At 41.7% G+C, this 144179-nt stretch overlaps 1 protein-coding gene across 1 annotated transcript; it reads left to right on the top strand.

Moving 5' to 3' along the window:
- The first annotated feature begins 11752 nt into the window (after nucleotides 1–11752).
- On the top strand, nucleotides 11753–112230 carry CFAP58 (cilia and flagella associated protein 58). The gene is made up of 18 exons (XM_004580225.4): nucleotides 11753–11968; nucleotides 19335–19616; nucleotides 21673–21821; nucleotides 25527–25683; nucleotides 26514–26708; nucleotides 28148–28285; nucleotides 30602–30761; nucleotides 35434–35516; nucleotides 39899–40090; nucleotides 52210–52371; nucleotides 53175–53321; nucleotides 61479–61619; nucleotides 62187–62410; nucleotides 66078–66189; nucleotides 68252–68356; nucleotides 104884–105003; nucleotides 107185–107318; nucleotides 111732–112230. Exons 1-18 carry the CDS (start codon nucleotides 11960–11962, stop codon nucleotides 111841–111843), a joined length of 2622 nt encoding a protein of 873 aa, XP_004580282.2. The 5' UTR covers nucleotides 11753–11959; the 3' UTR covers nucleotides 111844–112230.
- The last annotated feature ends 31949 nt before the right edge of the window (nucleotides 112231–144179 follow it).

A 144179-nucleotide genomic window follows, 5' to 3' on the forward strand; every position in this document is an offset into this window, starting at 1 on the left:
TTTATTTTAATCTACTAAAAGGTAGAGCAACAGGGAGGTAGAAGTAGATATGGATACAGATAGGTAGGGAGAGAGAGAGAGAAAAAATAGAGTTCTTCTGTCCACTGATTTACATTCCAAATATCCAAAGCATTGAGTGTTGGCCTGGGCTAATCCCAGCAGCCCAGGATCACATCCAGGTCTTCCAGGTCTTCACGCAGGAGGCAGAAGCCCAAACACTGCCTCCTGGGGTGCGCACTAGCTGGAAGCACATATGTAGTGGAGAGACTGGGAGTGGAAATTGCACTTCACTATGGAATGGGGTATCCCGAGTAGGGGCTTAAACCTATTTAGTCTGCAGCACCCACCCTTACAGTAAATCTTTGTTGGTCACTATTTCTTTTTCCTTCAAATGTGTAACTGCACTAAATTTCACAAATGCGATGATAATGTTTTTCAGACTTTCCAAAAATGATTTATCTCACAACCCAGTACATTCACACATGCAATCGCATTATCTTTGAAAGTTTCCTTAAAAGCAATCCTTGCATGATATCATCTGTTGCATTCAGTCTTCCTCTTCCTACTTTGTTTTAAAAAAATTCAGGCCACAATTTACTAGTAAATCAATAACCACAGCCACAATTTCAAGGAAATGTTCTTTATGTTTCTTTTCCTTTTTTATAAGTAAAGATTTATTTATTTTTATTGAAAAGGCAGAGTCATAGAGAGATGGAGAAACAGAGAGATTTTCCATCCACTGTTTCACTCCCCAGGTGGGTTGCAACAGTTGGATCTCAGCCAATCTGAATCCAGAAGCCAGGAGCTTCTTCCAGGTCTCCTATTTTGGTGCAAGGTCCCAAGGCTTTGGACCATCCTCTATCTTTCCCAGGTCACAAGAAGGGTGCTGGATGGGAAATGGAGTAGTTGTAATGCAATCCATGCCCGTACTGGATCCTGATACATGCAAGGCAAGGATTTGGCCACTGACTCGTTGTGTTGAACCCTTTTTACTTTTCTTTAAAACTTCTTTAATTTGAAAAGAAAATTGAAATTCAGTGCTACCCACAGAGAGAGAGAGAGATCTTCCATATGCAGGTGGTCACAATGGCCAGTGCTGAGGCAGGTTGAAGATAGGATCCAGGAGTTTCTCTCAGGTTTCCCACGTGCGTGGAAGGGGCCCAAGTTCTTGAATCATTTTCGGATCTGTTCCCCAGGCCAGCTCAGACTTGAACCAGTGCCCATATCAATGTCAGAGGCAGCTTCCAGGCCCTTAAGCAGTTTTCTTTCTTTTTTTTCTTTTAGAAAATATCATGAAATTCTTCTTTTTAAAAAGATTTATTTATTTGAAAGGCAGATCTTTAGAGAGGAGAGGAGAGAGAAAGAGAGAGTTCTTTCATCCACTGGTTCACTCCCCAAATAGCTGCAGTGGCTGGAGCTGAGCTGATCTGAAACCAGGAACCAGGAGTTTCTTTCAGGTCTCTCACATGGTTGCAGGGGCCTAAGGACTTGAGCTATCCTCTGTTGCTTTCCCAGGTCACAAACAGGGGAATGTCAGTGCTTTTAGGTAGAGGATTAACCTGTTGAACCACTGTACTGTCCAGAGGAAATGCCTCTTTAAATCATTCTTCTAGCCCACATCTCTGTTATGAAAGCTGTTACTGATTTCTATGTGTGAATTTTTAAAAAGACATATTGATTTTATTGTAAAGGCAGATTAGATTTACAGAGAGAAGGAGAGACAGAGAGAAAGATCTTCCATCCATTGGTTCACTCTCCAAATAGCTCAAAGAGCCACAGCTGAGCTGACCTGAAGCCAGGAGCTTCTTCTAAGGCTCCCATGGGGGTGCAGGGTTTCAAGGCTTTGAGTCATTCTATAATGCTTTCCCAGTCCGTACGCAGGGAGCTGGATCAAAGGTGTAGCAGCCAGGACACAAACCAGTGCCCACATTGGTGTTTATAATAAGCCATTGAACCATCGCACCGGGCCCTCTATGTGTTAATTTTCAATCTACGCATACCACTTGGAATAGGAAGAAATTACTGTCCAAGAATATCTGGCCAGCTTATTTCTGGTCAGTCAGATCCATTACTCTCCCTTTTGCTGATGTCTGAAAACGGATTACTTTGATTTGAAACAAATCACCAAGCTGTAATTTTAGGACTTTGTTCACTGATTCATTCACTCTTCCATTCATTCATTCAAAAAATATTTCAGCAGCCTACTCTATGCCAGGCATTGTGTGCTAAATCAGGAATTGGCCAGCTATGATTGGCAGGCCCCAATTCATCATGCCACCTGTTTCTGTAAGTGAAGTTGTATTGGGTCTGTAAGTGAAGTTGTATTGTATCATTCATGGTTTGTGACTGTTTTTGCGCTCTAACAGCAGAGCTGAGCAGCTGCTATGGCAAGTGCCCAGCGAAACCCAAAGTATTTCTTAACCTGATCTGTGACAGAGAAAGTTTTTAGAACTTGGTGCTGGATTCTGAAATACAATTATGTTTTACACTGGCCTCTTCTGCCCCAGAGGTTTAAACTGTCCTGCTTGGCTTAAATTGGCACTCAAGTTCCCTGAGGGTTCTGGAGTTTTTTGCCTCCCTTGCATTGCTACAGAGAGCAACTGTACCTGGTGGGTGCTTCGCAGCAGCAGCTGCTATTGCTGAAATAAGTGGATCTGCCAGCAGGTCTTGGAAAGAAAGCTACTGATGTATTGGCTGGGAAAGAGAGCTTATTCCTTTCACATAGTAGAGCTTCATTTTACAGAGGCCTGTGACAGCTTGCTAGCTTTTATTGAGAACCTACTATTAGTATCTATCCTGCTGTGTGGGAAAGGAAATAAAAAATATGAGTTTTGGCTATGTAACATTAGGGGCTAGGAAGAGAATTTAGATAAATGCATTTTATTGTAATTCTTGAGACTTCTTTTTGGGGCCCTGGTATGTTCTTGGGAATGGTTTTGCTTAGTTATCTCAGGAATCTTAAATGTTTGCGTTCCAACAGCTTTTAACTTCCCTTAGCCACTAATCACTCCCCAGAGGAACTGCTGTTTGCCTAAGAATATAAACTAATTGTATTTCCTTTTTATTCATCAGGTTTTCTATTTTCAGTGCCAGGCTCAGTACCAAGGAGCACCATCGATTTTCAAACAGTGACGGGGTCCCTCCCAGCCTGATGGAGGACACAGCAGGAAACGATTACCAGGCCATGAATGGACAGAGGGGAGTGTGGGCTTTCTAGCAGCACGGAGAGGACTTCTTGGAGGATGCAACACTAGCCAATTCTTCAAGAGCTCACTGAACGAAGGTGGCATGAGTCAGCACCTGGAAAGTCTAGGGTGCTTGGAAATCTCACCGTATTCAAGGTGTTGACCCCCCATTAAAGCAGATGAGCTTTGAGTTATTCCCTCACCTATTTATGTATCTGTAGTTAAAAAAAGGTTGCATGAAGACACTCCGACTTTTTAACAAGGCTGTTTGACCGGCTTGTGCGAAGTCCTCACCAGTCCTGGACAGGCCATCGAACTTCAGCCTTGGCCTCCTGGGTAGGAAACATCATCAACCGAAAGAGCTAGTCTAATGAGTCATACCCCAAAGCAATCTGGGAGACAGCAGCTGATGTTGGATCAAGAAGATTCAATGCAGGTTAAGAGGACTGCGAAGTTATGCCACGACACTTCTATCTTTTTCTTCTGGTAAAAATGATCACCTGTGGTGACTACTTCTTGAAGCTTCTCCCCTGGCCCTGACCCTTCAGACTTCTTAATAAATCTACCCAAGCTTCATTCCCTCCTCAGGTATCAAGAGGGAAGTTTGTCTGGAGACCTTTGGGAACCAATGTCGAATGCTCAACAGATGTTCTGCTAAGTTGGGTCTGCAGCAGGCTGGAAAAGGAGATTAAAGGAATGAAATATGCTTGGCATAGTTTTGGAGTGCACCAGCCAGATGGGACTTCAGTCTGTCATCTAAGGTGACTACAGCGTTGGCTGATGAATGGGAACAATTTGCTGCCACACGTGGGCTTTTAATCTTCACAACAGCTCAGAGGAGAAATGTTACACATGATGACCGGGACAGTTTTTACCTTGTCATCTGGGGAACCAAAGATAGTTTTTAGTTCTGATGGAGAAGAAAAATCCAGTGATACCCCCAGAATACCTGTGCCAACAGGACCTGTGCTGGACAGGCTCTTTTTTGTTGTTGTTGTTGATGTTTTGCGGATGTGTGTGGGGGAGAAAGATCATGCATGTTGGAAATTTACTTCATGTAGTTCAAACAAATCAGGTGTTTTGTTAGAGGGTTGTAAAGTATCTAGCAGAGCCCAGATAGCAGATGTTGTTGGGCCTCCCCAGGAACTCTTGCTAGAACATAAAATGGCATCAGCAACCATAGGAGAGCCACCTCTCCCTTCTTCCTCTCTCTTTTGGGTCTGTGCTGTGCCTGCCTCATCACTTGCTTTGTTCTTCCCTGTGTGAAGTCTGTTTCCCTCTGCCTCTCTTCCGGGCTCCAGACACTCAATTCAGGCTGTGGGAGTGACTGACTTGCAACTCTGGATCCCAGTTGAAATACCCATGGGGGAAAAAGGGATTGTCACGTACGGGTTTGGTCTACACTGCTATACCCCTACAGCCCTGACCCATTCTGCTTCGGCACCGAAAAGGAAAGTAGGGCGTTCTAGAATTGTCATGGTTTAGGGAGGCACATGCTTCAGGGTGGGAGTTACTAGTCTAAGGGAAGAAGATGAGGGAGTTTGTGGGGAGATGGTGCAGATGCCCCTTAAATAGCCTGCAGGCCCTCTCAGACCCACCAGAGGGGCAGGTTTCCTTTTAGGCACAGGTGCTGTATTTCACTCTGGGAATTTACATGCAGGGCTGCAAGTCAGCATGGCCGTTTTTCTGCAGGTTGACTTCATGTCCTCCCTGGGTGCTGTTGAAGAGATGAGTCTCACTGTGTGTGTAACGCTCTGATCAGGCCTCGGTTACAGCACATCACAGTCTGAGGAGGGTATGAATAAAAGGCAATTATATTCAGATTTTTAATAAGGAGCTTTGCAGAGGTCACAGTTCATGATAGTATATTTGAGTTATTTGGCAAAGGAAGGAAGAGGGTGTGTCCTTGGCTGGCTGTGGGCCCTGACTTTGCAGCTACTTCTCTCCTGTCTTTCCAAGGCTCTCTGCCCATGCTTTCTTAGCAACATTGGTGTTCACTAGCATCTATCTGTCCAGCCATATTTTTATTCTTTGGATTCATTTAACTTTCTTCCATGTCTTTAAATCATATGTATCATTTAAGGCCAAGTTCAAGAGCCTTGTCTACTATGCACCTTTCACTAATATGCCATCTTTTACTGGTCTTCTTCATTTTAGAACTCAACCAAATAATTTTCTTGATGCGCCAGGGCTGCTATAATTGAATACCACAGATTGAGTGGCTCATGCAATGGGCATTTATTTATTCATAATTCTGGAGGCTGATTGCCTGAGAAGGTGCTGGAGTCCAGTGCAATAGTCTAGTAGCTAAAGTCCTCACCTTACATGTGCTGGGATCCCAAATGGGTGTCAATATAAAGAAATATCATAGGGCCCAGCATGATGGCTGCATTGGCTAATCCTTCCCCTGCAAGCACCAGGATCCCATATGTCCCAGCTGCTCCACTTCTCATCCAGCTCCCTGCTTGTGGCCTGGGAAAGCAGTTGAGGATGGCCCAAAGCCTTGAAACCCTGCACCTGCATGGGAGACCTGGAGAGTCCTGGCTTCTGGCTTCAGATTAGCTTAGCTCCGGCTGTCATGGCCATTGCGGGAGTGAATCAGCAGATGGAGAATCTTTCCGTATTTCCTTCTCTCTGTATATCTAATTTTCCAATAAAAATAAAATCTTTTTTAAAAAAAAGATGCTGACAGGTTTGGTTTGCTCTTGAGGTCTCTCTTCTAGCCTTGCTAGTGGCTGCCTTTTCTCTGTCTTCTTTTGTGTGCACAAATTCCTAGTGTCTGTGTGTCTAAATTTCTTCGTCTTACAGGGATACCAGTCAAATTAGATTGAGGCCACCCTTTGGCCTTATTTTATTGCAATAATTTCTTTTAAAGCATTATTCCTTGCCAGTGGATGCTGTGGCAAAGCCCAACTGACCTGTACTTACTTATGCTTCCTTATGCACCAGTGGGCACAATCTATTAGCCCAGCCCAGTTCTCCCCCAACAGAGCTCACTTGCAAGCCAATAGGGGTCATAGTCCTGCCTGACCTGGTCTGCTCCCATCCCAGTCCCCCAGTTAAAACTGCTCCAGCGGGGGAACTCCCTGCAGTCCCCACACAGGGCTCACACTGTCCCCTCCTTACCCCGCCGTATCTATGTGTGTTGATGGGTGCTACAGCCCAGTAGGCACGGCCTGCCTCACCTCAGCATCTGCTGGAGGGTGCTGCAGCCTAGCTCAGCTTGGACTGCCCCCAGTCCTGGCCCTAATGTGAACTAGCTGGTGAACACACCCAGTCCTGGCCCTAATGTGAACTAGCTGGTGTTGTGGTCCGACCTGTCCTGTCCTGTACCCTGTCCTGGTTCTTGGATCTGCTAGTGGGTATTATGAACTGTTCCAGCCTAGCCCTCCCCAAGACCTGACCCCCCACATATGCTGGCACACACCCACTATAACTCAACCTGGTCTGGGGTGCTCCCAGCCTTGATTCTTATGTTCATCTGCAGGGACTGCATCCTGACAAAGGGGTTCCCCCAGCTCCTCTATCATGTCTCCTCCCAGTGGCAGATCTTAAACACAGTGGATCCTTGGCCCAGCCTTAGTCTAGCTCCTGTCCTGGCAGGAACTGTGCCTTACCCATCTGACCTACACCCATTTTGAGTCTTACTGTTGGGTGCCAGAGCCCAGCCACACCTAGTCCATGCCCAGACACAGCTCTTGTGTGGTTCTGGCAGGGGAGGCAGAGACCTAGTCCAGTCTGTCCCAAACCCACTCTGGTTCTCAGGAGCACCAGTGGGTGCTGACATCTAGTCTGGTCTGGCACATGTGCTGGGCAAATCCTGCCAAGCTACATTTCAGAACCACCTGAGAAGTGCAAAATCCAGGACTTGGAGTGGGCCCAGTAGGGAAATTGTGGGCATCTCTCATGGTTTGCAACTCCCACTGGTGAGCATGAGAATCAGGGCTAGGGACGGGCCTAGCTAGACAGGTGGTGGTACCTGTTGGCATGAATGTGGCTGGATAGTAGGGTTGGTTGAGTTGAGCTAGGTTTCAATGCCTGTTGACATGTATAAGAGCTGAATGGCATATGGGACATACTGGACCACTCTGCTGTACAAATTGGCAAGCACATAAACCGGGGCTGGGCATGGACCTAGTGGGGTTTAACGGGGTTGCTCTGACTAGGCTGCAGCTCCCTCCTGTGAACTTGAGAGCTGAGTGTGCGGTGGACAGGGAAGGGCTGGGTCGCAGCATCCACTGGTTTACATAAGAGACAGGGCTGGAGACAGAATGACCCAGCAACTGCAACTACCAGTGTGTGTGTGCATAGGCTGATGTGGGGGACGGACAGAGCCAGACCCCATACTGGTAAGCACACACGAGTCAGATCTGGGATCACTTCAGACAAGGTTTCTTTGGGGACCCCGCTCAACTAAACCACTGAACTCAGAACCCCAACCACAGGAAGAATCACAGGATCTGTGGTCTGACCATGCAGTGCCTGCATCAGAGCTGGGACTCCTCAATGGCTTGGACACAATAGCAGATGGCATACTCAGGTGCACATGGATACGGCAATCCACTGGAGCCTGCAGAGGATATCTGGTACCATAACAGAGGAAGGAGGGCAGAACAAGTTGGCAGCAAATATCCAGGGGAATAGATACTCTAGGATTGACTATGTCAGCCAATAGGCCTTGGAAGGATTTCCAACTATTGAACTGGGACCGGTGTGATAGCCTAGCAGCTAAAGTCCTTACCTTGCATGTGCCAAGATCCCATATGGGTGCCAGTTCTAATCCTGGCAGCCCCGCTTCCCATCCAGCTCCTTATTTGTGGCCTGGGAAAGCAGTTGAGGATGGCCCAAAGCCTTGGGACCCTGCACCCACATGGAAGACCCAGAAGAGGCTCCAGGTTCCTAGCTTCAGCTCTGGCTCAGTTCTGGCTCAGCTCCAGTCATTGTGGCAGCCTGGGGACTGAATCAATGGAGGGAAGATCTTCCTCTCTGTCTCTCCTCCTCTCTGTATATCTAACTTTGCAATAAAACAAATAAATCTTTAAAAAACAAAAAAGAACTATTGAACTATTGAACAGTGTGGAGAATGCTCCACACTGGGGACCCTAGAATGACGTTGGGTGGCTACCCCCATCCCCAAGTACGGAGGTGGTTGGGAGGCTGGGTACAGTTTTTCCCTGTGTCCTTCCCCCTTTCCCCCAGTCACAGGAAGAAAACAATAAAAAAGAAAATGTGGAAACTATGGTCTCATCCATATTCCCATAACCCTCGACCCTTCCCACCCTATTTAACTATGTGAACATCATCTTCATCATAAAAAGTATTACCTCTTAAGTTAGCATCTGAGGTATGAAAGAGGGGTGTTAGAGCATCTATATCTGTTTTGAGGAGACACAACAAATTCTATAACTCCAGAGGATACAGGCTGAACAAAGCATATATGACCTTTGTGTTATTATTATTTTATAGCCTGGTATTGAACAAGCATTTACATGAATAGATCATTGTTACTGTGTGGGTTGGACCAATAAGTAGAATACATAGTACCCAAAAAAGGTAGCCTGGTATTGGGGACTGATTAGAAAATATCTCCCTGAGGAAGTAGAAATCAGAAAAAGATTGGATGGGGGTCTGCCAGGTAATGAGGGAGCTTCCCGTCTTCCAGTCTGAGATGAACATTTCTGAATAACAGGCAGTGACAGGGAACATGACATATTTAATACATTGCTAGAAGCCTGTAGAACAAGGAGAGATGTGGGAAGGTACCTGGTGTTCAGAAGGGTCAGATTCCTTAGGATCTTGTCCTTGACATCCACATCTCAAAAATGCTTCCTGGGGAAGGGGTGTCATGCATGTTTTCGCTTTGAATGATTCTTTAGGGAGAACCTGTCCTCCAAGTCCTTTTGTACTCTTTCCAAGGTCTGCTGCAGGGGGCTAGGCATAAAGTAAGGGCTCAGGAATCAGTGTAGTGAGGTGATTAGAAACCCTCTTATTTGCTTTGGTGGCGTGGATTCTCTTGGAGACATTGAAGGGGAGGACTTTTGGTAGTAGGATGCCACCTAGTGGCTCTTTCTCTTGCAGCAACACAGGGAGCAGGGTAGTGACTGAAGTCTTCTGGAATCTCAATAACTCGGAAATCAAACATCTTGTTTCGCCTGTGTAAATGGGTTTACCTAGCCACTGATCCTTCTGACCCTTTTTTGATCTTTGTTGATGCCTGTTAGTTGAACATGTCGAGTGACTTTGACTCCCTCGTAGGTGTGTGGTTGCCCATGATTAAGTCTCTCTGTCCCTGTATCAGAAGTAATGTTCTCAGGAACTTTGTCTAGATTTGGGGAGTGCCCATGGGACTTCCTGTAGCCATGGAATGTACTAAATGATTCCATCATACGTGTAATTTCTTTCTCTCAGTGTCAGATTATGGATGCTGAGGACAGAACCTTAATGGTGGTTCCTATGGTCAGCTTTGAGCTTGCTGGCAATGAATTGTAGTGTCACTTCGCAGTACACCTCATTGTGAAATGACCATTAAGGAGATTCCTAGAACATAGGGAGATGAACAGCCCCATACATCATGCTGTTCAAGATGATGGCCAGGGTCCCCAGGTCTTTTTCGGTTGTTGGGGATTTTCCAGAAGGCTGTAGAGTCTCTGGATTATGGTCACCCCACAAACTGTTGTTCCCAGTGTGCAACCAGATTTCCTGTAAACCCACAGAGCAGCCCGAGTTTACTGCTTGCTTATCTCTAGGAGCATGGCTCACAGCTTGGTGCATCTTGCCCCTCTGGCTCATCTGACCACCTCCACACATCGTCTCAACTCCACCACACTTTGTCAGTTGCTAGGGTTTTTTTTTTAAAGATTTATTTATTTTATTGGAAAGGCAGATATACAGAGAGGAGAAGAGACAGAGAGGAAGATCTTCCATCTGATGGTTCTCTCCCCAAGCGGCTGCAACGGCTGGAGCCGAGCGAATCCGAAGGCAGCAGCCAGGAGCTCTTCCAGGTCTCCCACGCAGGTGCAGGGTCCCAAGGCTTTGGGCTGTCCTTGACTGCTTTCCCAGGCCACAAACAGGGAGCTGGATGTAAGCAGAGCCGCCAGGATTAGAATTGGTGACATATGGGATCTCGGTGTGTGCAAGGCGAGGACTTTAATCACTACGCTATCGCGCCAGGCCTGCACTGACATTTCTACAGTGATATCTCATGTCTAACAAGCAAACCAACAGGGCCTGGCGCGATAGGGTAGCAGTTAAAGTCTTAAAAAAAAACAAACAGAAATGTCAGTTCAATGCAGTTCCAATGAAAATTCCTCGTGAGGAACTTGAGAAACGTATCTTTAAAGTCATTTGGGAGGATAATTGTTGAGGCATAGTCCCTGCACTTAGCCATGGAAGTGAAGAGGGGCACTGACCTTTCCGCCAGGTTGTATGAAATTCCAGGACTAATGTTGTGGTTCGGGCACAGAAACAAACTAGAAAGCTCAAACACACTCACCTCTCTTTGGGAACTTCCTTAAACCAATTAGGGAAAAAAAAAATGGGTTGTTGAATATGAGATGTTGGGAAAAACAGCTCTCTCCTTGGAGAAAAATGCGATAGGATCCCCCTCACAGCAGATGTACAGGTAAAAATCCAGACGGACTGAGGAACTGGATGTGAAAAAGTAACACTATAAAGCTAATAGAAGAAAACAACGCAGAACACTTTTACAACTGGAGTCTGAGAAGGACTAAATTATTTGCACACAGGGACTGCTGGCAAGGACGGCCATGGCTGCACTGCCTGTGGGACAGCAGAGTTGGGAACAATCTTATTATGTAATGTAAATGACACTTGAGGAAAGTAAGACGTGGGCGTAAAATGGGGTGTAGCGAGCGGAAGCAGTGAACTGGGATTATCACACCCATGACAAAGACAGATCCCGAAAAAGGATGTTGAGTGAAACACGCAGAAAACCAGCTAGTCTCCAAAGTCCAACGCCATTATTACATAAAGAAATGCAACACAGATGCAATACATTAAAAATACATACATAAACACAATCGCACAGAGCGCCAATGGAGCTGAAGATGCTAGCTGTGGATAAAGAGGAAAATATAAATTGGAGAAAGATCTTGGCATGAACGCAGGCGTTTAATGGTTTCACATCTGTACCCAACAGGGAAAAGCGTTTTGGAACAGGCGTCACGGACAGAAGAGACTTGTGAAAAGAGATGTCTGCGTGGCTTCATACAGATCTCTCCAGGACGTTCCGAGTTCTGTCCTCCCTTCTCCAACCGGTGAAGCCAGGCCCTGCACTTCCTATTTTTCCTCACATCTTTCCAAGTTAGACCCACGGGAACTGAGGTGATCGTGCCTTCTCTCAGAAGTCATTCCTGAATCTTAACAAGCTCCCCGGCCTCTCCCCCGCCTCTCCCACCGTCCTCTCCCTCGGCTGCCTCTTCCGGTTTGCCCTCGTCCTCACCTGTGGGACGCACGCCACGCCCGGAGGTTCCGCCCCCGCCGGTGAGATTTGCATATTTTCCTGAGGAACCCTGCTCAGGGCCCCGCCCCCTTGGAACCTTCGCGCGCTCCCTAGTGGGCGTGGCAGTTGCCAGGCGACGGGAGGACGCGCCCAGCGCGCAGCGCCCAGTTCCCGCCTTGGGCTGGCGATGGAGGTAGCGCGTCGCCGTGGCCGTTTCAGACGCTGAGGGGAAGAGTACAGCCCCTTCCTCAGACTCGGGCCGGGTTTCTGCGTTCTCCACAGCAGCCTCTGAGGCCGCCCCGGGAGCTTCAAGATGGCCGAGGTCAGGAGTCAGAGCCCTACTGTCATTTCTCGCTCAGCCCATCGTCCCTCTCTTACTGTGACTCATTCCTGCCACACTGATGCTGATTCTTCCTCCGGCGACCTCTATCTGCTTCGCCCGTCTTTCTCTGTTGGTCCTGGCCCTGTTACCACCTGTCCGTCCTTCGGTTGCGTGGGCACATTCCGCAGCCGCTGTTACATTGGTGCTGTGTCTGAGGCAGTAGGAAGTTCTTTGGTCACAGACCCCGGCGTGACCTGCTCCCACTCCTCGAGTTGGAGGGAGAAAGTGGTCCACAGAGAGGTCCACACAGAAATATTGACGATGTCTTCCCTGACTGGGGGAGCCTTTGGAGAAGGCTCTCAGGTACCCTGTCTCTGCTATTCTAGTCGACTTGTCACATCCTCATTTTCATCGTATGATCACCTGCTGTCCCATAGCTCTGGTAAGACCGTCGAGCCCCTCACTGCTGCCCTGTGTTGTCACTGACCCCCGTGTTAACATCCGGCAGCCTCTGTTTCCTGCCCCGTGTTAGTACATCCTCCCCTTCAAGGATGAGAGGTCGTTTCTAGAACCCTTGTATGGCCTGTCCATTAGATCCTTTATTTATACTCTCTACAGCCTCAAGTCCTCATCACTTGCCAGACACAGTCCCCAAGTGCTGCGACCCTCCCCCTGCCCTTCCTTCATCACCTATGACGCTCAGTCAACAGCCAGGAAGGGTGACAGGGTTTGGGAGCCTGATTCAAAACAGAAAAACAGAGGTTCTTATTAAACATGGTGAAGTCCTTAACGCCTGGCGAGGATGACTCCCCCGGGCGGAGACCCTGTGCGGGAGAGCAGGTCTCACACTCAAACCAAGCCTCATCCCTCCTTCCCTTGGCACGGTCCTTCCCCAGCTCTTAATTCCTCCTTACCCTCCGCGTTTGTATTTTCAGACTCTCTTTATAAACTCCATTGTCCCTTTCTTATCCTAAATCTCAAGCCTGTATACTACGCGTTTTCTGGGCCCTGACTGACTGGCGTGTGTGGCTGTGGTCACATTGCTTCTGCCAATACTTTATTCAGCTAGCTCTGTCTTCCTGTGGCCTCTTCTCCTGCCTTCTAGCTTGCCTTTGCTGTCCGTGCTTTCCTTTCGAGTGTCCTCCGCTTTTTCTCCTGGCAGTCATTTTGGTTTACTTTCTTCTTCATTCCTCATACGTAAGTCCCAGACACCAGTAATGTGAACTAGTTATCTTCAGCTTCCATTGCCTTTAATTATTTCTTCTCTCTTCTCTCTTCTATTTTTCTTCTCATTTGACCTCGGTCAATTTTCCCCTATCTCTCCTTTCGGGAGTCTGTTTTTCCACTCTGGCCTCATCACGTTCTACAGTCCTTTCATGTGCCTGGCACATAGTAAACGATGGATAGGTAATGAATGAAGGAAGGAGCGTTTCAGGTCCCCTTTGGTCACTTCATAGTAAATCTATGCTTGCAAAATAGATACCATTATTGCTCTAACAGTGTAGATACCAACAGCTTGTTGGTCACAGCCGAGATCTTCGTTTTGCTTTGCTTTTAATATTAGTATGTTTTTTAATGACACTGTGAACAAATTTATTTTGCTCATCTAAGCGCTTTGGAACTTTCCTTTCTTTGATATTTTTTCATTCCTGTGCTAAGCACCAGGTGTACAGGGAAAACACAGTTTACAAACAAATCATTAGGCTGCTGATCAAGTGTTGACATTAATGCCAGTTGCAGGGATGGAACAGAGAACATTTTTGTGATAAATTTTTTTATGTTCTCATGTTTAGCATCAACAAGGGGGAAGAACAGAGCAACTGGCATAACCATATTTCCTTAATATGAGTTTCTCTTTCTTTGTGAAATTGCTACATTGTGGGCTTTGCAACAATCTGCTTTATTCAGGAAGAAAACCTCTACTGGGTTTAATATCTGTACTGAAGTCATTACACAAAATGAAATAGATATGCTTATGACACCACACTCATCTTCAAAGACTGTTTTGATTGCATGTCATCTTTTGAGATTTAATTAACAATGCAAGTGTTTATGAAAACCAAAAATATGTAGACATTCTTCATTTTGCGCAAGACAGAATTGTCAAAACTGCAGGTATATCAGACTACTTACTCAAAGTCTTAAGAGTAAATTGGATTTTTAAAATTATTATGATTGAGATTAGAAATGGTCTCATTCTTGTTTCTTAGATTGGCAATAGGATAATGATAATAAATCCCTTTTTAGTGTAGGATATCAAAGCAATTTTAGCAGTCCTTTATTCTAAAGTCTGAGGGGTTCTCTATGGCCTTCAGAATAATGTACTCTAGGTCCTTTAGCTTGTCATTCAATGCCCCCAGTCTATTCCTAACCTGCTAGCCAGTCTTCTCCTGTCTTTTCTCTGTCATAGCTCTTATACTGTTGTTCAGTTGGATGCTTGCTTGGAGAAACAGAGAGGAGAGGTATTTCAGGTCAGAGCCAGACCAAAGTCTCAAAGCCTAAAGCCAGAAATTCCATCTGAGTCTCCCACACTGGTGATAAGGGCGCAAGTATTTGGAACATCTTCTACTACTTCCCAGGAACATTAGCAGGAAGTTAGATTGGAACCAGAGTATCTGAGACTCTAAGATTTTTGCTTTGCAGGTGTGGCTTAATACTCTGTGCCACAGCATTGGCCCCAGGCTGGGTTTTTTTTTCTTCCCCTAATATCTCCTACAGGCTTTACCACAGAACTTTCATATGGTAGATTTTAGTATATAGTTTCTGAGTTAATAAGTATCTTTACTAAGTATAGCTATTTTTATTTTTGTGCATATCTAATAGGCAGTAGGTCTAGTTAGCACATTGGAGTACCTGGACTCAGTTCCAGGACAACTGGAGCATCCATGACAAAATACCATAAATTGGGTGACTTAAACCAGCAGAAATTCATTGCTTCCCAGTTTTGGAGCCTGCAAGTCCAAAATCAAGGTGTTGGCAGGGTTATGCTTCTTTCTTGTCTCTTGCGTATTATCCTTTCTTTGCCGTTTCCTAGCTTCTGATAATGGTTGGCAATCCTTAGCTTTTCTTGGATTACAGTGACATTAGTCCAATCTCTGTCTGCATGTTCCTGTCTGGGCCCAGATTTCTCCTTTGCCCAAGGACACCAATACTGTGTGAGGACTACTGCAGTGTGATCTTACCTTAACTAGCTATACATAATTACTGTGTTTCTAAACAAGAACCCTCCCACAGGTGTGAGTGTTAGGACTTTAGCATCCTTTTCTGAGGAACACAGTTCAACTTGTAATAGTGGGAGGCTAAGAGATCTAGCATATCCCTGTACATGTCTTCAGCTACTGGGTGGGCCAAGACCAAAGCCAAGATTGAGGAGCTCAATTCCGTTCTCCCACATGGATGGCAGGAGTCCAGTTATTTGAGCTGTCCTTACTGCCCATCCCCCACCTTCCCATTTCCCTACCTCTGGTCCTGCTGCAGTTGGCAGGAAGCTAAGGAGTCAAGAACTGAGTCCAGGTACTCCAATGTGCTAAATGTCCACTTCCCTAGGTTTTTTTTTTTAAACAGAAAGAAATGGAGTTTCTTTTTTTCTCTTTTTAAATTTTTTTTATTATTATTATCATTTTATGATACAGTTCCATAGACTCCTGGTATTTCCCTTATCCCAGCCCCAAGTTCCACTCTCCCCCCTGCCTAGTTCCTCTATATCATTACTAAAGTATAGTTCTTCATACACAGTCATATGTCCATCATTGCAGGCATGGAAAATGGCAGAAAGTCCAGCATCCTATTGCCAAGATATAGTAAACAGTTTCATTGTAAGTCCATCTTTGTCTGGAAGTAGAAAAGCATACTACATTGTATCCTCACATATAGGTATGTTAGTCTCCATTTCACAGCTACTGTACATCCCCTCAAATGAAAAGTCATAATACAAAATCAACAATAGAAAGGAAAATCGAAATTTACAATGCCATGAAGTTAAATAACATGCTACTAGATATGACGGTCTCCATTGCACAACTACTATACATCTCCTTAAATGGAAAGCCATGAAACAAAATCAACATCAGGAAGAAAAAAGAAATTAACAACATCATGAAGTTGAATAACATGCTACTAAATGACTAACGTGTAGCTGAAGAAATGAAAATCAAGACCCTTCTTGCAGAAAAGGATGCTACTCTATGATCTATGAGTCATTGAAGAATTTAATCAGAAGAAAGTGTTTTGAAGAGATGAAACTAACAGAAAACATCAAAACCCATGCAATATAGATTCTGCTGATTTTTGTTGTTGAAATGTGTCTCTTCTAGACAACAAATAGATGGGTTTTGTTTTTTAATCGCGTCTACTACTCTGACGTTTGATTGAGCTTAAGCCATTTACATTCAGAATTAATATGTATGGATGGTATTTTGGTCCTGTCATTTTAGGAATGAATTGTTTGTTGGTTTAGTCTTCTGTTGTCATTTTACTGGGATGTTCTTCACATTTGCCTTTGGTTTTGTTTGGGGCTATTCCTCTTCTCTGTCAAGAGAACATCTTGAAGTATCATTTGTAGGGCAGGTTTAAAAGAGGAAAATTCTTTTAACTTTTCTTTACTGTGGACAGTTTTTTTTCTTTTAGAATCTGGAATATGTCACTCCATTCTCTTCTTGCCTGTAGTTTCCTGTGAGAGATCTCCTGTGAGTTTAATTGACATTCCTTTATATGTCAATTGATTTTTTTCATGTGCACATTTAAGGATCTTTTCCTTATGTTCAATTGAAGAGAGCTTGATAATCATGTGTTGTGGTGAAGATCGCTTTAGATCAGGCCTGTTGGGAGTTCTGTGCCCCTCCTGGATGTTGTTTCCCAATTCTTTCTCTAGATTAGGGAAATTTTCCTTTATTATTTCATTAAATATATTTGTAAAACCAGTTTCTCTTTCTGCACCTTCTGGGACTCCTATAACTCTTAGATTTGGCCTCTTAATAGTGTCTTTCAATTCTTGAATACTTATTTTGGCCTGATCCAGCTCTGCTTTCAGCTTTTTGTTTGCTTCCCCCTGATGACAGGAAATACCTTCCAGTTCTGAAATTCTTTCTTCTGCTTGCTTCATTCTATTTTGGAGACTCTCCACTGTACTTGGAATTTGCTCTACTGTGTTTTTAATTTCTGATATATCAGCCTTGATTTGCTTTATTGCTGCTATTGCTTGTGTAACATATTCCTTAAATTCTTTGAACTCTTGTATGTGCTTCTCAGTGTTGATCAGAAGCTTTAAAATTTTTCTGAATTCTGTGTCCCCCATTTTCTCAATGTCTTCCTCAGTTAACTCTGAGGTCGGCATAGGGTTTTGCTCCTTTGCAGGGTTGTTTTCAGTAATATTCATTGTGCCTTTGTCTCTTCTTTTGCTCTTAGTCATTGTACTTCTGGTTAGCAGAGTCTTCTCCTTGGGGTAGGTTTCTAAGCTGTGTCACCCACAGGTCTACAATGTGATTTTACTTATTGCAGTTGGTACACAACTCTTTGCTTGCAGCCTCCAGCGTGTTCCAGGTTTGGATTCTTATGCTAGATCTCCACAAAGAACTCTGTAGCCCCAACTCCTGGCTCACCACTCTCCACCTCCTGTGCTATCGTGCTGAGGCTGCACAGTTGCCTGTACAACCTTTCTCCTACTTCCGGTTGGAGCAGGTCCCAGGATTAGGGAGACACCAGGTGTCCTATAGAGCTAGGTTGTTGGTGGCACTGATCTTGTCTGAACCTGTTGGACGTTAGGTCTGGGTGCCACACGTACCTATTTTGACCCGTACAATGCCACAGTCGCTATTGTTTTCCTGTGGGACCAGTGCAATCCATGGAACTCAGTGAGTTCTCGCCAGCTCAGCACATGTGCAGTTCACTATTGCCCTCTGCAGTCCTAAAGCTTTTGCCACAGTGTACAAAATGGCGCCTGACATTCCACTACTAGAGTTCTTGATCTGCTGGCCATCAGGTCTGAGGGCTATCCAGACCTGTCTTGGGTGGAACCTGTAGAATGCCACATTGATGTAGTTCACTGAGTCAGAAATGAGTTCACTCCCACCTCAGCGTATGCTCAGTCCTTACCCTTGCCTTTGCCTCCTTAGGCAAAACGGAATCCAATTCAGCTGTAGGGGGCTGATTGGGCTGTGAAATCTACCCTGTTCTCACACTGCTCATCTGGGATCGGCTGCTCTGTCTCTGCTCCTGGTCAAATCAAATGGACCAGCAGGATGGACAGTTCTTTGTCTGGGCTCACCTCCCAAGCTCCCAGTGGAAGTTTCTTCCCACCTGGTTGCTGGTGGAGTTCTGGCTGCTGGTGGAATTCAGATCGCTGTTAGCTGAATGCCGCTGGAGTATCAATCACTGCAACACCACACTGTTGTGTCTGCTACTTTTCTGTGTCTGTCAGTCTCCAGGTACCCCTCTGCTGTTGTTCTTTCCTATTTTCTGGGATTGTCCTCTCTGCTTCATCCTGAGTAAATGTTTCTCCATCCATTTAAACGTGTCCTTACCCTATTCCACCATGTTGATTCTCTGAAATGGAGTTTCTATTTAAGAGTGTAGTCTGTATTTCAGATTGCTTTCACTATGTGCTTTAATAATATTTATGCCAGGGTCTTTGGACATCTGATCTCAACACGTGATGACACCCCTTGGCAGTCCTGAGGAATGTTAAGCAGGACCCAGTGCAAACTGATCAGGGTTTGGAATAATTTTAACAGTATACTAATTCACTGAATGTTGACTTTTTGCCAGCTACTTGGTCAATTTAATCTCATCCTACATTTCAGAGTAGGAAATATTATCTTAATGCATACATTACGTATCAATAGATCCCAATGTATATGTAAGTGTAGATAATGTATGTATATATATTTAGTGTGTGTATTTATACACACATATTAGGATACTTGCAAAAGTTCATGGCAATTGGAATTAAAAATGAAAATCATTTTGGTGCAAAATTTATGAAATCCAAATGTAGCGTTTTTTTTATAATACACAATTCCATGAGAGTTTTTCAGAATTTTTAAAATTTTGTTTTATTATCCTTCCTTTTTTCCCCATAATACATTTTTTTGTGGATGTAGGGGTTCGTTCCTCTCCTACCTCCTCCAAAAATGTTTTGAAACGTCTCACATAAGCACAAAAATACACAGGCAACCCCATCCCACCCATCTATGTACAGGTCAATCAGAGCATGAACAGCCACTCTTCTTGTCATGTAATCTTAGTTTTTCTGCTTGTTAATGCCTTTTATTTTGCACCTATGCATGGTGTTTCCTTCAGGGGTGATGTTTTCTCAGTAGCCACGTGTGAATGCTGCAATGCTGATTTCCATCTGTGCTCTTTTGTGCAGGAGAAGGGTGAAAAGCTAGTGCTGGAAGAGACTGCCTTTGAGGAAATTGAAAGAGATTTCCAGATGGTTCTTGGTGAACTCTCAGGAGATAAAAGTCTGGACAAATTTAGGATTGAATATGAGAAACTTCATGCTGTCCTGAAAAAGTCCTATGACAATGAGAAGCGTTTGATGGCCAAGTGCAGAGAGCTCAATGCAGAGATTGTGGTTAATTCCGCGAAGGTCGCCACTGCCCTGAAGGTCTCACAGGATGATCAGACCACCATTGCGTACTTGAAGAAGGTCAGTGGTTGGGCTTGTGCCTGTGCGTAAACCTTCCCAGCTCCAGGCTGGTGGTAAAAATGTACATGATTTAAACATTCATTAGGCCTAGGGAATAATGTTCTTCTTCAAGGAAAATTATTAGCATGGGTGAATTTCACCAGGTAGAAAATAATGCAGGGCCTTGCTGGCTTGGTTTCTGGGGGAGTAACGGATTAGCACAAAGATTTAGAATTGCGTAAATGCAGTATTAGAAATCTCAATGCTTGTTTAATGCGAGAAGAGCAGTGGAATATCTCAAGATGATAGATTGTTGAAGATATTTTCACATTTCTATACTGCCTGTTTTTGGGAGGGAGACCACCTTGAGAATTTCAAATGTAATTTTCTTGACTCTTTGATTTGTATCCATTTAATTCTTCTTTGATCCACCCAGTTCCTCTTAATAGGAGATCAGGGGTTTAGTCTGGAGGTGGATACTGACGAAGTTTGGCTTTATTTTCTGCTGTAATTTTTCATCCTTAATTGTTTTACATTATTTTGAATGTAAATCGAAATATTCCTTGTTGATCTTAGCGTAATGGGATATTGAAACGTATTCATGTACAAAATCCTAGTTTTTAAGAAGTAATTTATAAAAATCTGAGACAATTCTCTTGATATTATGCAACTAGATGTCATCCAATTCAAATTAATTTCCATGATTATACAGGATAAGACTTACCTGATTTTTGTGTATTATGTTTCCTCTCTAATGTTACTTTGTTCATCTCTTTCCTGAAAAACTAATGTAAACAGGTTTTTACTTATTTTTATGATGGGAAAAATCAATTTTTATTTTATGTTTGTAATGAAAAGAGCAGTCATGAATTGATTATAATGTATTTGGTAAAGCTGATTTGGATTAAATTTAACAGAACCATTTGAATATTGTTTGAATATATCATTTGAATATATTTGCTTTGCCCAAAAAGGGTTGCTCTGTAAGAACATATCCCAGAAACTGACATTTTGTTTAGAGTCACTGAATTATGCGCTGTGGTTACTCAAGAGATCTTTCTCCAGTTTAATAACAAGCATGAATTTATTAATTTAAATTAAATATTCTCATTCACTCATTTCTTGACAACATGAAAGTAGACTAGTTTCACTTAAGGCTGGCAGATTCTTGTCTGTGTAAACGGCTCACATTCCACTTGACAAGATTTTGCGAGAAAGTTAAGTGACTAGATAAAATTCAAGGCTGTTTCCAACACCCTGCCCTTTGCTCCTCTCCTCCAAAGGCTGTAATTTGCTTTCAAGTTCCTGTGTTAATTTTCCATAGTGATTTTCATAGCTAAAGGAAACCAAGGCTGCCTGAATCCTTGTGTCCCTTCCTTGCTTTGGGTTTTGTTTTGCCCCTAGGCACGTTTGAGATTAGAAGCTCTAGATTTGGGTTTCTAAAAATTGAAATTCCTAATGCTTTTGTGTTTAGTTTTGTCACAGGAAGAGCAGCATCACTTTGGGCTGTTCTAAGAAACAAATTGCCATCCAGGATCTCACTTGGGCCTTTGTATATGTAAATCTACATTTTATATGTAAATCTACATATTTACATACACACATCTACATGTTTACATACATTGAGAGGCTCAATCCAATGTATCATTTTATCATTTGGATCTACAATCATTCATGTGATGAAGTTTTTTTTTTTTGTTTTTTTTTTTTCGTGAGGGGAGAGGATAGATATTTGGATTGGGAAAGCAGGCCAAATTTCATTTTTAATTTTGCAGCCTTGCCAACATCTATGTGGAAACAATCCCCTTAGCTAAAACAGCCCTGTAGTGTGTGTTGTAGTGGTTTCACCCACACAGCAAAACATGTGCCTTGCCCCTCCCCTTCTTTAACAGTGACTGGTTCTTGTTGGGCAATAAGTAAGTACAAATTTGTGTACAATGTGCAACATAGAACATGGAACAGTCTTTGTCTAAAAATGACAACTACACTTTGGTCAACAGTGTTACTCTATTTGCTAGTTTATCTTGTGCCTGGAACCCAGTTTGGTTTTCTCATTGATATCTCATGGCCCATCCAGGAAGTTGAAAAGGCCTGGAAGATGGTGGACTCAGCCTATGATAAGGAGCAGAAGGCGGAGGAGACAATTCTTGCCCTGAAAGAGGAAATAGTGAACATGACCAAGCTAGTTGAGCAAGGGTCTGGACTGACACTGGACCAGGATAGCAAGTAGGTCACAGCCTTCTTGATTTAGGTTGAGCTTACTCTTACAGAAATCTTCAGCTGACAGCCTGGAGCTTGCTGCTGTTTCCTTGAAGATCCTTAGTGATACAAGATAACTATTATGCAAAACCTACTTGATTTATTAAAACAACAACAACAACAACAACAACCACCAAAATCCAGTTCTTTTTTGTTGTCTTCCCAGAGATGTTTTTCTTTTGCAATTCTTATTTATTTTATTGACTTGAGAGAGAAATAAAGGAAGAGAGATTGATTTTTTTTTTTTAAAGATTTATTCATTTTATTACAGCCAGATATACACAGAGAGAGGAGAGACAGAGAGGAAGATCTTCCATCCGATGATTCACTCCCCAAGTGAGCCGCAACGGGCCGGTGCGCGCCGATCCGAAGCCGGGAACCAGGAACCTCTTCCGGGTCTCCCACACGGGTGCAGGGTCCCAATGCATTGGGCCGTCCTCGACTGCTTTCCCAGGCCACAAGCAGGGAGCTGGATGGGAAGTGGAGCTGCCGGGATTAGAACCGGCGCCCATATGGGATCCCGGGGCTTTCAAGGCGAGGACTTTAGCCGCTAGGCCACGCCGCCGGGCCCGAGAGATTGATTTTGATTGCTAATTCACTGCCCAAAAGCCCGCAGCAGCCAGGTTGGACCAGGCTGATGCCAAGATTCAGGAACTCAATCCAGGTTTGCAGCATGGACGGCAGGACTCCTTTGAGCCTGTTGTCTCCTAGGGTAAGCATTAGCAGGAGGCAGGAATTCAAATTTGGGCACTCTGACATGGGATGCAACTGTCTCAAAATTGTGATCTCCTTCTGGTCTCCCTGTCTGCTGGAATATCTTCCCATCTTTATTTCACCACTGCTCCCAGATTCATGCTTCTGAGATGCACATACCCTTATCCCCAGCATGATAGCCACCAGACCCAAAGGGTATAGTCCAGCTCCTGGGGAATGCTGTGCAGAGACCCTCATAGGTCTGTCAGAGCCAGCCCCTTCAGCCTCATGCTCGGCCACACCATGTTGCTTATGCCTCTCTTCCCTGGTACAATCTGCATCTCGTGGGGCACGTATTTTCTTTCATTCTGTTCATGGTAAACTCCTATTCATTCTTCAAGATCCATGCAAACATCATCTCTAACTCTCTCTCTCTCTCTCTCTCTCTCTCTCTCTCTCTCTCTCTGTGTCTCTTAAGATTTTATTTATTTTTATTGGAAAGTCAGATATACAGAGAGGAGGAGAGACAGAGAGGAAGAACTTCCCTCCAATGATTCACTCCCCAAGTGACCACAATGGTCAGAGCTGAGCCAATTTGAAGCCAGGAGCCAGGTGCTTCTTCTGGGTTTCCCAGGTGGGTGCAGGGTGCCAAGGCTTTGGGCTGTCCTCAATTGCTTTCCCAGGCCACAAGCAGGGAGCTGGATGGGAAGCGGGTCTGCTGGGATTAGAACTGGTGTCCACATGGGATCCTGGTGCATGGGATCCTGGTGCCGTTAAGCTACTGCACCAGACCTGCAAACACCATCTTAACCAATCACCATGAGCATCTCTATCCCAACCCCCTCTTCACTCCTAGATCCCAGTGGCTAGGCTGAACGAATCAGTGTATTTTCTGGCCTGGTATGAAAGCCTATCAGCTTAAGTCCCAGCCTTGCACATGCCGGGATCCCATATGAGCACTGGTTCATGTCCTGGCAGTCCCCATTTCCCATCCTGCTCTCTGCTTGTGGACTGGGGAAGCAGTTGAGGATGGCCCAAAGCCTTGGGACACTGTACCTGCATGGGGAAACCCTGGCTTTGGATCAGCTCAGCTCCAGCCATTGCAGCCACCTGGGGAGTGAATCAGTGGGCATAAGATCTTTTTCTCTCTATCTCTCCTCTTCTCTGTATGTCTGACTTTCCCCTCCCCCGCAAAAGATCAACGTCTTCTCTGTTTTCATAAGATCCAACATATATTTCCAGTGTGACACACAGCATGTCATATCACAACTATTTATTGATGTGTTTCTCTACTCACTGGGCTGTGAGCTTTCTGAATGAAGACATTATTTCCATGGTAGAACATGCAAAACATCACATTAGTTAATGAGTCAGGAGTGAATGTATATTTTCTTGAGCAGCTTCATTCAAACGTTAGGGCCCTCTGGGTTTCTTATGCCTTCCCTATCAATTGGCCCTGCATTGGTAATTATCTCTAAGCATAGGTATCAAGGAAGGAATAGAAAAAACAAACAAGAGATCCCGATGATGATGGCTCCTATCTTCTCGCCAAAGTCAGGCATATTCAGAACTGGTACTTCAGAGCAATACAAGGGAATGGATTCAAGCAGGAGGATTTTGTGCGTGTGTGTGCGCGAATTGGAACAAAACTATAGTGACTGTTTAGCCCGAATTTTATCTAAGATAGTATGTTCAGATGTCCTTCTTCCTAATAACCTGGGGATTTGAAGTTTCATTGCTGGAGAAAAAGAGTTCAGGGAAGATGTGAGGGTTCCTTATTGAACATCTGTATTATATCAAAGGTGCTGGTAAATAAATATTGTCAAATTTCCAGAAAGATCTGGAAAGACACAGAATGATCTTCTATCCACCTTTTTATTCCCCAAATGACCACAGTGGCCACACTGGGCTGGGTCAAAGTCAGGAGCCTGGAACTCCATTCTAGTCTTCCATGTGGGTGCCAGAGCCCCTAACACTTTGGCTAGCTTCCACTGCTTTCCCAGGTGCATTAGCAAGGAAGTGGATTGGAAGTGAAGCAGTTGGAACTTGAACCAGTGCTCATATGGGATGCCAGAGCTGCAAATGATGACATTAACCAGCTATACCACAACTCCGACCTCCTGTTTTGACTGGTCATTTGATGACTCTTAGCTATGAGTTCACAGGGTACATTCTTGACGGTGTCACCTCTGTGAGCTAACTCACTCCAGATTCCTTTTGCCACTGAGGTTGTAGTCAACCAGCACGTTCCCTCTGAAGGCACACATTCTGCAGAGTGTCATGCCAAATCAAGTGGAATAATTTTTTTGAAATGCAGAGAAACCTGCCTTATAAATCCAATAGATGAATATTATCATGCACTCTCTAAAAACTGGTATCATGAATAACTTTCAAGATTTTGTTCTTGCAAACATTTTATTTGGATTTCATCCCTTTGGGAAAAGCTAATCTCCTTGGGTGAATGGATAAAAAAGTGGCAGTGCATATTATTTGCTTACATTTGTGCTTTTTTTTAGACTTTATGGCAATGCTCATAGCCCAGCAATGGATACATTAAAAAAATAATGTATTGAATTGACATATCCATAGGGTTAATTACAAGAGTTGGCAATAGCAATGTAGTCTTAACATATTTGAATAATACAGAGATGTGGAAGTATGATTCTCCAACCTTCCCATTTCAGATTCCAGTTATCGAATTGGAATTATTTTTAACATTCTGAAAAATGCCCACTAAACTTACACACACATAATAACTGTATATTCTTAATAATAAAAGATTATATTGCACATATTATTGGCATTCCTCGTTTTTTAGTTAACATGTTACAAACAACTCCTGTGTTGGGACATAAAGATCTTTTTTTCTAGTGATTGAATAGTGTTCCTTGTTGACTTGGAAAATGAGCTTAGTCACAATCTATAGGGCCCATGGACAGATGGCCATTTTAGTCTGACTCCCATGTTCTTCCTTTATAGTATCCGAGATTTACTGAAGTTCAAAGAAGAAGTGACAAAGGAGCGAGACCAGCTCTTGTTAGAAGTAGTGAAGTTACGAGAGTCCTTAGCTCAGACCACTGGACAGCAACAGGAAATGGAACGATCGAAGGAAGAGGCAGAGCAAGCCATCAGTCAGGTCTGCTTGATCAAGGGCTATTATCTTCTGGAGGATTCCTTGTCCTTCCACAGTCCCCTTTTCATTTGGTTCTCTTGAATATGTCCCCTTGGTGCCCAAATGGAGCATCCCCTGCTCTGCTTATTTCTCAGTTTGGTTCACGTGAGAGCAGTTCTACATGGGTCACTTCCCCACATCTTCTGTCTCAGAAGTTCCTAAGATGGAGACTCCCTACTTAGAATTCTGCTCAAGCTGATGTCAAATAAGGTCTGAGCATGCAGAGGCTCCTTTGACCTGTCTGTTAGAAAAGCCATCTAATCAAATCCTTTTGGACACTATATGTAAAGCCAGACTCCAAGTGGATAGTACACACTGTGCAGTCTCCAGGAGTAAAACACAAGACATTTTTCAGCATAAGAGAAAAGGCTTTTTATCGAATTTGGACATCAAGGCACTTTGTTTAGTAATATCCAGGATGATGTGAAAACAGTTATATTTAGGGTAGCCAATCACATTTTTGGGGGGCTCTAATTGGTAGGGTATTGGATGGAATTTTTCCCTGTATAATGTCCTTAGATTTCTGGGCCTGCATATTTAGGTAGTTTTATAGCATCTATTCTGGATTGTTGGGTACCATCAGGGTAGGCATTTGGTGTCAAGGCCCTGAAAAATACTACAGAATATTCCTGGCAGAATTCAATACTGGGGCTCAAGGCTAATGGCTCTAGAGAAAGAATTGATACCGCAAAGTGATTGCACAGGCAGGCCTGAGAGAGGGGGAGCTTGAGTGACTGAGACCTGCCATAGCAAGGGGGAATCCTCATCTTCCCTCTCCTTTTTGTAACCATTAGTTTCAACAAGAAATCCAGCAACGTCAGAATGAAGCTTCGCGGGAGTCTCGGAAGAAGGAGAAACTGGAGAAGGAGCTCAAACAGATTCAGATGGATATGGACACGAGGCAGACAGAGATCAAAGCCCTTCAGCAGTATGTGCAGAAGAGCAAGGAGGAACTTCAGCGGCTGGAGCAGCAGCTGAAGGAACAGAAGGTGAGCTGGGATGGGCGGCACCATGGGTTCTTAGAAAACCAAGAAAACCCAAGGGGAGTGCCTGTGCTCACAGCCTGTTGGTGCGTTGTGCATGGATGGGAAATGGAGCAGCTAGGACTATAACTGGTGCTCATATGGGGTGCCAGGGATGCAAGCAAAGCACTGGCCTGCTAGCCATGGTGCCAGCTCCTTGTAATTTAACTTTAAATTTCGACTTTAAGAAACCATACCTGGTCTTTATATATTTTTAATATTGTACTATTTTAAACATTTCCCTATTGTAGTGATTCAAGGTAGCACAAATATTAATACTTCTATTGTCTTTTCTCATTTCTCAAATAAGCAATTCATGTAATTGTAAAATCTTTTCTCAAAATTATTTTCTCTCAGGGTATCAGCTTCCAAAGAATTATCAAGTCATTCAGCAATTTTCGGCTTTTAAAACATGGATATTAGAATGCATTGCTTTGTCAGTTGCTTTAATAATTTTATATAAATCCGAAAGTCAAATAGATAATAGTCAACATACTGTCACCAGGAGAAAAATGTGAGATGTCTGTAAGCATGAAATTTGAAAGGCTTTAGGATATCATAATAAAACTGTACTGCTTTGTTTAGCAATATCCAGGACTCCTGTAAAACACAATTGCATGTTTAGCATAGCTGATTTCATTTATTTAGTTCCTATTGATGAAAACTAAGATGAATTCTTTCCATGCTCAAATTAAATGCATGAAAGTTACATTTTGAAGCAGGTACTCAAACCATCCTCTCTGCTCATCTTCTATTTCCTAATCCCAATAGAAATGACCTCCCAAGTACAATCCTTTTTCTTTTTTCTTTCTTTTTTGTTAAACTGTGTTCACCACAGTCATGGTAGGGGAGAAGAAAATCCAGCTGAAATAAATCATTCCACTGTTATTGCATGGTTTCGACTTAGGTTAGATTAAAGGGGTTTGCTTTTGTGTTGGTGTTAGAGAATGGTTCTGTTCCCGAAAATGTTGTAGGCATGTTCATGCAGGATTTGCTTCTGAAGATGTAGCTTCGGAGCCCCATAGCTTATAAAACCAATTTTAGATCTCTAGCTCATTTGCAATGATTTTATAGCAATTGTTGCGTATGCGAAGCCTGCCAAATGGCAAACCGGCATTAAAATATTTATCCACCACCTGTGAACAAGACTTCCCAAGGTTCACAGAAAAAAAGAAAGAAAAAAAACTTACGCTATGTTATTCATTAGAATGTGTCATTCTCCTTAGCCATTTAACATTCATCATATTTGAGCGCGAGAGCTTTCAACAGGGAAGAATAATCTCTACTAAGACAAACAAGTGTGGTGGCTGTTATCTTCCCAGGAGGCTGGAGAGGCCTCCTGTGCATGTATGCAGATGCTGTAATCAGATTAAAAAGCATTAACTAGCCTGCTCCACACCTTTCAGATACTGAATGAGCGAGCTGCAAAGGAACTCGAGCAGTTTCAGATGAGAAATTCGAAGCTTCAGCAAGAGAACGAACAGCACACTCTGGTTTGTGAGCAGTTAACCCAGGAGAACCAGCAGAAGGCGTTGGAGCTCAAAGTAAACACCAAGCGACATGTCTGTCCCCTAGCACTCCTTTCCTCCTTCCCTGGGAACACAGGTTTGCCTTTGGAGTTGGGGCTTTTGGTTGGATAAACTTGCACTAGCTCTGGTGCTGAACAGTCACCTTGCTCCATCTGAGGCAGGTGGGAACCTACAATCATTGCTTTATGCCTGAAAGCAACAGTTAGGTATCTTTCATTCTTAGAAAACCACAGACCTGACCTGATGACTGATCATAGCTTGCTTTCAAAGCAAGCTCAGATATTCAAAGCAAGCTAATTCATTGATTATTTTGTAAGTAACCCTGTTGCCCAGAGCTGGAGACCATTCCTGTGCATAAGGAGCAGATAATTCAAATTGTGCTTCACTACAGACACGCGGAAGTTGGGGTGGCACGGCTGGGTTTTAAACTCAGGACTCTACATCTGATTTTCCCCCTTTCTAAGCATATTTCAAGAAAGGGCTCTATTCTTTTCTCCACCCTCGGATTAACTGAATAGTTTTACATTTATCCGTTTAATTCTGAAAAGCTCTATATCCCTTAGTTTGGTTATGTTAGAATATTGGGCATAAAAGAAGCAGCCTTTTGAGCATGCACGAATTTAAGCAGTGACTCATAACATTTTTTTGTATTCCAGTCTCCTGAGAGACGAATGAACGCACATGTTCACGTGGATGCACACACTCATTTGTACATCCTGAATCTTCTTTTGTGTGCTTCCTGGGTATAGGAGAGTTTTTCAGGATGTTTTTAAAGTCCCACCTGGGGGCCTAAATTATTAGCCATTGTATTCAAGTATTTTAGAAGTGAAAAGGACCTTGAAGTCAGCCAAGTTGAACTCTAGGGCTTGAGCCTGAGGAATCCAGGATGAGTTGATTCAAAATGTGTGTGTGTGTGTGTGTGTGTGAGAAGGAGAGACAGGGAAAGAGAGAGAGAGAGAGAGAGAGAGAGAAAGATAGAAAGAGAGAGATAGAATGAAAGAGAGAGAGAAAGAGAGAGAGAGAGAATGCAGCAAGCTGAAGCAGAGGTGAAATGGTTCCTTAAGTCAGAAAAATATATTGGCCCCTAACACAAAATTTAAATACTTGGGCCATGAATTCTCTCGTTCGCTAACAAGAGCAGGGCATGCTGAAGATGACTGTGTCTGTTGTTAGACCCTAAACCCAGTGGGATTTGGCTTCTGGCAGCAACCTGAAGGTAACAGGCATAACTAATTTCTGTCTCTTCCTCACTGTCAAGAGTTGAGACGATTGTCACCCTTTGTTTGCCTGAAAATCTCCAGTTGCTTTTCCAGTCATTTCTAATATTAAAGTTTTTTAAAATGTGAATTTAATTAATTTTAAAAGCCATTAAGTTGGAAGTCCAAAACTCTGATGAATACCTGGTACTATCATTTTCTAGAATAACTTTTTTCAGTTGCTTTTGCTATTATGTAGACTTGCTATTTCCTATTACCCTGGTGTCATTTTTTTTTTTAAAGATTTGTTTATTTTTATTGGGAAGGCAGATTTACAGAGAGAAGGAGAGACACAGAGAAAGATCTTCCTGCTGGTTCACTTCCCATGTGGCCTCAATGGCCAGAGCTGAGCCTATCTGAAACCAGGAGCCAGGAGCTTCCTCTGGGCTTCCCATATGGGTACAGGGTCTCAAGGCTTTGGGCCATCCTCCACTGCTTTCCGGGCCATAAGCAGACCATAAGCAGTAAACTGGATGGAAGGCAGAGCAGCCAGGACATGAACTGGAGTACATATGAGATCTTGGCACTTGGATGTGGAGGATTAGTCAGTAGAGCCATTGCATGGCCCCTGCTTTGTCTTCTTGTCTCTGTATGCATCCACTAATACACATTGAGCAAAAAAGATCTCATTCTGTAGTGGAGGTAGTTGAGGGGCTCATTTCTCCAAAAGAATATTTGAGTATTTTATAGAGTGTTAATAACTTTCTCCAAGAGATAAATTTCTAAGCCTATACAAATTGCTCATTGAATAAAGTATTTGCACAAAATTCATTTTGTGGTATATATAACCCGTAATTTTATTTTACTTGATACCACAATTAGATGGTGCCTTAATACATCAAATTTTATTATCTTTTCTTTATCTTTAGCTTCTGTAGACATGTATTTTATTCAGAAAATGGTTTCTCAATTTCTCTCAAAACCAAACTCTGTGTGTTGTGATTTAATCCCATAGTACAACCTTACAACAGACTTAGAAGAGTTCCTTTCTATTGCTTCTGAGTTTACCACCATTCAGGCACTGGTTCTTTCATTACTCAGTTTCCTGGTTAATTTTCCCCCTTGCTAATTACAGGCCAAAGAGGAAGAAGTCCATCTCATGCGCCTTGACATTGCGAAGCTCAACAAAATCAGAGAACAAATCCATAAAAAATTGCACCAGATTGAAGATCAGAAGGCAGAAGTGGAACAGAACAAAGAAACCCTAAAAAATCAGATCCTGGGATTAGAGCGAGGTGAATCATTTTGTGCATTGTTTCATTAATTTACAAACCTTCCATTGGTGATGGCAGTTGGAACCCAGGACTTCATGTGTACAAACACAAAGCATCCCAGATAAAATCAATTTTAAAAAGCATCAATAAATAAACAACAAACAGCCAGTATGGAGGGGGCATCATTTTGTAAATCTTAAATTCTTTCATCAAAAAAGAATCCTTCAGTGGGTTTTGTTGGTACAATGCAGAGCCAGCCTAAAGCTTGGCTCTGCATTTATCATGGAGTAGATAGCACAGATAGTCTTCAATTTGGATTTGCAGAATACGAGGATTACACCAGAATGAATTGTCCTTCCTTAGCGTCATCTGGGACAACATTGCATCAATGAATCAGCGACACAGGAAGAAATAGTTTCTAACATATTTTCTCTGTCGGTGCTTGACCACGTGATGAATCCTTATTTTACCCAACTGAATCTGATCTGGCAAGGTCAATGTAAGTGCCAGGAGAGGGACAGAAAAATCAGCGAGGATGTCAACTGTGGAGTCCGTTCTGCGTGGATTTAGGTCCCACTTCCAGCACATGTACTGGCTGTGGGCTGAAATGGATGCATGCACAAGAGCATCCAGCAGTGGAGGGTAGTTACTGGATAGCACCTGTCATCATCCAGAAATACTGTCTTCTGAATAAGAGTGTAATGCCATTAAGATATACTAGTCAAATTCAGCATGGCGGAAACATCTCTAGATGGAGATGGAGAGTTTGGATATGAATTTTGGCTTCAGTGTAATATGTAAGTCAGGGATACCTCAGTCTCTCTGACTTCATGAAGGCTGCAGTGTTGAAAATCCTTGAATGAAACACAATCTGCTAGAATTTACCTCACTGAAAGCCAGGCACATCTAAATGTCCTCAGATATAAATAGTATTTGTAATAAGGGGAATTCTGTATACTAATTTAATGTATTTATTTGAAAAGCTTATGTATTAGAGCCAGAGAGAGAAAGAGCACATCTCCCACATGGGTTACTGGGACCCAACTGCCTTATGGCATCATCAGTTATCTCCCAGAGCACACACCAGCAGGAAGCTGGAATGGAGAGAGGAGCCAGGACTCCAACCCAAACACTCCTATATAGAACGTGGGCTTCTCAGCTGGCCTCTTAATGGCCAAGCCATATGTCCAGCTCAGGAATGAATCTCTTACTGGACGTAGTTGCAACCTGACAGTGTCTCTGTTCATCTAATTCAATATACTGAATGCAGCTGTGCTCATCACTTGGTAGATGCAGAACTCTGCCCTCAGAATATGAAGCCAAGTTTACCAGGTGATGTTTTCCATGACATGTGAAAAAAAATCGAGCCATTAGAGCATACCTTTTGTAACTGTTGAATGACTATGGAAACACTCCCCTATTTAAAGGTTCTGTATTTCCGCTTACACTATTGTGAAGTTTGGGACAATTTTTTTTCCTTTCAGTATTGATTCCAATTATCCATCCTTAAGACACATTTATAAAAGCCATGGAGTTCTCTCTGTGGTTACTTTACCAATAGTGTTAACATTGCTGATCCTTCTCCAGACCTGATTCTTTTTGATGTACTCAGTTGGCATTGGTTAGGAACATAATGACGAGGAACAGGATTCTTAAATATCTTATGATTTTCTGCTATAAAACCAAACAAATGAACTGAAAAGAAAAAACAATCAGGATCAGTAAAAAAAGCTCAATAGATGGCAGGTTATATAAGAAATATGTAGATATTAATAACTTGTTTTGTACCAAAAGTCAGTTAGAATATATGAAGGAACATCACTTTTCATAAGAGCAACTAAAGTAATAAAATATCTATGAGTGATGTTACCAAGATACCTGCAAGATCTATATATAACAAAAGCTACATAATTCTATTGAGGGGTATAAAAAAAGACTGGAAAAATAGAGAAAAGTTCCTGGATATGAAAACTCAGTATGATAAAGGTATAAAACTGTCCAAAGGAATCTATGCATTTAATATTTCCTTAAAAAATTCAGTGAGTTATGTTGTCTAAGATTAGGAAACTGGTTCTAAAATTCCTCAGAAGCATAAACACATGACAATAACGATAAAATTCTTGAAAAGCAGAGTGATGATGGAACATTTGCCTTGCCGGTTGTTTCAATGTATGATAAGGACTTTATAAGCAAATAGGTAGTAGTGATATCCAAAGAAATCAAAGATAAAGATTGGAAAAAGCAACAAGTGTCCCAGATTATCATCTAAGACAAGGTGTTGACTCATGCCAGTGTGCATTATGGATTATTAAGAAAATAGTAGGATGATAATATGCTACTTCTTTTGGGAAAAAAAGTTGACACCAAATGTTGAATGAAACTATACAGCCAGGATTAAAAGATACAATGAAATAAAAGCTAAAATTTTCTGTATGGTAGAAGATTCTGTCAAAACAAATGATCAGGATAGTGTCAAAGAACTATTGTTTTTATAATATCTAAGATACTACCAAAATACACAGAGGGCAAATGTGGGCAGTTTGGAAAAACAGAAATACATGTACATGACCATTAAACATGAAAAAGTAGTCAACTTTACCACTAATCAAAGAGGCAGAAATTAAACAATAGCACACTGGTTTTTAAAATCTATCAGACTGGGCCAGGTATGATAGCTTAGTGGCTAAAGTCCTTGCCTTGCATGCACCAGGATCCCATATGGGCACTGGTTCATATCATAGCTATTCTATTTCCCTTCCAGCTCCCTGCCTGTGGCCTGGGATAGCAGTCAAGGATGGCCCAAAACCTTGGGACCCTGCACCTGTGTGGAGACCTGGAGGAAACTCCTGGCTTCAGATTGGCTCAGCTTTGGCCATTGTGGCCACTTGGGGAGTGAACCAGTGGATGGAAGATCTTTCTCTGTGTCTCCTTCTCTCTGTATATCTGCCTTTCCAATAAAAATAAATACATCTTTAAAAAAAAAACCTGAAAAATAAATCTATCAGACTATCTGAGATTGAAGTGAATGATAATACCCTTGGGTGGTTTGGGTGGTGATTTAAACTGCTGCGACTTAGAGAGAAACATGGCACTAGGGAGGAAAATATCTTTTTAAAAAAAACTGACCATTGTTCTGAGACTTCCTCTTCCCAGAAGCACAAATACACTTGAACTTTCATGGAATTATTGCCTATAAATTAACATATTGGAAGCAAGTGAAATGTTAAAATGCAATATTGGGCTAAAAAAGTGCGTTTTCACACATTGAAAAACCATGGAGTTATTAAAATTCTGATATGGATACACATTTATAGCATATAAAGGTATTTCTTTTGCATGAATATCTATAATATATAAAGGCATTGATTTTGTGTTTTTTATTTTTTTCTTTTCTTTAAATAATCTTTACATAGTTGGCACTTTTCTTTAAATGATCTTTACATAGTTGGCACTAACGGTCAAGGGTTACAGGAAAGTGGGTATGACCATTGTTTCCACATTCTTTTTGTGTGTGTGTATCTGGGGTAAGGAGGGAGATAAAGGGAGAAGCCCTAGCTGACCTCCCACCCCATCTTAGGGTCCTAGATGTGGGGCATGCTCCGAGGGCACTGCTCAAGTGGTTTCCATAGTTCAACAATTCTGAATTGCTGCCAAACTGATTTTGTGTTTTTTAATTACAAAAATAAGCTACAAAACTAATGTCATTCCCTTTTGGAGCATGTATATGTGTAAGCATACACACACGTATATATAAATATGCACATACAGTTGTTTACATGAATATATACACATTTATTTACATAGGAAAAGACCGAAAAGAGATCTCAAAATTCTAATATAAGTGGATTCTGATAAGAGATCTCAAAATTCTAATTTAAGTGTTTGATTTAAAACTTTCTCTTTTGCTTAAGTATTTCTAGCTTCATTCTCTGTTTTCTGCTTATCATCAAAAAAGATTAAGCAAGAGCAAGGATTTTTGAGAGTTAGAAGAATCAAATTTTTGATATTAGTTTTATCTACTGGCTGTGGACTTCTGACACACAACTTAATCTCTTTAAGATTCAGTTTTCATATAGCAGCCGGTCCTGTATACAAACTAAAATTGAAATGTCAATGAGCAAATCATAGGTTGTGGTTAAGAACTTGTTTTTTGTTTTTTTTTTAACATACTGGTTACGCAAAACCATGTCAATTCCATAATGTTACAAATTGCTGTTAATGTTATATTGGGACTCTTAATTGACTGGGATGATATTCTACCAGCTCTAACTTTGGACCAGAAATGGTCTCCCCAAGAAACTGTTCAACCCATCTGGACAATAAGTAGCTGGACTCTATGTTTGGTATGTGTTTGCAAGGAAAGAATCTTGATTGAATTTGAACTGTAATACTGCACCAAGGTGGAGGAATCCACCAGGGGGGAGGGGCGTGGGGAGGGGTGGGGAGATTCCCAGAGCCTATGAAACTGTCACATAATGCATAATAATTAATAAAAAAAGATTCAGTTTTCATCTATTTACTGGTCAGAAAGACCAACGATGAGTGGAGACCCCACTACTCATTTCACGCTTAGTAGTTTCTTACCTGCAGACAAACATGTCAGTCCATGGCTGTGCCATTTGATTATGGCTTTTCAGATTCTCTCTTAGGCTGACTCTGTATTTATTCTTGTTTTTTCTTTCTGGGGATGTAGAGTTGGAGACTTCAAAGAAACAAGCAGAACTCGATAAGAAAGCACTGGATGAGCTTCTGAGAGAAAGGGACATATTAAACAAGGTGAGTTGGTTGCAATAACCCTGGGGAATGCATGCTTTTCTTTACTACCGCTGTATCTGCCTGTAAGTAGTTGTATACAGAAGGAAAACTCTGAGGCAAACAAAAGTGGATTAGAATAAGTGTCCATATTCACTCCCTCTATGGATGTCTACAGACTATCATTCACCGATCCTGAATTGAAGCTGTTTTCATCTGTGAACACAAAAGGGCTTTGGAGCATTAGCACATAAACCAGTAGGGATTCTAGAGTGTATGTCAGAGCTGTTCCTATTGCTGTGTTGCTTGTCATCTTAGGTAAAACTGATCAAAATTTCTCAGTTTAATTTCTATGATCTATAATTTTTTTGTAATCTACAATTTATATACCAGTGCTAATTCAATTTTAAGATGTTAGGTATACCAAATGGTAGGTTGGTGATGCAAGCATCTTTCCCAGGTTGTTTGGTTTTTGTTTCTGTGTTTTGTTTTCATTTCTTCTTTGAGCTCTGTGTGGCCTAAAGGTGAGAGAAAAGGCTGGGGGAGCTCTAAAATCCTGGAGACTGTCACAGCCAGGACTCCTTTTCCTGCCATCCTTCCAGAAGAACATCTCTACAGAAAGTTAATCTTAAGCAATTAGCTCCTTTCCAGGATTTAGGATAAACTTGCCTGCTTGAGGACTCCTCCAGGCAGGAAGAAGCTATCCCACCAGTAGTGTGGGAGGGAAACCTTTCCTTCCATACTAGACACCCAAGTGGCTTTTGGGCGTGACAGTTTCATCTTACAGTTATTTGTTCTGCCTTTCCTTTTTTCTTTGGACATTCCAGAACTGAACAAATTTTAATAAAATAGAGCATGTTTCAGCTTAATGTAAACTGTTTAGGGAATCTCATGAATTGGTTGGAGATTGTATCTTCACGTGTTAAGCACTCCTGAGGAAGATCCTTGGACTTCTTCCCCCAACCCCAATCCTGCAAACTGTTCCTTTATTCTACACATTTGTGCAAATAAACAGTAACAATTAATTATGTTCTTAAATTTATTTTTAATACACATGGCATTTAACCCATTTATTTGATAGATGATGCTAAACAGGTTTTTCTGAATAGAACGTATAGTGCAGCAGTAATTTCATATTAGTTTTCTCTTAAAGATTTATTTAAAAGTCAGAGTTACAGAAAGAGAGGGTGTGAGTGAAGGAGAGATGGAGGGAGGGATGGAGGAAGAGAGGGAGAAGTGAGAGAGAGAGAGAGAGAGAGAGAGAGAGAGAGAGAGAGAAAGAGAGAGAAAGCTCTTCTGTCTGTTTATTCTCCAGATGTTGTAATGGCCAGGACAGGGCCAGATCAAAGCCCAGATTTTCATCTGGATATCCCACGTGGGTAATAGGGTCCCAAATACCTGTAACATCCATTGCTGCTTTTCCCAGGCCACTAGCAAGGACCTGAATTGAAAGTGGAGCAGCCAGAACATGAACTGGCACCCATAGGGGATGCCAGTGTTAGAGCTGGCAGCTTTACCTGTTGGCCCCTAGTTTTACATTTATTTCTTTGACTAATGAACATCAGTTTCTCACTGAGGGTGAAACATGCTTTCATTTTTCTTTTTTTCCTGGCCTTGAATTTCTTAGTGCCTGGCACAGCCCCAGACTGTGCATGTGTGCTATCCATCTTTATTGGTAATATATTCTTCCCTACTAATGGGAAATCCCACCTTCCTTGAAAGAATGAATGACATGGTTTTATTAGGTAGAGCATGCACGTACTTTTTGTTCTTTCAATGCCATGTTGCAGTGGTTTTGTCTTTTTTTTAAGAGGCAAAGAGAGGGAGAGAAGAAGCAAAAGAGAGGGATAGATTGCATGTGTTGGTTCCCTCCCCAAATGCCCACAATGTAAAGGATACTGAGCAGGAAGCCGATCAGTTGAGTGCCTCTCAGGATGTACCTTTGTAGGAAGCCGTAGTCAGGAGCCGGAATCAGGTACTCTGCTGTGTAGAGCAGGTGCCTTGATTGCTAGGCTAAACAGCCACTCTGGCTTCGTCTTTTTAATGGAACACAGGTTTAACTCAATAAACTGAAAATAGAGTTAATCTTTTTTTCTACATGATGATCAATGTTTAAGGAGCATTTCCCCTGTTTATAGTTTGGTGGGTTGTAGACCTCACCGTAGGCCTGTATTGGTCAGAGCTCCAAGGAAGAACCACACTTGCCCATGGAACCCAAAGATACAGCTATATTTCTGGAATGGATAGGTTCAGGAACCTGGCCTGGCTTAGTGGGAGTGAAAGCCTGTTTTTTTGCTTTCTCTTTCAGTGAAGATGGTTTCTTTTTTCAGCCCAAATGGCAAAAAGAAAAGATAAATGGGCATCACTGAGCTGCAAGAATCCAAAGACCCGATTCTGGAAGCTGCTGGGAAGGGTCATGTGTTGGCTTGGTGATGGCCGGAGCTGTGGCCTCCTGCGTGAGCACACCTGCCGGATGCTGCTGCTGCTAACTGTGTGTGGAGGAACGTGAACCATTAACACAAGGCATTAGCATTGCAGCATCAGATACTGCCAGGGCAGCTCTAAAAAATAATCTAAGTGCCTGCATTTGGATGTCCACCTGGGCGCCTTGATTTTCACTTCAGGACCTTGTTCCTGCCAGAGTAAGCATTTTTTTAAAAGATTTATTTTTTATTGAAAAGTCAGATATACAGAGAGGAGGAGAGACACAGAGAAAAATCTTCCATCCTCTGGTTCACTCCCCAAGTGGCTGCAATGGCTGGAGCTCAGCTGATTTGAAGCCAGGAGCCCAGAGCTTCTTCCGGGTGTTCATGTGGGTACAGGATCTCAAGGCTTTGGGCCATCCTTGACTGCTTTCCTATACCACAAGCAGGGAGTTGGATAGGAAGCAGGGGTACTGGGATACGAACTGGTGCCCATATGGGATCCTGGTGCTTGTGGAACAAGGACTTTAGCCCCTAGGCCACCGTGCCAGGTCCCAGAGATAATTCTAAGTTGAGGTATAGTGACATGCACAAACAAGAACAGGATTTATCTACAGTAAGAAAGAAAGCAGGCATTCAAGCATGAATGTGTGTTTTCCCATACAGAAAAATATCCATCAAGAAAGAGCCAGGGGGGTGGGAGAGGAGAAGCCTAAACTGCATCTACAAGTGTGAGTGGGAGCAAAAAGAAGCTGCCCCGTTTGTAAAGTCTCTTTTATGAAGTTGAGGGTAGTGCCTTAGCATCTAGGAAGCCTTCTGGAAATTTCAGGGTACCTCTGTGTGGAGTTTAATAATCATCTTATCATAATGGAATCTCTCCTATTGGTCCTGTCGAAAACATAGGTGCTTGTTGAGAAGGTGGGCATGTTAGGTTGACAGGCAAAGATAACTTTATATGGCAGGGTTGCAACAATTACAGCTCATTTCGACCTAATTGCCTGCCTGCCTGCCTATTCATACCATATCAGGTTCCACCCCACACCCACTGAGTCAGAAACACTGGAGACGGAACCTGGACATCCAATTTAAAAATAAATAAAAACTTATAACTGGGTTAATAATTTTTATTGTGGCAAAATGCACATAAGAAAAGTTACCATGTGTTTCATTTAGAATGGACGCAGTGTGGTCCACCCATCACTGCTGTCTAGGTCCAGGTCATTCTCATTATTGGCAAAAGAAACCTTGTGCCTGTGGAGCAGTCACTCCCCATTCCTCCCCCTTTCCATCCCCTAGCTACTGTCAGTCTGCTTTCCTTTACCCTGGGTTCGACTATTCTGGATATTTATACAGACGTGATCATGTATTACGTGACCTTTTGTGGGCGGCATCACTCAGAATCATGTTTCCCTACTTCAAATACATTGAGGACTGCATTAGTACTTCTTTCCTTTTTATGGTTCAGAAATACCTCCTTTCTGGATAGACCTCATCAGCTGGTGGGCACGTAGGTTGCTTGCATCTTTTGGTTCTTGTGAATAGAGTTACTATGCATATCTGTGTGCTCATTTTTGCTGTCATTACTTTCGGGTATATATGCCCAGAAGTAAAATTGTTTCAGGTCCCATGTTAGGTGCAGGTTAAAATGATGGACTTGTGGCTCCACCAGACCTAGATTCAAATCCGGACTCTGCCTCTTCTCTGTTGTTAGAACTTTTAAGCAAATAGATAACCCTTCAAACTCAGTTTCCCATTTTTAAAATGTGAGCAATATTATGCTCATTTCTTAGGGATGTTGATAGCTTACACATCCATTTAATGTGTCTTGTGAAAAATAAGCTTAACAGCTCTTATTCTGTGGAGAATATGATGATCTTTATTCATTGAAAAGCAAGACATGTCATTACATGAAGAAGAGCGCAAGCTTAACCTCAAATCCTCAAACTCCGAGTAAGGTGGCCGCTTTGTTGTTCTTGTCTGTAGAATATGCTGAAGGCAGTCAGTGCCACCCAGAAGCAGATAGACCTGGTGAAGCTCCACGAACAAGCCAAGAGGAATCTGGAGGAGGAAATCCAGAACTACAAGAACGAAGCTCAGAAGCAGAGAAAGATCATCTTTCAGCTGGAAAAGGAGCGGGATCGGTACATCAATGAAGCAAGTGACCTCACACAAAAGGTAAGCCGCTCCGTGAGGTGTGTGGAGCCCAGGCATGTCCTTGCCTGTGCTTTTCTGATTGCTAAGACGATCCATTCTGATTTGTGATTTGTGTGTAGATTTAAGAGGCATGATGTGGGTGACACGGGCAGAATGAAAGCTGTCCCAGACTGCTGCTGAGCTAAGTGGTGAAGTGGACATGGCTTGCACTGGGTGGTGTTCCACTTCCCCCCTTTGAACTTTTGACTTCTTCCTCTTTTCCATTGCCCTCCTATGTGGCATCCCTAGGCTGGCATCGCAAGCACTGCTGCATCGTCACCTGTCAACCTCTCACCTCATTTCCCACCTGTTGTTGAAATGCTTGCCTCCCCAGAGCAAGGATTCTAATTAGTCATTAGGGGAAAGGCATCCAATGGAATGATCTCAAGTTCAGGGATGATCCCTGCCATCAATATTTAAAACATGCCACTATTTAAAGAATATTTTGCTTTAACTCCACTGTGAACCTAAACCTTAGTCCCCTAGCAACAGAGATCTAGTTTTGGCTCTCAATGGCTTTCAGATTTGCCATTCCTGGACTCTTGACTAAACAAAAGAGCGGTCTAAGCTTCTGCTAATGCAGAAAGGAGCACAGGCCTATCTCTCCATTCCACTGGCTAAAACAACTCACACAGCCACATCTGAAGCCTAGGGCAAATGTCCCGACAGAGGACAGCTGAGTTGTTAATATACAACATTATTTATTGGAGCCTTCTCCTCCTCATTGATAGGCAGTTCTCTCCATCACAGGCTGCCATTACGCTTTCCTCAGAACCAATGCTCAAACATCCCACTTGGCCTTATTAGCGCTTTGCTTTACAGACACCTGTCGCCTCTCATTTCCCTAGGACGGTGCTTCTGAATATTTTCCACATCGCAGCACCTGTAGAAACAACATGTCTATCACATGTGGGAATCAGACTGAGGCTCTTCTAACCAAAGGTTGCCTATAATCCAGATGACCTGTGGTCATCCTGTGGGTCTGTAATTTTTGGAACATACCATAACCATGCACAGAGCCATTGGGATAGTCTGAGTCTTAGGTCAGGGTCCAAGATTTTGTTTGTCCCCTCCAGAAACTCCTTCCTTTCATCTTTGTATGGCAAACTCCTGTTTAGTTCAGATGCTCACGCCAAGCCTCCCTCGATTCCCTAAGTCACAGCCGATTTTATGGATTTGTTGCCTTTTCTGGAATGATACCAACACTGAGTTGTGTATTTGATTTTACTACATCCTGAGCAGTTGAGGGTTATGAAAACTTCATCTCTTTCATTTGTTTTTGTCAAAAAATGTATTTATTTGGGAAACAGAGAGAGAGAGGGTGAGCTCCCATCTGCTGTTTTATTCTCCAAATGTCTAGGAGGTGGTAATTCAATCCAGGTCTCCCTAACGATTTGAGGCATCACCTGCTGCCTCCTACAGTCTGCTTTAGCAGGGTGCTAGAATTGAGAGTAGATCCAGGATTCAAATCCAGGTAATCCATTATACGATGTGAGTGTCCCAAGTAGTGGCTTAACTGCTGTACCAAACACATCCATGCCCTTCTTTGTTTCCAACATCTTGGCATGTAGTAGGCACTAAAAGATGTTTGTTAAATAAGTGGACAGATGATGAGTGGTAAAAGTAATGCTGTCACTGATTTTGTTTCTTAAAATTTATGTTACTTCACTATTTTAAATGTGAGAAAAGTTACTTAAGTGATTTGCAAATACACTAGAGTTCCATGAAATATGAGGCTGCATCTATTGATGCTAACACAACACTGCATCTTTTTCTTGGATTCCTGGTAAAGGCCTGGTACTTAATTTCATTGTCTTTCAGTTTCTGGTGTTTCACTGCCTTGCCTGAATAATTTAAGCACAGGTTTTAAAATATTGCTTATCAACTACCATTTTTCTGTCAACTGCTTTTGACGGTGTGTATCAGTTGCAGCAGCAGCTTGTGTCATTGCTGGACTTCTCGTTGAGGACATCTGTGTCCTTTTGCTCCCTCCCTGGAGTCCTGCTTATCTTTACCTGGCAGCACCCAACCCCATGCTGTTCCCACAAACTAGAAGGCTCTCTTTTCTGCATCGCATTGATAGGCCTGGTAGGAAGTGTTGGGGAAGATGACATGAAAGTAACATTTTCACTTCTTCTGGAGTGACTACATCATTCCAAGTTTTTGCTTTTGACCCAGAAATCTCTTATACAACTTTGAATCTAGGTCCTGTGTGGTGGCTCAATTGGTTAATTTTCCAACTGTAAGTGCTGGCATCCCATATGGATGCCACTTCATGTCTTGGCTGCTCCACTTCCACCCCAGGTCCCTGCTTGTGGCCTGGAAAAGCAGTGGAGGACAGCCTAAAGCCTTAATCCTATACCCACATGGGAGACCAGGAAGAAGCTCCTGGTTCTTGGCTTCAGATTGGCTCAGCTCTGGCCATTGAGGTCATTTAGGAACTGAATAAGCAGATGGAAGATCTTTCTCTGTCTTTTCTCTCTGTTAAACTGCCTTTCCAGTAATAATAAATAAATATTTTAAAAAGCTTGAATTTAAGGAAAGATAAGAGTTGTGAATATTTGATAAAATAACCATCAGGTCTTAATTTATAATGAAAAATAAGAATCAGCCCATGGGATTGCTGGGATCCTTAAGGCTATCATTGGGGCAAAACTTGATCTTTGTTGCTATGAAGGCTGAAATTTAGGAGTTGTTTGTTACAGTGTAAATTGATGGATTAAGAAGCTAATGTTAAAAAAAGGTTTGATACACTGTTCCATTTATTTGATACGGCATATGTAAATGTTAAAGTCATTTGTAAACCTTTTAAAGAAAGATTTATTTATTTTTATTTGAAAAGCACAGTTACAGAGAGAGGAAAGACAGACAGACACAGAAAGAGAGAGAGAGAGAAACAGAATTTTCCATCCATTGGTTCACTCCCCAGATGGCCATAGCAGTCAGAGTTGGGCTGGTCTGATGCCAGGAACTAGGAGTTTCTTCTGGAACTCTCACATGGGTTCAGACCATCCTCCACGGCTTTTCCAGGCCATAAGCAGGGAGCAGGATTGGAGGTGGAGCTGGAATTTGAACCAGTGCCCATATAGGATGCCGACACCATAGGCGGAGGCTTAGACTGTTACTTCACCATAAACTAGTTTTAAAAAACACGGAGCATGTTTATAACCTGGATCTGAGACTGCCAGAGGAAAATTACTTGACCTCAGTTTTGTCTGTGTGCATATAAAAGGGATTGGAAGTATATGTCAGGGGGGTAATTGTGGGGACTCAAGGTTAATATTTGTAAAGTCTTCAGAACAATCATTGACACATAATAAATGTTATATGAATGATAAATAAATAAATGCATCTGTGAGTAAATAGTTCAACAATTTCCTTTAAAGTGGCATTTGAACATAGCCACTCTCAGCTTCTTGTTAAACTTCAAGAAGTTGCAGACATAGATCACAGAAGATGGTTAAGAAATTGCAATTGTTTTTAACATACTGGTTACTCAATACTATAACTATCAGTTACACAACGAAGTTAATTGTTGCTGAGGGTATGTTGGAGCCTTTAATTGATCGGGTTGATAATCTGATGGTTCTGCCCTCGGACCGGACAGGGTCTCCCCAGGAAGCTGAGGAACTAGATTGGACTATAAGATGTTGGACTCTATGTTTAGTTTATGCTTGCAAAGAGGGACTCTCAACTGTACTTGATCAGTGGATATGCAACAATGTGGAACAATCCACAAGGGTGAGGGCGGGGGGGAGGGGTGGGGTGATTCCCAGTTCCAACAAAACTGAATCACATAATACAATGTAATCAATGAATAAAAAAAAGAAGAAGTTGCAGACATAGATGAAATGATTTGATAGCAAGAAATACAAAGGTTGATGTGCACCTGCTGTTAAAATATCAGATAAGAGAAGCCAACATAATAGGTGCATGGGGGACTACCACAGGCCTCTCTCCTGGACCCTTTTGTTTGCTTCATGAAAGCAAACACCTGATAAGATCTAGAAAGAGGCCTCAAGACCCCAAGCCGGGCCAGTGGCCTAGCAGCTAAAGTCCTCGCCTTGAAAGCCCCGGGATCCCATATGGGCTCCGGTTCTAATCCCAGCAGCTCCACTTCCCATCCAGCTCCCTGCTTGTGGCCTGGGAAAGCAGTGGAGGACGGCCCAAAGCTTTGGGACCCTGCACCCGCGTGGGAGACCTGGAAGAGGTTCCTGGTCCTGGCATCGGATTGGGACGTACCGGCCCGTTGCGGCTCACTTGGGGAGTGAAACATCGGATGGAAGATCTTCCTCTCTGTCTCTCCTCCTCTCTGTATATCCGGCTTTCCAATAACAATAAAATCTTTTTTTTTTTTTTAAAAAAAGACCCCATGCCTTCCCTGCCCTGATTCACATCTGTATTATTAAGAGTAGATCAGATGCCACTTCAGGTACAGAATTCCTGGGGTGGAAGAAGAGATGGTGGGCTTCCTGGCACAAAGAATGGAGGTACCAGACATTGCATTGTTAGCAGATAGGGTGACCCCCGTGGAATGCAGGATTATGACCTTGTTTTAGGTCCAAGATGGAATTTGCTATAGAAGAAAGCAAAGATGAACTAAAAAAGAAGAGGAGGACAAAATAAGGAACAATTTTAAATAAACTAAAGAAGTACATCCCAAATAAAAGGCAAAGAGTGGCTGATTTCAAATTCATGCTAATGTTGGTAAAAAACAAAACTGATATTGGAGAAAATAGAATCAGTGAAGTAGAGTGCGTTCTTGGAGAGTTTTGGCAGATTAAAAAAATGAAACTTAATTACAAAGAGAAGATGAGATATGAGAAAGGCTGAGAATGGAATCAGGTCTACAGAGAATTTGTTTCTGATGGTGGAAGTGAGTCTCAGATCAGAAATGTGAAGGGAGGATCCTTTCTGGAAAAGAAAAAAGAATGCACAGTAAGACAGTGCGGTATCAAAAAGACTTGACCAGGAAGAAGAGGCTTTTGGTTTTATGTCTTCTTCAAGTGATATAGAAATGTACTCTGTAAGAGTTTAGGGAAGAAGAAAAAGCAAAGGTTATTATTATTATTATTCTTGCTACGATGATCACTTTAAATAGGAGAAAGAGTAGAAGGTTAATTGTTGGCTCTGGACTGTTAGTGTTTTTCCATTTTTGTACAAGGATGCTTCAAAAAGTTTATGAAATGTAATGATGTCTATTTTAGTTTAAAAAATGAAAATGCGTGCAGTAAAGGGTCTTCAGAAATTCCACTGAGGTGGGAGTTCAGCCTGGTGATTAAGACACCAGTTAAGAGTCCCATTTCCCACTTGAGAGTATGTGAGTCTACCAGCAAGCTCCAGCTCCTGACTTCAGTTTCTCATGATTGCAGTCCCGTGGGGGCAAAGGTGATGGCCCAGTAGTTGGGTTCCTGCCTTCCAGATGCGAGACCTGGATTGAGTTTCCAGCTACTGGCTTAACCCTGATCAAGTCTCTGATGTTGCGGGTATTTGAAAAATAAACCAGCATTTGGGAGCTTTCCCTGTCCCTCAAAAAGTAATGCATTACAAACTGCAAAAATTTTCTAGTTTTCTAAAATAAATATATATTATTTTAGGATTTTATTAAAAGTGAACACAATGTTAATAACACCTTGTCCTTCCTTCAAAGACCAAATAAAATTTCACTTTTTCCAAAGAGCTTTATTGAAAATTCTCTTCCTCCTCTATACTTGGTTCTGTTTTTCAGAAATTTAAAAATCTGCTATCAGTTTATCATTTTCATGTCTGTATCATCCTACTTCTTATGGGCAAGTCCCATTCAATTTTGAGTTCTTCATATGACTTATATGCTAAATAGATATTCAGATATTTTTGAAAGATGAATGGAAGGCATAATTGGACATCTGAACTAACTAGTCAAAGACCAGCTTTTAAATATCTGTATTAAATACTTCTTCAAGCACAGATTAGCTTATCATTATGGGTCTGCTCTCTTTTAAATTTGCATGAAGCAAGTTGCCATGATGGGCCATCTAATCTTAATTGTCCTTGGCATTTTTAGCTGCAAATGACTTCCTGGCATAATATCTTATTCCCTTTAGGCTTCAAAGTAGCATGAACATTTGCCTTCCGGTTCTTACTGGTTTAAGGAAAGAAAGGTGAAATCTAAGATGCTGAAAGCCCTATATTACATTTTATTAATTTAGCTTGACATTTGCAAATGAGAAAGAGGATTGCCTTTTGTGCCAGAATTAAATGGTTCAGAATCCCAAATCTTTTATTACATGTTTGTGCCATAATAATAAATAATAAGCAACCAAAATAGTCTCAGTGGCATACAAAAATAAGCGCACTGCGCTCACACACCTGCAGTTCACCAAGGTTCACAGGATATAGGCCAGACTTGCTCTGGGCATAGCATTTTTAAAAATTATTTTGATAAAAGTTATTTATTTTTCTTCAAAAGGCAAGGAGGAGAGATCTTCCATCTCCTGGTTCACTTCCCCAAATGGCCACAGAAGCCAGAAGCCCAGAGCTTCCTCTGCGTGTCCTCTGTGGATGAAAAGGCCTAGGACTTGGGCACAGCTTTGGGCTGTAGGTTGGAGCCAGTTTTCAACCACATATTTCTCATTCTCCAGGGTTCCTGTTCTTCTCATGCAGAAAGGGAGGCGTGTGAAAAGACACACCCACAAGTCCAAGTCCATTAAGTCCATTTCATATCTCTATCTTCAACCCAGTGTTCTGGCATCCTATTTTTTTTTTTAAAGCCAGTAGCCAGACCAAGTCCAGCATCACAGGCATGCAGAAATACAGTCCTCCCAAGAGATTGTGGAGTGAATATTTGCGAACGATAAGATGATCTGTTTCCGGGTTTCAGCACTTTCTTCATCATGATTCTTCCGTTGCCATACTCTAAATTTCACTGATCAGATAAATGAAAGGATGTAATCAATCGTAGGTTGTCATGTACCGTATTTATTTCTTTCTGAACTTTTACAAGTTCTTGCTAAAACTGTTCCTGGTTCATTATTAAACTAGCTGCAGATTTCATACATGGTGTGCTTGCCTCCTTTTAGGATCACTCCTTTTTCATTCAAAATAAAAAATTTTTGGCCATCACTCCCAGGCATTTTGTATGCCCCAAATAATTCTTTTGCAATGAATCCATACCTGTATTTTTGTTGTTTATTTGTTTTGTTTTATCTCGGCTCATTTGCTTAAATTAGTGTCAGGCAAAGCTCTTCCAGGCAGAGATTCCAGGAAGTGAATAAGAACATGCTGTTCAGTGCATGGAAAAAATCATGGAAAGACAAGTTGATTAAAAAAATTATTGCCCACTAGATAGAGGTCTCCCTAATGAAATGAAGCTCCTATTTCTCTGATATTGGAGTAGATTTCCCAGAAAGAGGCATCAGAGGGACACACACAAATTATAAGCTTTTTGGGTCATTTTAAGGAAGTCATTGCATTTCCTTATTTTTCCTCAGGACAAGATTTGATTCCTAGAAAAATCAATTTGATTTGTTCAGTATTAGTATTCTGTAATATGACATCATGCAACCTATCATAATAATCTGCTAATATTTATTAAGTGATTAAATTGCTATATACTAGATACTTTCACAGTGGCACGAATGTATATTTTCTCTCTTAAATCCTCAGAATAGCCCTCTTAGGTAGGTGTTGTTATATCTTGTTTTATAATATCACATAATGTGTTATAAAACAAGATAGAAACATAGAGATACTGCTCTAAATATAAGCAAGATAAGATAGGAAGAAAAATGGAGAAGACTGAAAATTTCACATGCCAGGATGCCCAGGTGCTGCTTATTTTCAGAGATTTTTGCGGTTTCATTAGGGAGGTGAAGGTATTGTCAGCGCTTAGACCGGTGACATGAAGTCAGGGGAACTTCCCAGGGAAGTTTATTGTACTGATATTTCATCAAATGTAAGTTAAAGGCTTCCAGAGTCAGTGACCTACTTCCTTGTCCTGCCTCCGGTCTCTATGGCATTTTGGCCATGCTGCAGTTTTCCAGCACGCGGTATTGATTTTTTTTTCTCACTTTATTTCTATTGGCAGGTTGTTTTAACACAGAAAGAAAAGGTAGGAGGAGGGTATAAACTGGGGCCGTGCCTGCATTCTGCACTGTAAGCATTTTCTGGGCTTCTCTGATGAAGCAGACGGATGAATGCGAGGCGCTCCAATTCGCTGGCTGTAATAAAACTTTCTATACTTGGATGCGATTTATCTCATGAATCGGTTTGAGGCACCTGAGAGTGTAATCAATCAATTAGGCTGCAGCCCCATGGGTATCGTTTTGAGTTCTGTGATGTACCCCCCGTTGAACAGGGGAGACTCGCTCTCGTGATGTTCCGCTGCTGCTTCAACAGACCCTGCCCTCTACATTTTGTGAATTTTTGGAATTTGAGCTTTTCCGGGACATTGGTTTGAATGATTCCTATCAAAATAAAAACTGAGTCCCAATCCTTGGAAATAAATTGTGTTGTAAATTACTCCCCCTAACAGGTCTTCAGGACTTCTTCTTTTCTCATTGCCATTTGACTTGAATTCCTTTGGTCTTCTCGGTGTCCTGATGGGATTCTGGAGCAGGCTTGTGCTTTCCTGCATTGCTGTGTGCAGAAAGATAGTCCACGCCCATTGGATGCCCACAGAAATGTCCTTGGTCACATCCTTTCTCCGGAGCATTATTCTGTCTGTGCACAGGATTATTCTGACTATAACATCTCTCAAAGTGATTGAGCAAGCCACTTGCTCAATGTGCTACTTGATATTCTGAATGCTGGTGATGCAGTTCAATGTAGTTGCAGTCTGTTTCTTTCATTGACCCCCACAGAGGGTGATGATTTGTCTGAAGAAAGGGACTGCATTTAGGTTTCATATTCATTCTAATTTGCACATGTTAATTACCACTGTAAATATCCTAAAAAGGCACTTGCTACTGATTTTTAAGAATTTTAAGGCTGTGGATACAAAAAATGATGGAAGAAAGAGGGGATTTCTTTTTATTTTAGATTCATTTTCGTGCCTCTTCTCTCAACTTCCTTGTCTTTAATATTGTCTAATTTTGTTTTTTTTTTCCAGACCCCAACCAGTCATCCAGGCCATTTATCACTGAATCTGTATATCTTCTCACATTGGCTCATTTTTGTTCCCACATCAAATAGATGACAGAAATAACTAATAATAGCAAAGCAACAGTAAAATCCCATAAATACTCTATATGTTTCTAATTTTTTAAATTAAAGAAGTGGAAGTAGATATTTCTTTTGGAAATGCATGCATCAATATTTGACTCAAGCTGGAAGCCGTTGGAAAAGTTGGAAGACACTGGCAGTTTAATGACTTTAGAATTGAGATCCTTCAAACTCTGAAGAATCAGATAATTTTGATGTTATATAAGCATGTGTGTGACAGAGTGAGAGCGAAAGACAGTGAGAAAGAGGTAGGTAGGTAAGAGAAAGAGAGAACAAGTATTATTTGTGCAGTTTGTAGTATTGAGAGAAATAATTGGTTTGACTCATGCTTTCCATAGGGATAATATGTAGTGATGTCATGCCCAGGAGAGATACTGGGGTCCCAGGTAAGTCGTTGGTTGGGATGCTGAAGACTAAGTAGAAAGATGCAAAATGATTTACATCTCTTATGAGCAGGTTCATCCTCAGAATCTGTTCATTATCCTGCCCGTCTTTGATTTTCCCTTAACACCCAGTGCATGTCTCAGTTACTGGTGTTGTCTACTATTCTACGTTAGAGTCACTTACCAGGAGCAAGCCCGAGTGTGGGGGAGGTCTTCTTGATATCACATGTGTTTGCACAGTGCCTGCCACATGTTCATTGAGGGGATGGATGGATGAGTGGGTTAGGGAATGAAACTGTAATCAAAAGGGCACTACCTCCACCTTATGAAACTGGCAGAAATCTTGATATTAAAATGAAATTAAAAAGATAGCTATTGGCCTACATCACTTAGCAATAGTTATGCAGAATTCTAAATGAAATTCTTACAGACCACATTCAACAGTACATTAAAAGAATCATCCAGTATGACCAAGGAGGGTTTGTTCTGAAGCTGTAAGGATTTCTATTAAGAAAACTATTGCTCATGGTGTGGAAATATAAAGTGTTACAGCCATTTTGGAAAGCAGTCTAGCAGAATATATTAAAGTGAGCAGTTGATATGCCTTTTGAGCCAGCGATTCCACTCCTGGGAATTCGTCCCACAGAAGTAGGAACACACGTGCAAGTACAAGCACACAAGAACTCATGCACAGAAAAATTTACTGCATCCAGGTTCAGAGTGGCAAAAATGCAAAAACCAAATTAATGCCCAGCATAGGGGAAGAGTTGAGTAGAGGAGGGCACACCCACTGTACAGTGTTACACAGCTCTTAAAGGGGATGAATTACAGCTATTTCAGATTATTTCCATAAGGTATTATTGAGTGATAAAAAGCAAACTGTATAAAAGTATACATAATAAGATACCGTTTGACTAAAAAGAAAACTAAAAAAGCAAAATGAAAAAATCATAAACAAAGGGAAAAAATCCTTGTATTGTATATTTACTTCTTGGGTAATTTAAATCCCTGTATATGTGTATTTACTTGTTGAGTAATTTTGTGGCTCTTACTTCTTTTGGATTCAGTTTCCTACTTGAGAAAATTGATAGAGTAACAATACATTTCTTGCAAGTTTCTTGTTAACGTTGAGTGAACTAATGCATATAAAATTACAGTACATTGAAAGCAGCTGATAAATATGAGCTATGTTTGTGGACCCAGATAGAGTATGCAGAATTCAAAGAAAGACTTGGCAAGTCATATGCTGGTTGTATTAGGTGTAGATGTAGGATGAAGGAAAAAAGAAGATCCAAGTAGCTAAAGAAATACATATTTCACATTTATAATTGGGCCTACGTGTAAAGACATGAAAACACTTTTAGAAGAAAAAATATATCCCACATCTATTACATCAGTTGAGCCAATAAAGAGTGGTACAAAATAATGTATGTTGAAAGGCACCCACCAACATTTAATACCGTCTCTTCTGAAATATCTGTAAGAAAACTTTGAAAAGCACTTGGTTTTAGTGATTTGAAAGACAAACACGTGCGCAACAGCCGTCACTAACGCTGATGGGGAAGCACCGGTACAGGGCTTTGTGTACTTGTGCAATATTGGTTCCACAAATAGGAGCCGGGGATTCTTGTTGTACTGTAACTTGAGAATACATTGCTCACAAGGAGGCCCCACACAAAGGCAGGGAACAGCATCAGCTTGACAAATATCTAAGAAGTCCTTTGCACCTTTAGGTGCGAGATACAGTATACCTTGTTAGAGGGACATCGCCCTCTGGATTCCTTCAGGGATAGTCCCTAGCTTCAGTTCTTTGTTGCTTGCTCTGTGTCATTCCTCTGATCTCCCCCCTACCTCCCAACTGAGAGGACCACTAAGGAGTTTTAGACCTCAGTTTTTCATACTGGCAAAAAGGAAGCAGTCATCCTGGCATCCTATCTTTCCTGGCTATGTTTTGTGCACAATGGAATGCATTTTTTATGAGGCCCTTGGTGTTCCCTTGATGGAGTGAAGCTGACATTGGCAAGACAGTGTTGTGATCATTATCAATGCTCAAAGGCCACTCTTTTTGAGGGCTAACTTTGTAATTCAACCTCTGTGGCTACACAGCTGAGTTATCTTTTACCTTTCTCTGTGCTCTGTGTTAAGATCTGCTTAAGACTGTGGCTTTTTTTTTTTTTTTTTTTTTTTTTTTTGGTGGCTGGGGTGGTCAGGAGAGGTTTTCATGATTGAAAGAATTTCTTCTCTCCCTTATGGCTGCCTTTTGTGATCACAAAATAAGTAAAGTAAGTGTGCTAAGTCTTCATACTTGAGCACAACTCTGCGCAGATAAAGTGTGTGTTTGGCCCTAATCAACTGCACTGCATTTCTGTGTTGCACTGCAGTGATTACAGCCACAGGCGGGTTTTCTGATTGCTAGCGTCTCTACTGCCTCCCTTAAATAAAAGATTCATTGGTCCCAAACCCATAAACACAGATGGACTATTTAACCATAATAAAATCCTTTTTTTTCTCCTGCAGGTTCTCATGAACATGGAAGACATCAAAATCCGTGAAATGCAGATCTTTGACTATCGGAAAAAAATAGCTGAATCGGAGACCAAATTAAAACAGCAACAGAACCTGTATGAAGCTGTGAGGTCAGACAGGAATCTGTATAGCAAAAATCTGGTTGAGGCCCAGGTAAAAAGCACATCTGTGCCTTTATATTTTGATGCCTCTCTGCCCTGGGTTTCAAACCATTTCACTTCTCTTAGTGGGAGCATTTCGACTAGACCAAAAAGAAATGTTCTGAAATTTACCTGGGAAGAGAAGATCAATCTTGGCAAAAACTATTAGGTTGTTTGCAATGGAAATGTGGAGATCCTATTCCTGTTTTTAATTGTTACTTGGCATTGCCATTCTGCTCAGTCCGATTTTTAAAGCTGCTAATAGCTACCATGCCTCACAGGGCAGCAGCACAAGCTCATTTAACTGTAAAGCTTTGCTGTGTCATCTTCTAGTTACACCATTTGCTGCATTTCTTCCTTTCCTAAGATGCGGAACACAAAGTGTGTGTGTATGTGTGTGATATTTGCCAGGTATGCTTTGTATCTACTTCATGAAAACATGTCTATTGAGAGTTGATGCTAGGAAGTATTTTGAGTTGAATGAGCATCTGTACGAAGGAACAGCCCAATCATAATGCTCAAGGGTCTACTGTTCTGAGGGAGCTTCCTTCAACAACTTTCACCCAGGTGCTGCACTTCCAAAGGGATGTTGATACCTGCTGAAATCCCCTCTCTGGGCCTGCAGAATGATGCTTTGTCTCTCTGCTCCCGATTGTATGTTTGCTTGTTGTTGCATGAAACTTTTCTGCCTTCAATATCATTAACTCTTCAGTGTCAGAGTTTTGTCCTCCCTTGGTTCACCCCCATCAGGTTCCTACTCCGCTAGACCTTGGTAGGGCTAAGAACTTACGCTTCTTCCTCCTTTTATCTTATTAGGATGAAATCACAGAAATGAAGAGAAAGTTAAAGATTATGACCCATCAGGTAGATCAGCTGAAGGAAGAAATCTCTGCCAAAGACTCAGCACTTGCAAAATTGAATCTGGAGCAGCAGCGGATAGAGAAAGAGAAGGAAACCTTGAAGGTACATACTTTACTGTGAAGCAGCAGGCCAGTGGTCCATTGATCTTTTCCCAAAGGCAGCAAGGGTCAGGGAGAACAGTCAAGGCTGCCTGTCTTCAACAGCTGGTTGACTCAAACCCCCCATACAAGACGCAAAGGTGGTGAGCTCTATCATCTCCATGTCAGGGTTCCGTATAGGTAAAACAGGGAGGCAGGTAGTAGAGATGCATTAATATTTAGTGCCTATCAGTATAAGATTGCCTAGGACATCTCCCTTGCCCAAAATGTCCTTGAACATTCAGACTCACTACCATGCCTTTGCCTTTTTTTCTTAATTTTTCTATCTCTATTGGAAAGTCAAATATACAGAGAGAAGGAGAGACAAAGACAAACATCTTCCATCCACTGGTCCACTACCTAAACGGCTGCAATGGCTGGAGCTGAGCTGATCTGAAGCCAGGATCCAAGAGCTCCCCCTGGGTCTCCCATGTGGATGTAGGGTTCCAAGGCCCTGGGCTGACCTCTACTGCCTTCCCAGGCAACATGTGGGGAGCTGGATGGGAAGTGGAGCATCTGGGACAGAAATCTGAGCCCATATGTGATCCTGATACATGCAAGGTGAGGACTTTAGCCAGTAGGCTGTTGTGCCTGGACCCATCCCTTTGCTTTTACAGCCCCAAATCAGCCCTTTTGCATGCATCTAACCTTACCAGGCTCCTCTCTAGGACTGATAAAGGGAATGCTTTGTCCCTCTGCCCCCAATCATTGTTTGTTGGTTGTGCATCGGAGACCTTTCTGTCTGCAATATCCTTCATTTCATGATGCTAAAATATTGGTCTCTCTTCCATTATGCTCAGTGAAATGAGTCAATCACAAAAGAACAAATACCATATATTCTTTCTAATATAAGGAAACCAACATGGAAAATGTAACTCCAGTAGTCCAATCCATATTGTTTTTTTTTGCATGCTTTTCTTTTATTATTATTATTATTTTTAATTAAATTTATTCATTAATTACATTGTGTTGTAATTACATAGAATCTGGGATTCTCCCCCCCCCATATTGTTTTTTGATTGTTTGTTTGCTTTTTTGGTTGTATCCCATGTGTTTTGATGTTTTTTATTTCAGTTTGGTTCATTCCAAATAATCTCTTTTCTCTAGTCGAATTCATCACAGGCTCATGAATTATACGATAGCATCATTTTTCCCAAGAGACTTCTGTGTTCCCTTTTTGTCACTCATGTTACTTGGGGCACTTTTTTTTTCATGGTACTGTAATTTGTTGTTGATGTTGTTGTTGTTGTTGTTGTGGCTGTTCTAACTCATACCAGTTGTTGACCTTGTTTCATGGCTTCTCATTTATAGTAATAGATGGAGTACTGGGGTCTATCACATACAGACGTGGGGGTATAACTGAACATGCATCCATGCATCCAGACAAAAGATGGAATCCCAATGAAACTGTTGGACATGTGTAGACAATGGATGTTGGACTGTCTGACATTGTCTGTACCAACAATGTCAGGGTACACTTAAATAAGAGACTGATAGAATTATGATTCCTTATGAAGGACTACACTATTGTAACAAAATAGGAAAATTTGATGAGGGGTGGAGTTTGGGGGGAATCCCAGCCTACACAAAATTTTACCTCACAATTCAAAATTCAAGAAGATATATATTTAAAAAAGTATTGGTCTGTCTTGATTCAGCTGTAATAGATTCCTATTTCACTGGACTTGGCTGGGCCTAGGAACTTTGTTTCTCTAGGACTTACCTCTGTTTCCATATGTCTTACCAATGCATATCTTTTTAAATTTGCTGATTCTTTTTGTGTCTACTAACATGCCATAAAGACTAGTAATACATGCCAAGTAAATAATACCATTTCAAACATCCTAACCAAATATGTTTTACTATATGCTTGTTTAAGCCCAATGTGTTCCCTTCCCTGTCCAATCCAATTGGCTGCCCAATCCAATAGGTTGTTTTTCCAATCCATTTGACCCCAAAATTTGAAAAGAGACTCTTAAGAGAATGATTCTACTTTTTAAAAAAAGATTTATTTATTTTTATTGGAAAGGCAGATTTACAGAGAAAGGAGAGACAGAGAGATATAGAGCTGTCTGCTTTCTAAGTGGGCTGCAGTGGTCAGTGCTGAGCTGATACAAGGCCAGGAGCTTCCTCCAGGTCTCCCACACAGGTGTAGAATCCCAAAGCTTCGGACCATCCTCTACTGTTTTCCCAGGCTGCAAGCAGGGAGCTGGGTCGTAAGCAAAGCAGCCAAGACACGAACCACCATCCATGTGGGATGCTGTGCTTGGAGGTGAAAGATTTAGTTAGTTAAGCCACTGTACTGGCTCCCTGATTCTACTTTTATTTTGAAAAAGGAGCTGCAGAATCCTCAGAGATGCCATGGGTTACTTGTAGGGCTTTTAACAACGCGAGGGACGGGACATGTGGTTTGTGTATATATTGACTTTCAAAGACAGTTCCTGTCTTGAAAATGTGTGTCATGCATTGTATGGGTTTAATGCCATGTTTCCTTGATTCTAAGATGGTGTAGATTAAAACATGTACTCTCAATTTAATAATGGGTTTGTCAACTTAAATGAAAGGTTTTCAAGGAAATAGAATTGCTCCATTCAATTAACTTAAGGCACATTTGGCTTGATAAAGATTGCACTATAACAAAAGCATCTTTATACAAGAAATATGGTAATTGATACATTTACCTGTCTGAGATTTTTTCACCCCCTCACTCCATTTATGAAGGAAAAAGAGGAAGAGACTCTGCACTGAAGTCTACTTTTATAAAAAGAAAACAGATTTTTTTCCCTAAAGTTTAAAAATATTCTGGAATTCGCCCTTCTTTTCCTTGTTTGAACACAGAGTTTTATAGATAGCAGTTTGTTCCACCCCAGGGCCCATCATGGGATGGAGTTTATCTATCATTGAATGAATCACAAGCATCTTATTGTAAACATTGTGGGTCTCATGGGCCGTGAAAGCAAAAGTGTGGTGTAATCTATTTGGTGCATCCTCTTTCTCTCTTTAAAGGATGATGTTGGTTCTCATCTTACTTGCTCAAGTAAGACTCTTGTCAAAAGGTTATTATCCTACAAATGAGGCCCAAGAAGAAACAACTACCTTATACACAACCCTGCCTTAGAATAACCAGTCCCCTATAAAAAACATTTTTTTTTGCCAATTCCTTAGAGTTTGACTTTAGTTAATATTTGTATCAGTTATGTTTTTCATTATTATGCATCTACATATGTAGCACTAAAGAAGTGTTCTAATGAAATAAACAGTGATAAGATTTTGTTATTTGCTCCTTGGGCTAGCCACGTTTTGGCATGGTGGATAAATAAAAATGCTTTTGCTCTGGAGAGTCTGCTCCAAATGGGGAATCCTAGGTTTGGGTGCTTTGGGGTCAGAAAGGATAGGAGGATGATTGCTTTAGACTTCCCAAAGAACTAAGCTGCTGCTTCTCCCAGAGTCTTCTGTTAAGGCAAGCATGAGGGAGAGAAAGCATGTCTGGTGGATTCATTGTTTGAGGTTATCCAATGGTGCTCCATCTGGATAATTTTGAACTATCATTAAATATGTTTGACATTCTTCAGCAAAATATGACAGCTCAAATGTTGAGTTTTAGCTGTGACTTTTCAGCCTAGGAATTTGAATCACATTCTACCAGGTCTCTGCATTTCATGCATCTGAATTTTGCAAGCCAAAGCCCTTGAAGAATGGGTGAATTTGCTTTAAGAGGCATTTATCGTGTGTGTGTGCACGCGCGCGCGCGTGTGTGTGTGTGTGTGTGCGCGCGCACGTGAATTCTACAAAGATGTAAGGCTACATAATCAGTTCTGGAAAGGCAATTTGTAGGCAACTTGGAAGACCACACGTTGCCTTTTGACAGGAGAACCTGACTCACTACTTTTCCAAGCTGATAGACAAACTGTTGTCCTAGTAGGTCACTCCCATTCTAACTCAGTCTCCTCAGCATGATTATCTTGCTCTTTTCCTGTTTTCCTTTCTGTTTTCAGCCTCTGCTGACTCCTTGGAAGTCTAGACATTGTCAGTCTATAATGCTTATGATAGAATATCAATAATTCTCTGTAGACATTGCTGCCTTTGCCCATTCTGTCCCAGTCTTGTTTCATCAGCACGGGAGGGCCCATTTCTGCCTTCCAGTCCTAACAAGCCCTTGATTCTGTCTCATCACTTCCCAATCATCCCATACCCATCTGACAGCCCTTTGATTCTAGGTGAATAATTCAGCAACAAATCCTTTCTGTCCAGAAGTCAGCACTACATTAGGGACTAGTTTCAGGGCATCACATCATCTTACTTAGCAGATTCTGTAGTTTGACATGTTTGGGAGCTGTCTTCCATGAGACAGACAGACAGACACACACACACACACACACACACACACACACACACAGCCTATTTTTTTTCATGGTTAGAGGACTATTTGTTTTGCTAGATATAAACAGATGGCTTTATGAAACTCGGTGAATGTTGGAATCAGGTATGAATGGTTGAGACTCCCACAAATATGACTCTTGACGCATGATTTATACCCACAGCCAAATTAGATGATCTGTAGTGCATAAACACTTAGTGAAGATTGTGAGATTCTGGGGGCAAGGACTGAGAGGTAAGTCCTGCCACTTCATTACAGTTTCATTCCGCTAGTAACACTTCAATGAGTGCAGAAACCTCATGCCCCACCCAGGACATTGTTTAATGGGCCTTTGGGTGCACAGCAATTGTTGCCATCCTTCTCAGGGGAGACAGCTCAGATTTACAACTGCAAAACACATTAGATTCAAGGTATTTCATAGTTGTTAACATTTGCTGCAATGTCTAATGCCACATCTTGTTTACAGCCCATAAATTTATGACATAAGGAGACCACTCAGAATTCTGATATATTTTGAAAAAAGTACCCAGCAATGCCAAACGCACGAATGGTTTTACATTTCAGGCAGATACTTTTACACACCACTGATTGCATTTTAATATAACAGGGATTTCATTTTGTTCTGCTGATGGATTCTGATCAGCTCTTGGCACTGAGGAACAGGGAAGTGAATGTTGCAAAGCTGGGAAAATAAAAGTTTTATTAAGGAAAGTGGGAGCCAAACAAATATTTCATTATTGTTGTTGCTGTCATCTTGCATGATTTTAGGAGCAGAAAGGCTAATTCTTTGCTCTTTCCTAACAGACAAACCCCAAATGGTGAATACTAGGCCAGATCATTTCTTCTTTTTTTAAAATTATTTCTTTTAAAAATATTTATTTTACTTGAAAGAGTTAGAGAAAGAGAGAAAGAAAAAGAGAGAAGGAGAGCGCTCTTTCATCCACTGGTTCACCCCACAAATGGTCACAATGGCCAATGCTTGGCCAGTGCAAAGCCTGGAACCAAGAGCAGGGGCTTTCCCAGGCCCTTATCAGGGAGCTGGGTTGGAAGTGGAACAGCAGGATCTTGAACCTGCACTCATATGGGATGCTGGTGCTGCAAGCAGAGGATTAGTTTGCAAAGTCATTGTGCTGGCCCCACCAGATTTCTTCTACTTGCATATTTCCTTTTGCTTGTCCCTTGACCAAAACATATTTCATGAATGAACAGACACATTTTCTTAAAAGAAGCCCTTGATTTATTAATCACTGGCAGCATTTTATTTGTGGCATCACATGTTTATTTCCAGAGGGACAGAATCTTCTGCTGTTTGGATATGTTTGAGGTTGGAATTAATGACTGTTGGTTTTCATGGGTTGAAGGGAAATCTTGATTAGACTTGGGTTGGTTCATAGGTTCTTGCAAATATTGGGTTTTATAAACATAGGGTTTTCTGTCATCTTGGCAATCTTTCTGAGTGGACAGGGTCCTAAAGGGGAAAAAAAAACCAGTATTGCTCTCTTATAACTTGATTAGCAAGCCATTGACAAGTTGGAACCTTAATATGATCTTCTCTCCCTTATTATTGTGTCAGCTTAGGTGATGATACCACTTGTCCCTCTGGGCAGAGCATGAGAACTCTCAAACATAGTCTTAACCTCCATACAGATGTCCCTGTCATTCCTCATGGCACATTCAATCTAGCACATGGCACACAAGGTTTTGTTCAGCCGTGTCTGGCTGTTTCTAAGCCTGACCTGTTTTGATTTGGCCTACCTCACACTTCCATCCAGCTGTACTAGATGCTTTACTGTCCAGTGAACACACCAAGTACTTTATCATCTGCATGCCCTTGTTCACACAAGCCCGGTGGCTCCCTGCCCTTCCCCAGTACCTGCTCCTCCATTTTGGCAAGATCTGTCAACTGCCAAAGGTCTATATGGTTCTTGCCTAGGCAGAAGTAGAAAGGAAGTCCTTTTTGTGTGTATCTGTGTCCTGTTGCACACAAGTAGACAACAATTGCTCACCCCATCATTGGTCATTGTTGTCATCTCCAGCAGATGGTAAGTCCTCACAGTCTTACTTATGGCTTGTATTTCATTTGGGATTTTTATGTGGTGACAATAGAGGGTGCACAACTTTTGCTATCAAAAGATATGAATTGGAATCTTATTTTTTAATTATTTATTTTTTATTGGAGAGACAGAGAAGAAAAGACAGAGAGGAGAGAGAGACAGAGAAGCAGATCCTCCATCAACTGATTCACTCCCAATTGGACATAATGATTCTGTATTTTGATGACAGGAATTTTCCTTTTGAAACTGACCAGTGTACACCACCTTTTCCTCTTCCTTCCTACAATTTCTGTGTGACCTCAAGGAACAGACTTGGGTCTGAGCTCTCTGAGACAGCTTTCCTGTTTCCCCCAGTGCAGTGGTGATTTTTCCGTTGAACTCTTGTGACAACAATTTACAGTCTGTTTGGTAACAAAGATACTGAAAAAATTCTTGCCCGGACTCACTAGTCTTTGCATGTCTTAACTTTGTTTCTGGACTGGAAGTATTTGAAGAGTAGAGTCTATACAGAAGATCCTAAATTTATACTGGTTCAATTTAGGATTTTTATAAACATTTATTTTTATTGGAAAATCAGATCTACAGAGAGTAGAGACAGAAAAATCTCCTGTCTGCCAATTCACTCCCCAAATGGTCACAATGGCCAGAGCTGATCTGATTTGAAGCCAGGAGCCAGGAACTTCTTTCATGTCTCCCACACAGGTACAGGGTCCAAGGCTTTGTGCTATTTTCAGCTGCCTTCCCAAGCCACAAGCAGAGAGCTGGATGGGAAGTGGAGCAGCTGGGACATGAACTGGAACCCATATTGGATCCTGGTGCATGCAAGATGGGGACTTTAGCCACTAAGCTACCATGCTGGGCCCCTATATATATATATTAAATGTATTATATATATATATTTAATTTTATGATGGTACCAAGGTGATTTTTTTTTAGCAGAAACTATACTTTAATGTTTATTGAATGTACATTAATGGTAAGTACCTACACAACCACTATGTTTTCACTTTCACTGCAGTGTTTAGTAAATTACATGAACTGATCAATGCTATGTTAGGAAATAGGCACTGTGTTAGGTGGGTTTTTAGTGGTAAGCTAATGTAAATGATCTGAATATGTTCAGGGTAGGCTAGGCTAGGCTTTAGTCTTCAGTAGGTTATGGGTGTTAAATGTATTTTTGACTTACAGCATTTTCAGCTTGAGGTTTGTAAGTTGAGGGTTCATTTGCATGTTTTTTATACTATGACATCTCTTAGTTACATTTAACTAATTAAATTTTAAATCTTTATAGTTAATGCATTAGAGGTAGTGTTGGAACCATTATAGAAGCTGGCTCATACTAAGAATCTCTCTGTCCTGACCCTCACACTCTATGTTCTCTTGGTGTTTAGCTGGGAAGAGATAAAATTCTGCTGAATACTAATATAGCCCCTGTTAGATAAACACAGAAAATGATAGAAATCCCTCAAGGGCACAACTCAGAATAAACACGATCACTGTAACGCACATTTCTTCACGGGCTGTGTGTGTGTGTTTAGCTTGCTTTTCTTGTGAGAGTGAGCAAGCCATGTTAAATGAAACCTCAGTGAAAAATAGAAAAAGCGGAAGCATACATCTAAATCTGGGCCCTGTAGTCCTGGTTTTTGCTGCGATCGAGTGAAATTTGTCTGTATCCCTCACTCTTTGTCAGGCTGAGCTGCAGAAGCTGAGACAACAAGCTCTGGAGACCAAACAATTCATTGAAAAGCAAGAAGGTGAAGAGAGGAAGCTCTTGCGGATCATTGCTGAGGCTGATGGGGAGCGGTTGAGACAGAAGAAGGAATTAGATCAGGTAGATGCTCGGTCCTGTGGACAGAGGCAGACACACACATTTGATTCCACGCTGTGGATCCACCGGCCTCTGTAAGCACTGCTATCGAACCCTGATGGAAAACAGTACAGACAGCCATTGTGCATTGATTAGCTATGAAATAATTCACCTGTTCACCTTGGGTGTATGAATCCTTCCTTTGTGTCCATCACTTCTACAGGGACTTGGCACATGTTGGGCAGCAAAACTCTGAGATCTCTTGTTTTCAGGGAGCTTGTGTTCTGTTATAATGTCTTACATATTGTTGCCTTGAATAATAACCAAATTTGGGAGATGGGAATTCAGTTACATGATGTGTGGGTTAGACACTTAAATGCTGCTGGGGACCTTTCAGGGAGAAGTTGGCCAGCACCAGAAGAAAGAAGCAATGGAAACTGACAGCAGCTAGCCTGCCATAAAATTACTCCAATTTAAAACAAGAAATAATGGGCTAGAAAACAAACAGGCAAGCAAAACAGCACACTCATGGGCCAAGGATTATTACATGCCTGCACTATGATTATTAGCATGGATATTTGTTGTGTCTAGGTCATCAGTGAGAGAGATATCCTGGGGTCTCAGCTTGTTCGGCGCAATGACGAATTAGCATTGCTCTATGAGAAGATCAAGATTCAGCAGTCGGTCCTGAATAAAGGAGAGAGCCAGTATAGCCAGCGGGTGGAAGACATGAGGATCCTCAAGCTGGAGATCAACAACCTTCGCAGGGAAAAGGGCATTCTTGCTGGCACTGTGGCCAACGTTGACAAGCTCAGGTAAACTAAACAGTAGGCCTACCAGGCTGATAGGGCAAAGATGTCTGGAACTCTTAAAATGGTTGCAAGAATTGGGAGTTGGTTCTTTAATGAAGAATTACAGTGTGGGCAATGAAGGGAAATTGTGATCAAAGCAAGTGAGAGTGGATTTTAAGAAGCTGACTCCTGCTTTCCAGGAGAGGCCACCAAGGGTCCAGGAGCTTACATAGGGACTGCACATCAATTGATTGATTCTTCTCCATAGTTTTGATACTTTGGGAGTCTGCTTTAAAAACGATTTTTTTCTAGGTCTCTTGTGTATTTGTAATTGTTCCTGACCAGTTAACAAATGTTACTATGTGGACTACTTGAGAGATGTGACAGTTGAGAAATACTATTGACCTGACCAACTAAGGCAGGTTAAGCCAAGCCTGCTCAGTTGCTAAGCATTGAGAGATGTTGCTTTAGGGTGTGTTCTGGTATGGTGCCAGAACCTACTTTCTCATATGACTACCAGTGGGTGTGGGACCCATTGTGTTGAATAACTATCAATCTTCTCATTGGGGGGGGCAATGTCATTGGTTTGATCAGCTGATGTTAGATTCATTGCATTTGATTCCTCTTCCCCACAGAGGACTCTTGTAATCCTGTTAACCCTTCTGACTCCTCACAAAATGACATCATTTCCCATGCCTCCTGGTCATGGAAAGTCTTTACCCACTTATTCAAAATTATTTTACATATTAAAATTAGCAAATCATGGGAATGACTCTTCAAATAAAATCTATTGTTCCGGGGCCCGGCACAGTGGGCTAGCAGTTAAAGTCCTTGTTTTGAATGTGCCGGGATCCCATATGGGCGCTGGTTCTAATCCCAGCAGCTCCACTTCCCATCCAGCTCCCTGCTTGTGGCCTGGGAAAGCAGTTGAGGACGGCCCAATGCTTTGGGACCCTACACCTGTGTGGGAGACCTGGAGGAGGTTGCTGACTCCTGGCACAGCATGGGCCATTGCGGTCACTTGGGGAGTGAATCATCGGATGGAAGATCTTCCTCTCTGTCTCTCCTCCTCTGTGTATATCTGACTTTGTAATAAAAATAAATAAATCTTTCAAAAAAAATCTATTGTTCCTAAGTTTGTCACAAAAATGAACTACAGGCAAAAGCAAAAACATTTTTTAAAAAAGATTTATTCTGGATTTTAAAAAAGAAACTTCAATCACATCACAAACTCATTTTTTTTTCCAGAAAAAATTTCCTCCAATGAGCTCTTTCAAATTTGTTTAGTAAGGCAGCATGCAAAAGAGGGAACATCAGTATTTAAATTTAATACTGGTAACATTCACACATCATTAGCTTGGAATTATTAACAGGCTGAAAAGAGGTGGAAAATTTAATTCCATCACAATTAGAAAATCTGTTTCTTTAGAAGGTGGCCAAATTTTATAGCACACTCTTTATTTAACTTCTACAGCTTTCCCTTCACCTTAGTATGCCTTCTTCTTTAAATCTTGCCTTACCTGAGCTCTACTTCCCCAGTGGTAAAGCATCATGGTTTTTTTTAATTTTTAAAAAATAAATATCTATTTATTTTTGTTGCAAAGTCAGATATACACAGAGGAAGAGAGACAGAGAGGAAGATCTGCTGTCCGATGATTCACTCCCCAGGTGACCGCAACGGCCTGTGCTGCGCCAATCTTAAGCCAGGAGCCAGGAGCTTCTTCCAGGTCCCCCACGTGGGTGCAGGGTTCCAAGGCTTTGGGGCATCCTCAACTGCTTTCCCAGGCCACAAGCAGGGAGCTGGATGGAAATGGTGCTGCCGGGATTAGAACTGGAGTTCATATGGGATCCCGGCGCATTCAGGGGAGGACTTGAACCACTAGGCCAGCATCATGATAGTTTGTATAGGTGTTTCGAGGAACCCAGTGAGGATGTCTGGTCGTTTCTAGGTAGTTATCTTTGTTCCTGATAGATTTGAAGGTGAACAGGATCCTTGACCACCTTGGGCTAAGGGAAGAGCTTGCATCAATTGGTGAGATTAGCAGACAGTTTTGGATGCCTAGATGCAGTGAATATATTCAGGGGCATCAAAATCCAATCAATATTTCTTTTATTTTTTTGAATAGTTGTATTTAGTTGTATTGCAGATGTAATGACCCCAATGTATTATATAAAAACAAGTGGGAAATGCAAAACAATTGTAAAGAAGGGACTAGAAAGTCACTCAGAACTTTACTAACGAGAGGCACTGTGACTGACATTTGGAGACAAATGGATTTGTTCTAAGGAGCTATTAGGTGATATTCAACGCTGTCTCTGAACTTATCAGCCATGAGTTATTTTTATTTCATCACCAAGGAGTAAATTTTACCCATTTCTAGTCAGTGTTGCTAGTTTGTTGATAATATGCTTTTGTTTTTCTTCCAATGGGAAGAAAACTTGAGAAGAAATGAGAGGTAAGCCAGCACGAGTTCCATTCTTAGCCTTGCTGCTTACCAGCCATGTGACGTTGGGCAAATCCCTGAACATCTCTGCGCTTTGGATTTATAGCTACAATTAAACATGAAAGCTTATTGTGCCTAGTGCAGAGTCTGGTACAAAGTTAGTTGTTAAAATACAGCAGCTAACATTTTTGCCCTCCTCTTCTGATGACACTAGAGAATCAGAAGTGCTGAAAATATGCTTTTAATTCTGAGCAGCTTGTTCTGAGCTCCCTGTTGAGTGAACATCATGCGGTTAATTCTAATGGTTTGCCTTACTAATGAGGGGAAGTGGTATTATTGGTTTAAATGAAGCAATTAAGTAAAAGACATAGCTTAGTCTTGGTAATCTGCACGCCCACAGTAGACGAGAACAGATAATGATATCCTTAATGCCCACGTCAATGCAGTGTTTGCCTCTTCCCCACTTCCCAACAAGGGTTTTCTCTCAGTAGGTTGACAGCCAACTTACTAGATACTGAAGATGGTTGTAGCACATTAGCCACCAACTAGAGGTTCCTGGAGATTGTAGATGTATTTTCCAGCCAGGGCTGGTTCTTCAGAACTTTCCTGGCCATCTGTGTGGCTGTGGCACAGAAGATGAAATAATGCTCACAGGTCCCAGCACAGTGTTTCTCAATACTGGCTGCAAATTCCCAGTCCTGTCCTCCTTGCGAGGCCAGGCCCCAAATTTGACCTTTTAGAGCAGATTCCCACTAGGGCCTGGGCCTGGGCTGGGAGATGGTTTCAAAGCCTTCCAGTAGATTCTTCTGGATTCAGTGGGAGTGGAGGTACCATGCCTAATTGGTGTTAGTAATCCCCTGAGCTGTAATAACTTACAGTGAGGTGCCACGGGAGGAGGTGGGGGGTACTATGCACTTACTCTTACATTGGACACAGAAACATAAAAGAGTGTATTAAGACTTTCAGAAATTCCCTCGCCTCCCTTTTATTTTCATGTCATTTTGTGTGTCTTGAGTATCTGGAATTGGGACTCTGAAGGCCTGGCACATTTTGGTGGTTTAAAGCTAAGGCTACTCCTGAGCTCGGAAAGAAGTAACAAGCTATGTCTTGCGCAGATTTGGGGGAGTGGTGGTGTCAGTGTTCACAAAAGCCTCCTTAAGTCCATCTTGTTAACATACAACTGTTTAAAAATAGGACATCCAAATGGCTACAGAATTTCTTCGCCGAACAAAGTTCGTCTTTTCTAGGCGGGAGCTTTTCCATATGCAGAAAGAATTTTTGAAGGAGAGGACACGGTGCCGGGCCCTCGAGGAGGAGCTGCAGAACCCCATGAACGTGCACAGATGGAGGAAACTTGAGGTAATGTCTGGCAGAGTGTGTCCCTGTCCCTGGATCTTCTCCCTACCCATCATGTGGGGCCCCAGATTGCGAGGCACAGTAAGAATTGTGGTTTGATGTAATTCATTTAGATTTTTGTCTTGAACATTTTGGGCAGGCTCCTTTTTATACCCAAGGAAGAAGGCAGTAAAAGCTATCAAGTAGCATCACCAACTGACGTTTATTTTTCTTTTTTAGCTAATTTTTGGTCGACCAATTATCATGTGGCTGGCTGCCGATTAGGTTTGGATTAATTGCCTTTAGCAATATTGGCTGCCAGCATCTTCATCCTCTTTTCTTTTTTTCCTGTAAGTTCTTTAAAACTGAGGTTTATTTTTGTTCATGGATTGAATCCAGGATTGAGGGTCACATTGAGTGATGACTTTCTTGCTGGCCAAGTTCCAAGGTGGCACAGGAGGTCACATAGCAAGAGTTGGGGAGAGCCCTCACCAGGTTTTAGCTGTGCTTGTGGTATAAGCCCATCCCTTTCTCTTATGATCCAGGGACCCAGTCAAAGTCTTGTTGGTAAGGGATGGATTATCAGCTTCCCACTTTATGACTTCCTGACAGACATCACCAGCAGCACTACAAATAGTTGCTAAACACACGCTGTGGTTATTCAAGGAGAAGCACGGCCATTGCCTTTAGTTGTACCTGGCAAGGGGGTTGGGGGCAGCAGAGACGCTTTCACTTAAATGAGCAGTTAGGATGCTGGGAGATGGAAAGGGCAGGGTGAGATGGAAAATCAGTCAAGTAGACTGGTCTTCATTTTTATTGTTGCCTCTTAATGAAGAGAATACTAAGGATAATGCGTTACAAATTGTTATGTAAACATGAAGCCTGAGTTTTAACAACATCCAGGCCTGCCAAGTGGATGTGTGCCAAATCTAGTCTTAATATATAGACCTCAGCTGGCATTGCCTGCCATCTCTTAAACAAAGTCAGAGTCAATGAAATATGCTTTCTTTTTTCTCTCTTGGCCTCCTATTTATTTCTCTTCAAATGCCAAGAGTAGTATGGGTTACTAACCCAACAGTAATATGGATGTGTCTGGGGAAGTGGGGTTGAAGATTTTAAATGCATTTACCATCACATTAGTTTATTCCATGTGTTTTCAAGCAGATCTTCAGTTTCCACTCCATGTCAGTTTCTATAAAAAAAATTAGAAAATGGAGACTGGGAGGTGGTTGAAAATATTTAGCTAGTGGATTAATTCAAAATGCCAGTGCTGTTGAAAGTGAAGCTTTGGCTCAATATCTGGAGGCCAAGTTGTCAATTTATAAGCACAGCTCTTGTTTGAATTGTGCACAGACAACAACTGAAGGGGCATCAGAAGTTTATATCTTGATTACTCCATGTGAGTGCTGAACTCCACGGCCATGCTCTCCTGTCAATTAGCAGCAGAAGCCTGCGACCATGTCTTAGAAGCCTTCCCCGTTATAAACTGTAATGAATCTCCTTGGTGATGATTACCAAAGGAGAATCCCAAGGCTTGGTGGATTAGGAAAACTTTTATTTCCCCCATAGAAACAGGAGACAACAGGGATAGCTTTAGAGCATAGTAATGACAAGCCACAGTCATTGCAGACAGATACATCTGGGCCCCCATCCAGGCCTGACCCTTGCTAGACTGGGCAAATGACTTCACTGAGCCTTGGTTGTCTAATCTGTAAAAGTAGAAGACTAATACTATTTCACAGGGCTGTTGTAAATTAAAATATGTTCCTGTGTAAAAAGCACTCATTACAGTGTCTGCATGGTGGTGAAGAATACTTTATCATACACAATCACACACTCCCTTTTGAACCATAGGCTAACTAAAACCATAGGTAAGATATTGGGAAGATCATAGTATGCTTTTATTTATTTTTGGGGGAGTAGCAGATATTTATGGCTATCTCATTTTACCATTCTATTTTTTGTTCTGACTCTGTATTGGGTCTGTAGATTTGCAATGCATTTTAATAAAAACAATAATTACTGTCTGTAAAGACCTCGATGCCTTGAGGCTGATGTCTCTGTTGCCTATTGTTCTCCTTGGCAGGCCAGTGACCCCAGTACCTTTGAGCTGATACAGAAAATTCACACCCTGCAGAAGCATCTCATCAGCAAGACTGAAGAGGTGGTTGAGAAAGAGCTGCTGCTGCAGGTAGCATTTTTGTTTTCTGTCCTCACTGAAGAGCCAGGTTTTGCCAGCACTGTGGTCTCCGGGTCAATGCTGTTAGAATTACTTGGCAGCACTGCAGGCCCCAAAGGTAGCTGTAGATGGCAACAGTGACACATACATAGAGAACAAATGCAGCCTGATGAGTCAGTCTTTTATGCTGCAATCGCTGATGTTTCAAGAATCCTGGAAGAGGAAGCTCAGGGTTAGGCTTAACAACGAGTGAGCATCACCCCCGCCCACTTCTGTACAATTTTGTCAGATTTTAAAAAAAATACTGTCTTTTTTGTATCTTCATCTAATATAAAAATGCTGTGATCTTGATTTTGAAAATAAGCTCCCACAAAATGATCTGTCCACATGAAGATCTATGTGAGTGAAATGGAGAGATTTGTTTCTGAGGATTTTAGGCAGCAAGTTATTTTATTCTGGAGCAATTAGGCCTGCTCTCTGCAAGTGCTTGTTGTTGTCACCGTTCATCATGTCCTCTTCCTCTTCCATCATTGCCATCATTATTACCATTATCACAATCACCACTGTCTTCCTGCTGGCTTTACCTTGTCATGGGGTATGAGTATTCTCATCCTCAAATGACAGAGGGGGGGCGTTGGAGCTTGAGATTGCAGTGTAGATAATGATGTCTGCTCAAGTGTTGGAGGGTCTACGGTGGGTTCTGTCTCTGCTGACTTAGAGCAGTGTGAGTTGAAGTTCCCTGCACCAGAGGCACTTCATCTGTATTCTGGGACTGTAATAGAATCTGTGAAAAAAGATGTGAGGATCAAAAGAGTTCAACACGATGCTTGCTTTGTCATCCGCTGTCTGATAAATGCTAGAAATTTTCATGTTGTTCATGTTCATTCTGATTCCAAACCCCTGGGTTAGCATTAGTAGGAGGAAATGAGAAAAGGACAGTCTTCCTCCTGTTTTACCTTCCACTTTAAAGATGTCTTTTCCCTGCAGTTGGATGTGTGGTCAATGCTGTTCCTAAACATCACCACACTGAGTGGCCCACAGGAATTTTCTCCTCTGGTAGATAAGCATGGTAGTTGAGAAGCAGTCTTTGAACCCAGAAAGGTCTGGTCTTGAATTGGTTCCAACTCCATGACTTGAGGAGAATCACAGAAATTTCCCAAACTTCCCATCTGCAAAATGGGAGTAATAATATTCCTTTTTCATTGTGGATGGAGGATGTTCCATTTAGAAAGCATAGTTAGTGCACAGGTGCTGGGAGCTGATGGTGCAGAGTCTGAGCTGTGACCCTGTTCCTGCTTTCAACCCAGGCATTGGGCTCCAGAGCCCACACTACCTTGTCTTTTCTGTTACCATAGTACTTCATTTCTTCACCTGAAAGAGTTTTACAGAGAGAGAGAAAGAGAGAGCTCTTGCATCTGCTGGTTCACTCCCCAAATGGTTTCAATGGCCAGAGCTGAGCCAATCTGAAGCCAAGAGCCTGGTCATCACGGCCTCTTTCAGATCTCCCACATGAATGGAAGGGGTCCAAGCATTTGAGACATCTTCTATTGCTTTCTATGGTGCATTAGCATGGAGCTGGATTGAAAGTGGAGCAGCTGGGATATTAATTGATGCCCATAGGGGATGCCAGCATTGCAACGGGTAGCTTAACATTTTTTCAAAGGTTTATTTTATTTTTATTGGCAAGTCAGATATACAGAGAGGAAGATCTTCCATCCATTGAGTCACTCCAAAAGCAGACACAATGCCTGGAGCTGAGCTGATCCAAAGCCAGGAGCCCAGAGCCTCTTCCAGGTATTCCATGTGGATCAGGGTCCCTAGGCTTTGGGCTAATTGGCACCTCTATGGGATGTAGACACCTGAAGGCAAAGGATTAGCCTGTTGAGCCATGACACAGGCCCCCAAATATCTCTTTAGTTCTTTCCCACAGGTGGCAACATACAGTATTTTTCATCTAGTTTAAAATGCTTCTGATTTTCTGAATTATTTTTCTTTGAGAGTAAAACTTTTTAAAAAATCTGTAATTTCCCCTATGATCTGTGAAAAAAATGTATTTTTAAGTTCCCAAATACAGATGCATTTGAGTTATATTTTATTTATGACTTTCTTACTCATTTGCACCGTGGCATGTATCATTTGGATTCTTGGGAATTTGTTGAGACTTACAGTGCGGCCAATTAAGCAGTCAGTTTTGAAAATGTCCTTGCAGTATTTGATAAAGAAAACACTCTAAATGTCCAACATTTTCTACTTTTTTCATTATATCCACATTGCTAACTACATTGTCTGTACTTCCCCTTTTTGGTCTGCCTGACAATCAGTCAAAAAAAATTAGGGATTTTAAAATTTCTTTTGTAGTTTTGTCATTTTTAACTTTAAGTATGCTTTAGATTATGATCATAAAGTGAGCCAAAGTTGACAATTTTTATTTCTTCCTGGTGAATCGTTCCTTGAATATTATGCAGGGACCTTCCTGGAAATGCTTTCACTTTGAAAATCTGTCTAATTTTACAGCCCTGCCAGCTGGAATTTTTTTTTAAGAAAAATTCATCTTTTATACTTTTACATTTTTGGTATCCTAATATTTTAGGTGCATTTATTCTAATTGAAAAAAATCCCATCTGTTTTAATCTTGTTTGATGTGTTTAGTGCATTTAATGTTAATTGATAATTTTGGGTCTATATCTTCTTAGTTTTTATTACTCACCCGTTTTTTTTTTAAAAAAAGTGCCTCTGTTCCTGCCTTTTTTTAAAAATTGGATTAAGGTCTATATTCTTTCTTTTTTCTCTCAACTTGCTACGTCCTTTTTCCTATATATTAGTACTGTTTCCTTATTCTTTGTATTCACTTTGCAAATATTACCACCACTTAATGTAAATGGTTACCACCACATAATGTAATTCTGTTTCTGAGATATTTCTGAATGCCTTCTCTTAATTCTCTCTGATTCTTTGTTTTTCCTTCACATAGATTTCCCTTAACACATATAAAGGTCTAAACAAGTCTAAAGTTGATCAATGCATTCATCCTTCTTAGAAACAGTGTGAATGCTGCGAATGCGTTAGTTCAAGTTACTCTATTGTTTCTGCCATTAGTCATCAGTATTGTTTTATACAATTAGATGCTTACTGTTTTATTTTTTTCTTAAATTCTGTGTGTCACCAATTCCTGACCTTAGAGTCTCTTGCTTTCTGAAGTACATTGTACTCTTTCCCTGACAGATTTTTCAGCAGTTCTCCCTCCTCTCTGCACATTCGAAAAACAGCTTTGACTACTTACACCTGAGAACTCAGAATCATACTTTTTATTCGCATAGGGAAGGTTTTTGTCCTCTGTCTTCTGTCGTCTTGTGATGTTGAGAAGTCTGCTGCTCTTTTGTAGGTAGTCTGCCTGTTCTTCGGTTTTGTTTTTAGGTTTCTCTTTTTGCCTTTGGTGTTTATAGAGTTTCAACACAGTGCATTTTTGGATGTAGTTTCCTGAACCTAAGATGTCCTTTGTCCTTCAGTGGTCTCCTCCTTGTTCTCTTTACTCTTTCCAGAACTCTTGCGAGGCATACATTGAATTTCCAAAATAGTTCTTTCTTGTATAATGACCCATTGTTATTTTCTATTTTTCTTCTTCTTTTTTTTTTGTTTATTTTTTCTCAGGTTTCTCTTCTCGGTCTTCATTATTTTTTTCATTAAGGTGTGTTTATCTGATAATGGTTAACCTGAGATTTTGTTTTTAGTAATTTTGTTTATTTTCTTGATATTTTTCCACACATGTCTGGTTTTTCTTGATAGTGTCTTAATATTTTCTTGCATTTTCAGCAATTCCTTTATGTCTTCCTTAAAGCAAATCCAAAACCTCCATAAAATAAAGTTTACAACTTCGTTTTATAGACATTATGTCAGTATTCTGTTGTGTGATGTTTCCAGGGTTGGAGGGCAGTGTTCTGCTGTTTTTGTTGTGACTACTGACTTTGATTCATGGTAGATTTTTCTTTTTTGTTTTGTTATTTTTGATTTGCGAACTCATTTTCAGAGAGCCTTTATTTTGAGATTTGGGAGTGGTCCCGGTCAAAGGAATGTTCCTTCCTTTCTTTCTGTCAGTTGCCTTAGGAGATATCTCTTGCTTAGAATAATTTTTTTTTCTATATTAAAGTCTCACCTTGGGGCTTCTTTGACCACTTGATTTTAAACTGTATTAGAACCTCAGATACAAGTTGTTAGAGGAGCCAATCACTGCCACTGTCCCAACCCAACATCCCCAAAGTTAGAATTCTGTGTTTTTTTATGGTCTTCTCTCTTTGTGGGTAGATTTCCATTTATAATATAACTTTGCACTGAGAGCTTTTTTTTTTAAGATTTAAAAAATGCATATTTGAAAGGCAGAGTCACAGAGAGAGGAGAAGAGATTGAGAAATCTTCCATTCACTGGTTCTCTCCCTAGATAGCTGCAAAGGCCAGGCAGATGGCAGGAACCAGGAGCTACCTCTGGACGTCCCACTTGGGTAGAAGGGCCCAAGCACCAAGGTCCTCCTCCACTGTCTTCCCAGGTGCATTGGCAGGGAGCTGGATTGGCAGTAGAGCCACCGTGTCTCCCCCTGGCACCCAGATGGGATGTAGGAGTTGTAGGCAGAGGCTTACCTGTTACACCACAATGCTGGTCCTGAGGGCATGGCTCTTCCAGATGGAGGAGCCTCAGCACCACTTTCACAGGTCCATATCTTCATCTTTTATCTTCTTGTGGCCACTGAAACGCAGTGCCCTGCTCAGTTAGTCTGGCTGGTCATTGGCTCCAGTCACTCATCAACAGATAGTAGGGCTGACTGTCTAGCTATTAGTTCAACCTTTGATTTTGATACTTAGATGACTTGGAAACTGCCTTGTGATGAAAAAAAGTGTTGTTGTATTTGGCATATCTCATGCTTTGTAGATTTCAGTGCGAATGTTGGCCAGTCTGGTGAATTGCCATACAGAGAAACCTCTCATTTGAGTCTCTAGTTTTCTCATCTGTGAAATGCGTATACTAGCACTACTTGATCACAGAACTGAGTGTGGTAATGGACATAAAAGTTTTCTTGTAGTGTTCAGTGATCAAAAACAACGATGTTATTAACCCTATCATGGTTACTGATATTGTTAAGCCCCAAGTTGTTTTTTCCAGTCTCCAAACTCTGATGTTCTTTGTCCTTCCTCTTTAACTCCTCATGTAGCCTCTTCTCTGGGTCATTGGCCTGCCCTGCACCTGCTGTTGAGTTGCCCTCGCAGCATCTGTGTCCCCAGACCACAAGCCTTGTTAGCTTGGTAAAGCCCCAGATGTTCCCTAAGACTTGACAGTTTCTTAATTTCACATGCTGCCTTAAATTATGACAGAAATTCTCTGCACTTCCAAGAAAACATTTTGCGATTGTGAAGACTTTTGGCTGCCTTCTTCCGAGGACCAGAAGAAGTACCCAAGTACTTCTTCAATGACTACTTAGTTTGTTATGTGTTGCTGATGACACTCATCATTTCCACATAGCAGAGATGGTAGAAACCTGTTTATTCTCCACCAGACCATGATTTTTTTTTTTGAGAGAAAGGCTCTTGTTACTTTGTTTCTGTAACCTTAATGCCTGCAACAGTACATGACACATGGGTGAGTGCTATGTAAAGGAGACATACTCTCAGCCTGGACAACCATGACTGCCTGTTGAGCATCTATACTGTTTTGTCAGGGAGTGTCCTGCCTGCATTAGATATTTTGGCATGGGTACTCCTACTTTAACGTCTTCATTCCACTTGTCAGACATCATTAATGCAGTGATTAGAATTTTGTGTATAAGTTTTACCTGCTTGCTTAACTAAACTGCTCTCACCAAGACAGTTCCTGGGTCTCAATTGTTGACCTGAATCACGTCCTTGGTTCCCTGCCCACAAATATCAGTCTGCATAAATGTTGAAAGAGTGGTAGGCCTTCAGTGATTGCTTTATCTCAAAGTCATTTAGGTGCCATCTTTGGCTTCCAAGAAGTTATGGGAATTATTCTTCCTGTTGCCTTTACATGTTCATGATTAGCTGCTAATTTTACAGGGGGACTGGAATTTATTATGAGTTTATAGCTCTCAACTCATTACACAACTGCAACTGTCCCTATTGTGTGCCAGGGCAGGCTGATTCGTGTGAATATTTTCAGTGTTTCTCCATAGTCCTAGTAACTCAAGCATGCTTCCTGACACTAACTTTGTAGCTTCAGTCCTGAGCTATAGCCTGCATTCTGGACAGAGCTGAAATCCTGGACATGTGTTGGGAAGAGAGACTTCGCTTTTGCCCACCAGTCTGCTTTCCCCTTGCTGGACGCAAGGGTGCTGAAAGCATTCTCGAGTGGTGTCTGCATGGTTTTTGCTCTGCATTCATTCCTCAGTTCTTCCAAATCTTGAGAATTAAGAACTTCATTTTTAGTAAGAACATCTGCAGGTTCAGACAAGCGTATGTGCTCCGAGTAACTGGTACCTATTACTTGGGTACCAGTTCATCATCACTGCTATCATCGTTATCATCATCATCATCATTGTCATCATCAAGATGGTATTCCAAAGTATGGACATAAGGCATGATAACATTATAGAAGAAGTCTCTAATGCCTTGCTTGAGGCTCTTACATACACAAGGAACACTTAGCAGCTGGTACTTGTGTTTTTCCAAGTACCTAAATAGGGCATGGCAAGCTCAAATAACTTACCCTCAGGGCCAGGCAAGTAAAAATCAGAGCAGATTTCCCATGTTGTGATCAGATTAGTCAGCTTTTCAGGGGTCTTGGACTCAGAGGCAAAAGGGACTGGTGGGAATTGTGGTAACTGGGTGATGGGGATTTGTGGCACATAGTCCTATTTGAGGACTCGGGTAAATCCAGCTCAACTACCTGCAGGCTTGTGTTGTCTTATCCTTAATTTTTGAAGCATAACTGGATGTGAGTTTTTAAGTTTGACATAGATTTAAATATTGACAACCTCAACACCAGACCTTCCAAAAATAAGTCTGACGATCAGCCTTGGTACCTTCAAGACCCAGGGGAGCAGGAGATATAAAGAAACACCAGCCACCTCCTTAGCTTTCCTTGTTTCCTTTGATCTATTTCTTTGTTATAGTTCCCTGATGAAAGTCCAGAGCCCCAGGATCAAGAGGGAAAGAGGAAGTGGGGAGGATAGGAATGGGGCAGGTTACAAGTGTGATACCACATCCAGGGACATTCAGAGGGAATGAGGCTGGGCTCTTCCATTGAGGAAGCACAGACTGAGAAGCTAGCGTGCTCTGTGGGATAGCAGGTGGTGTAATGGAGGATGACCACAATGGAAAAGTTTGTTCCCCTGTGAGGAATGACTCTCAATTTTATTTTGTAATCTTTTCAATAAACAGAGAAGGACTTCTCTGAACAGTTGGAAGGACTGAGTTTGTTTCTGACCCTCTGATGCATGGGCAACAGAAGCCAGCAACTGCTCAGCACCTACAAAGCACCACAAGCTGGAGTGCTTAGGATGCAGGGCACAGGAGATGGGCTTTGGTCCTCTAAGCCCTGTGATCTCCATGTCATGTGATAAGGGCTGTGATCCTGTATGGGATGCTGTAGTGCTTTCAGTAAGACTTTGGAGTGGTGAGGCAATTGTCTTTCTTTGGTCCTGGAGTGAGGTAGCAGGAGACCGAGACAGGGGAGTACAAGCCAGTGAAGGGCGGGCAGGGAGTCTCAATGCCAATGCCATTCCTCTGAGGAATCGCAAGAAGCTGAAGCAGATTCGTGCTGCCAAAGGGAAGGAGTTGGGAAGATAACTCAGTGATTCCCATTAACCAACAGCTGAGTAGCCCCAGGGAACCTGAACTGCTTTTGGTGCAAACTGAAGAGGTTTTGCTTGTTTCTGTCCCCCACCTTAGAGGATTACTGGCCTGGGGCAGAAAAGCCAACTCCACTGGAGGGGGAGCTGCCACAGGCTCTGGGAAGCAATGGCCACCCCAGCATGCCAGGCATGTCAGCTCCAACATGTAAATGTGCTGGCTCCAGACATCACAGGTATCTGAGACAGGAGGTCAGGCTTTCTGGTAGGTCCAGTAGATCCTCTACACTCATGCAGCTAACTGGTCATCAAAGCTATACATTGCCAATCCAACTTCAGGAAGGAGAGTGTTGGCTTGCCCAGCCAAGTTCCTATCTGGTTCTATCCACCTGTTGGCTAATGCCCAGAAATCAGATGACATGATCATGTTGTAGCTCCATGAAAAGGTGTTACCCCAGTTCTGTTCTGATTACAGTCATTGAATACAGTGTTGTGTGTGGGGTGCTGTGCTTTCTGGACATCAAGTGTTGGTAGTGAGCACATCATGAGTGCCAGCTCGCCAGATGCTGGGAGTGAAATAACACTTGATTCACCTGGGGAGTTGTACAACCTTGGAAAAAGGAAACATTTGGGCTCCTAGTATGTTAGCATGGACTTATCTTGTGTAAAATGCTGCTATACAGAAGAGAATACTGAAGCATTTTCTGTTAATACCAAGAGGCAGTGCTGTGTTCCTGGGTAGGTTAGTCATTCTACAAGGTTATGATGGGTAGAAACACACTATCTAATGAATAGTGACACTCTGAAGTGACCCCTGTGACGATGCTACCTTGCTGGGCTTCTGATTTGATGTTGCTTTAGGAACTTGCTCTGTGCTTTCCTTTACACCCAGTTAGAGGCACAGTTCCTCAAGCAAACAAATCCCAAACGGAGTTGGAGATTTCTGCTTCTCTGCTGGCACCTGGGTCATGCCCTTTCAAGGTGAACTTTCCCTGTAATTTAATTTTATGACTGACTGGATGGAAGTCTGGTTTACTTAACTGTAAAGTGGCTTGAATGATCTGTGCATGTTTTGTGCTCTGCCAGGGGAGCAAAGCTCACACAGCCCATTCTCGGATGATTCTTTTTTTTTTTTAAGATTTATTTTATTTTATTACAAAGTCAGATATACAGAGAGGAGGAGAGACAGAGAGGAAGATCTTCCGTCCGATGATTCACTCCCCAAGTGAGCTGCAACGGCCAGTTCTGCGCTGATCCGAAGCCGGGAACCAGGAACCTCTTCCGGGTCTCCCACACGGGTGCAGTGTCCCAATGCATTGGGCCATCCTCGACTGCTTTCCCAGGCCGCAAGCAGGGAGCTGGATGGGAAGTGGAGCTGCTGGGATTAGAACCGGCTCCCACATGGGATCCCGGTGCGTTGAAGGCGAGGACTTTAGCTGCTAGGCCACGCCGCCGGGCCCGGATGATTCTTTAGTAAGCGTCTACAATCTTCTTAATGTGCAGACTATCTTACATTTGTGGGATGCTTGAAATGTGTTAGACATTCTCAATGCTTTATGGATGCTCTCATTCTGTTGTCACCACAACCCTCAGAGGGCTGTTATCATTCCCCTTTACAGATGAGGGAACGTGAGACACAGAAGCCTTCCTGCTCTGTGGCCACTCAGCTGGTGCTGGGTGGGGCTTCCCTAGCTCCGCTCCATCAAGGCTTGTGGTGCAGGAACACCATGTGCACTGACTTCACTGTGTGTACCCTGCTCTGGTCATTGATGGAGGTGATTCACTGTGGCTGCTGCTCCTTTCAGTATGGTCCCAGAGGCACAGCATCAGCATCACCCATCACCTGAGAGCCTTTTGGAACTGTACTCTCTTGGGATTTTCCCAGGCTGAAAATCTCAGGTCCCCAGAGAGTCAGGATGCAGACTCAGTCTGATAAACATGGCGGCTTTAGAAGTTGGTCAACTCTTTTTGGGTGCCTGAGTCCTCCGAAACAAGAGCTGTGGTGCTGGCAGGCCAAGAGGAACTCCGCATCTCCTGACTGCCGTGTGTAGGACCCTGCTTTGATGTCTAACCTTCCTACACTTTGGCTTCCTTCCCTGAAACCTGGAACTCAAAATCTTTTTTTTTTGTTTGTTTGTTAAGATTTATTTGAAATGTAGTTGTTACAAAGAGAGGGAGAGAGAGAGAGAGAGGAAGGAAAAAGAGAAAGAGAGAAGGAGGGAGAAATCTTTCATTTACTGATTCATTGCTAAAGGGCTTTCACAGTTAGGGTTGTGCCGGGCCAAAGTCAGGAACCAGGAACTCTGTCCAGGTATCCCAAATGCATGGCAGGGGCCTAGCAATTTGATCACCTTTTACTAGCTTACCAGGAAGCTGGACCAGAAGCTGAGCAGCCTAGCCTTGAGCCAACACTACAGTATAGGATTCCAGTAACTCAAGTAACAGCTTAGGTGCTGTGCCAAATGTCAGTACCTCCCAATCCTTGCGGCTTATCATCTTACTGGCATCCTTTGGTTGTTGTGAAAATAAAGGAAAAGAACTCCATAAAGCACTCAGCAGAATGCTTGAAAATTGGCCAGTGTGCAAGGAATATCAATATCCATAGTTTGGAGCGTGACAGTCTCATGCTGTGTCCTCTGGTCTTAAATGCCGGGGGATGGGAGTCCCTAGGAGGAAACCGACAAATGGGAGCACCCAGGAGCTGAGCCATGTTGCCAGATCCAGGCAACTCTGAAAGTCAACTGTCAGGAGTGATTCAGCAGAAGCTACAGGGAGTCTTGAGGAGTAGTGGGAAAGTGCAGGTATGGCTCATGTTTTCTAAATGCAGAGGAGTGCTGAATTACCCTGAGCAAAACATTTTGCTTAGAAAACTCAGATGAGGTCGATCTACTCTTTGTTGCTTCTGTTTTCCAAAGGAGGGAGGAGCTGAATGTGGCCATCAGTCTATAAAGGAGGAAAAACAAAAATTACCCCAGAGTTGACAACTCAGAAATGCCTCTGAACTATGATTACAAACTAGGGTTTGTTCAACTATGGCCTCTAGTGAGTGATATCTGACCCACCAGCTATTTTTATAAGGCCACATTAAGAAGAGTGTTTATGTATTTAATTAAAAGAAAGTCAAAAGGAGAAAATTATCTCATGCCATACAACCAATGATATGAAATTCAAATTTTGGTGTCCATAATAAAGTTGTATTGGCATGCAGCTACCCTCATTCATTCTCAGGTTAGCTTTTATGCAATGGCCTCACAGTTGAGCAGGTGCAGCAGGGACTGCATGGCTCACAAAACCTAAATAGTCACTGTCTGGCCTTTTACAGAAAATGCTGGCTGACCCTGGTCATAAACCTGCATCCTGGGAATTTAGAACTGAGCCCTAACCACAATTCTCTAATGTTCCCCATCAGAGCCACTACACATTTCATTTTCCACCCAACCCCAATTCTTAAGTCATTGCTCAATTATGAAATAACTGCTTCAAGATTTGGAAGGCAGGATTTTACTGCCTTGGTCCAGTTGCTGGTAGCATGGCCTGTACTAAACGCAATTCTTGCTGCTCCGTTGGTGAATAACTGAGTGATGGTCCTGCCCAAAGCCGAGTTGCAATCACGGAAGATGTCACCCTTACTGGAGAGAGAGTGAAGGACTGAAGAATGTCACATGAACTGTAACCATTGAGCAGAAGGCTGTGAGTTCTTACTCTGTTCTTAATTCAAGGGGCAGAATGCAATGAGGGGAGCAATAGTTCCAGAGCCTTCCTACTACTGTCAAAGCACGTGTGAAGAGTTGTAAGTTCTAATCCAAGTGTTCCTTGAAGTGAGACTGCTCCATTGTCACTTCCTGAGCTTCTGGGAGTGGTTTTTCTTTTTTTGCTCTTGTTCCTATGTGTCAGGGATGATGGAGGAGCAGTTGGAGATGGGCTACTCAGGAAACAGATGGCCTATGCAAGCCGCAAGTGGTGATGTGCCTACTTCCATATGGCTCATGGGGATATTACCCCAAACCTCCATTAATGCCATTCTACTCAGAATCTTATAACACCACAGCAATTTTTAATATCTGGTGTGCACATCAGCACAATGTATCCCAGGCTCTCCCCAAGGTCTATCTGAGACCCAGGGCAAAGTGTCTGTGTGGGCCTGAGTGTGATGTTTGTGGGTCTGTAACAAAATGAGCACAGGAAAGTCTGTGAACCTGAAGCCAAATTTCTTTAAATTTTAGGAACCACTCTTTTTTTTTTTTTGCATTCTTTTTTACTTTTGGGGAAAAGTTGAGATGGCAGTCTCTCAGTTTTTGGTGAATTCTTCTGCTTTCTGAAGCAAAACCAAGAGTTTATGACAATGGTTTCCTGTCAGTTGAGAGGGAAGATTCTGAGTCCATGGCACCTTAATTTTCGCATTTCTTGGGCAGGAATTATCAAGACTGTCTCCTAGGGTTGCTGGGAAGTTACATTATTCTATGCAGAACATTTAGACTGGTCCTGGGTGCATAGTAAATACTACCTTAACAGTATCTATTATTCTTTTTCATCCTAAAACTTAGGAAAATAAGTTGGTATGATTATATGTTCATGCCTCCAAGATTTCTGGGTCCAAAATTTTGTAGGTCCAAGAAGTCAAATCTCTAGGAGCTATTATTTCACTTTTAAAAATTTTACAATCACCCTTTTCAACAGGTCAAGGAACTAAAGCTCAGAGAGATTTCTGGGCCCTTCAAAAATCACTATCATTGCTGGTTTCTCCTCAAGAGCAAACATGCCCATGCAGGGCTGTCTGGGACCCTCTAATCTCCTGTCAGTGAGTGGCCTTTTTTTTTTTTTTTTAAGATTTATGTATTTTTATTACAAAGTCAGATATACAGAGAGGAGGAGAGACAGAGAGAAAGATCTGTTGTCCGATGATTCACTCCCCAAGTGACCTCGACGGCCAGTTCTGCGCCGATCCAAAGCCAGGAACCAGAAACCTCTTCCGGGTCTCCCACACGGGTGCAGGGTTCCAAAGCATTGGGCCGTCCTCAACTGCTTTCCCAGGTCACAAGCAGGGAGCTGGATGGGAAGTGTAGCTGCCGGGATTAGAACTGGCGCCCATATGGGATCCTGGTGTGTTCAAGGTGAGGACTTTAGCTTCTAGGCCACAGTACCGGGCCCAGTGAGTGGCCTTTTAACATGCAGTTGTTTTGGGCTTTCTTGCAATCATGTTCAGCTTCATTTAAGGTGAATTGGTTTCTCAACTTGTGTCTCTTCACACTTGCCTAGGTATACTTAATGTGCTCAATTATCAAATGCCTTCTCCTATTCCTTCTCTTGGCAGTTCTCTCTAAATGTGCCAGGAATGGCTTCCCATGACATTAGAGTCTCCCCCGCCCTCCATAAGCCTGGGGAGTTTCTTGAAAAACAGATTGGTTCTGGTAGGCTCGATTAGGCAGACAGAGGTTAAAAACTACTTTATACCTTAAACTGTAAGTACCTTAAGCAGGTGTAATTTCAATGAACCCATGGAGATAAGCAAATGGTTAGCAAGGGTCTTGTAAGTGGTGTTCAAAAGGGGCAGTCTTGATTAACTTCCTTCTGCTCACTATCATTTTCACTTAAATGTTAAGATTTGGGAATGAGCCACTGTAGACAGTCAGAAATTCAGGAAGTGTCAGGTTTGATTCCAGAGGTTGAATTGATAATGGGCAGGCACATACTATGTGAGTAGCAGGTACAGAGTCCTACTTTGTTCTCCTGGGAACACCTGAACACTCACAACTGTTCAACTTCCCACAGATTTTCTCACCTAAGTTTCTGTTTCCCTTCCTGCCTCCTCACTCACATGTGAATGGGAAGCAAGGCCTTGTTAATCTGGCTACATGTTGCTGGAGACCAGGCCATCATCGGTCCAGTGGTCCCTGCCCATGTGCTGAAGCTCTCTTGCTCTCCCAATCTCTGTGTCAACAACTGGCCTAGACAAGACCTGCCACATCCACTGTCTATTCCAACTCTTCTACATATTTGATGTGGTGGCTTAACTTCATTGGGTCTGCTCTTGCTGGCCATCTAAGATTCAAGGAAGAGAGGTGGCTTCGTTGTGCAATGGATAGCACATTGGACTTCTAGAGGCTGAAGATTGAAGGAAGAGAGAGAACAGATCCCCTGATCGAGGAAATTCCCAGTCCAATAGATGGTAGCAGCCTTCCGTGGGGTTGTATCCAGTAGTAACATAGAGGTATTAAGAGATCCAAGGAGACTGACATTGTGGCAAAGCAAGTTAAGCTGCCACTTGCGATGCCAGTGTCTCAAATTAAGGTGGTTGTTTGAGTCCTAGTTGCTATGTTTCCGATCCAGCCCCCTGCTAGTAATGCCTGGGAAGACAGTGGCTAATGGCCCTAGTGCCTAGGCCCTTGGTCATCCATGTAGGAACCCTGGATGGAGTTCCTGGCTTCTGGCTTTGGCTTGGTCAAAACCTCATTATTAGAAGCTTTTGGGGAATTAACCAGTGGATAGAGAATCAGCACCTCTTCCTGTCCAGGCTTCTCTCTCTGTTATTCTGCCATTCGAATAAATAAATGAATAAGCTAAAAAAAAGAGATGTGACTTGAGCCCATCATTACTTCTGAACCTAAGCTCACTCATAATGCTGTGTGTCCTTGGGCAACTTACTTTAATTTTGAGCCTCAGTTCTTTATTTGAGAAATACAGATAGCAATAACCTTTCACATGAAAGATAGGACTTTTGGTGAATTAAACAAGGTCATCTTTATCAAGCACATTGCTCTATGTTTGCATTTAGTGAATGTTAGTTATGATTACCATGGCATTGCACTTTAGTTTTAGGTATTATAAGAGACTACAAAACAGTAGGTTATGAATATCTTGGTTCTCCTCAACACTGAATAGACAAACTCTTGGAAAACATTGCGCAGAGCTGTCCACTTTTAGTCAGGCTCTCACTTTCCTGCTACGGTGGGCTAGCTCATGAATTCTGGCACTTGTGAGAGGTTTTGTGATGATCCCTATATCAGTTAGTCTTCCTGATAATAACCACACTACAGCTTATAGTTTAAAACAATAATTATCTATTGGGTTGTGATTCTGTCAGTTGACAATGTGGGCTGCACAGGTCTGGCTTATTCTCTTTTTGTACTTGCCTGGACTCACTCATGTTTTTACAGCCAGCTGTTGGATTGGCCAAGAGCTGTTCTGTGAATATCACTCACATACCAGTGCTGGTGCTGGCGGATGACTGAGTAATGGGAATCACCAACCCTGTCTCTCTCTATTGGGCTAGCCCAGCTTGATTTCCATAGGTTAGTCCCATACTAAAGTTTGCCATGATCATCAAGAAACAGTAAGTCCCAAAGCACAAACCCTTTCTGAGTATCCATTTGTGTAGTATTTGTTTATGTCCCGCTGGCCAAAGCAAGTCACATGACCAAACCTAGGCTAAATGTAGGAGTGGGCTGTCCAGGATCATAGATGCAAGGGACTATTTTTGTGATGATGTGTCATCATCACCTTTTTTTTTTTTTTGGCAAATTTGAGTAGAAACACTAGGCATTTATGCAATCTGATGGTACCCTTTCCCCCCCCCCTTAAAAATCTTTTGTCAGATAAGATTTTTAATATACCAGGCATCTGGTGCTACCTTTGGGTTTTATTGCTGACATGTTTTTCTTAACCTTTCATTTTTTATTTCTTTAATTTGGGAGATGATGATCTGCTGCAGGACATAGTGTTTTTTCATGACAGACATCTGTGATGTCAGAAGTGAGCACATTTCCCCAGGGGTGTGCGCATTTTTACTTGGTACATTTGGAAACAGGATCCGCCTCCATTGGTTCATTTCTATTTTGGTCTCTGACTTCATACTGAATCAGAGCAAGCAGGTGGAAGACACAAAATGCATTCATTGTAATTAATCTTTCAAATGTGAACAATGATTATTTTCCAGGTGAGGGAATATTTACAGAAAGTTAATTTTTCTCTCCTATAAGAGTTATTAAGAATTAAGTTGGCTAAAAGGAATAAAGAAGCAGAAAAGCCCGTTTCTGATATCAGAGACTAGTCAAGCTTTTTAGAAGAGTAGCATTTAGGGTTTTTTAAAGTAAAAATGAGTAGTAATAATATGACTAGTAACTGAAAAAGGAAATAAATAGATTACTTAGAGTCCAAACAAAACATTTTCAATAAAGAATTTCTCAGTGGGACATTTAGATTGTTATTGGATCTGAATACAATTATATCTTATTCCCCAAACAAAGCAGATTTGCAGTGATAAATGTTTTTGGACAACAGCAAGATTCAATTCTGTTCATTTCAAGGTACAGATTTATTTATGAAATTAGAAGAAAACAGTTACCAACAAAAACCTGGGGGAGTCTTGTCTATCTTTAGCTCCTGTGGTAGTGTTTTACCCAGAAATATCTCAGGGATGGGAGTGCCACTTACCAGGATAAGCAGAACTGCAGCTGGAGCAGAAATTAATTTGTATTTATAGTGCAAACACCTACATGAATCCATAATCTGCCTTTTTTATGATTTTAGGGGAATTTATAGAATCATTTAGATTGGAAGAACCCTCCAGTGGGTCATCAAGTTCTCTCTCCTTATAACGGCAGTGCTGATTTTATTAGTCTGAAAACAGCTCTGATAGATGGGTGTCAAGTCTGGCTCATGTTTCATGCATTTAAAAATGTACATTTCTTACCCTGAGTGTAGTTAATGTAGGAGACAAACTGGAAGCTGCCTATATGCCCAGAAGACCTTCTCTGGGTTCTTGACACACAGTCGCTTGGGCACAGATTCCAAATGAGTAGCATATTAAGCATTAGAGTGATGCCATCTAACCCAGTTTGCTTTTGACTTCTGACAGTGAGGAACATTTCCCATAGGATGTAAGGGGAGATGATTTCCTCTTCATATCCTTCTGTCTTGAATACCTTCAGAGACTTTGCTTTCTCTCCTTCACTTCCTCTGCTTCCCCAATTAAGAGACACTGCTTTGAAGATTAATTAGGAACTCACAGGTATTTGGAGAAATCTTTCATGTCTTCAGAAGTTTGTGAGGCACACAAGCATGTAAGACAGTGATCCTGCAAGAAATGTGTAGTCTATTTGAGAAGATTCCCAAGGTGTGTCTGTAAAGGAATGAGATGGATCTCTAGGAGCAGTGTGTGAAAATCCAGACTGTGACTCTGTGGTTCCATTTAGTGAAGGATTCTCATCTGCACCCAGCTCCGTTCTTCTGGATCCTGACAAAGCTGAGTGCCAAATTGTGCAGTCATAGTCGCTGCCTAAGATGGTACCCAGGAAGGTGTTTTTTTTGCTTAAAGCAGCTCTAAGAACCCAGGTGGTAAAAATAGGGAAGGTGAATAGCAGCTGGCTTCTTGTACAGGAAACAAAATGAGTATTTGAGGCTGAGCCTCAAGGGGTTAAAATTACTCTTCTTGTCATTGCTCACAAAAACATGTGTTGGGAGCAGGAATGCATCAAGGCTGGGAACTCTGACCTGATTTTGAGTCTCAATTTTATCCATGACCAGCTTTCTGACCTTGGGAAAGCAGCCCACCCTCTTGGAGCACCAGTGCTTCTGGCTGAAAAGTAGTGAGAGTGAAAACATATCATTCACAGGGTTGTTGAGTGCAAGAACTAACCTAGGCCACCTAGGACAGAGCCAGGTACGCAGTGTAGAAAGACGTATTTATGGTTCTGGTCTGGATTTGGAAAAGGCACAATGGAAGCCTGTAGGTGGGGTGATGGAAAGCTTCCTCTAAGGAGGTGTATTTGGAAGCAAGTGACAAGGGTATTTTGGACTTGGAGGAGATGAAAAGTCAAAGTTCTGATTAATGGGTAAGCATATATAAGGTATAGCAATGTTGAATAATAGGGAAAAACAACAGTGGGGACCAATGATAGAGTCTCAGATACCAAATGTGAGCATTAAACTTGTTCCCAGAGACAACTGTGAACTCCAGGCATGATAATGACTACAATTTCCATGGTAGCCATTATGGGTTTTGAATGCTTCTGAGATTATTGTATGCTCAATCCTGTGATGGGTCCTTTTTGTTATGGCTATCATGTGTATTTTCCTCACAATATATATTTTTTATTATTCAAGCATTGGGTCTATTTTAGAAGCAGAAAATTGGGACTCAGAGTGGTTAAGTAACACAGTCAAGGTCACTCAGCTGTCCAGCAGCAGAGCTCAGCATAGGACCCTGTAGTTATTGTGAGAAATACATCTTGATCTAGATTGGCTGCTCTTCCAGGCCTTTGTTCTGCAGACTGTTAACCGGTGAGGGACACAACAGAGTAAAACTGATGAGGAGGAAAGACCGAAAGGGATGTAGAGGCCAAGGGACCGTTTATACCAGTTATTGAAAAAATCAGTTGGAACAGTGAAAATGATGTTGAGTTTTAGGAAATTAGGGAAGCTAAGGAAAAGAGTAAATAACAAGCTACTAGAGGGAAATTATGATGTCTAATGAGATTGGGATGAAGGAAACAGAAAGTTGCAAGAGAGAATTGGCTGGACTTGTATGATGTGTAGGGGACAAAAGATGGTTTCAGGCCTTCAATTCCAAGGCTCATGGTCTAATTGACAGTTACTAGGAACTTGTCTATGTAATGATGGAGTTTGTAGCTTATTGCAATCTATTCATCTGAAAAGAGGCAAGAGGATGGGGTTTAATTAGAATTCTCAGTTTATAAACAGTTTCAGAAATGTGGATTCAAAAGACATTAGAAAATATTTTAATTTTCTTCATTATTTTCATGATCTGTTAATCTTGCTGGAAGCAAAATAGCATAGAATGATTACAATATATAAGTATATTTTCTCTGGCTGGTGAAGCAATTTTGCATGTTTGATCTTTGATTTCTCTGCGAGATGAATGATGATAAAGGTCTTATAATCATCCAGCAAGTTACATTTTGCAAAAACACTTCTACCTATATCACTCGATTTGCACTTCTACTCACTAATTTCTACCATTTACTTAAAACATTTTTAATATTGTGCTGAAAATGGGATTCCTCCCTGAGAATGTCCATCTTTGTTTTCTGTAAGTCCTGAATTTCTCTATAAATCCTGTTCAGGTTGGGCACTATCTTTGTCCCTTCCCCATAAGGCAGAAGTAATGGGCAGGTGGTGGTGGAGTAGAGACTGAGGGAGGATCTGGTCCTGGATGCCCTTGCCCTGGGAGTGGGGAGTAGGGTGTGTGTGTGTGTGTGTGTGTGTGTGTGTGTGTAGAGGATGGTTGACCAGAAGGCCCTTTGGTAATTCTGCGAGCTATAAAAACTTGGTTGTGGCTTTGTCATCTTGGACTTTTCCCAAGAGTAGAGATGAAGGCAGAGATGTTTGTGTGAGTGTGCATAGTGCATGCTCTTTAGAGGATGACATTGTACATAAGTATACTTAGAGGCTCCACATTCTACAGCTTCTCTCTCAGGAGCTCATGTATTGCCCCTGATGCTAGGAAAAGGAAGGGGAGAAGGCCTCTGATTATCTGCAGGGTCTCCCCTGACCGTGTCTGATGGTGCATTGGAACTCACAGAGCAGTGGCACTGAGGCCTGGGGAGCCAAAGTTCATGGAGGGAGTGGTGGGTCATTACTGTGAACATCTGACAAGGGAAATAGCACTGAGAGTGGTATGTGCCCCACCCTCAAGGGTCTAGCTCTGTCATGATGGCTCCTGTGGCGAGAGAACGACAATAGCATGTTTGGCTATGACACACTGGTGAACAAACATGTGAAAACACACACCTACAGATCACCAATACATCCATTCAAAAGAGTCAAGTGATTCTGACACCTGGAATAAGCCACATGAGACTTTTGCTCCCTTTTGCCTTAGATGTTCTCCCTGACTTAGTGGAGTAATGGGTTTCCTTTTGACTCTTGGAGCATGTTTGGGAGAGATCGATAAAAGGCATGAGTAAGCACAGGAGAAGGGCAAGAGCCCAGGCAGCACTGAGCATTTATTTGCGCATGTGCATGGCATAGGTCTACCTATGTCTTCTCACACGTGCATACTGGGAGAGAGGATGAAGACATCTGATGCAATCTCAAGAAGAGAGGGTTAGATAGCACTGACGTTCTGTGATGAAAGAGTCTCTGAAGGCACAGTCTGTATAGATGAGGTCATCTGCTGAGATGGTGTGAAGAGGCTGCTGAGGAGTTGATATCTGGGTGTTCACAAGAGATGCAACAGGGAATTGGTAAGCCTTGGAAGGGAACAAATTGGTGTGCAGGACCTGAATTTGCAATGATCCCATTTTGTACAGTTCCTCCATGCATCCTGACAGCACTGGGTGGCCCAAGAGCCAAGCAGGGGGACCGGAGGACAAAGAGGCTGGCAACATGCACAGCAGGTGCAGCAGACCAAGAAGAGGGAGTGTGCAGTGCCTTGGAGGGCACTGGCCGGTATTATTGACTCTGGAGTTGAGGTGGAGAAGCAAAACAAGGAAGGCAGGAGGAGGCTAATGGGCTCAGGAGAGTGGGAGGGTTGGATGACTACAGGTCCCAGTAAGAGCAGAGAGCAAAGGAGTGAGAGAGATGATAAGTTAGCAGCCTACACTCTGAGAGGGGGAGCTTGAAGTTGGAGCATTTCAAAGCCAGCTCTCAAATTAATGACATGCATGTTCAACTGGCTGTGGAATTTCAGGTGTAATATGTCAACCAAATAGAAGCAAGAAAAAATGCTCGTGCCCACTGTGGCATATCAGCCGCTATCCCTCAAACTTGCTCATCAAAATCTCCTTGTTATCTAATGGTTCCTTAGTAAGGGGCATTTCTGAAATCGATATGCATCCAAAGGGAGCCTGTTTGGAGGAGCCTCAATTCCTCTTTGATGTTGAATATTGCTGTTGCTCCCTGACTTGTGAAATCCTTTTTTTCTGACACAGCTTGAATTTCTCCTATGTAGAAAAAATGACTGAAGGTATATCTTGGTATCATCCCTCAATTTCATTTTCTATAAACTGACCTTTTCATCTGTGGAGTCATCCATTGCAACCCCAAGGCTATGGATGCATAGAATCAGCGTGCTTTTACCTCTTTAACCTTCTAGCTTTGGTTGGTTTAGATAGTGATATGAAATTTATCTCGTTCTTCATGTATTTTCTATTCTGTCTGCTGAAGAGGGTTCTGGCTTTGCCTTCTCACTGTCAACCCCTCCTCCTCAGTCGGGGCAGGTGCCCATTCTTGCCAGAACAGTTACCATTTCATGCTTACAGTGACAGACAGATGGCTGGACAACACAAAAAGGAGGTTTCTTGGGATTTTTGAAGTCAAGGATATGAAAGTTAGCTGCATGATAGGAGAAAAGGGGCATTTTAAGCACTGATGTGGACCTTGTACCAGTCACCCCTTCGACCTTCACAACAGTTGAGAGATACCAGTAAACTTACTCATTGGTAGCTCTCTTTGACCATGTTACTTCTCTGTAATTGACCCATATGGTACTAGGTATCACTAGTGTCACCCCTTTCCACTTATAGACAGACAGTGTTAAAAAGGGAGTAAGCAAGGCCCGCAGAAGAATTGTGAGCTGAGACCATGATAATTCATGCACAGTTGGAACTCAAGGAGTTGTAAAACTACAGGTCATGTCCTCATAAAGGTTGCTTTTCACGTTATTGTCTCACCTTCTGGTCTTTTGGAAATGAATCTTCTTTATATGAAAAACTTAATACACAATTTCTTAATTCTCTTAGATTTTATTAAGTGCTTTATGGAAAAGTTTGCATTAAGGGCTAATATTTGGAGTTGTCTACTGTGCAACATAATAACCACGCACATCTCTCATCTAATTTCACACCCTTATTTATATAAAGAGGTGGTTGATTTGCATTTCTAGAAGGCATATGTGAAAGCTGGACATATTTCTTTTTCCACAATTTGTATCCAAAGCAATATTGCTTTAGATTGCTTTATTTTAGTGCCGTCCAGCAAAATATAATGTGAGCCATATGTGTAACTTTAAATTTTCTAGTAGCCGCAATAAAAAGTACAGAGAGAATCAGTTGAAGTTCATTTTAATGATATGTGTTATTTAATCCAAAATTTTCTAGATGCATCATTTCAGCATGAAATGAATTTTAAGATACTAATGTGATGTTTTATATTCCTTGTCTTGGTACCAAGCTCACAATATTTGGTGTGTATTGACAGTTCCTATCAATTCAGACTGTCAACATTAAAGTGCTTTATAACATGTAGGTGTCTAATGGCTACCATACTGATCAGCATAGGTGTGCTTTATTGCCACAGCTATTTAGGGACCACCTTGGCTGTTAAATTTTTTCTAGTTGACTGAGAGTATTTGATATGATATCAATAAGGTCATTCATGGGAGTAATAGGGAATTGTTCAGTTACTTGGATGCACCATTCGTTCATTCATTTATCTGTAGATTCATTTGTAGTCACTCAGAAATGAATTTATAGAAACTCATTTATAGCTTGTTCTAGAACATCTACACTTCTTAAAATTTAGTGGAAACAGGTTTCTAACCTAAAATTTCCAAATATAAGCCCCATAGCACCCATAACATTTTGTGAGTGCTTATAGTTCTAGAATAATGTTTTATCATAGTGTTCTTTAGTTGTTTATTTATGTGTTTTTATCTCACATTGAACTTTGTTGTTTGTGTATTTTTGTATTTCTGAAATAAGTATAGATCTGGTACCCTGTGTTTGTTGAATGAATGAAGGGAAAGAATGTATGAGGAAGAATGTGTGGTTCTGTGAATGAACATGTCAATACATCAATAGATACTTCCAGTGGGCTGATGGCCACACTGGTGCTTTGTGACCTCCACGTTGGATGCTGTCATACACACTGTCCTTACCTCCTGTGTTTTCTCCAGGTCTCGGCCGCTGGTTGGGCTGTTGCTTCTCCCTCCTTTCCTGGCTTTTTTCTTCTCTTATTCCCTGAATGCTACTATTCCTCAAGGTGTATTCTCAAACATCACTTTTTAATGTTTCTGCCTTCAAGGATCCCATTTGTTCTGAAGGCTTCAGTTACCACCTTTCTGTAGCTGGAATTAAGATGCCCCTGCTTTCTGGGCTCATATTTCTTGATTTTTATTTGTTAAGGAGATATTATGTTGACTCTTTACAAGCAAACTCGCCATGTTCTGCCTGAAGCCAGCTGCTCCTGTGGCTGGAGTGTGCATATTCATGGTGAGCTCAGGCTCCTAGAGGCTGGAGATGCCAATCACTTTGACTCCCCTTTGCTTCGCCCAATCCACCTGCTATGTCCCACTGAGTGGCAAACCACACATGCTCCATCTCCACAAACTCTTATTTCTGTTTCCAGACTTTAATTTTCTCCGTTCGTCACCAGACATTAGCCTGACTCAGGTCCCCTCTACATTCTTACACCGGTTCTCGAAAGAGCACTTTAGACATTCCACAAAGTGTTAGAAAAAAAAAAAGTGGCAATTTCTACACATAGACATCTTTGAAATGTTTTGTTATTTAGATTTTAAAGTGTAAATAATCTATTGAGGGTGGCATGTGCATTTAAAAATAACATTATAATATAATAGCATTATCTTATGTACCAAGAAACCGTTAATAATTTCCTATTTCTTATCATGTTGGAAGCAAATCAATCTGTCTCTTCAAGACATATGGAGTCAGGGCCTGGCACGATAGCGTAACAATTAAGGTCCTCACCTTGAATGCGCCAGGATCCCATATGGGAGCCAGTTCTAATCCCGGCAGCTCCACTTCCCATCCAGCTCCCTGCCTGTGGCCTGGGAAAGCAGTTGAGGATGGCCCAAAGACTTGGGACCCTGCACCCATGTGGGAGGCCCAGAAAGAAGTTCCTGGCTGCTGGCTCCTGGCTTCGGATTGGCTCAGCTCCAGCCATTGCCGCCACTTGGGGAGTGAATCATTGGACAGAAAATCTTCCTCTCTGTCTCTTCTTCTCTCTGTACATCTGTCTTTCCAATAAAAATAAATAAATCTTAAAAAAAGACATATGGAGTCTTTCTCCATGTGTTTTGGATATATGTCTAGGTTAGTAAGGAAATGTTTTACAACCTTCCTTGCTCATCTATAGACTAGTCAAATTGGGCTGCTTACAGGATGCTCTTATATTCCTACTTTCTCATTTTTCTTTCCTCTTTCTTTCTTTCTTTCTTTCTTTCTTTCTTTCTTTCTTTCTTTCTTTCTTTCTTTCTTTCTTTCTCTCTCTCTCTCTCTCTCTCTCTCTCTTTCTTTCTTTCTTTCTTTCTTTTCTTTCTTTCTTTCTTTCTTTCTTTCTTTCTTTCTTTCTTTCTTTCTTTCTTTCTTTCTTTCTTTCTCTTTCTCCTTCTCCTCCTCCTTCTTCTTCTTTCCATTAGACTCCTCTATTACACTCCACCAATAAGTATGTGTAGTTACTAAGAACAAGGAAACATAACACATACACAAATCTTACTATGACATGTTTTATGTGGGTTCAAATCTTGGGTTCTGCTCCCTTTTATATATTTCTTTGGTGAAAAAGAACTTACATTTCTGAGCCTCAACTTTCTTGTATAGGAACTAGGATAACAGCAATCAGTTCATAGGTTTGTTGTGATGAGTTATTAAAACACATTGATCTTAGCACTATTCCTACATATCTCTTAAAGCTAGCTGTTCTATAAGTGACACCACTTGCTGTGGGTTCTTTCTACACTTTTCTGTTATTCTTTGTCCAATTTTCCTAAATGATGAGATTGAACAGAAAAACTGAAAAAACTGTCACTGATGATTGTTCCGTATTCAGACATCCTTCCTTGTATCATGTCACTGACTCCTACCACTCTTAACATCATTGACCTCTTTTTTTTAGAATGAGTGTCCAATGTTATTAAAATCCAACAGTATAGTGAAAACACCACACAAAGCAAATGGAAAATAAAATTGTTAAGTTTTCAAAAAATGTCAGATACCATGAAGTCAATGCAAACAATATTAGGAAAATGCTGGAATTACATGCAAAGTCAATGGTAAATCTGGTCTGGTGGTAAATGAAGACATCAAACAATGTTTTAAATATCAAAGGATTACAAGATGATGTTGGAGAAATGAATAAAGTCTTTGAATACTTCTTGTACAGACATTTAGAAATATTTGGTAGGGATATTTAAATAAAATACAAACATTAACCATAAAAGAAATTATGGAATATGTCTTACTACATTAACATTAGAAATGTCTGCTCCTTAAAAGAAATCATAAACAAAGGCACAAACTATGTATCTTTATGCTTTCAAAATTTATATGTGATTGCAAATTAATGAGAAAGACGTCAGTAGAGAAAGAGTAAACCAATGTGTGCAAACAGACATTCTCAGAAAGCACAAATGGTGAACAAACTTGAAAATAATGTTCAATCTTATTTTATAAGGAAGGAAATGACTACACTGAGGCATCGTTTTACATTTCAGTAGGGACAAAGTAAAGATGTCCATATTAGTTATCTGTTGTTTGATTGTAAACTACCACAAAGTTAGTGTTTTAAAGCAATACATATTGTCCATAAATTTAGTGGTTTAGGAATTTGAATATGTCTTAACTGAGTTTTTTGCTTAGGATTGCCTGACAATATTAAGCAAGAATGCAGACCAATGGAAATTTTCTAAAACACTTGGAAAATAATTGTACAATAGATGGTAAAGTTGACAGTTCATATATTTGTAAGATGTATCAGTTCTACTCCTAGATCTGTATCTAGAAACGATATGTACTGCTGAACATGGGAAGACACACATTATTCATATGAACAAAACTCTGAAAATCATCCAGGTACCCACTGATAGGAGACTGGATAAATTGTGAAATCCTCACTCAATGGAGAATCAAGGCAACCACATGAACAGAAATGCAGAGAAACCATAAGATTTATGACTCAGCACATCTTAGAGCAATCATATTGAGTAAAACAAGTGAGCCAAAGGAAATCAGATATATTTTTATATAGTAAATACTATAGATAGCAAAGACTAGATAGGTGATTGAACTATATGAAAACAGTCCAGGGAGTGATGGTAGCAGGGTTCAGAATGGTGCTCACCCAGGATGATGGCAGCAGTTGTGTGGGAATAGGGAGGAGTGGGGAAGGGATTTTGGTCTTGTGTGATTTCTTGGTCTTGTTCATTCTTGGTTCTGTTTCATCAGTTGGGACATGAAGTCATTATAAGTCATCATAAGCATTTATTTTATTGCTACACTGTATAGCTATAAATGCTGCTTATAGTCTTTACATGATTGTTATATACCAAAAGTTTAAGAGAAAATTGTGCCAAAGAAGTCAGACATGTGAAGGAAGTCAGTTTATTGTAGTATTGTCATTTATATTAGATAACTCCAATTATTTTAATTGGTATTCATTGATTTTCTAATAGTATGTTATTGAAATTTAAACAAATCTTGTGAAGAAAGCTTTGTGCACATTAGATGAATGGTTCAAGGAAAAAAATCCTCATTAAAATAGTTTTCTTGATTTATTATGAAATTGGACACTTTTATTTCGGTTTTTGTTAATTTGAGAAGCAGAGGATGGAGAGAGAACTCCCATTTGCTGGTTTGCTTTCCATATGCCGTCTCTGATGTAGTGTAGGGCCGGGCGAAAGCCACATGGTAGAAACTCAATCCAGGTCTCCTGTGTGGATGACAGGAACCTAATGACTTGAGCCTTCTCAGCTGTCTGCCAAGATCTGTATTATCAGGAATTATCAGGATTATCAGAGTAAGGAGCTAGAACTAGAACTTAAACCAAAGTACTCAGCTGTGGGATATGGGCATCTTAACTGGGAAGCAAAACACCTGCCACTACTTCAGTTTTCAAAAAAGTTTACATTTTCAAAGCCAAATGGTAATAGCCAACTTGAAACCTTCTTGTTTTTAAACTCCTATGTTGTTTTCCTTAAATTTAGAGGTGAATCTCTTTTATGCTTTGAAATGTTTACCATCTCCTTACACTGACTCATGCTAAGGACATTGCTCCAGATTATATTCCCTGCTTTTTTTGCCAAAAGATGCAAACCACAATTCCATTGTGTATTTAAATGGCTCTGATCACCATGAATAGGGGGAAAAAGGTTTTGAAAAGCCAATCAAGTTAAAAATATCACAGGAACGCAGTTTCATTGGGGGCAGTAATTCACCTCTACATCTCTAGTCCTCTGATTCTTATTAATGAATCTTTGAAATCCATGATTCTCGTGTCCTGTCCACCTTATGATCTGACTCTAACCATCCAGTTTAAAAGACTGATATCCAAACCTTCGTAACTAGTAAAACCAAAAAAGAAGAGGGAAATTATTTATCAGTAAGATGCACAACAAAAGCTGTCATCAATAACTATCAAATTCTTCAAGCAAATTCCTCTTCAGATTCATTTTAGAAACTTCCTTTTGTGTAAAAAGTTTTTATTAATATAGAGTACAGATTTCGTGTCTTTCACAAGTATAATTGTGAGAAGATATTGGTTACCAATCTTAAAGGTTCTTCTGCATTCACGGTGTTATTTGTGTATACAGAGGCTATTGAATTTTAGTGTTGCTGTTATTTTTTATTTTTAAAAAAGATTTATTTATTTATTAATTATCTTATTGGAAAGTCATATTTACAGAGAGAAGGAGAGAGAAAGATCTTCCATCTGCTGGTTCACTGCCTCCCCCGCACAAGTGGCCCTAACAGCCAGAGCTGAGCTAATCTGAAGCCAGGAGCCATCCAGGAGCTTCTTCTGGGTGTCTTACATGGATGCAGGGTCCCAAGGCTTTGGGTCATTCTCTACTGCTTTCCCAGGCTGCAAGCAGGGAGCTGAATGGGAAGTGGAGCATCTGGGACATGAACCAGCCCCATATGGGATCCCAGTGCATGCAAGGTGAGGACGTTAGTCACTAGGCTATGGTGCTAGGCTCTGAGTCTTGCTTTTATATCCAGTAGTCTCTTAGGCGGGGGGAGTCTTTTGGTCCCCATATATATAAGATTATGTCATCTGCGAACAGGGTTAATTTGACTTCCCTATTTCCATTTGTATCCCCTTTATTTCCTTTTTCTTGCCTAATGTCTCTGGCTAAAGCTTCTAGAACTACGTTGAATAGCAATGATGAAAGTGGGCATCTTTGTCTGGTTTTGGATCTTAGTAGAAATGTCTCCAACTTTTTCACATTCTGATTGATGCTGGCTGTGTATTTGTCAAATACTGCCATGATTGTGTTGAGGAATGTCCCTTCTATAGTCATTTGCTTAAGGTTTTTATCATGAAGGATTGTTGCATTTTAGCAAATGCATTCTTTGCATCTATTAAGATAATCTTACAACTTTTTTTCAATTTGTTAATGTGATGTATCATATTTTTTGATTTGTATAGGTTGAAACATCCCTACATACCATCATAGAGATGGACATCATTTACAGGTGACTTTTACCTGTTAAAATTGTCCTTTGATAATAATGATTCTGGTCCATACATGTAAATATTGTGACTGCTACTGATACTCCCATCAAGATACATCTGAGAAAGTTCCCTGTGTATGGCCCAACAAATAGATACCCCTATTCGAACCTATTTGCCTGCTACCTGCTCTTCCTTGTACCTGTCTTGAGACATGGCATTACTCTGCCTATTTCATAATGACTTAATTCTTTGTTTTTCCCTTCAGTTGATAATAAGCTCGTTGAAGTTCTGGGCTTTCCTATTTCTGTATAAACCTGGCACAATCATTTGCATAGAACTAGTGCTAACTAAATACTAGTTGACTTAACTCCCTCAGGACCTATTTTATTAAAAGCTTTAAAAAATGTCAACAACATTAGTATTTAATATGAGCAGATTTCTCACATGTTAAATTGCAAGGCAAGGTGCAAAGATAAGGCAAGCAAATTGTCTTGGCGACAAATTTCAGGCTAGCTGAGAAAATTGTATGCTTTTTACAGATTTTCACAAACATATGTTTTCATTTTAGAAATAAGAACACTTGCAAGAAGATCCTCAAGAAATTTTGCTTGTGTCAGAGAATCCCAGAAACACTTTTTCTGTTGTTACAAAAAATGGCGAAGGTTAGTTCATGCAAATTTCTCACATGCCTCATAAAACCCTTAATCATCTACAGCTGAGGCTGTGAACCACTGTGTAAGCGACTAGTGTTTCCGCTCATGGGAAACTTGGCGGTGTAATTCTGTTTCATCCCCAATTCCAGCATCTCCCACTCTCTCCAGGGGGCTTTACCACTTCATGACATCATAAACAAGATGGGTCCAGAGTTCAGTTGCGCTGACATTTTCTTATAAAGCCAATAAACAAGAAAACCCCAGGGTATTAGCCATTATTTTTCCTTTTCTAAAGCTAGAGAGAAATGTAATATGTTTACAGACTTTGTAATTTATATTCCCACTAATGAAAGCAGGTATTTCCAGATAAATTAGACAGTATTCCAGGGTTGTGTTTATTTAGAGAGGAAAGTAATTTTGCTTAAAACTTCAAATCTGGCTTTAGTTTTTTCTTAAGAATTATGGATGGAGTTGGGAAGACAGAAAAAAGACCAAAAGCAAGTGGAGAGACAAAAATATGTTTTAAAAATTCTTGAAGAGAGTTATAAATGCAATTAGAATCTCTGTGCATAATGAAGCTGTTTAAAAAGTCAATACATTTCCCCCCCCATATTGCTACAATCGTACAGTCCTTCATAAGGAGTCATGATTCCATCAGTCTGTTATTTAATCTGCTGGGGATGGGGTGGGATCTTGGAGGGGGGCGGAAATCCCAGTCTCTATGAAATTGTACCATAAAATTTAAAAATTCAAGATAAATTTAGCAAAAAAAGCACATTATTTACTTGAAATTTATAGTGTGAGAGTTATACTTGCATGTGCACATAGAAGCAGTGTTTTCAGAGCTAACTAATTAGAATGCAGTTGCAAATGTTACAAATCAAAAGAACGAAACCTCTTGAACTATCAGAAAACTTTAATAAACATTTTACTAAGACATCAGTGTGATGCCAGAAGTGACTTCCTAGTTATATGCAATATGCACAAGGAAAATTTTAGCTTAAGGTTATGAAGCTTATAGTACCTGCTCTTGGGGTGAATTACATAAACCCTAATAACTGAAAGGTGTTATGCAACGCTCTACTTCAAGTAAAAGTTCCCAGCGCAGATATATTTGCGCCTTAATTGATGTTTGCTACTAAAATATGTTGGACACAACTTGTTGTCAGTCTAATTTCAGTCAACAAGATCATTAAATGTTTAGAATGAGCAGAATACAAAAGCAGGTAGAATGTATTTGTTTCTCTCCATCCACCCACCGTCCATTCATTCGTCCAGGTTTTTTTTTTTTAGTTTTTTTTTTATGTTTTAATTTTATTATTTTTTCCCATTAATTACAATGTATTACGCGACACAATTTCATAGGTACTGGGATTCTCCCCCCTTCACCCCAAGCCCTCCCCCCCCCAGTGGACCCCTCCATACTGATGCACAGCCACAGCCCAAGCTCCGCTGGGACTCCCTCATTGCAAGCATACACCACACACAGAGTCCAGTATTCCATTGTCCAAATTCAACGACCTCCTAGGGAGGCCCTCTCAGGTCCGAAGGCAGAGCCAGCAGAGCGCCATCCCGATCAACTAGAAGCTCCAACATATCATCAGCAACAATCCAGGTATGATGAGACTGGTGCAGACTCCACTGACTGATTTGATTTAGACCATCATAGCATCTCCCCTTGTCCAGTATTTTGCTGCCAACATATAACTGAGGTGGTTGATTGATCTATTCCATCTTCCGTCTTTTCTTTTCTTTTTTTTTTTTAAAGATTTATTCATTTTATTACAGCCAGATATACACAGAGGAGGAGAGACAGAGAGGAAGATCTTCTGTCCGATGATTCACTCCCCAAGTGAGCTGCAACGGGCCGATGCGCGCTGATCCGAAGCCGGGAACCAGGAACCTCTCCCGGGTCTCCCACGCGGGTGCAGTGTCCCAATGCATTGGGCCGTCCTCGACTGCTTTTCCCAGGCCGCAAGCAGGGAGCTGGATGGGAAGCGGAGCTGCCGGGATTAGAACCGGCGCCCATATGGGATCCCGGTGCGTTCAAGGCGAGGACTTTAGCCGCTAGGCCACGCCGCTGGGCCCTTCCATCTTTTCTTGGTTAATGTTCTGATTCCTCCATTATGATTAAGGGAGTTCCCAAAGAAACTTTGAGGTGTTCCCAGACCAGGTTCCTACATGTACTAGTAAGCACAGTGCCCGCCACAATCCATCACCCCTATCAGCTGGTGGTTGCAACTGCTGGGTTGGTTCTATTCTCAGCCCCGACCTCCACTGGAACCAATGAGTACTGCAGCCCATCCTGGTTCTGGCCATCACACACTGATCCTTCACTTAAACCAGTGGGAGTTGTGCTGGTTGGGTGCTGCATTCCTAACCGGCACAGGCAGCCTTGCCTTGGCATTTTGTATTGTATACTTTTTTTTTATTACCGCAACCGAACCTGGCCAGACCCCTGCACAGCTCCAGCGCACAGACTTGCCAGTGGATAACGCGAGCTAACTCAGCCTGGTCCGCCCCCAACCTGAGCCAATGTATGCAAGTGGGACACTTTCCATCGCCTCTTCTGGGTTGTTTACGTCCTTGCTTCCTGCGTTTATTTGTACGGTCAGTGTCCTGTCAGAGGAACTGTTCAGGTTCCTCCATCAGACCCCTTCCTGGTGTCAGGCTTCACGCATACTAGCAGTTCCTTGGGCCAGCTCCGCTCTTCAACCCATTCTGGTTCCTGCTGTTGGAAGTTTCAGCCCAGCCACATTCGTCCAGGTTTTGACCTTAAAGACTCATCATTCAGTTGGAGAGGAAGAATAGGTCCATAAAGAGTAAATACTGTAGGAGGTGACACAGATGGTGTCAGTTGACATTTGTCGTATACTCTGTGAAGTCTGGTAATGGGACTTTGTAAACTCAGTCTTATTTTGAATCCACCCATTGGTTGAGGTGACAGTAAAGATAAGGTGATGGATGTCTCCTTTGAGTCTCTGGTACCAGTATCTGTGTGGGTGGCTTGTGCTCTGATGGGCATATGTAAGTATGTGTCTGTGGTCAGGAGGATGTTGCCTGTTTGCCATGCATCTGCTAGCACAGAGGGTGAGGCAAGTATTCCCACTTTCACAAAAGCAAACTGGTGACTCCAGGGTGGGCGGAATTGATGCACTGTCCTTTCCGCAAACAGAGATTCAAATGAACACAGAGTAAATTAGTTTCTCTCAGTCAGTTATTGTCAGTGATGGCATGGGGAGTAGGCAGGCTCAGAAAGGAGGTATGCTGAGGTGCATGCTGAATGTGAAATACCTTCTGTTTTCAGCTAGGGAGGCAAAGCGAAAAACTAAACATAGACAGTCAATGATGATGAAAGCCTACTGGGGAAAGGAGTTCTGGGAGCAACTCAGTGTTTTCCTCTGAACTGTACCCAGAATAGTACCGACCCTTATTTGCATAGACTGTTCAGAATGTAGGCTTTTAATTTAGTGTCAGATAAAATCCAAATATCTGGAGTCAGAGTGATGCTGCATCTGCAGTTTCCAACTGGGGTTCAGGCTGTCATCAAATCATGACAGCATTATTCGAAGCTAATATCATAATTAATTTCTTACCATTCTGCTCAGTCGATATTGACAATGAGATGTGCTGGTATCCAGAATAACATGGAAGAAACTCTTGCAGCAAAAGAATCCATAATAATACCTGACAATTTTTCCAGCTGTAAGAACAGGATATCTAGGAGGAGAATATCATTTCATGGATGTACTTAGTATGGTTAGTGCTCTCAAGACATGCCCAGGAGAAGGCCAGTCTCTCAGTATTAATAATCTAGCTGTGTTCTAGCATAGCAAGGTAAAGAGAGAGACATTCTACAAAGTAATATTGATGGGCATTATGAACATGCTCTGAATAAGTAAGACATGCTAACCTGAAGATGCAATCTTCTGTTGGTGGGAAAGTAATAAACTCTTTATGATGTCCTTATGATGTTTCGTTGACATATGGCGCCTCTAACCAAGTGACAAATTAATTGCCTGGGTTTAACGAGAAATGGATGTGGCTTAATGAAGAAGGACAGGATATGTATTATAAGGCAGCTGGTTCTGCCACTGCTGGCTTATGGAGACAATATACATTGGACAGCTAATGAGTCTCTGTTGCATAAGATAGATTCTCTTTATAATAGAATTGCATGCTTTATCTCTAAATGGTGTTATTATACACACCATTGCACAATGTTTGAAGAGCTTGGTTGGCCCTTGTGGAGGGTTAGAAGAGAAATAAATTGGAAGACAATCGTACTTAAGACCTTCAATCCATCAAACACTCCATATTTATCTAAATTTCTAGCACGTTTCCCCAAAATACAAATCTGTATGATATACATGACTGGAATGTTAATGCTGGCTATGCTTCACTTAGGTTTTTATCATTTCAGGGTTTGCACTATAGACATAGACCAAAAATCATGGTTGTGGAAGCCTGGTGATGCAATTTAACTTCTCTCCCCCAATCCTCTATTCTTTGTGCGTCTCATACTCTTTGTGCCTGAGTCCCTGAAGCTGCATTTGATACTCCTTGCACCCAAAATTCATAAACACACAGACATCACTTGTCCTAGTTTATTTAACTTCCAGAACTTTTTGAGTTTGAGTACTCAGACTGTTTTAATGGTAATCCATTCATTTTCTTCACTTTTCTCCACACTTGTGGGCCCTCGTTGTTCAATTTTTCAGTTATTCTTTAGAATAAATCCACTTCAATTCATTTTACAGCCTGGGGAAAATAACTGGAAGAGATAGAAGAAGACAGGATAAATGGCAACATCGTTCACCGTGTCACTGAATTGTGCTTCCCGTTAGAGGACGTGGGCAGGCTTGTTCAGGTGGTGGGGATCAGAAGGAGAGTCAAGGCATGCTCTTACCTTTAATTTCCTTCAGCCTAGCTTTTAAAATATTATTTGCTTATTTGAAAATCAGTATCACAGCGAGCAAGTGAGCAAGAGGTGGAGAAACAGATTTTTCCAACTGCTCATTCATCCCCTAAATGGCCATAATAGCCTGGGGTTGGGCCATACCAAACCAGTATTCAGAAGCTTCTTTCAGATCTCCCACATAGGTGTAGGGGCCCAAGCATTTGGCCCATCTTCTGCTATTTTTCCAGGCATGTTAGATGGGAGCTGGTTAAGAGGTAGAGCAGTTGGGATACAAACCTATGCTCAAATGGGATGCTGGCACAGCAGACTGCTGTTTAGCCCACTAGGCAATAATGCCTGCTCCCTCCCTAGCTTTGAATTCAATTTTACCTCTGTCTTAATTCTTACATTATGCTTATTAGATGTGTTCAGGAATTTTGTAGTCCAGTTTAGTTAAGATTTTTTCAGTGTGGTAACAGGTCTTCAAGCCCCACAGAAGTGTTGCATGGGGAAAAGTAATTCTTGGGCTATCCTAATCAGATTCTTAGGTCATACCATGGATTCCTGTTGACCTTGGGATTCTTACCTATGAGATAGCAGTATTTGCTTCTCCAAAACTTTTTACCCTGTATCTCTCTCCTCCTTCGCTAACAAGAGTAATCGAAAAGAATAGCACCTATGTAACATTTCCAGGCTCTTGGAGTAAGGTGGCCTTTTCAGTTTAAGACATTATTATATCTCAAACCAGACTGCTTCCTCTTCATCACTGTGTTACTTTTCAAGTTGATCCATACTGTGCTGTAGAGAAAGTTGAGTTGAAAGAAATGGACAGAACGGTTTCTGTGGGCTTCTCCACATATGTATTACCCTCTTCACATTGAATCTTCAAGCCTGTCAGAGTGTTATTTCTCCAACAGCACAGGCATTAAGTGGCTATAGAAAATAAACTCACCTCCTGAAATCTCTCTCATTGCTTGCTACATCCATTTACTGTCAAGATTATGTTGTAAAGTATGACAGGAGGTGTTGTACAGCAAAGGAAAATCATCACTTTGTAATTCTATTTGTTCAGGCTTTTGGGTTTCTTTGTCATTTCTGGAATTATTTTTCTTAAGTGGGGAGCATTATTTTTCCATGTGTTTCTCCAGGTACTCATTCCATCTCACTCATGTGTAAGCTGCACACACTCCTCTGTAAGTGTTATTTGTAATAAAGTTTCTATAATTTGACTAGGTAAAAGGAAGAATCTAAAATAAATGCCAACGATGACTAGTTAATGAATTTTCCTTTACAGATTTTTAAAAATGACTTTTTATGTTCTCTAATAAAAATAAATTATTTCCTGACAAGGCTAAGAATTCTTAGCTCCAGGTAAAATTTAGTTTCCTTTTTGCTGGCTGTTTCATCTAATGAGAGGGCTTCTACTCATCCTTTTTTAAAACATAATTCGCACAAGGAAATAAATATATATAGAGATGAAGTAGACACCCAGTCTTTATCAGTGTTGGCACAAAGTATTGCACTTTAGAGACAGGGAAATCTAGAGTCTAGGTACACAGAGATAAATCTTTGCCTGTGGGTAGGATCTTTAGTTTAAGGATATGAGAAGACATTATAAGCAATTAGACTCTAGGATACAAGTGGGAATGCATGTTATTTATTGCTTAAGTTATAGGATTTACTTTGTTTTGGGTCCCTAGGGACTTCTCTACAAATTTATATATTACTGTTTCCCTGGATTTGCACCAGTTCTCTTAACTCACTTTCAGATCTCTTCCCCTGTCGTCATATGTCTTAGAAGATTCATTTTCTTCACTTTCTTCTGATTTCTTTTGCTGCTTGCTGGCCTCTATGACTTAGCTCACTGAAGCTGTCCTGATAGCCTAGTTTTTTCTTACCCCATTTGATGTCCCTGATCACTGCACTCATTTCTGCCCTTTCAAGTGCTTGCCTTTTCTTTATATCCTTATTCTCCCAAACATCTGGTTGTCCCAGCTCAAATTGCCTTTTGCTTCCTCACACTGAGCCCACATTTTTAGCTCCTCTTCTGGGTGTTCCACAGGGCCTCAGGTTTAGGGTGACCAGCCCACTCCATCCCTAACACCTGCTCCTCTTCAAGCCTCCCCATCTGTCAGTGTGACTCCTCCCTCTCTTCCCCCATCACTGCCCACATTAGACACTTCGGAGACATCTTTGGCTCCTGATTTTGCCTCAGTGATGCCTTCCCCTCTCCCTGCCTTCCTCCTCAAGTGCCCTACGTCCAACTTTTTTCATCTCTTCCTTGTTCTAGGCTCTAGGTGATTCTCTCTCTCTCTGTCTCTCTCTTTGCACTACTGCCACTCAGTCCTCTAAACACAGACCTAGGAATGGCTCACTCCCAGCTCCCAACTGTCTATTGGAGATGATCCCACACCACATCCTCTGTGACACATACATTCTAATTTCAGCCGGAGAGTCTGACCTTACCTTGATATCTCTCCCCTTCTTCCTTCTTGTGTGTCTCACTATGTCCATGTCCTATCATTGGAGTTTGGTCTGCAAAGCTCTTCTCTCTCTTTCCTTGGAGGAAATTCCTATGCATTGTTGAGGTCTCCATCACTGACCTTGTCTTACACAGTCATATTCAGGGGAGAGGGACTTTCTCCCACTCATTTGTCTTGAGCAAGGGTCACATCCTTGCTCAGGGTTGGTTGGATGGGTGGTTGAGTGAATTCACAAATGAATGTGATGAGGTTGGAGCCAAACCCTCCTGGCCATGCTTCTGAAGGCATTTTCCTTGCTTGGACTAGGCTATTGATCTCTGCTCCCGGGTTTTCTGTCCACCAGGAAAAGGAGAAACTGTACGTGGAACTGAAGCATATTTTGGCTCGGCAGCCTGGCCCAGAGGCCGCAGAACAGCTGCATATCTACCGGCACACGCTGCGGGAGAAGACCAAGCAGTTGAAAGTAAGTGGTGGCCTCTGCTCTCTCCTGGCCCAAAGGAGACCACACTTTGGTGCAATGTACTGGACAATTCTGCTGCCTTAAGCTGCTTTCCCAAATATTGCTCTCCAACCAGGTTAGCCTCGTTGGCACTTTGCTGTCAGAGGAATAAGCTGCAGCTCCAAACTACCCTTCTCTCAGTAGACTTTTAGGCACCAAAGTTCCCCATGGTTAGAAAGGGACAGGAGAACACATGAGGAAAGCATTGGCGAGAGGCTGATGGCAATAACGTGGACATTTGGGGGACAAGATTTATGTGCAGGATCTCAAGATGCTCAGAGGATGTGGGTGGTAGAGAGGAACAGAGGAGATCTTTGAGCTCTCTGCCCCAATGGAAGCAGAACATTGCCCAAACTGGTGTCTGCCAGTCCGTTCCAGCTGAGATAAATGTACAGTCATCTCAAGCTATACACACTCCAGTCCCCAGGGCTTGCCTCATGACCACATGTCGAATAAGTAGCCAAGAAAGGGAAATAAGATCTTGCAAGAGTTTTATAAGTTTAATTCCCTTGTGATGTAAGAGCTTCAGTTGGGAAGATGGAGTGTTTTACTAGTGTGTATAAAACGTTTTCTCAAAACTTCTGTGTTCACTCTTTGTGCCTTGAACTTTACCTCTGCAAATATTATATGTTCTTGGCATGCATGGAAAGTTTTACACATGCATTTGACTACAAAATGCAATACATGCGAGCTGAACTGTGGCATTTCCCTAGCCAATGAGAATAGCCATCACTGCCCCTCTCTTGCATAGCACTTACCCTTTTGAAAATAGGACATTGAAAAATCATATTCTTTGACTCCAGAGGAAATCTAATTAGAAAATTAATTTCCAACTTATCATTCCAAGAATGTTCATTTCACAGGAGAATCCTGAGATATAGTTTGGGTTTTGCATAGACATAATCTTTTGATTATTTCTTGCTCCCTTAGACAGTTGAGTATTTCAAACAGAGGATTATTTTCTTGTTTTCAGGGATAGGAACTGAAGAGAAAACACATGTCTGCCTTAACCACAGTTAACTCTGGGCTGCTTTAATCGGTGCTCACAGGGACCATATATTTCTTTGACTTGAGGAAACTCAGATATTTTTCCTGGATTGAAATGTGAGACTTCAAGGAAGAGGGTCCAAGGTGGATGGCACTGAGTGTGCTCCCAGTTGGTCCTCAGTGTCTGGGTGAAATTCCACTTAAACGCATTGTCTGAAAACAGGGTTTTTGTTCTTATTTAGACAGATTCCCTCCAACGTGAAAATTACATTCTTTAGCTATAATCACATACTCAGAATTATTTCCACAGCAATTAAAAGAGTTTGGAAGCAGATGAATGCTCAAAAGGTGAAGATCTCTTTTTTATGCAGATCTTCACAATGGAGAGCAAAAGGAAACAATGAACCAGGGCTATTGCAAGCCCCTTAGAACCAAAGGCTTCGTTGGCTCCTGTCCTTGGGTTGGATGGGGAGCATTCCCTGATATTGGCAAGCTTTATGTCTGGTTTGCATAAGAAAATTCCCACTCTTATCCAGCCTGAGACCAAGAGCCTGGGAGAGTGGGAGCCTCGGCTCTCCTGTGCGTATGTTACAGCTGCCTGCTTCTTCCCTGGAAGTTGCCCAGGGCTGGGATGAAGAGTGAATCCGTGAATAGTCTCAAAGAACATAACAAGGAAGCGATAGACGTTTAGCAGAACAACAACCTTGGCAAACGCATCAATTGGAATGTCTGGTTAGTGGTGGCAGCAGGCTGTTTTCAGAATCATTTTTACCAAAATCCTTAGATGAATTCCACCTCTTGCGATGTTTTTCTTGAATGCTCTTTTTTTTTTTTAAAGAACAAAAGGGGGTTGTTAAAAACAATTTTAGATGTGTGTCTGGGAGTTTTCTTGGCTTTACTCAAAATATCCCTGGAAACACTTGACCATGTTCCTCTGTTTGAGTGTTTCCTGAGAGAGTTTTTCTTTAGGTCATACTTGGTTTTGAGTCCACATCCCTTCTTTAGCCAGGAAGCATGCAATGTATTGCCTAAGCTGGGCATAGTTTTGCACTCTAAGCCCCACGAACGTAAATAACAGCAGACTGAAAAAGATCTTTTGGGAAAGTGTATTGTCTCGCTGCACATCTTTTGTTAGCACTGCCTTATTTTCCTCGCTAGGTTTTGTCTTCAGAATTGAATATGTATGAATCACAGAGCCAAGAATATAAGTACGAGATTGAGAAACTTACCAATGAACTGATGAATTTAAAGAAGAAGTATCTCGCTCAGAAACGGAAAGAGCTCATTCAGAAGTAAGACTTGGTCACATATTCTAACTTGCATATGCCTCTTACTTGCTCATGAGAAAATTGGATGAGCAGTTGGAGCATGGCAGTTTTCACAATGGTAAACTGAGTTACTAAGTGAGCAACAGATAGCCTGCCAGGTCACTAAGTGGGTTTGAATCAGAGTGGGATCCCATGTCTCATCTGACATTGAGGTCTTCTTGAGAATACTAACAGGATCTCAGTGCTTATCTGAGGAAACTCCGTGGGATTGCCCCCAAAAACTGTTCTCATGGGTTGAAAATAACCATGCTGTAACTATGTTTGCAAGTTTGGATCAGGATTCGCTTTTCCAGGCTGAAGCATGTTCACATGAGAACTCTGCTAGGGAGCCAGGGCTCAGTATGATTGTGCCCTATCAAAGTAGCCATGCCCCAGGAATTATGCACAGACACCCGTGTTTTAGATACATTATCCCAGAACCATCTTCATGGCTTCTCTGTGAAGTGTTGACAGGAGCTATCAGTATCCTGCCAGACGGTGATGTACACAGCAGGTTAGCATCTGCAGCCTCAGAGTGTTGGCATATTGAAAAGCAAAGAGTGCCTTCACTTGGTTGGGGGTAAGGAGGCTGGAATGAGTTGGCAGTTTTAAAACTTGGCTTGGTTGTGTGGTGGTGCCAAAACCATCTAGTTCTTTGTACAGTGACTCACATCATAGATTGAAAGTCATTTCTGATATTTCATCCACTCGGCCATCTGAGGGTTGGTAAAATATGACTTGAGTGTATCTGTTCATGATTCCTTGTGGCAAACAACAGCATAAAGTAACTGGATGCAAATCCACTTGCCAGGAAAAATTTGCTCTTCTTATAAATCAGAATATCCCCCTGCTCCACACTTAGAGAGGTTCACTTCTTAGTAGAGTAAAATATCACTCTAATTTAGGTAAGTCTATGTTAATGTGAGCATCTAGCAACTATCTGATTCAAAGTCATCAGTGAGATTTACCAAACATGCAGGTTTCCAGATGTCTGAAATCCAGGTGGCTCTGGATGGACCTTATAACTCTTTAATTTTTGTTAAATTTCTTTTTAATTGTTTGAGAGGCAAGGGAGAGACAGACAGAGCAAGAGAGCATGCACTCCCATTTGCTGTTTCATGCCCCCAAAGAGGCCAAAGCTCTAAGTAGGATGCTGCAGTCAGGCTCTAGGCCTTGAGCTCTACGATTTCTTTTAAAATTTCTTTATTTTTATGGGAAAGTTAGATATACAGAGAGGAGGAGAGACAGAGAGGAAGATCTCCCATCTGTTGATTCACTCCCCAAACAGCTGCAGTGGCCGGAGCTCAACTGATCCAAAGCCAGGGTCCCAAGGCTTTGGGATGTACTCCTCTGCTTTCCTAGGCCGCAAACAGGGAGCTGGATGGGAAGTGGAGCTGCTGGGATTAGAACTGGTGCCCCTGTGGGATCTTTGCGCATTCAAGGTGAGGGTTTAAGCCACTAGGCTATGGCACTGGGCCCAGCCCTAGTATTCTGATGTGGGATGCAGGCATCTTACCTGCTAGACCAAGTACCTACCTTAGAAATCTATGCTTTAACAATTCTCTTGGCTGATTTTCATGTACATTAAAATTTGAGGAAAAGTATTGTTAGTGGTGTGAATTGAATGACTATTGGAGTAAAAGCACTGTATGTGAGGAGTAGGCGTATGGCTCAGAGGTCCTCAAGCTGTTGATCGTACTTGTTTACCAGTTAGTGTGTAGTTGAGCTCGCCACCTCCCCTTCCAGAGATACACATTTAGTTTTAAAGTAAAAAATTTTGTTTTAGAATGGTTTAAATTTTTTTTTTACCAATATAGCTTAACTTACAAGATTATTTGCACCTACTACTGTCAGTTTATAATTATTAGCAAAGCATAATTTTTGCTTTTTAAAAAAGATTTGCTTTATTTTTTTTGAAAAGTATATTTACAGAAAGGAAGACAGAGAAGGAAAGATCTTCTACTCACTGGTTCTTTTCCCAAATGGTACAACAGTGGGAGATGAACTGAACTGAAGCTGGGAGCCAGGAGCTTCTGATGGGCCATCCTCTGCTGCTTTCTCAGGCCATAGGCAGGGAGGTGGATGGAAAGTGCAACTGCCAGGATACAAATCTGATGCCCATATGGGATGCTGGTGCCAAGGCAGAGCCTTAGTGCAATATGACGTGGTGCCAGCCACAATAATTTACATTTTTAAAAGATAAAAGTATAAGTAGAATTTCGAATGTCTTCTTTGCCCTCAGCAGATCCGTTTATACATCCAGAGTTTGTTTGTTTGTTTGTTTGTTTTTTCATTTTGAGACCAGTGGTGTAATTTTCACAGCTCTAAACAGCTAGCTTGGCTAAATAGTTAATCATTTTTCTGGAGCTGGTTCACTTTCTTGATTTGGCTATGACTTTGGCTCAGTCTTCTTGTAACTCCTGGACAAACACCATAGCTTTGTGAACACAGAGAGTGTGAGGAGCTGCTGTTCTGTTGGTTAAACCCTTCTCTGTGGCCTCCACTAGCACCGTGCTACCCTGGCCATATGCCTCTTGTGACTGTTCAAATTTAAATGAATTTCAATTAAATTCTACTTAGAAATTCAGCTCCCCAGTTGTGATAGGACATTTTAGTTGTGTATTGGTCACACATAGAGAACTTTTTCAGTATCAGAGCATTGAGTCCTCTTGGGTTGCACTGCAATACAGCCATTTTGGGGGGGTGAACCAGCAGACGGAAGACCTCTCCATCTCTTCCTTTCCCTGTGTTGTTCTGTCTTTCAAATAAATAAGTAATCCAAACATAGATTACCAGCTTCAGTTTTATCCAGCCTCCTTTGGTTCTTAAATGCTCCTTACTTGCAGCCATTTTGACCTGGTAAGGCTTTTGTTGGTTCCATTTAGTTAAGGATCTGTAAACTGGTAGAGAGATGAGTTCACAGGAGAACTGCAAAAAAAGATTCAGAGGCTCAAGGAAAATAAGCAGAGGCAGGAGCAAAAATGCTGAGGTATTTAGGGATGGAAGGAAGAAGGCTGTGGGGTCACTATAATGGTCTATAAATATATTAGGAAGATAATGTAAAGGATACAGTATTCCCATTAGTCAGCTTAGCCCAAGCCAGAAGCATTAAGCCTAAGTTCCTTTAGAGGGGAATTTTGGGTTATTTAAGGTGAGAGGGCTGAGGAAGGGAGAGCTCTGCCTGCCTTCTAGCAGTCCAGAGCCGGAGGAGTTGCCAAAGTGTGGGAGCAGCCCTATTTGCTGATTCACTCAGGGCTGAAGCTTCTGTCTTATTTATGGGGACGGTTTTTCACATAATGAAATCAATTCTGCTAAGAGACAGCTGAGTTGGTTAACCAGTTCTCTACAGATTCTTTGCAAGTAGAATAATTTGGAATGTTTTCTGTGGATGTTCTCTCTACCCTGTCCCTTGTGAAACAGCCACTCCTATTGTTTGGAACATTTTAGCCTCCTTTGTCTTCCTAAAACACTCTTTTCTCATGTTTTAGTCCACACAAGCACTCTGCCTACCCCTGTCTCCCCCTTCTCTGACAGACTTGGTTGGTCTAGTTTGCAGCACCTGTCAGCTTCTTTTCCAAAGGGCAAAATTCATTCCCTAGGGTAAATAATTTAATGTAGTCTAATCTGATTGGTTTTGGCCTCAGTAGTTTGCTTAGTTTTTAATCATGTAAAAGGAATTCTTCAGGTGTTTTCTATAGAATCCCTAATTATGCTATAGTACCCTATGTAAATCTAAGTTCTGTTGGAAACCTAAATGTTCTCATGCGTGTTCGTTTAAAAGGGACTCTATATAGAAAATATGTTATAGATTTTAGGGTAGAATTCTCTATTTGTTGCCATAAATGCTATCTCATTTACTTTTACTAGTTTTTCTTGTATCTTAAGCAATTTATAGTAATGACTACAACTTACTAAGAGTCACAAGATTTGCCTATTACCAGCGTTTAAATGTGATGAAGATACCTCATTTGTAATAAATGTTTATAAGTTTCCACCCAAAGTTGGAAATGTGAAATTGATAAATGATAAAATGAGTCACTGTAATTGAGCTAAGAGAAAGATTCTTTTGACTGACCTTGGGAATTAAGCAAATGTTTTTGAAAACAGAAAGATGATTACAGGTTGGAAGCCACAAAATCCAGTGTCTGAGCTATAATGAGGTCTTCTGACCACGTTTTGATCAGCATCAGGAGAACACATCTTATATTTAATTGTTCCCCTGGTCCTATTTATTATTAATGGACACCTAGTTAGATTTAAACAATCAGCTTGTTAAAGACTAGATGCTACAGTCAAAGTAGTTTGCAGTAACTAACTCACCCTAGCGACTTAGTGAACATCAGACTTAGAAGAGGCAAAGGATGCTAAGTATGCTAACTGTCACCTCCTTTCTTACAGAAACAGAGACAGGATACATGCGGACAGCACCTTCTCGATGGCCAAGGCACCTGGCCCTCGCTTTACTGGGGGTGGATTTCCCCTTGACAAGTTTTCCAAGGTGAAGTCTTAACTTGCAGCTGCTGGCTGGGTTTGGTTCAGCCATTCATGAACTTGCTTTGAACATTTTGGAGGAATCTCATAATTCTTTGGATCACAAATATCTAGGAAAATCAGGTGTTCAGATTCCAGGATGGGAAGAAATGCCGAACTACCATAGATGTGAACCTGGAAGAGAGATGATGTTTTACCCTGTCCACATGGATATCAATGGAGTGTAATTCTATCTATTCATTTAGGCTGACCCATTGCATGAAGAAAATCTTTTATTTCCACTAAGTTGATTGATTTGAAATGTGCCAGTTCCAGACACTCCTTATGCATTTTAATTTGTCTGTTATAGACATTGGTGAACTTGAAGATATCATCTTTAAATAATATTTTTTGAAATGCAATTTATTCCCTCACACTTTATTAATAATAATCTGTTTTAATTATTCTTCATTAACAAGTCATTGCATATGATGAGAAAGACGGATGAACTCTCAAGTATTTTTAACAAAATGTTATGAGAATGATTTCTATGTGGAATTTATCTTTTAGGCCACAGGTAGGAAAATCCATCCCAAAGAAACATATGAATAAATGCTTTATCATTAAAAAATAAAAAAAAGAATTTTTATAGAGATGTTTATCTTTGATACAAAATGTAATTTAAGTTTAAAAGTATGGTGAGACATGTTTAAGAATTTGAGTGAGAGGAACTGTGGCTGTAAAATCTGAGGTTTGGGGCTGCAGCTTTCAAAACATCCTCCTTTCTAAGACCTCATCCTTAACACAAGGTTAGGGAGTGCAAGGTTGGGCTCCCAGGCTGCCAGCCAGCCGTTTCAACCATTAAAGCCATAATGTTTCCTTTTTGTTAAAGCCACGAGCATTTCAGCATTGGTACACTCCTCCTTAAAAGTTATCCGTTCAATAGTATTGTCTGAGGACTCTTTGGCCATCATTCTCACAATAACTTGACCCCTGTAACTTACAAGTTGTTGAGGAGTAAGTAACTCAGAGATGTACAAGAAGAATGGAAGTGAGTCACCAGAGCATGCCCTTTGTGTAAAGATTTGAAGAGTCTCACGGTGGAGAGGAGTGTGGCTGACCCATTGTGTCTGTGCAGACCATAGAGGGATGTGTGACTGCAGTGGGCCGCTCTGGCCATCCTGTGGTACTCTTGAGTTGGTCATGTTCCAGTCTCCTCTTTGAGTAAGGGTTCTTCAGAAGTAGACCAGAGACAGTAACAGCCATGAACGTGATTTGTTAGGAAGTAATGTCAGGAAAACTATAAGAGGTAGGGGAGTGAGACAGTGAAGGGAAGGAGGCCAAGAAACGTTGCAATACAAACACGACGGGACACTTTGGGTGCATCTTGCAGGGAAGCTTGAAAACCGTGTCATCACATCTGAGAACTAGAGGAGCTGGCCTATTTACATCCCATGCTGGAAGGTATTGGCCTGAGTCAGCTCTAGAGGGATCCGTCAGGTTTTTCCATCAAGCCTAGGGACAAAGAGACTGCAGGTGTGACCATTAGGAGTGAAGTGGTTAAGGAACCGGGGTGGGGGGGGGCATGGGTTGGGCAGTATTGTTTGCTGCTCCAGTGAGACAGTTCCCAGAGATGGAAATTCATCTCCTGTGTAGCAGGTGTGGTATGATTATCAGCTCTTCAGGCATGGTGGATGAAAAGGTACCTTAAGTATCTACCAGGAGCACTTGAAAGAATCACAGGGAGTCTCATCCATCTTGGGAAATCATTCATAATATCCTAACCTAGAGGGAGTCATGTTGATTAGACAAAAAACTTGTGCGAATTGTGGTATGTCTATAACACCAGGGATTTTCCCCATCCACCCAGAGATGTTTTGCAGTATAACCAATGACCGATTTTATTCCATGTCCTTGGATGGCTTCAAAAGAGGTTCACCTCTCTAAGGGAATGAGGTCTGTGGCTGTTGATCAGTTTGATCAGGTCTCTGGAGACATGCTAGGTTTAAATCCTGGCTTATCTTGATACTGGGTTGCTTTGAAGCTAAGATGAGTTCATGTATGTAGCTTAGAACAACATTAGGCACATAGTAATTACTCAGTAAGTACCTTGAGGTATCATTATTGCGTAAGAGACGCTTGATATTTTTAAAGCAGAGAAGGAAAGTTGTTACACGATACCTATCAACTGTCAAAGTGAGTTTAATCCTCATTAAGAGGGTGGATCACATGGAAATGTCTGGATGAAGCTGTAATCCCATAATGTGATTTTCTAAATTATCTAAGTATCTTCTAAAAATGCTACATTGTATGCCTCACGATGTCTGTGCGTTTTGCTTGTGGTTGTGATGTGGGGACAAGCTGACCTTCGCCTGCGGAAGCCAGAGCTCTCAGCGCTCCTACACTTACTGGAAGGAAAGGGGTGCTGCCCACTTCCTGTTTCTCTCTGGTTGGCCTCTGCTGATGACGGAAGAGGCTGTGGAAGCCCACCCAGTGGCTCTTGTGGACACACGACACCTACATTCAAATGGAAGAGCAGTGAATTCAGGCTCGAACAGGTGGGAGACACTGTCATTTCCTCTCACTTCCTGCGGTTACTGACAGCTCAGGTACTGTAAGCAATAACTATTTAGGTTCAGGTGTTGCCGCTGCAGACTCAGCCCCAAAATGAGCTGTTACAAACACTGAGATTTGCAAATCATTAGAGATAACTGTGAACTCGCATTGGGCTGAGGTGCTTTTATTTTTTTTTTAAGATTTATTTATTTTCATCGGAAAGGCAGACATACAGAGAGGAGGAGAGAGAGAGAGGAAGATCTTCTGTCCGATGATTCACTCCCCAAGTGTCTGCAACGGCCAGAGCTGAGACATCCGTAGCGATGAGCCAGGAGCTTCTTTCCGGGTCTCCTGCAAGCCATCCTCTACCGCTTTTCCAGGCCACAAGCAGGGAGCTGGGTAGGAAGTGGGGCTGCCAGGATTAGAACTGGTGCCCATATGGGATCCTGGCACATGTAGGGTGATGGCTTTAGGCACTAGGCTACTGCACTGGGTCCCTGAGATTTTTTTTAAAGGTTTATTTATTTATTTATTTATTTTTATTGGAAAGTCAGATATACGGAGAGGAGGAGAGACAGAGAGGAAGATCTTCCGTCCGATGATTCACTCCCCAAGTGACCGCAACGGCCAGTGCTGCGCCGAACCGAAGCTGGGAACCTGGAACCTCTTCTGGGTCTCCCACGCAGGTGCAGGGTCCCAAGTCTTTGGGCGGTCCTCAACTGCTTTCCCAGGCTACAAGCAGGGAGCTGGATGGGAAGTGGAGCTGCCGGGATTAGAACCGGCACCCAAATGGGATCCCAGGGCTTCCAAGGTGAGGACTTTAGCCGCTAGGCTACGGTACCAGGCCCAGAGATGGTTTTTGAAATTGCAATTTTGAGCTGCACTGTGAAGCAGCATGAAGAGATTGTATATAGCATTATATCACCCTGGTGGTTTCAGAGTTTCACAAAGGTGTCCTGTTGCTGCTGAACTACCCGTGGATTGCCAGCTGGGCTAGTGGTAGCTGGTATGGCTTCTCTGTTAACACAGAGAGATGTGATCAAGGAAACTTCTGGTCATTATTTACTGATCACAGCTTCTCAGCGACTGCTCTTAGAGCCAGGCTTTCATTGTGCTTGCCTCTGAAGAATTGCTCAGAGCAAAGGTTTGTTGCTGTGATAAGCTGAGTTGATGGTAGTAGTGCTAGGGAGAGGTGGCAGCAATTCTCCGTGTTACAGGCTGTATTTTTGCTATAAAAATGTATCCAGGGTTGATTATTCGATTCCTAAACTTGCTCAGCAGATTTCCAAGTTTGACCGAAGGTTTGATACCCATAGTAAAATGTTATATAACAAATTTTAAGCCAAATGACATTGCAGATCTTGGACAATTCCAAGCAATTACATGGAGATTTAGCTAAGATGGGAGCAAAGGAGCGGATCTTAAAATATTAATATAGCAAAATAATTTAAAAATGTATTGCACTGTTTTCTTTGCAGTAGATGGAAAATATCTTTATAGCATTATCCATTTTTAACTTCTAATTCAATGCTGTTTTAGTACACCATTTCTCATATCCATTATTTAAAAGTTCCATTAGGGTTTTGAAATCCATTAGAATTTTATAACAGTATGAAATGTGATATCAACAAAGTGCCGTTTTTCTTTCATTATAATTAAAATAGATTTTTTTAAATGTTAAAGTACCCAATTGTTATAGAAAATTAGAAAATTCAGATAAACAGGAGAACAAAAGACATGAAGGACCACAGTAGCCGTTGCTGCCCATTGTTCTCTGGGACTAACCTGGCCCCATCCACACAGCCTGGCTGTTCCAATTGCTTGCACCCACCATTTGTTCTCACAGGTCAGTGTGGATCTTTCCAATTGTTATGCATTTTGAGTTATCCTTTTTGAACTATTGTGTCACACTTTCTAGTGTATGTTTCTGTACCATTAAAATAAGTATACATATATATATATATATTTGAGATGTAATTTATATTTCAAATGAATACATTATAAGTGATTAGATTGGTTAGGGTTTTTTTTTTTCTTTTTGACAAATGCATATGGCTAAACAAGTGGCACCCCACAGTCGGGCAAAATGCCTTAATGCCCTTTGGTAAGTCAGTATCCCTCTCTCCACATTCAGCCCAGGCAACAATGGATCTATTTTCCATCAATATAGATTCACTTTATCTTGAAATTCATTATAAATGGAATCATATATTTTGTTCTTTTTGTGCGTGTTTTTTTTTCATGGTTTACAGAGTTTATAGAGATTCGTTTGTATTGTATACTTTAGTAATTCATTTCTATTGCAGCAATATTCTATTACATGGAATTAACACAATGTGTTACATGTTGGTGGGAATTCAAATTGTTTCCAGTTTTCAGCTATTATGGAATAAATTGCTATGAACATTCACGTGCAGGCACTTACATAGACATTCACAATCCTTTCCCTTGGATAAATACCAAGGAATAGAATTGTTGGATTGAAGAGTAAATATAGATTTAACTTGATAAACAAACCTGCCAAGCTGTTTTCCTGATTGTGCAATTTGACACTAATTTGGTGGCCTCAGCCTCTCCACACCCTTGTCAGTGTTTGATTGTCAGTGCTTTTATTTTTACCCATTCTATTGTATCTCTAGATGATGAATAACGCTAAGCATCTTTTCATGTTAATCTTGCCATTTGTAAGCATAGTTTTACAAATAATCTCCAAATTTTTAAGCTTTTTTTGTAAGTTCCTTATTAGGTTGTGTAGAAGTTCTTTGCATACTGTGGACACAAAACCTTTGTCAGATGTATGCCTTGTAAATATTTTTGCTCAAGTAAATGTTTTTCTCAATCTGTGACTTACCTGTTTCTTAACAGTGTGTTTTTAAGAGCAGACCTTTTGAATGTTGACAAGGTATCTTTAATGTCACACATAGCTTCTCCTTGTCTGTCCTAGGTCATTTTTGCCTACTTTAAGACTAATCTTAGGTCTGAATTTTTGTAGTGTTACGATAGTTTCAGCTTTTACTTTTGTATTTATCGTTTTACAGTTAATTTGATGTGCAGAGGATGTTAGAGATTCATTTACATTTTTTAATTGAAAATATTGAGATATAGATTTTTATCAACTGTAGTCACCCTGCTGTGCGATGGCATGAACACTTTGTCTTCTTTGATAACTCTTGGTTCTCCTCCTGCTCTTCACCCCCATCCTCCAGCGGTGACAGTTATTCTGCTCTGTATAGAGGCTCACTTTTTCCCTGTGTGGATGGTCTAGTTGTTCAGTATTATTTGATGAAGAGACTGTGATTTTCCTATTGAACTACTTTTGAAACTTTGTAGGAAGTCAATCAACTACCATATTTTAATATTTATCTTTGTAACTTTTTTGTGATGTGTGTTTTCTCTTTGTCTTCAAAGCAATAGCTTCGTGGGTATAAATTTCCAACTTGGTTTTTCTTCCACAGCATTTTGTTTTTGGTTATTCTGCACTCTTTGGCTATACACACGGTTCAGAATTGGCATGTCAGCTTCTACTGCAAAGCCTTTCAGGAATTTGGGAGTCGTTTCGAATCTGTGGATCAGTTGAGGCAGAACTAGTATTATCAATATTGAGGATTTCATTCTAGAACCATGACATATATCCTCCTCTACCTACATATTTTAAAATTTCGGCAACTTTCCATAGTTTTCAGTGTACAGATGATATGCATAGATCTCATTAAATTAGCATAGATCATACAGTAGCATCATTTCCTTCAAGAAGTTTCTTGATTTTCATTTCTTCAGCGACACATTAATCATTCAGTAGCATGTTATTTAACTTCATGGTGTGTTAATTTCTTTTTTCTTTCTGATGTTGATTTTGTTTCGTGGCTTTTCATTTGAGGGGATGTATAATAGCTGTGTAATGGAGACTGTCATGTCTAGTAACATGTTACTAAACTTCATGGCATTGTAAATTTCTATTTTTCTTCCTATTGTTGATTTTGTATTGTGACTTTTCACTTAAGGGGATATGCATAACTATGAAATGGAGACTAACATATCCAGATGTGAGGATACAATGTAGTATGCATCTCTACTTCCAAAGATGGACTTACAATGAAACTGTTTACTGTATCTTGGCAATAGGATACTGGACTCTCTGCCTTTGTCCACGCCTGCAATGATGGACATATGACTGTGTATGAAGAACTATACTGATATAGTATGTATAATGATATAGAGGAACCTGTAATAATATAGAGGAACTAGGTGGAGGAGGGAAATTGGGGAGGGGATAAAGGGAATCCCAGGAGCCTATGGAACTGTCTCATAAAATGATAATAATAAAAATAATAAAAAATTAGTACCTAAATATTTTTTAGTTTTTGATATTATCGTAAATTGCATTTCACATTTTATTTTCTGTTAGTGAATAAAAATACAATTGATATTTGAATTTTCATATCCCATGACATTGATAAATTTGGGTTTTAGTTTTACTATTGTGTTGATTCCTAAGGATTTTCTATGAACATTATCATATTTTATATAAAGACAACGTTTGCTTCTGATCAGTATGTTTCTTATTGCTGTTTGTTTCTTTGTTTATAATTACCTTATTTGTACCAGCCAGGGAAAAATATGGAATCTTCCATCATGAAATGAAATATTTGCTATAGGATTTCCATTGATGCTTTTTGTTGAGTTGAGAAATCCCCTTCTATCTCTTGTCTGATGAGAGTGTTTAATCATATATGGCTATTTAACTTTGATTAATGCCTTTCTGCTTGTGTTGGGATAATTGTATGCTTTTTCTGTTTCATTTTGTTGACCTCTTGAATTGCTTCAGTTTTAAAATACAAATCCATTCACGTTATTTGTGTAAATCGCACTTTCTCATAATATATTATTACTCTCATATTATTGGATTTGATTTATTAATGTATCTGGCTAAGGATTTTTGCAAGTTATTTTCATATTGATCTGTAGTTTCCTGTTAATATTTCTGTCGGATTTGATATTAGGATTTTGCTGATCTAATAAATTGGGTTAGCAAATGCTTTTTTTTTTTCTCTTGGGATAATTTGTACAGAACTGACACTGCTTTCTTAATTTTTTGATGTATGTTTCTGGCAAACAATCAAATTACATTTTTTCTAGCAGGAAAGTTTTAAATAGATGTAGAGCTCTTCAGATTTTTCATTTCATCTTGTGTCATTTTTGATCATGTGACCCTTTCAGTGCATTAGTCTTCTTAATGTTTATATTGTTGGATTTGTTGACATAAAGATGTTCAAAACATTATACTGTTTTAATGCTTAACACTGATAGGATCTGAACAGATGGATTCCCCCCCTTTTTTTTTTTGCATAATTACTGGTAGTTTGAATCTTCTCCCTTTTTTTTTTTTTTTTTTTTTTTTTTTTTTAAGATTTATTTATTTTTATTACAAAGTCAGATATACTGAGAGGAGGAGAGATAGAGAGGAAGTGGAACTGCCGGGATTAGAACCAGCAGCCATGTGGGATCAAGGCAAGGACCTTAGCCACTAGGCCACGCTGCCAAGCCCAACTCCCTTTTTTTTTTTAAAGAATCCAACCAGGGGGTTATCAATGTACTATTTCTTAATATTTCTAAAGAACCAGGCTTTTGTTTCATTTTATTTATCTATTGTCTATCAGTTCTTTTCTTGTCTTTTCTGCTTTAAAACTCAATATTTTTCTTTTCCTATTTTTTCCTGGTCTTACATCTTTGTAAGGTAGTTGAATGCAGACCCCTTCCCTTCATACGAAGTAAGCCTTTACAGATATACTTTCCTCTCCCCATACATTGAAACGTGTTTTTATCCAGTCTGTGGGTTACCTTTTCCAGTTTCTTAATAGTGTATTTGAATGAGCAGAACCTTTACATTTGAAAAAAGGTACTATTTATCCTTATTTTCTTCTGGGATTTGTACTTTTCTTGACCTGCTTAAGAAACCTTTGTCCACTCTAAGAGGTTAATGGTAATGATTTCCACCCTGCCCCCACTTTCTCTAGAAGTTATGTCACAGTTTTAGCTTCCATATTTATGATCCACTTAAAATGTTTTGGTCTCATTTATTTATTTATTTAGTATAAGGAAACAAATTTTATATGTTTCCTAGGACAAGAAGATAACCATTACCTCCCTCCCACTGTAACTCTCTCAATCCCCCTCTTTCCTTCTTTACCTTTGGTTTGTTTTTTTACAAAGACATTCTTTCAGTCTGACATCACAGGCTTAATTCACCACTGCTCATTATGGTCAAGAAGTGTAAATGGAAATGCCACAGTTCCATAGGAATAAACAAGGGCTAAAAACTATCAAATTACAAGATGTCCATTTCTTCTCTATCTGTTTTTATTCTATAATAACTGTTACAAATCAAATATACTTTCCCTTTTGGGATTGGCTTATTTCACTAAACATAATAGTTTCCAGTTATCCATTTTGTTGCAAAAGACAGGATTTGATTCTTTTGTTTTTTAAAAGAATTTATCTATTTTTATTGGTAAATTAGATTTACAGAGAGAGGGAAGTTTAGAGAGAATCTTCCATCTGCTGGTTCACTCTTAAAGTGGCTGCAACAGCCAGAGCTGAGCCATTCTGAAGCCAGGAGCCAGGAACTTCTTCCAGGTCTCCTATGTGGGAGCAGAGTCCCAAGGTTCTGGGCCATCCTCTAGTGCTTTCCCAGGCCACAAGCAGGGAGCTTGTGGGACATGATCCAGCACCCACATTGATTCTAGCCCATGCAAGACAAAAATTTAGCCACTGAGCCATTGTGCTGTGCCCAATATTTGATTCTGTTAGCACATTCCATAATGCATATTGATGGCTGCCATGGTTATTGGAGAGGTCGGGGGAGCTTGCTTTGAGCTAAGTCACGCTGACCCCTCAGGCAATGGGAGTCAATTGCTTCACCAATGATGGACACCAGCCATTATTCCAAATAAGGGCTAATGTGACCCCTGGTTCGGCTTCTGCACCAGGGGGGGTTTCAAACTCCCTTGCACATTTCTTCCTGGCACTTCTTTCCTCTGTAGCTCTCTCCTTCATGTCTGTCTTTCTACTACATGGGGAAGGGAACCCTGTGACTGTGGTTCCCTGGATAAAGGCCATCTAAATTCTTTCTCTGTATGTGGCAGATATGTTCCTTTCCTGGTGGTTGGCGAACTTATACATATCCACCATATTTCCTTTATCCAGCCATCAATTGGTGGGCATAAGGTTGATTAAATATCATAGCTGTTATGGATTGAGCTTTAGTAAACACAGGGATACAGATGACTCTTTGATATGCTGATTTCATTTCCTCTGAGTGAATTCCCAGGTGTGAATGGATCATATGGTAGATCTATTTTCAGATTTCTGAAGGTTCTCCATAGTGGTTGTCCTACCAACAGTGTGTTAAGGTACCATTCCCCCTATATCCTTGGCACTATCTATTGTCTTAATGTAATGTATGGTGTGAGGTTAGAGGCACATTTAATTTTTTTTATTTAAAAGTTTGAGGCATATGGTATATTGACAGTGTTACATTATATAATAGATCTTGAAAACATATTTTCCTATCAAGTTGAAATTGTGTACCTGGGATGTCCAGCCTCCAAGGCTTGTGATACCTACCACCCACTTCTCTACTTTTATAAGTTCAACTCTGTTAGATTCACATATGTTGAAACCATGCAGTATTTGCATTTTGGTACTTTGCTTATTAACACAGTGTCCTCCAAATTCATGTATGTTGTTGTAAATGGCAGAATTTCCTTCTTTGAGACTGAATAATATCCAAAGCATATATATCATATATGTCATTATTATATTCTCTTTATTCATTCATCTGTTGGTAAACACTTCAAACTGATTCTGTATCTTGGAAATTGGAAATAGCGCTACAGCCAACACAGGGGTACAGATTCTCTTTTCAGTTTTGACCCACTCCTTTTTGAGATAGCCATTTGATCTCAGTTAGTAACTTTTCCAGTCTTCAGGGTCTCTTTTGTAAAATGGGGAAAATAATAATCTCCACTTCATAGAATTGTTATGAGAGTTACAGGAGAGTGCGTGTGAGATTTGGGTAGAGCATGAAGCATAGTAAGTGCCCAATATAGAAAGTGCTTTATTACTGTCTAAAAGCTGTAGCCTGGGAAGTTCTGAATTCTCATTCTGGGTAATCAGATAAATGGCTAATAGGCATCACAGAGACTGCTTAACTGCCATCTGAATGGAAATGGTCAAGGATCTTGTCTAGAGTATGAGGTCTTCTATTATGCTCTTTGAATTGATTTTAAAGACTGAATGGTTGTTAAAATATATTATGTCAATTGTCTTTCACATAAATGAAAGTCTTTCTTTACACTTAATGTGAGACACGATGCCAGGAATTCTTACCTTTCATTCCAGCTATTACACTGTTTTATGTTGTGGCTTAAACAAAGACTGCATCTTTTTTTTCCCCGTTCTGCTGTGATGATGTAACAGAATTTATTAATATTTTTACATTTATTACAGTGTTTATTGATACTCCCCATTTCTCCAGCACAACCCTATCTGGGCTGGGCCAAAGCTGGTAGCTGAGAACTCAAGCCAGGTTTCCTACATGTTGGCAACAACTGATCTACTGGAGCCTTTACTTGCTATATCCTAGGGGTCTGCATTAGTGGGAAACTGAGTCAGCAGCTGGAACCAGAACTTTGAGCCCAGCTACTCCCATATGGGTTACAAGCATCCAAACTGGCATCTTAAATTGCAGGCCAAGTTCCTACTTCAATGCAAAACAATGTTACAGTGTAATAACAACAGCAATAGTCACCATCGTGAAGGCTTTTAAAACTTTGGACATTCTGGCCCCACTCTAGAAACTTTGGCTGGAGGAGCTATCATCTCAAACATGGTTGCACCAGGGAGTCCTTGGGGGCATTTGCGTTAATATTGATCATGAGCTGCTGTCCGGAAGATCCTGATTTCATCAGCCTGGAGGTAGTGGAGGCTTCTAGAGGTTTTTTTTTTTTTTTTTTTTTTTGAGTTTCCAGGTGGTTCTGAAGGGTTCGAAATTCCTCGTTATGGCATGCCTCTCATGCTTGAGAGAAGCCTCACTCACACAGCTTCAGTAGTAGTGAGAGCAACAGCAGCCTCCTAGGATATGGAGGTCTATTACATGGTTAGTTCTCTCCACTGTAACTGGTTCTGCTCAATCCACCATCCCACCTCCCTCTCATTGTGCCCTATGAACTCTTACCTGGGACCAACAAACATATTTCCTCCATCTTTTACTTGAATGTAAGTTTCATTCCCTCTGTTTTCTGTGGTGGAGACATGGCTGATCTCTGCTTACCTTGCTGCTCTCCTTCAGTTCTTTAGCTTCAACAACTTTTCTCCCTTCTATTTGAGATAATTATCCAATTATTTCATTCATACTGATTTCATTCTCTGACAGTGGCTGCCTGTTTTTCCACATAGGTTCTAGAATACCTAATGCAGCCATTTTCCAATGTAGTTGAACCTATCACAACATTACCTTGGAGGCTGATGTTGTTTAGCAAGTAAGGCTGCTGCTCCTTGTAATGCCAGCATCTCCTGTGGTCACTGGTTTGTGTCCTGGCTGCTCCACTTCTGATCAAGTTCCCTGCTAATGACCCGGTAAAGCAATGGAAAATGGCTCAAGTACTTGTGCCCCTGTATCCATGTCGGAGAGCTGTCAGTAGCTCCTGGTTCCTGGCTTTGGTCTGGCCCGGCCTGAGTGTTGTGGTCATCAAAGCAATAAATCAGTGTAGAAAAGATATTCTCTCTGTACATTTAATCTTAGCCAAAAGGCTGAGAACCAGTGAAATTATCTCTTTCTCTCATTCAAATAAATAAATGAATCTTTGAGAAACCCATTATTTTGTTGTTCTTTCCTTCCTTCATGTGGTTTACCTTTTAGTCCCCTATGGTGATTGTTTCCTGGCAAACATTTCCACTCTTTTGACTTCCTTCTGTGATGCACTATAATGGCAAGGCTTTGACTATTTTTTTTGTATCACCCATTCTGACTTTTGGCTTTTATTCTTTTTGGCTTTTGGCTCATAGCCTGCTTCGTACTTAGTTAAGAATGTGGAAGCCATAATCCTCCCACCAACAAATTTGTCAGTCTGCTTGTATCTACATCTATCTTTTCTAATTTTTTCCCCTTAAGAAGAATATAGGGGTGGGCATTGCAGGTTAAGCCACTGCTTGGGAAACCAATTCCATTTTAGTGTGCCTGATTTGAGTCATTAGTTCTCCACCTTTGATCCACCTTCCTGCTCATGTGAAGCACTTGAGTCAACTGGGGTAGCTGACCAATTTGTTCTGTCCTCTGTCATGGTACCAGGTGTCCTCCACAGACTCCAGTGGACTGACATACCCTCCATGTGCACTTGGATATGCTGTCCACTGCTCCATCTGAGCCACTGAGGAACAAAGCACTCTTTTTGAAAAATATTTATTTGTTTATTTGAAAGACAGAGGTACAGAGAGAGAGAGGCAGTGAGGGTGGAAGGGAGAGAGACAGAGAACGAACTATTCATTGATTGGTTCATTCCCTGAATGGCCACAACAGCCAGGGCTATAGCCTGGAGGAACATCATTCAACTCTTCCACATAGGTGGCAGGGGTCCAAGTACCTGGGCCTACTTTTACTGCTTTCCTAGGTGAACTTGCAGGAAGTTGGATTAGAAGTGGAGCAGCCAGGACACAAGCCAGTGCTTATATGAGTTGCTGGCATCAAAGGCTGTAACTTAACCTGTGGTATGACAATGCTGGTCCCCTCGAAGTACCCTTCTAATTATTCCCATCGTTCCAAGAGAGATATGATAGACATGTGACTTTGCTGATCATATTTATTATTATTAGTTGATTCTTGGAAGGAGTGTTTGTCAGGTTTCACCACCCTCTCTCCTTACTCTATTCCTTACAAATAAGTCATAATTCTAAAGCAATCTCACTCCAGAAAGGAGGGGTAATGGTTAAATTCCACCAAATAAGACAATCCTATTTTCAAATGGGTAAAACTGAGGCTCTGAGGAATTAAATAAATTTCTTAAGTCTGTGTATGAGATATGATTAATGTTGATGGCTTATTACCTAAAGAACATAGAAGCATCTAGCTTGTTATGTGAATAAACCTATATGACAGACAGGTTTGGTTGAAGTCAAAAAGGAAAACCTTCAGGCAAATGTAAATGTATGTTGTCAGCAAAATACTCATTTCTGCAGGCCAGTGCATAATCCAATAAATATAAAAAGGTATCCCAAGCAGCAAGTGTCATGTCATGGAAATCATTGCATTTCCAATTTGGAAAAGAGAAAGCATCTGAGAAGTGGATTTCAGTTTGTGTTCTGTGTTTGGATCTGGCTGGCACATGTGTTTCACTTGGCCTACATGGTGTTTAAAATTATTTTGTGATTTGGTTGTCAACTTTTCAAAAACTGAGAAATCTCAGAAACCCAGATTGAATATTCTTCTTGGGGACTAGAAAGTTCTAGCAGTCCTGGTCCTTCATTTACCTGTGACAGTTGTTGTGCAGTGCCAATGCACTGCTGCTCTCTGCTTTCCCTCAGTTGCCTGCCTGCTGTGATGTTTGGATCTTGTAGCTGTCTGAGTCAGACACTAGTGTTGAAAGGGACAAAATCACTGTTGGGTATGGGGTTACCAAATCAGAAGAGGAGCTGGTATGAAGTATAGAGTCCCTGAGAGTGAAATCAGCATCAGAGACTCAGCTTACAGAAGATAATCTTCAGTGACTATCTTGTGGAATGTTCCACAGACATTTACAGTCTGGCAGTGCAGCAGGCTATCTCAAATATGGTGACCTGGTCTCACAAAGTGATTGAGTGGAGGGAGAAGAAAACACACACATCAGGGCCCTCAAAAAAATGAGATTTGTGTATTGAAGAAGGCTTACAGCAGAGACATTGTAGTTTTTCAATGCCAAAATTATGTGTTGTCTTGCAGAATTAATAAAATTGACAGGGTACTAATTCTACACATAAAGAAGATTTTATCTAAGAAATGATTATATGAAGGGCAACGTATGAAAGCTTCTGGTTTAAAATATTGTGGGGAACAAAGGCTATGATAAGCTTCAGAAGTGTGTATTGTCAGGAGGTGATGTGAAATAGAAACATGGGGAGGAAATTGGGCCTAGGGAGAAGGTAAGAGGAAGATACGCAGCTGTGTTTTGTTTTGGGTGGAGAGGCGTGGAGAAGCGATGAATGATGGTGTTAAAGGGGGCACTGTACTTACCATCAGCAAGCTGCATGGCTGGATTAGATTTTCAGATGAAACAACTTTGGCTTTCTTGCACTGGAAGGAAAGAGGAGTCAAAGCAGTCTGCAGAACTTCCTGCAAACTCAGGCTACTGGAGATGCGTCTAAATCTTTTTGTCCTGGGGTGTTGTGTAGGCTTGTGCCAATGTGGTGTTTGACTTAGCTGGTTCACCACTTGAGTACAATCTTGTTGGTTGCAGTTGAGATTGTTCTGCCTTGCCCTGCAGGTCAGGCTCAGCTTTTGGCCATGTTTTTGGTACTACCCATATTCATGTTGCATAACAGAAGGCAAAGCCGTCTTCTTAGAAGGCGGTTTTATTTATAGATGTGAGGAGTTATCAAAGGAAGTATTTTGCTTTTGTGACTCCTCTTATCTATGAAGACATTTGGGAAATCATTCAGAATTAATTTAGGACATTGTCTTATTACCACCTCAAGACAGGTGGAACACACCTATCCATCAGGTGGGCTTATTACTCAAACAGCAATAAAGATGTTAATCTCCTCTGCTTCAGTGATGCGTGAGACAAGAAAGGAATGCTTGTAGCAGCTAATTTTATCTCCCTGTATTAATTACCATGTTAAGTGACAGTTTTGTTCACACCTTGTTGTTTTTGTTAAAAGAAGAGGAAAGGAACAATTTTGTGCAGTTCTCAGAATATTTGGCACCAGAATCTTGGCTCTTGTCCTTAACAGATTTTAGGTCGAAAGAAAGAAAGCAGAGAACTATTCCACTTGTACTTGGTGGCTTAATAGAAAAAAAAATAATGACTTTCTTCTTATTTGGACTCAGACGCCTACCTGAGATGTGATGTGAATTGAGTTTGCTATTCTCGACTCCCCTAGCTGAAGACCTGGAGATTTGTCAATATCTTACAACGAGAGGGAACATTGCTCAGTGCAATTTGAGTCAGGTGCCGCTTGCTTCTCCAAAGAACCATCACCTGTCTTCTTAACATCTATAGATTTAAGCAAGATTTGTATTTCATAAACCCAGGTGTGTATCCAAATCCTCTTGTTATTGTAAAGAACAATAACAAAAAGCCACACTCTCGGTAAGTCAGTCTCGTTTCCTATATAATGCTGAAGAAAGATTTGTACTTTTCTTAGCCTAGATGTTAGAAGAAATAAACCTGGTTAGGTGGGTACCCTTCCCAGAAAGCAGATTCTGTGGACAGGACCCTGGGCCTGGACCTTTCCAAGCACTCACATGAGGGACTCGGCAAAGCAGTGGAACTGAACTTGACGTTATGGCTTCTGCTTTAAACTAGGCAACAGCTTCCAGTTTCATTTGTCTCCCTGGAACATCAGTGTGTCCTGCTGTCATCAGACAGAGATTTTTTTTTAACATTTTTAAATGGGATTTATAACCACGGCCTTTATTTCCCTGGCGACCCTTAGTGTGTCGTTTGCCTTATGCCCCCAGATACTGTAGGACATTCCTTCTGGAGAGGTTGGACTTAGACCAGAAAGGGCCATAATTGCTCCAAAGCTCATGTTCCAGTAGTCACTTTCCTTCTTTTGAAAACTTTGTTTTAAAAAAGTGAGAGAGAACAAGAGAGCAAGAACGTGCACGAGAGAGCGAGAGAGCACTTCTACCTGCTGATTCACTCCCTGGATGCCTGCAACAGACACACCAAAGTCAGGAGCCTGGAACTTAGTGTGGGTCTCCCAAGTGAGGGGCAGGAACTCAAGGCCTGGAGCCAGCATCCACTGCCTCCCAGGGTTTTTTATCAACAGGAAGCTGGAACTGGAAGCAGAACTTGGGCTTAAACCCAGGCTGTTCCAATGTAAGATGTGGGTGTCACAATTGGCATCTTAAACTGCTATGCCTAACACCTGTTCCTCAGCTGCCACTTACTATGCAGTAGAAGATAAAGTTAGGTTGATTTGGTTTCTTTAGAGTTAACTCTCTTTCTCGTTTCCATTTAACATTCCTTTTCATTACCTGTGAATTAAAAGTAAAAGATGCGAAAAAATGTAGCACCCAGATGTTACTCAAAATTATCATCTATGAATCACCTATGGGTGTGTTTTCTTCATGCAGATATAGCTGGGGTGCTGCTGACAAGGTACTGCTGAAGGGAAACATGGGGCAGAGAATCAAGACAGGCTTGAAAGTAATCTGGTTCTCATTACTTATTTTGTTCATTAAATTTCTGTCCTCAAAAACTTGTAGGGTTGGTTGGTTGTTGTAAGGGACTAGATGAAATTATGTGTATGAATCATAGAAGAAGAATGGTAAATATTAGTTCATTTTCAGTAAATAGTTGTTTTCCTTGGGAAATAAATCTGTTTTGGAGTCCATGTGATTGTTGTCTGTGTAACTTGTTCAGTCACTGAGCAGTTTCACATTTCAGCATCATCAGCATTGTAATTTTATTCCTTAGTTAGCTGGCAATGCTATGTTTTCCCAGATGAGTCTAAGGATAAAATTTGGGAGCATTTGGCTGACATGTGTGGATCTCTGTACTCATGCGTCCAGGGACCCTCTAAGAAGACCTGTGCCTAGTCAATATTCTTTTATTGAAAATCTTAGGATCCAGGTTTAGGCTATTTTTTTCCTCAGGATTTATTGATTTATTTGAAAAGTAGAATTATAAAGAGGGAAAGATAAAGAGACCTTCTACCCACTGATTTTACTTTCTTTTTTTTTTAAATGTTATTTTTAAAATTATGCAAGTATTTCCTTTCTAAAAAGATTTATTCATTTATTTATTTATTGGAAAATCAAATATACAGAGAGGAGAAGAGACAGAGAGGAAGATCTTTCATCTGCTGATTCACTCCCCAAGTGACAGCAATGGCCGGAACTGTGCCAATCTGAAGCCAGGATCCAGGAGCCTCTTCTGGGTCTCCCACATGGGTGCAGGGTTCCAAGGTCTTGAGCATTCTTGACTGCCTTCCCAGGCCACAAGCAGAGAGCTAGATGAGAAGTGGAGCCACCGGGATTAGAACTGGCACCCATATGTGATCCTGGTGCATGCAAGGTGAGGACTTCAGCTGCTAGGCTATCATGCCGGGCCCTGATTTTGCTTTCCAAATGGCCCACACAGCCAAAATTGGAATAGGCCAAAGCCAGGACTCAGGATTTTCGTCTAGTCTCTCACGTGGGTGCAGGGGCCCAAGCACTTGAGTCATCCTTTGTTGATTTTTCCAGGCAATTAGCAGAGAGCTGGATCAGAAGTGGAGCAGCCAGAGCTTGAATCGGAACCCATATGGGATGACAGCACTGAAGGAAGTGGCTCAACTCACTATACCATGACACTGGGCCCTAGGCTATTTCTAAGGCAAAATGATTTCCACTTTTATTCTCAGCCAGAAATGACTCTTTATGGCATCCCTGACCCTGACTAGAACTGGATTATTGCAGAAAGTAAATTTCTTCACCCTCCATAGTCTTGTGATGCTCCATCAACTTGAGCCAAGAAGAGGTCATGGCTGTTGGTCTGTTAGCTTGTGAACAGGCTGTTTCTATGTTGAAGATCCAAAGAGACAGGATCAACTAGCTGGATAATTAATTTAATTCCCCAAAGGATTGTTTGGTGCATATAGAATCACAGTAATGAGATTTGAGAGGATATTTTTTTTTCAAATTATACAAGCAATAAATTTTCATTGCATAAAGCTTGGAAGTTCAGATATGCAGCAATGAAAAAAGAAAAGCTACACATACCTCGGAAATAGCCATTGCTAATTCTTTGGTGTATATTTCCATGCATAAAAATATTTATTAATTTATTTGAGAGGCAGAGGGAAGAGAGAGACAGAGAGAGGAAAGGAGAGAGAGGAAAAGAAATTCCTTCTGCTTTTTCAATCTCCAAATAACTAATAGTCAGGACTGGGTCAGGCCAGAGCCAGGAACCAGAAAGCAATTCAGTCCAAGTCTCCCATATGGTGGTTGGGGCTCGAGTGCTAGAGCCATCGTCTGCTGTCTCCCAAAGTGTACATTAACAGGGAGCTGAAACTATACATGGAGTTGAACCTCGAACCCAAGTATTCCAATATGTGTTGCAGGTTTCCCAAGTTATGTCTTATTTGGTATGCCAAATGCCCTCCCTCTTCCACATTTTTTTTATGCATGTTTATTGAGACTTATAAACTCTTAGACTTGTTGATGACTTATTCTTTTAGAGACTTAGGGTTCTGAAAAGAGCAATTTTTTTTCCCCTGAATATTTAAAATCAGAGCTACAGAAAGGGTGGTGGGAAACGGAGAGAAATGGAGGGAAGAGAGGGAGAGGGAGAGGGAGGGAGAGGGAGGGAGAGGGGAGGGAGAGGGGAGGGAGCCAGAGGGGGAGAGAAGGAGAGGGGGAGGGAGGGAGAGCGGGGGAGAAGGGGGGGAGGGAGGGAGAGGGAGAAGTAACTGAAACTTGGAGCAGTGTGCTTATGAAATACTGACACTGAAGATAGTGGCTTAACCTGCCAAAGTGGACTCCAGAATAGTTACTTTTAAAATTTTACTTTAAGCAAGGGCAAAGAAAAAAAAGGGCAGAAAATCTTGCTTCTGAAACCAATCCTTTGGCTGAATATGTGAATGGATGGATGGGTGGGTAGATGGATTAATCAATGGGTGAATAAGTGGGTGGATGGGTGGAAGAAAAAAGGAGTGACTGGTTAATGGAATAGTTGTAATCCAAACAAGCTGATAGGGTGTGTGTTGGAGTAAGATAACTCTCATTAGGCAGGCAAGTATTGTTGGTCGTTATGCATTCTTTAGGGGGGAACTTGTTTCTCCTTATTTGTTGTGGCCTTAGTTTTACTTGCCAGATTTCTTATATACCTCTCCATACCTCCTCATATCAGAGTTATGCATGCAACTCAAACAGGGAGAGTCAGAGGCTTTGCTTGGGATGGATATATGAACACTAGAAGAAGTCTCTCTTTGTACCTAGGTAGCTCAAGGAAGAAGATGGCCTAAGGAATAAGATGGGCCTTGGCATCTTGCCTGCCATTTGACACTTTAGAGCCTGTGTGAGATCGGAGCCCAGCAGTGGAGGGGCTGAAAGGGAGGTAGTGGACACAGTTTTAGCCCCTGGACTCATGTAGCCTTAATGTTCTCAGCTGCTGGTATGCTTTCAGAAAGATGGAGTAGAAAAGTTGCCAAGAATGTCAAATCCAAATCCTGTCACACTATTTCAAGTCCTGGCTGTATCATTCATCAGCAGTACCATGTGAGTAAATGGTTTATTATCTTTTTGTCTCAGTTGCATCATCTGAAAATTGAGATGATGAGGACTCACAGGGCTGCTGAACAACCTAAAGGAGTTAACACACATGTGTAACCCAGAGGAAACCCAACCGGCACTGCATTATGTGCTGCTATTTGGTGGCTGTTTAAATCCATATGGAGGTAGACAGGAAGACTTTTTTAAAAGTCTTCCCATTAAGGGAAGCTCATATTATTTCATGTTTTCACTCCACAAAAGTGCTTCTTTTTAAAATTTATATTAAAAAGTCATATAAAGGGGACACATTTCATGCATTTCGTATGTACAGCTTTAAGATCATGAAGATGTTTCCTACCCTATCTCCCCTCCTTCCTTTTCACCATTTCTCCTCCTCTTTCCTTCCTTTCAATTTTTGCGATGCTATGCTTTCAATTAACTTTATGCTCACAGGCTTAGTCCGCCAGCAAACAAGAATTCAACAAGTAGTAAGTAGCAGGAGTAAGTTGCTCAGGAGTATAGACGAGGGTATAAACAACAATCAAATCTCAAAATGTCCATTGCACTCAGACATTATACCTCTAGTGCTCTGTGTATCAGTTACCACAAATCAAGGAAAACCTCATATTTATCTTTTTGGCTTATTTTACCAATAGTAATAGTCTGTAATTGCAATCATTTTGTAACAAAAGACAGGATTTCTTTTTTTTTTTTTTTTTTTTTTGAGCAGCTGAGTTAGAAGGGTTTCCTGGTACCAATTTTTAAAAACTGAATCAGATTTCCACTTATGATAGCCAACAAAACTTAACATTTGCTTAAAGCTAGTTTAAGTTGATTTGAGTAACGAGTAACTCAGCTTGGTGCACATCTCCAGTCTTGGGAAACAGCTGTGTCCCACAGTCTCCAGGCACACACGGCCTGGCCTTGGGTTGCTTGATTCAGCCTCCTCTCAGTACTCCAGTTGTAGCTTCTCTGCCTTTCAATTGGCCTAGGGGATTTTTGCCCCTGGCTCTGCATTCCTGTCAGGGGCAATGGGTACATTTCATCCTGGGAAAGAGGATCCCAGAACACCTTCTCTGCCCTCGGTGGAAGACTGGAGCCCTGGCTTACCTCCAATTGATGGGGTCAGATGGGGAGGGCAGGCCCAGTATTTTGATTAATATGCCTATAAAATGGAATTCTGGGACTGACCTCCACTCAACTCAAGCAACACAAAGCTAATTGACCTTTGGAAACTGCCTTTGGCAGTCTTTTCATTATTTTTATAGGAAAGTCCTGCAAACCAATTACATCCCACAATGGGCCTTTTATGGTGCTATTAGTTTAATGCAGCTTTCAGAGAAATTAGCCCTCAGGGAGCCTGAAATTCTAGAGGAAAAAAAGCCCTCTGTGGATTTACTTGACTTCTACAGTAGCAGGAAAGATAGATGGGTAGCACCATATTCCCTATGGTAACTTCTGGCATTTTGAGCCATCTGACCAAGGTACCAAATGCCCATTTGGGGTCCCTGGTGTCTGCCCCAGGCAATAAGAAAAAATAAATTTGGAAAAGAACAAGCTGTGTCTTTAAAGAATTCAGTCTATAAATCCAAAAGCGTTTATTCCCACCTTGGTCTCAGAGTGGAGAAGAACGGAGTGAGAAAATTGAAATAACACTTCTCTTTAAAGGTTTACGCCTTTCTGAAGGTGAGATTACAAGTGTCTGTCTCTGATCCTCAAGTTGACTGGGACACCTCTCATCCTAGTCACAATTATTTGAAGAATGATGGCCCTAGGGCCATTGTCCCAAGTCAGACCAAGGGTCTGTGCTGGAGAGACAGAAGCCCTCATCTCAGCAATCACCCTGCCCTGGGTCAGGAAACAAGTGCATGGGCAGTCAGCAGAGTGGATGGAAGACAACAGGAGACACTTGAGGTGCCCTGTCACTTCCTAGGATCCAATCCCCAGGTTGCTTGGCCAGATCCACCATAGAACTGGGAAGGGACCAAAAGAGCAGATCCCGAAGGGGCAGAGAGCCCAACCATTTGTCCATACGTCTGGCTTCCCCTTTAGCCCAGCCCCATTCTTGAACCTCAGCCCCATTGGTGCTCCTGTAGGATGTCAGTCCAGTCTCCTTTGTAACAGCAAGGGCTTTCACTGTGACCTCACACTTTTGCCCTCCCATGACTGTGTACTCTGGCTCTGACCTTGTCAGTTCCGGAGCATGCCCAACCAGGGCTTGTCTGAAAATGCCTGGGACTGTCTGCCTGTGGACCTCCTCTGGCTGCCAGAAGGCCTGGGTTTGTTTGCTGAGCTGCTGAGGGGAGCTGAAACACTGTGAGTTGGGAGCCCTCCACTATTCATGCAAAGAAGTTAGGGAAATACCCCAAATAACCAGCTCCCTAATTAAGTAGGGAAACCTGAGCTATGTTCTACGAAGGCTCCTAGGGCCCCCACAGTGTGACAAGTCCCCAACTGTTCCAAGTGGTCAAGTTATTATCAATACCCCTATATTCATTCCTGCTTTTCCCTGTTTCTATTCCCTACTCCCCTACTGCTGGTTCTCAGAACCTTCCAGATCAACCAGTCACCCCAAGGCCTTATCTCTGAGCCTGTTTTAAGGCACCCAGTCCAACTTGCCAACCCACCCTGGACGCATTGTGCCATATTTCATGGTGGTGCCATGACGCTCTCAAGCTTGGGTGCAAGTCTGTAGGTGCCTTGTCTTGTACTGTCATATGCTCTTTTAATTCCCTTCCTTCCTTGAATTTTTCTGACTTCTGGGGTGACATCTGCCTTGGGCTTCTCTGGGTTATGACCTGGTTACATTTTCAGGACTCTGCTCTGGCCCACGTGGCTGGATTTCACATAGTTTTAGCCTGGTTCTTGGTAGAATAAATGAAATCTCATTTTTAAAGGAGAAAGGAAAGAGAGAGAAAGCCTCCTGCTATGGTTTGGATCAGAGTTGGCTCTGAGCTCATGCTGATGTCTTGTCCCCAAAGTCATAAATTAACAGTACTGAGAGTGTGGAAACTTACTCTGATTATGGGCCTGGTGGGAGGTTGTTGGGTCACTTGGGGTCCTCCTGCCAGAGGGTTATGCTCAAAGCCGAGTTGCACCTACTCATTCCCTCCCTTTGTTCCATATGATCCTTCCTCTACATGGACTCTTGCTGCTGCCATCCACTTGATCTTGGACTATGAACCTCTGAAAGTATGAGCTGAACTAAGCCTCCTTTCTTCCGAAGTAGCCGGTGTCAGATGTTCTGTGATAGTGCTGCAAAGCTGACAAATCCCTGTGGAGAGAAAGGAGAAGAGAATCCCAAAGGAGCAGAGCTGGGCCCTGCCATGGAAGATGTGTCCCTTGGCAGGTGGCGGGCCATGTCCTCCGTGTGCTGCTGAGCATCCTCTTGCTGGTCCTGGCTTCTGGAAGGAGCAAGGCATTGACTATATTAGACAGCCATGCTCTATTCCCTTTCCATTTAGTAACTGCTCCCTCTGGCAGCAGCAGCATCTGGCTTACCAAGCAGAGTACTCCAGCCATGGATACTGTGTGTGTGCTGTCAGGCAGTTGTTTAATTTCCCCACAGCTCAGTGCTCCTCTTCTGAAAAATGAGGCTCATTGTGTCCTGGCTCACAGCATAGTTAGGACGAGTGAACAACCAAGCATTAAGAAGCACGTTACAGCGTGTGTGGCACATAGTAAGAGCTCAGTAAATGCTGGCTGTTACTATTAGCCTGGTGGGTCCTGTCTGGTCTTGCTCATAATATTTGATGTTTTATTTCTTTGTATGCAGGAAATATGCAAAAGCATCTTTCTTCCTTTCACATCTATAGGCAGGCCTGTAGTAAGTGCGTAAAGAGACACTCCTGTGGGAGAGATCAGGCAGGTTAATCTCCTGGCTGTCTGATCCTGCTCTCTTTCTTGACCTCTCGGGCATGCTGCAGCTTTGGTCATGGCAGAATAATTCCAGATGCAAAGCAGCCACCCTCATACTGGAAGGTTGTTCACACAGCCTGCTAGGCCACAGGGTCACCACAGGGTCTGCAGGTGTATGAAGGGATAACTCTGATTAGGGCCAGAGATCCCCAACCATTGCTGCAGCCTTCAGGAATGCAGCCTTGGTGAGACTGAACCATTTCATTGGCAGACCTCCCCCACCAACCTGTCACACTTAAACCCCCAGGGCAGTGGAATAGATGACCCCACCCCCACCCCTCGCAAAGACCTATGCAACAGTGGGGACATTTTCTGCTCAGGAGGTGCAAAAGTATTCAAGCTGAACAAGTCACTTAAATAACAGCATTATCTGCTGCTTCCCCTTCAGTGTTCCAGACAGATAAAGATAAAATAGCTGAGGTAATTGTGGAGATGGAGTGTGGCTGGCAAATGATCTGAGCACAAAGACCATTTCCAGAGACAGATGGAGTGGAGGCTCTGGTGATTTTTCTTGAATCGTGTTTAAAGTGGCACAGTCGGAAAACCAATTTGGCGACAGTGCTGCTCAGGGGATGTGGGGCCACCTGAACTTGAAATGTTGAGGCCCAGGGGAGCTTACTGGTGACAAAAAAAGGAAGTTAGTTTTCCAAATAACTGACTAGCAGTGGTTTGGAGAGTAGAGCCCGAAGATGGTTTCCCTGGAGAACCCTGTCTTTGCAGTGCTGGGCACCCATTGCCCATGTGCCATTCCTTATGAATTGGACAAAGCTGCCATCTGGTCTGGGTTGAATTCCAGGGCCCCAGGATGGAATTTCATAGATAAGGATGGGCACAGCAGGTGCCTCTCTCTGAGACTTCCACATTCATAATTGGGTGTGCTAGAGGTGCTGGGAACTGGGCACTTGGGATTTGGAATGTGCTGGTAGCATCCTTGGACATAGTGGTGGGAGGGAAAGGAACTAGGGGACATCCCTGGGCTCACTCTCAAGCTGCTGCTGAAAGAAGTAGAAGGCTCTGAATGTGAAATGCCAACAGCCTGCGGGGCACTTCGCAGCTATTGGAAGCCAGGTGGTAGGGCACTGAGCTGATGGGGAGGTTTGTGATACATTGTCAAGGGGACAAACAGATGACCAGACAGCAGGTATACTAGTATTTATTTTAAAAATTACAAAATTACAGACACACATTCACATGTAAGGGTAATTTGAAAAGTTCATGGAAAAATTTGCAATTAAAAGAATTTAGTTTGGTGCAAAAAAGGTTGAAATCCATACATATTTTCATAATACACATTTGCATGATTGTTTTGAAGATCTATCATATACAAAGAAAAAAAATGACTGAAGATATAGCTAAAATATTATACACACACACTTTTGACTCTAAATTATCTGGCTTCTAATTTTTCTACAATGGGCATGTGCTTCTTTTACAATGACAGTTATTATATAATATTGGCAAATTTCATGACCTTTCATCTGGTGCTTGTGCCATTTCTATGTTTCTTGTAGAACTGTTTGTTATTCTCATTTTATGAATGAGGCAAATTCAGGTTCTGAGTCTATCAAGTGTTTAAATAACACCTGCCTTGGTTTGTAGACCTCAAGCTGGGCTAAAATCCAAATGTTACTTCCTTGGGTTAACACTCGCTCTCTTCTATGTGTTGGGGTGTTGAGATTAGCCCACAAATAGGATCTACCCTCTCATAACTGAAGTCCTAACTTGGGTCACTTCCTCCAGGAATACTTTTCTCCCATCCCAGAGTTAAGACAAGCTTCCTTGGTTATGTGATCCTGGTGTTGTCCAATATGGTTGCTACAGGCTATTCAGATTGGAGTTTTAACTGCTAAGGGTTAAACACAGTGAACATCTGGTTCTTCAATCACCTTGGTCCCCTTCAAAGTACCCCCCAGCCCCATGTGTCTGTAGCAACGGTGTAGATACGGGACATTCTTGTCAGAAGCACTAGGCAGGGCTGTTTCAGAGGTTGTATCCCTCTTTAGGATTCTACATTGACTTGATCAGTTACTATTAAAGCATGCATACTCCCTGCCCTAGATTGTGAAGCCTATAGGGCAAGAAGGCTTCATATGTCTTAGATGTCTTCCCAGTGCCTGCATCAGGTGACATGGCCTCTCACCAAGCACCTGCCACCATTCTTCCTTGACTCCAACCATCCTGTTGTATTCCTCTGTTTCTTGAATATCCCACTCTGTCTGGCCACTGAGCCTTTGCACGTATGTTTCCATCCTGCCGTAGTACCCTTTTCCCACCAGGAGTCTCCTGGACAATTCATCTTTCATGTGTAAGAATTACAGGCTGCATCTCCCTCCTTCCAGGCAGCCTTCCCTGTTGCCCTAAGTCTGGGCCAGATGCTCCTCCTCTGTGCTCTCAGCACTCTGTACTTCCCCTGTGCTCTGCTTTGAAACAATGTAAGTCATGGCCTCTTAAGGGCTTGTCCCTCTAACTGGATTGTCAGCCTGATCTTGTATGGCTCAGCAGTTTGAGACGGTGCTAAAAATCCTGTATTCAGTCTTGGAGAACCTGGGCTAGATTCTCAGCTTCAGCTCTTGACTGCAGCTTCCTCCTAATGCATACCCTGAGAGGCTGTGCTGATGGCTTGAGAAACTGAGTCCCTTCCACCCATGTGGGAGACCTGGTTTTATTTTCATTTCTCCTTTTAATTTCTCACTGTTCCTGCTGTTGGGGGACATCTGGAGGATGAGCCAGTAGTTAGGAGCTCTCTGCCCTCCCACCATGTGTTATATATATATATATATCTACCTTTCCAATAAACAATTTAAAACATTTGCTGGGAACTCCCCAGGTACTGGGATCACACAGGGCACTGGTTGACATTAGTAGACAGACTAGTGGACTTTGTTAGTGGTTCCTGACATTGAGGGACTCTCTCGGTTTTCAGAGCCCCATAGAATGTTTGTTGAGTGAGTAAAACACTGATGAGATAGACCTGTGCCAGGTAAGGTCATTTCCCTGACCCTCAGGCTGTAGGAGCAAAGCTGGGGAAGATGAGGGTGAGCTGTCTGCACTGATGAGACCAGGGTCACTAGTGGAGTCGTGTCCATGGTGGTGTGCAGCCGAGGCTGGAAGAGTCCTCTCCTAGGACATGTGTGTTTGAATGCATTGGGACTCACTACTTAGAGTCCGTCCATCTGAGTGACCGCTGGCATGTTCTGATGATAACCGTCTGTCTTTACAGTATACCTCCTATGTGTTGGGTCCTGTTCTAATGCTTGGTGCACAGGAACTTATCTGCTTAATGCCCTCAAGGATGATGCGGGTATCGTCCTGAGTTTGTAGATGTGGACACAGAGAGGTAGAGTTACTTACTTGAGACCACCCAACTCATGAGAAATAGAGCCAGGACTTGAATGCAGGCAATTTGTCTCGTGATACTTGCCCCTCATCACAGAGTCCTTAATCAGTGCCCTTAATCTGCTGCAAGGGAGGGTGCACATCTTAGGGGAGGTAAAAAGGCAATTGGGACCCACTCCAGTGAAGACTCGAGCTACCCTGGGGACTCCTTGGACCTCTGAGACTTGAGCTTCCATAATAGGGGAGACATGATAGCTACCGCTTGAGTCTGGGACAGAACAGAGCATAGGCTGGTGCAACCCATGGTGACCCAGACAGATGTGCATGTGTGCTGGAAGAGCCCAGGATGGGATGGAAAGCAAAGAACTCCAGAGCAGAGCAGCACAAGGACCTAGAGTTGGGTGCAGAGCTGGGGAGTTGAGTATAAAGTGAGTTTCTCTGAATATTCCCCAAATGGCTTGGGCCTGTTGTCAGTAAATGTTTGTGAGGTTGTTGGGCACCCACTGTATTTAGGCCCAAGCCCTGTCCTCCCAGAGGTCACAGTCTGGTACAGGGAAAACAGACAGCAATGAGATCATTGCACAAATAAATAATAAAGGATCTAAAAGGAAGGAACATATTTCTGTGGGAGCACGTAACAAAGGATCTCCTTGGAGCTGGCTGCTCCAGTACTTCCCAGGCAGAGGGTCTGGCATGTGCCAAGATCCTAGGGTAGGACATTGAGGAGCTGTGGGGAGCAAAAGAAATCCAGCCTGGCTGGAATGCAGAGCACAGCAAGAAAGCAGTTCAGACAGAGCTGGAGAGAATTCACATTTGCCAGATCTCTCTAACTTCTGTTGATATCTCTCTCTCTGCCCCAAACCTTCCTCTCTCCCAAGCTTTTTCCCAGCATTCAGTCTGGGTTAAGACCCTTGCTAAGAATCTCCTCTTTCTGTCCTCTCTGCCCCCTCTTCTGCATTCTCTACTTAAAACCATGGAAGCGGGCTACCTTCTCACAGCATCGAGTTTCTTCTGTTTGGTGAAGTCCAAGCAGAATTACTCCAATGGAAGGAACACTGTATGAGATGCAATCTAAGAAAATGACTTACAGAAACTGTGGCTCCTCAGGAGGTAACCTGGATTAGCAGGGATAGTGGGCAAGATCACCCTCCCAGCAAGGCCTCGGGGGCTTGGATGGCTCCAGAACAAACCACCGCATGCATGGATAATGCTTTTTAATGTTTTCCATCCCCTGAGGTACATTTACTGCATTTGGAGTCAGAACATGCAGTTCTCCAGTGAGGCACCTCTCTCTCTGTCATCTCTGTTCTTCCAGCCCTTGATGGTTTCCCTTTCTAAGGTATACGGCTTGCCAGGCCCTTGCCAAGCTTCCAAATGTGCTGACCCCCATGCTCAGTTATCTCTGGGTTGACAATGAACTATCTATAAAAGAAGCAGCAAGGGTTTCTAATTCATCTCCCTCTTAGTGCCTCCCTCCCGAGACCTACAAGTGGTCAGTTGGGCCTGAGATTGGAAATCAGCACAAGACCAGCTCCAGCCAAGGACTGGAGCTGTAGAGTTGTCATGCCCTCTGCTCCCAGCTGAGCCTGCTCAGCAGCTGAGCCTGCACTCGGCCAAGTTTGTCCCAAAGTCAGCCTTGGAGTCCCTCCACCCTGTCCTCATGGTTCCCAGGCAGGGAGATGCAAGTCCAGGACCATTGATCTGCTGATGGCAGGGACCAGTCTCCCAATTCAGTGCTCTCTCCCTTTTGGTGTAGAGAAGCAGCCCAGAGGGTGAAACTCTACTGGCCTCTCTTTGCTGGCCTCATTCTAAGGGCTTTACTGGGGTCCCAGGGAGGTCCGTGGACTCAGGTTGATTGTTTTCTTAAAAAAAAAAATAAAGGGCTGGCACAGGCATTTGGGATAGTGGGTAAGATACCACTTGGGACTCCACATCGCACTCACTTAGTTTCAAGGGCTGACACTGCTCCTCATTGCAGCTTCTTGCTGGGACACACCCTAGGAAGCTGCAGGTGTCGGATCAAGGAGTTGTTTATCTGCTAGCTACAAGGAGATCTAAATGCTTATGATCAGCCTGGCCCAGCCCTGACTGGGGTTTGGGGCCTTTGCAGAGTGAACCAATGGAGAGAGGATCTCTCTCTTTCTCTTTCTGCCTTAAAAAAAGTGTGGGGTTGGTGAGGGGGAAAGGAGGTTGCTAATGGAGAGTGAATACTTGGCTGGAAAAGCAGTAAATATGTGACTCTAGACTAAGTTTTGCAGGTATCAGGAGCCAGGAAAGCCCAGGCTGAGCTGTGTGCAGTGGTTGGCACTGTGGCTACCTGGAGTCTGTATATCACAATAGAAAGAAGCAGCTACTGCCAAATGCCAATCTACCCACCGACACAGAAGAGAGAGGGCCTAGCATGACTGGTCTGATTTTTAATTTTCCCGGACGGATCAGTGATCTGGATTTTTACAACACAAGACCCATTTTTTAAAAAAATTTGGCTCCAAGAGAATAGAAAGCTGAGTTGGTGAGCCATGAATCACCCTGGTACTCAAGGTCAGGTTATTAGTGGAGTGAGTGTGGCTTTTTGCCTTAGGCACAGAGATTTGGTGGGAGCAGGTCAGTGGAGGTGATGAAAGTGTGTAGCTTACATGTACCCTGACCCATTGCCTTAGCTTTCCCAGCTCCTATCTCCTCCTAAGAAGGGACAAAAATCATGTACCAGGTGACTGCTGTGGGGTTTCTGTCTTCAGAGTGCACGCTATGTTTAATGCTAGTAGAACTGTTAGCAGGCTGAAAGGAGAGATCTTGTGGCAGGACCCAGTGGGACTCCCTATGTCCAGTTTAATATTGTTTATTTTATTCAACCCCCAATGCCCAACAGATGCTGGCTAGAAGAGAGTTTTTTTTATGAGTTTTATGTACAGCAAACTCAGCAGTGCATAGCTATCTCTGCTTTATGCTGAGTTCTTTACCTTTGCCTTTGGTAGCTCAGCAGTGCAAGCCACAGAGTTTGCACCTGGGATATTGCCTCCACATTAGTGCCGGATCTTGTCCTGTTAGTGTGGTTGACCCTGATGGGCTCAACCAGCTTAGCCAAAGTGCCTTTGTCTTCTAAGGTCAGTTGCATGAAGGCTATGGTGGTGCAGCTTTTCCTGGGGACCAGATATCTGGCCTTCCACATAGAGCAGGCAGGCAGATGGCCACTGTGATGGGATCCACTGCAGGTGCAGTTCTCACCACTTCCTTGTTCTCCATGGAGGCAGTGATAGTACTGATCTTTGCTTGTATGTTCATCAGGGATATCACTCTGTAGTTCCCTTTTTCTGTTGCATCTCTATCTGGCTTTGGTATTAAGGTGACATTGACTTCATAGAAAGAGTTTGGAAGGATGTCTCCCTTCCTATTATTTGGAATACTGTGTGGAGGGTTGGGGTAAGTTCTTCTTGAAACATTTGGTAGAATTCTGCAGTGAAGCCATCTGGTCCAGGGCTTTTCTTGGTTGGGAGCGATTTAATTACTGATCCAATCTCAGTCCTTATTATAGGTCTATTTATATTATTTATATTATTAATTGCTTCATTATTTAGTTTCGGTAGATTGTATGTGTCCAAAAGTCTATCCTTTTCTTCTAGATCTTCTGATTTGTTTGCATATAGTTGCCAGTAATAGTTCGTAATAATTGTATGTATGTCCGAGGTATCTGTCGTTATATTTCCTTTTTCATCTCTGATCCTATTGATTCATATCTTCTCCTTCCTTTTTCAATTAGTTGGGCTAGTGGAATGTCTACTTTGTTGATTTTCTCTTAGAACCAGCTATCTGATTCATTATTCTTATGTATTGTTCTTTTGGTCTCTATTTGGTCTGTATTGTTATTTTGTGTTTTTTTTTTTTCCTGTTAATCTTTGGATTGGTTTGCTGCTGTTTTCCTAGGTCCTTCAAATGTATTTACTTCATGCTTTTCTAGTTTCTTAATGTAAGCATTGATTGAGATGAACGTTCCTCTTAACACTGCCTTGATTGTGTCCCATAAGTTTTGATATGTTGCGTTGATGCCTTCATTTGTTTTAAGCAAATTTTTTATTTCCTCTTTTATTTCTTCTATAACCCATTATTCATTCAGTAGATATTATTCAGTCTCTAGGTATTTACATTTTTTGGGGGGGTATTTTGACTTATTGGTCTCCAGTTCCACCCCATGATGTTCTGAGAAGATGTATGGTATAATTTCAATTTTTAAAAATTTGCTGAGACTTGTTTTGTGACCTATAATATGGTCAATCCTGGAGAAAGTTCCACATATTGATGAAAAAAAGTGTATTCTATGCAGGATAAAATGTTCTGTAGTTACCGATTAAATCCATTTGCTCTAGTGTCTGGGTGAACTGTGTTATTTCCTTGCTGAGTTTCTGTCCTGCTGATCTGTCCATTGATGTTAATGGGATATTAAGATCCTCCACTTTCATTGTATTGGAGTCTGTTTATCCCTTTAAGCCATTTTAATATTTGTTTCATGTAACTAGGTGACATGGCATTTTGTGTGTATATGTTTATCATGGTGATCTCTTCTTGCTGAATGGATCCTTTGATCGTTATGTGGTTTCCTTCTTCATCTCTTTTAATGATTTTCATGTCAAAGCCTATAATTACCTGATGTAAGAATGACTATGCCAGCTTATTTTTCCTTTCCATTAGCCTGAAAAATGTTTTTCCATCCTTTAACTTCAGTTTGTTGATGAGATGTGTCTCCTATAGGTAACAGATAGATGGGTTTTGTTTTTTGATACAGTCCCCTCATCTATGTTTGACTGATGAGTTTAAGCCATTTACTTTCAAGGTTAATATGGATAGGAAGTAATTTGGTCCTGTCATTTTAGCAATGGTTGTTTATTGTTTGATTTAGTCTTCTGTTGTCCTATTACTGGGATGTTCTCCATGTTTGCCTTTGGTTTTCGTAGGTGCTGTTACTTTTCTCTGTCAAGAGAACATTTTTAAGCATCATTTGTAGGGCAGGTCTGGAAGAGGCTAAATCTTTGAGGTTTTCTTAACTGTGGAAGAATTTTATTTCATTTTCAAAGACAAAGGAAAGCTTTGCTGGGTAAGTTATTCTGGGCTGACAATTTTCC

The sequence above is a fragment of the Ochotona princeps genome, chromosome 13, assembly GCF_030435755.1.
Source record: "Ochotona princeps isolate mOchPri1 chromosome 13, mOchPri1.hap1, whole genome shotgun sequence".
NCBI lineage: Eukaryota > Metazoa > Chordata > Mammalia > Lagomorpha > Ochotonidae > Ochotona > Ochotona princeps.

Bases quoted from the DNA above. Each gene is read 5' to 3' on its own strand.
- CFAP58 (XM_004580225.4), top strand. The intron at 26,709-28,147 runs GTGAGCTGGGAT...CACACCTTTCAG, and splicing joins AGCAGCTGAAGGAACAGAAG to ATACTGAATGAGCGAGCTGC. The intron at 61,620-62,186 runs GTAGATGCTCGG...TGTTGTGTCTAG, and splicing joins AGAAGAAGGAATTAGATCAG to GTCATCAGTGAGAGAGATAT.